This window comes from Miniopterus natalensis, chromosome 5 (assembly GCF_054644295.1).
Source record: "Miniopterus natalensis isolate mMinNat1 chromosome 5, mMinNat1.hap1, whole genome shotgun sequence".
In the NCBI taxonomy this organism is placed as follows: domain Eukaryota; kingdom Metazoa; phylum Chordata; class Mammalia; order Chiroptera; family Miniopteridae; genus Miniopterus; species Miniopterus natalensis.
This window is the reverse complement of record NC_142085.1, coordinates 80,150,716-80,294,894: the sequence shown is the minus strand read 5'-3', so window position 1 is coordinate 80,294,894 and position 144,179 is coordinate 80,150,716. Positions and strand designations below refer to the sequence as shown.

Genomic DNA, 144,179 nt, shown 5'->3' with positions numbered 1-144,179 from the left:
ATTGGAGGGTGGAGCAAGTTCTGGAGGCAATTTTCTTAGGGCTCGTTACAGTGGAGATAAATGCAACAGACAGCTCACTGTACAGATGCAGTAGAAACTTTATGCACATTTGGAGAGCATGCTTATTTTAGGGTTTTGTTTGGAAATGAGTCACTTGAGCTCTTTCTTGCTCACTTTCTCCTTTGTGCTTTTGTCTCTCAGAATAATAAAATGTACTACTGGCCACCACAGAGAGCCGACTAATTTAAAATGTGTTCTAGTAAGGAAGCTTGTCCAGTGACAATGCCGAGGGACATGTCACAACCAATTTACAGTTTGCACAATAAATAAAGAGCTGAAGAGGCTGCAGGGAGGGCTTGAGGTGAGCACAGAGGATGCCCCGGAGCCGTGAAACCTGAGGGGGTGCTGAGTCCATAAATATCAAGAGGACACTTAGGGAGCCCACAACCTCCATTATGTAGACAGACACTGGAGTGCAGACACTGGTATTAGGAGGCTCCAGGTAAAAACGTGAAAGTCTTACTTAGGTGTAGTTACCCTGGAATTCCTTAACACAGATTGATTTTTTGAGCACATGAACCACAAATCAAAATTAAGAAGATTGGTCATGGATCCATGTATTTTCATCAGGGTGGGTTAAGCAGTTAAATGGACACGCAAGGTGACTGTGGAGCTAGGCTGAGAGAAGCTCAGGGTGGTGGTTCCACTGGATCCTGTCAACGGCAGCGGCAGGAGGACGCAAGAGATCTGATGGGTGGGCAGGACTCCATAACTCAGGTCTATTTATTTTTTCTAATTTGCTTGCAATTTTCTGAAACAGTTTTTAAGAACAAAGAGCCATTACTAGCTAGGTTGGAAAAAAAAAAATCTGGTCCTAGTTGAAATCCTTCTGTGGGATTCTCAGAATGACCTGGCAGATCATGAGTCACTATGTAAAATGGGATCCTAAATAAATAGTTTGAAATATGAAAATTATTTTAAAATCTTATTTAATGCTAGTAGGTCATTTTTTAAAAGGGCATCTTTTTAAATTGAACTTTCATCTAGAAAAATGGCATAGACTGCATAGCAGAGCATCTTCGGTGCCTATGTTTGGAGTAACGAATAGCTCATGTTCATTATTCATGACAGATGTACATGCACCGTTTTAATCTTCATTAGCCTCTGCAGACATTAGCTAATTTATCTGCAGTGGGGCTCCGGAGCAGTGCAGTGTTGATCTGTTATTGGGCAGGCAGGGGAATAAATGCAAGGTGAAAGGCCTTGATTCTCCAAGGTCCCATTTCAGACCTTGAGCAAACAAAAAAGTAAAATGTTTGATTGGAAAGTGTTGCTGGTGTTTACTTACCCAAGAAGGCTTAAATGAAGTAAGGACCTGGAAACTAGAGCCCCATGTGCATTTCCACTTTAATGCTCCAACTATAATGCCCTACCTGTGGATAGCACCAAGAAGTTCCCCGTAGCCTTCCCGCTAGGGAGACAGAGGCAGGTTTGCTTTCCTGAGAGCTCCCCATTTTCTTACCACTTCAGTCCTAATGGAATCTCCTCAAAGTGCACATTCCCACCCTTAGGAAAGTTTGTGCTTCTCTCTCTCTCTCTCTCTCTCTCTCTCCCTCCCTCTCCCTCCTCCCCCTCCTGTTTCTCGCCAGTAAATAACCTTTAGTCATTTTCCTCCACCCCGCAGGCATGTGAATCTCTTTTGTCTAAAGCATTCAGGATAACAGAACAGCTGGCTAGCTTCCTAGCTTCCTAGGACCAGTAAAACTCTGCTACCCTCTCTTGGTGATCTATGTTTGTACATTTTCATTTGTTTTGCCTAAAAATGGTACTGATGACATCAACCAGAAGTTTCTTTTGGAGGATTTGCTAGAGCCATAGATAGGATGTTAAGATTGTGTCATCCTTGATCCCCCATGGACCCAAATCTTTATTCAGGAGTTTCCTGTATCGGCTAATTCATCTTCAGAGTACACAATCTTGAGTAGGTTGTGGAGGTTTGCATGGTTTCACCACTTATTAATTATGTAATATTGGAAACCCTGGGAAATTGTTTTATTTCTTTAAGTTTTAGTTTCCTCATCTATAAAATGGGAGTAATCCTAGTGACATAGTAGGCAGTTAGACAGACATGAACAGAGCAGGAACAATAAGCCAGATACAGAAGGTCACCAGGGCAGAAAGCCCCAGGTGCCTAGCAAGGGGCAAAACTAGGAGGACAAGGATTGTAGGGTGGGACCTCATCCCCAAGTGACCTTTCCTCCCCTAGCATATTGCTGGTCATGTGGTTCAGATCTTCCCCTGACTTTTCTTCTCCTGCATGGTCTCTAGTCATGCAGTAGACCCCCTTCAAGGAGGAACAAGGGGGCCAGAGAAAAGCCTCATATGACTCCCATACAAGGCTTTGCATGACCACTCCCTTAAGCATTAAGCCCTCAAGACAATGAGGTTCTGACCCACATCAAATAATCTTAGAAACAAATCCTCGGGTCTGTTGACCACAGAGACAGAGTTTTGGTCACACTAGAGTTAACATGTAAGTCTCAATTGTGTTTTAGCTTCAGGCTCAAAGAAGCAAGACAAGGCAGGGATATGCTATGGCTGACATCAGGACCAGCTGCTATGACTAACAGTCCACTGCCTTGTTGCCAACCAATCAGTGGAGACCATGACCCTGAAAAAACACACCTGGAAAGTTGATGAATATTCTACTGAAATCTTCCCCTGAGACCTCTAGGTAAAAAAACCTTAAGAGAAGGACCCAGCTCTCTCTCTCTCTCTCTCGCTTTCTCTCTCTCGCTTTCTCTCTCTTTCTCTCATGTCCATGCCTTTCCTCCCCCTTTCTTCCCTCAAAGTGCATACCTTTTCTTTCTCTCTCCTTAGCTCCAAGGGCCCTTCTTTTGCCTCTATAACTTGTTTCCTGAGCCCATGCAGCCCAACTGGTTCACTTCTTCCTTGGTTCACTTCTTCTACCTCTGTGACATTCTAAATAAACTTTTGCTTGTTTTGGTTCTGAATTCTTTCTTAGCCAAACTCAAGGACTGAGGTCTAACATCTGGTACTATTCACTATTAACACTTGCATTTAAATAATACTTAGCCCATACCAAGTATTAAATAATTGTGAACTATTATTTACTATTTCATAGCAATCATAATTTGGTAATTAAATATAGTAAAAGAAACAATCTTTTTATCAAGCCATCAGATTTCTTTGAAATTTATGGGAAAATGCCCACAATTTCTTATATTTTCTATTCCAAGGAAACTATAACCTTCCTTAAGAACAAAAAAAATGACTCGCCTATTGGTAGCTGAACTATTTGAATTTTGTTACGAATGGCAAGCCATCATTTCTCCAGATTTATGCCACCTCTGCCCATTCTTCCTTTCTTTTCTGAAATTCTCCTTCCAAAAACTATTGACACTTCCCTACATGTTCCCCCCAATCTTTCAAAGTCTTCTCTCTGCCTTACCCTAGACTTTGTTGTCACTATCTTGCTGCCCTTTTCTTCTCGTCCATATAACTTCTGGAAGCTATGAGTTGATAGAAATGGAACAGGCCTGCCCAACAAAAGGGCATAACAATGACTAGAAGAGGAGGGGTACTGAAGGGAGAAGTAGTTCACCTTGATCCTGGATGACAAAAAAAGATCTTCGAAAGACTTACATTTAGCTTAATTCTCCTCGGCTTTTCTTCTTTTTCCTCTTAGTAACAATTCGTGTCTGAGTTATTTCTCTTGAGATGGTGTCAGCAAAGAGACATGGGAGTGGTGAGACTTTTATTAACTCTGGCATAGTCCTGCCCACAGGGCAGAAAGCTCTTTCAAAGCTAGGTGGTTGGAGAAAACAGATATGAGATCTGCAAGGAGAAGAGAGGCGGATAGGGGTGTTGGCAGCCACAGGAAACAAAGTGGAGTCAACTCCAAGTGGCATCTTTCAGGGCAGTGCAGGCACAACCAGGGACTTTGTCTTTTTCACAAGTTGTGTTTGCTCTCCTGTGACAAGCTGACAGAACAGCTTGTTGGGAAATCTTTTGTATTCTCTTCCATTCCAAAACAGAATATACACATCAACCTTGTCGTTCTCAACTTCAAAGCGGTAAAAGATGGTGTGTGAAATGAGCTGGATGCTCCACAGTCTGATGCCCTGAAGTTGGACAGTATGAAAGAAAAGGCTGGTTGGGAATGTTGATTGTTTCTGGAATGAGTCCTGTCTAGGGGAACATTTTTGGCAATATCATTTGAATTAAATATATTTAATGTTTACAATTGAATGTTTTTACAATTGAGAAATTATAAGAAATCTTGTAATTGAGACATAGCCAAGAGATCAGCTTAATTTAACCATTAATGAAAGTGATAATGGTATGGAGATTTTGTGGAAGAGCATCCTGTTTTCAGGAGATGTACCCTGAGCTATTTACAGGTGAAGTGTCATGATATTGACAACTTACTTTAAAATGTACCATATTTATGCTATATATGTGTATATATGCCAGACATATATATATATATACAGACACACACAAATATTTAATGTGTATATATGGGTGTATATATACATATATACACACACACACACACACACACATAAATGTTTCTTTCTTGCTATATATACACCCATATATACACATATACGTGTCTATATATATATCTTTATCATATATCTATATATTTCTATATCTATATTACATATATATTTAATCTATCATATATATAGCATGCAAATAAGGCAAATATTAAAAATCAGTGAATATATGTGAAAAGTATATGAGTATTGTGCCATTCTTTCAAAATTTTCAAAATGTTTTCTGTGTAAATAATTTAAAGTAAATTACTCAGCATCACATCAAGTACAGTGTCTATGCCCATCTAATGTTAATTACCTTTTCCTCTCTTTTTCTTTTTCCTCTACAAGGTTTGTTCACTTTCCCCCATTGCAACAAGCCCTCATTATGGTTATTTAAATATACATTAGATCTAGTTACATTGCCCTAAATAAATAAAAAAGTAGTTCCTGAAAAAGCATAAAGCACAAAAGGGCAGAGTGTTGAAAAAGTGCTGGGAGTGGTGATAATTGGCAGCTCTGCAAGGCTGACCTGTTCTCCAAAGGGGGCAGTGCATGGTGCTGCATGTTAAGTGTTTTGCAGAAATACGAGGAAGGAATCAGTAGTTGACACAACAGCAGAAACCAATGCCCAGAATATTAGCACTTCTCAATAAATACCAAAACAGAGTAAACATGTTTATTTCAGAGTGCTGATTTAGTAATGCAAATACCAAGATTATCTTTTCTTAGAGCTTTCCTCCTCGAGGAGGTAGTAGGTTTTAATGCCTGTGGAAATGACGAACATTTATTTGGAAGTTGCCTCAGGGGCCCGAATTATGTGCACAATTAATTATATGCCATTGAAAGATATTTCTGCCAAACTTGCCGGTCAACCTAATGAGTAGCCAGTGTGTGTCTTGATTTTTAAGATAAAGGCCTCAGGGTGCTGGGATCTTTTTTCGTTTGCTGTGCCTGCTTCATGAACTTGCAGCCGGGATGGATACAGGAAGGAGACGGGAGGCGTGTGCTGGGCTGGGTGCCCCTTTGGGCCACCGTTCCCTTGACTTGCACTTCTCTTGGTGACTGTAAAATGAGTCCTTTTCAAAGTCTGTAATTAATCCTCAAAGCTCTCCTATAGAAGGGAGGGAGTGGCAAACTATTTACCATCCCAGCCTGTAAACTGAGAAAACTGGAGGTCTCAGGGGAAATTATTTTCTAAAATTATGCGATGAAAACTCAGTTTATCCATCTACCTTTTTTCACTCCATGTATATGAAACACTAAATGAAATATAGGAAGATGTGAGGAAAACAGGAGTTGAGGGCATAGTTTCTGACAACGACAACAATTAAATAACAACGACAACAATATGAGATCGAGTGTGTGTGTGTGAGAAAGAAATTGCTCTGCAAACTTTTGCCCACATGTCAACTGTTTCATTCATCAAAGGTACCATCATAATCTTCTACTGCATCACCCTCTATGTTTATAATGATCGAGTTCTCAGGAGTTGAGAAGGAAGAAGGGTAATGATTTACTGTTTTGGAAAGTGAATTATAAGCAAGATTTGAGTGAAAGCCATCATCCTGAAGATTTTTAAAGACATGCTTGGGTAAGAAGCGGGGCAAGCTTGTAAAAATGGAAGATGTAGCATGAGCAATGAGGTATGAGAAAGAAGATGACAAATAAAACTCTTTGATGGCAGCAGAATGGTAAAGTAACAGGAAATAGGGCAGTCAGGGTCCAGAGGGGACGTGGGCGGATGGAGGCCCCGGACCTGGGAGGCAATAAGGACCTTCGTCTCAGGTTTGAATGGGATTCAGGAAGCAGTGAAGACGGCGGTAGGCTTCTAAAAAAGGAACTATTGTGACCAAGCAGCCCTCGGGAAGATGAAGTCTTTTCAGGTGTTTTGAGTAGATTGTGGACCATTGAAACCAGAAGAGGAAGGAAGTTTTTAAGATAGAGCAGCTTCAGGGAAATAAAGATCTTGCTTTGATGAGCAATGTCAAGACCGAGACCGTGGATGGTTAGAGAGCCCCGCTGGGGCATATTCTCAAGAAGTAAGGCTTCTGTAGATGTTGGTGTGTGGGGTCAAAAGAAGGCTGAAACGGACCTAGAGTCAGAAAAGTTTCCCACTGGGGCCTGGGGAGGAAGACGGACCTATGTGTGTCTCAAGAGTGTTAGATGAGGCTGGGAACCGGTTAACATAAAAAACCAGAGCTGAAGATTTTGTCACCCCCAGTCATCATTAGAAAACTGACCACTGGCTTCTGTTATCTAGTTCTCTATCTTCCCAGAGTTGCCATGAAAGAGACTCCTCTCCATCTCAGAGCTGCAGGACTCCCAGTGTCCTGCTGGTGTCTTCGTTCCGGGGTGAGGACAGAGCCAGGGCTGGGACAGTGACTGGCAGCTTGCTGAGGCATGCGGTTTAGATATTGCTCTTGTTTCTTGTTGTGGAGGCTTTCTAACAGGGAATTTAAAAAGGCCTCTCTGAGGTAACCTCCACATTACTGGCTCTTGCCCTCTCCTCTCGAAGAAAGAATTGAGCCCCTTGCATATGCTGTGTAATCACCCATATTTGTACACAGAGAAGGTGCAGGGGTGTCTGGGACAACCTGGAACAGCTGTCCCTCCCTCTGTGGTGCTCACAACCTCGACATGAGGTCCCAGAGTTTTCTCTCCCTGTTGCTCAGTGTTGTGGGAAGAAAGAAATTCTAGAGTCCTTAAAATTTTTTTCTTTTTATTATATTCTGTTAGTATGTTACCCAAAGAGGACTCCCTACTCCCTATATCATCATATCATACCTTAATCATGAACATGACTGTTAGAGCTTTATATAAGTCCATAGGGGCCTGGGCTGGGGGACAAATCTGTGTGACATGCAGTAACCCCTGTACTTACATGGGACCTTTGGAAGTAAAAAGATGCTATGCTTATTTAATCATGCTTATATAGTTCTATTATGTGCCATGCTCTTTCTAAGTGCTTTATTTAATTCTCGTAGCAACCCTATGAGGTAGATATAACTATTATCACCATCCCCATTGTTTTTGGATATGGAAACTGGGGCACAGAGTAAGTAACTTGCTCTACATAGCTAATAGATGGGGAAGCTGGGATCATTTCCAAAGACTCAATGCCAATTTTTGGTGTTTTAGTCCCTATGCCACACTGTCCCTTGAAATGAAGATATGTGTGCCTGAGGTGACATGACATTATCTATGTGCAGGTAAAATCCTGTGATTTATAAACTTGGAAAGAAGCCTCGTATGCTGGAGGACAGCAAGGCCTCTCTCAGTGTTGTCTCCGTCTTTCCCCATGTTAGGCCACTTGAACATTTTATCTGGCCATGGGGGCTGGGGAGCAGAGGCATTATGGGTATTCTACACATTCCCAAGCCATGGGTAAGCTCTAATGCCCAAGGCCCTGCCCCATCACCCTATTCTCCTATCATATAGTAAGCCTGGGATCCTTGGCTTTTTATGGATGCAAGAGAGAGAGAGCTAAGATATAAGGGGACTAATAAGGGTCCTGTATGGTCTCCCTGACCTATTGACTTTGCTTCCCTTCACATCACATGACCAATTTTCAAATTCCAAAGGTAGCTGGTAGAAATAATTTAGCTAAGCTGATTTATCTTGGCAGAGAATGTCCCGCCAGGACACCAGAGTGGTAACTGATTGAGTGAATTTGGAGTCACTTGCCCAAATCCAGTTTAACCAGTGGCTATCCATCCATGCAATTAAAAAAAAAAAAATGGTAGTGGGAGCTGGCACTGGGGCTGCTTCCGTGAGCAGAAGGCTGTGAGACAGGCAGTTTCCAAAAGGTGTCTCTGGGTATGGCAAGCTCTCTTACCTACATTTCAAAACACCTCCAGTTAAGCCAGTACACATGCTCACTGCACCTCATGTTTTATGCCTGCTCTGCCATTAGTGGTGTCTACTCCTCACTTCAGTGGCCTCAGTCCTTCCTATCCTTGAAAACTCATATTGCTATTGTTCAGGAAGTCTTCCAGCTGGAAGTGATTGCTATCTGATTATGTGCTTCCAAGATATTTTAATTTGCATATCATTTATTTGGCATTCATTATTTACTGCCTTCCATAGCCTACTCATGAGTCCATGTCTCTTCTTCCCAACTATATTATATACTATTTGAGGCTACATAATATGTCACTTAATAAGGGCCTGTTAATTGGGAGTCTTTTCTGCTATAATCTCTGAGAAGTCGCCGGGGTCTTGGTTATCTTTTGTAAATCAGTACCCTGAAGAGCTGCCCCATTCCCCTGTGATGCCGTGTTATAGAAGTGTATGCAGGAACAACCCAAGAGTAGAACCCTACATATTAACCAAGGGGAAGGGGCGGCATAAACCAGTAAGGGAAGAGGTATCAGAGGAGGCTCTGACATAGAGATACAACGGCCTTGATGGCCAAGTTTTAGAGCGGCAGGGATATCAGACCCCCACAATTCAACCCATTCCAAACAAAGTCACCAAAAGACAATGGAACAGGAGGGTTATCAGAGCTCCTCTCCACTAAGGTTATGTCATCCTGCAGACAAATATGAAAAAGGAGATTCATGAGCTAGAACACCAATTTAAAATCTAAGGGGAAGCCAATGGGTATCTTAGTTTGACCTTTAGCACATAGTCTATTTGAGACTAAATTTTATTATAGAAACACATTCCACAGTATGCTTGTAGTGAGAAGCAGAATCTAATCAGAGCTGACAGCAGCTCTTAGTTTCAGTAGAACTAACAACAGTCTGAGCAAGAACCTGGCTTGGTGGGAATGCGAAAGGAAAATTTGGTGGAAGTGTAAGAAGACAGAGTGCCCAGGGTAGCTCGGGGAGTGGTTAGGCAGGCACAAGGGAGCTGCCTGAATTAGCTTGGCAACGGTTAAAAGGTTGACTCGCTCACTGCATTGGCAGCAGGAGCTAAATAAATGCTGTTTTTGAAGCTAATCAACCAAAATTCAAATGAGAACAGAAGTAGCTAAAATATATGAACTCAAATCAGAGAAAACACAAAAGAAAGAAATGGTTTAAGAAAGCAGTCTTTTGAATTAAAAGGATTGCCATTAAAATGGTCTGCTCTTTCCCTAAGGATCCTAGGAAACAATTTTTAGAACTATGGAGCGAATTTGCTAATAAAACCATTAAATCCTGTGGTTTATTTTTCATCATTACATTTGATATGAAAAGAGGAGTCTTATAGTCATTGTACAAAGAGTAAGATATAAAACTATAAAAAGATAGGACAACTTCCTCACAGTTAGGCAATGAGTCAGCATGGGTCCAAGCTTTGCAATATCGATCCCTTGGCACCAGCTCTGGGAAACGGCTTTCAAACTCTAAAATCCTGCAAGAAACTGCCAGAATCATTACCAGTGAGGGCTGATTGCCTTCCACACAGTGAGCACTTTACTCATCATGTTGAATTGACTGCACACAGGGAGTTATTTTTATGTTCTTTTTCTCTCTTTTCTCATTTTAGTTATCCTATTAGTTATCTTTTTTTCCCTCTGGGTAGCATCTGTGTGTGATATAAATTTAAAAGTTTCTCCATTTTTATGCCCATATGTAACCACTTTTGTTGCTTTCTTACATATCCCCCGAGAGCTAATCTATGTACTAATAAGCTTATATGTGCAATAGATTTATATTTTGCACTTTATTTGCATTTTGGTTTTATAATTAAAACCATACCTTATAAATGTTTATGTAGTTTTCTGCTTTACCCATTTTAGATGCCATACAATATTTTGTTGTACATATTTATAAGTTAAAGATACATATTTAATAGCCCTCTCCTGATGCCCATTTAAATCGTTTCCATTTAAAAAAATGTTTTGGTATTACCAACAGCACTTCTATTAATAGCTTTGTTCAAAGGCATTTTGCATGAGTGGGAGCATATCAGTAGAATAATTTCCTAAAAATTGGAATTTATTGGGCGAAACAGTATAATTTTGATGGATATGACCAAATTGCTCTCTACCAACTTATATTAACAACAAAGGAGAGAAAGCCAGTTTCCCCATACTCTGGTCAATGAGCACATTATTTAACATTTAAAAAAATTATTGCCAATTATCTCAATTATTTTATTTTTCATTTCTCTTACTTTAAATGACAGTGAGCATCTCATATATTTGAAAGTTACTTCTATTTTCTTGAACAGCTAGCATCAGTTTTAAAATATATTCTTGTGTCCTTTAATTTTGTTATTGTTTAAATTAATGAAAACTTTAACAATACTTCAAATAGATTCATAATCTGTATCTTGGTGATATAAATGGTTACTCTTGCACTTGACCTCTCACAGTTTTCTCTGAGCCTTTTCATTTCCCTCTCTTAAAGATGGAGAGGGGCGCCCAGCCGGGCGTGGCTCAGCGGTTGAGCATCGACCTGGGATCCAGGCGATCGAGGTTCGATTCCCGGTCAGGGCACATGCCCGGGTTGCGGGCTCGATCAATGACTCTCTCATCATTGATGTTTCTGTCTGTCTGTCTCTCTCCTCCTCCTTTCCTCTCTCTGAAATCAATAAAGATCTATTTAAAAAAAAAAAAAAAGGTGGAGAGGGGTGTGTATGCGAAGTGGGCTATCACTAAGGTGGCTTTTATCAGCCTATCACTATGGGACTCCTTTGGCAAGCATATAGATCTGTCCTTTGCTATCTGTCTCTCAGTGTCGAACTGTTCATGAGTACAGTCTCTCTGGGCACATTAAACAGTAAATGACTGGATCAACATCAATGAGGGGAAATGGGAGAAGAAAGCTGAATTATTCATTTTTTTCCCCTTCGAAAAGGGTTGTAAAGAGATTGGTAGAGTCTTTTTCTTGCGATGAACACATTTTGCAAGTTCTTTAAGTGCCTTCATTTCGTGATTAAGCCTAACTTCTCTATTTCATCTTAGAGATTCTTCTCTAGTTTCAGGAATCAGAGGGAGATTAGCTAATCTTTTAGGAGGCTCTCAGGTCAGCATAGGAAACCCCATATCAAAGGAGGTGGTTTTTATCAGAAAAGGGACTGGCTTCATCTCTCAATAAAGGAAGTCTGCCCTATCAATGAAAACGTCCTATGGGAGACTTGCTCGTGAGTCACTAATGTCCTCTCTCATGTCTGCTGAAAACCCCCCTGGGTCTGGGCAGGCCTTGTAGCTCTAATCGTATTTCCACGAAAACACCAGTGGAGAGTGATAGCCTCTATCTGGCAGCCTCGTCTGTGTCACATGACTTAACAAAGCAGATCAGAGGTGGGCAAAGGAACTGTGCTGGTCTCTGTTGTCAATTTTATTGACAGAAAAATGAGTCATTGACAAAGGGCATCTGAAATTATAGACCTAATTTAGTTCCTGTGTATTAACCAGCAATTCAATAAAGCCTGAGAGCAGTCTTCAGGCACCTGAAGCGGCCGAGTGCAACTGGTTGAAACATCTGTTTAGTTTAGTCCCCAAAAAAGTCAGAGACCTGCTGATTTCTCTCTCCTCCAACGCCTGCTGTCTGCAAACCTGGAAAGCGCTCAGCCCTGCGCCACATGGTGCTAGCATTTCACTACCCTCTCAACCTCTGTCTTTAGGCATAATTTTGGAAAAAGAAATAACTTCCAGTCTTTTGTTTCCTGATTTGAGGATTTGGTTTTATCCTTTGAAATGTTTTATTAACATCATTGATTATGTTTAACTTTTGATACCACTGTAGGAAAAGGAAATTTGCTTAAGAACTCACCCATTTGGCTTTAATTATATTTCTCTATTGTTACTGCAAACACTGCTGGTAAAATTACTATTGAGTGTGGAAATAATTAGGGAAAATTTAACAAGCAAAGAGATTTATAAAAAAAAGTCTAAATGCCAGTAAATTTTAAAGCAACTCTATTGACTATTTTTCAGCCTTTATACATTTTTTTAAGAATGTCTCTTACTAACATTTTTGGATCTAAAAGCTAAAATCAAATTGAGAAAACAAGAAGAATATTCTGTGATACTTTCAATGGAATGCCTTTTATATAAATATATTTTTAAAAAAATAAGGACCCACGCAAATAATGTGGAATTATACTCTTAAATTTACTCTGCATATTCCCGAGACTGTCACCAGATAGGATCTGTGTCATGTGAACCAGCGCTCCCTGCCCAGCCCTGGCAAAGCTACTGATGCATTTACCCCACCCCTTTTCATGAGTTTCTCCTTAGGCAACTCAATGTCTCTTTCTGTCAACAGATCTTTTGGTCATTGAGGATACAAGTCATCGAACTTCAAATATCAAAGTTCTTCAGTTCCTTGCTTCCCTGAAGCTTCCGAGATTTTTTTGCAAACCAATAGGATTTAGGGAGGGCTCTGCTATTCCCCCAGGCTGTAACTCTCTCTGCAACCGACATAGGCACAGCCCAAAGGGGCTTCAGTTCACCCTGGGCAGAACCAGGAATACCTGCCCCTAAGCACCTCAGCACAGAAGAGGAAAGTATGCTTGTGAAAGGATTCTGTCCTACTCAACACCAGCAGCGCCCGGCATTGATTTGCTTTGTGCAAATTCTAAAAGTCAAGGGTAGAAATATCCCTGGGCCATGTTTTTGCTCTAGCTCCTGTTATTTGTTGTGACCTTTGGCAAATCCCTGAATCTCTCTGTAGGAATGGACAAGGGATTTTCAAACTTCGCTGTGGAATACATCAGAAGTTTTGAAAGTTTGTTTTAAGCCTCAGGATCTGTTTCTTTTTTCAACCAAAGTTTTACAAATATAAACTATACCATGAGAGTCTCAGTGTTACTAAACTATAACTTTATTTTTTAAGACTAAATTTTAATGCATGACTCTGAACTCCCAATTTGTATTATGTAGAAGACTTAATTCAACTAATTCCACTTACATCTAATAAGATGTGACTTCTCAGTCACTTAGGGTTGAAAATTCAGACCATTCAAGACCATTACCTTTATCTACTTCCTCCTCTGGAGAGAAGCATGGTAAAATTGAACGTGGTAAAACTGAAGGTAGTGTTTCAGAGGGGAGGCAGGACACTTCAGAGTTTCACATTTGTATCCCAGCTCTGGAAAATGTTCCAGGATTTGTTCACAGGGCCAGCTTCTCTGGACACACAATGCCATGCTCAGCTCATTCTTTTCTGTTCCTGAACTTAATACTTTTTTGTTGCCTCATCTGTTGCCACTTTTAATGCTTTTTCTAAAAGACTCAGAACCCTGGTCTTCATTCCCCATAAGAAGTGCTGTAATGGTTCATTTTATGTGTCAATTTAACTGGGCACCCGTGGGAGTGGGGTGGGAGTGGGGGTGCCCAGATTAAACATCTTTATTTCTGGGTATGTCTTTAAGGGTGTTCCTGGATGGGTTTAGCATTTGAATTGGTGGGCTCAGTGGACTGCCCTCCCCAGTGTGAGTTGGCATCAACCAACCTGTTGAGGGCCTGACTAGAACACAAGGCAGAGGAAGGGAGTATTTGACCTTTCTTTCCTGCCTCATTGCTTGAGCTGAGACACCTCATCTCATCTTCTCTGGCCTTTGCATGGGGATTTGTACCATTGGCTTCCCTGGTGCTCAGGACTCTGGACTCAGACTCAGACTGAATTACAGCACCGGCTTTCCTAGGTCTCCAGCTTGCAGAAGGCATATCATGGAACTCTCAGCCTCCATAATCGTGTGAGCCAATTCTTCCTAATAAATAAATCTCCATATGTAATACATATTTATTTTATTTATAAATATATAAATCTCACATAAAATATATGTCTCTGCACATGGATACACACACACACACACACACACACACACACACACACATATATATTTGATTCTGTTTCTTGGAGAACCCTGGCTAATAAAGTGGATTAAGACTAAAGAGACCAAGCCCTTAATAAAGTGGATTAAGACTAAAGAGACCAAGCCCTTCCCCACTCCACTCTCCACGACTTTAGCAATTCACCTGATCTCTTATCCGTTTATCTTTGCAGCTTAATCCCCTGCCTACCTTAAAACACACTCTCCAGCATTCATTTGATCCAATCTATTACCTAGCACATAGTTAAAATGTAAATTAGTTATTTATTATTATTATAGTAATTCTTTTTTAGAATCTTTAACACCTTCCTTTATGCCTTTTGCTCCTCCTTGAAGGCCTTTTGCTTCAATGCATAATTATCCAGCAAAATCCTAACATGTTTGTGGAAAACAAGGGAATGTTTTGAGCTCCCAAGATTCAGACAGTGTTTTTCATACCTACTTTTATTGTGGTTCTTTTTTCATGTAATATTTTTCTACTACACATGTGCTCCTGGGGGGTCAGCAGATTGTGTCTTAGACATTTTTATGCAATCACAAAGCAGGTAGCCTACAACACTTCACATATAGAACTCAATAAATACTCAATTCATAATTGATAAAGAGTTGATGAAAACAGACCAGGAGCCCAGTAATAATTTCTTGGCTGTGTAACTTGTGGGATGTTGCTTGCTGTTGGGTTCAGGCAGGGCAGAGGAAGTTTTCAGACTTGCCTGAAGTGGTAGTTGTAAACCCGATGTCATTAAACCAATAGCCTCATTGCCCCAGAGTCCATTCCATTTCTGAGCATGTCTATTGGGCTGAAATCAAAAGTCTTTATAATAGAACTAGACATTTTAATAGCCCCTTGGGAAATAAAAGCACTTCTTGAAGGTTATATTTCCCCAAATAAAAGCAGTCTATGCATGGAACAGCTAGAAAATGTGTAGTAATTAGAAAAATATTATTCTATTCCCTTGAAATTGTAATACTGATAAATGACATTTATCAGATTTTTGTCATATGCCACATCACCAGATGCATTACCTCATTTAAGCTTCACTATGACTGCATTGTAGGAATCATCACTATTTTAATTTTATGGATGAAGGATCTTTTTTTTAAATTTATCTTTTTGTTGAAAGTATTACAGATATTTCCCCCTTTTCCCCCCATTGATCCCCTCCACGCTGCATCCACACTCCCTCCCACCCCAGGCCTTCATCACACTGTTGTTGGTGTCCATGGGTTATGCATATATGTATATAAGTTCTTTGGTTAATTTTTCCCCACCCACTCCCCCACCCCCGCCTTCCCACTGAGAGTCATCAGTCTGTTCCAAGCTTCTGTGTCTCTGGATCTATTTTGTTCCTCAGTCTGTTTGTTTATTAGATTCCACATATGAGTGAGATCATGTAAAACTGAATCTGGAAGAATCAGAAAACTTGAATAGGCTAATAACAACTGACAAATTCGAAGCAGTAACAAAAAACTCCCAGCAAATAAAAGCCCTTGTCCAGACAGCTTCACAGGGGAGCTTTCTAATTCTTTAAGTCATAAGGTTAGATAATTTACTAAAAAATTTTCTTGCTTTTTGCGGTAGGCCTGTAGTGCTATGAACTTCCCTCTTAGGACTGCTTTCTCTGTGTCCAATAGATTTTGGGTTGTTGTGGTTCATTTTCATTTGTTTCCAGGAAGTTTTTGATTTCTTTCTTGATCTTATTGGTAACCCATTCATTGTTTAATAACATGTTATTTAGCCTCCATGTGTTTGAATGTTTTTGAGTGTGTTTATGGCCGTTGATTTCTAATTTCATGCCCTTGTGATCTGAGGTGCTTGATATGATTTCAATCTTCTTGAACTTGTAGAGACTGGTTTTGTGTCCTAACATGTGATCTATCTTTGGGAATGACCCATGTGCACTTGAGAGGAATGTATATTTTGCAGCTTTCGGGTGAAATGTTCTATAAATACCAATTAAATCCATCTGAGCTAGTGTGCCATTTAGTCACTGTTTCTGTGTTGACTTTTGTCTGGAAGACCTATCCAGTGAAGTCAGTGGGGTGTTAAAGTCCATGATTATGACTGTATTGCTGTTGATCTCTCCCTTAAAGTCCTTAAAGTTATTATTGATAGGTCCTTATTTATTGCCATTTTAATTCTTTGTGCCTATGTTTCTCTCTCTATTTCTTATTATTACAGAAGTCCCTTTAACATTTCTTGCAATGTTTCTATTTCTACTTCTAATTAGAGCAGCCCTTGTAACATTTTCTGCAATGCTGGTTTGGTGGTGATAAACTCCTTTAGCTTTTTTTGACTGGGAAGCCTTTTATTTCACCATCTATTTTAAACGGTAGCCTTACTGGATAGAGCAGCCTTGGTTTCAGATCCTTGTTTTGCATTACCTTGAATACTTCATGCCATTCCCTTCTTGCCTATAGAGTTTCTGATGAGAAGTCATCTGACTGCCTTATGGGAGCTCCTTTGTAGGTAACAGATTGCTTTTCTCTTGCTGCCTTTAATATTCTCTCTTTGTCTTGAATTCTTGGCATTTTAATTATGATGTGTCTGGGCATGGGCCTCTTTGGAGGCTTCTTGCTTGGGACTCTCTGTGCCTCCTGAGCTTGTGTGACTTTTTCCTTCACCAGGTTGGGGAAGTTTTCTATCACTATTTCTTCAAACAGGTTCTTTAACCCTTGCATACTTTCAACCTCCTCTGGCAGTCCTATGATGTGAATATTATGTTTCATGTTGTCCCACAGCTCCCTTGGACTGTCCTCCTGTTTTCAAATTGTTTTTTCTTTTTGGATCTCTGATTGAGTGATTTTTTTCTACCCTGTCTTCTAATTCGCTGATCCAATCCTCAGCTTCCTCTAATCAGCTATTTATTCCTTCCAATGTATTATTTATTTCTGCTCTGTCATTTTTAATTTCCTTCATAGTTTCTATATCTTTTTTCATGCTGTTGAGCATCCTTACAATCAGTATTCTGAACTCTGTATCTGATAGATTGCTTATCTCCATTTTATTTAACTCTTTTTCTGGAGACTTCTCTTGTTCTTTCATTTGGGGGTTGTTTTTTGGTCTCCCCATTTTGGCTGCCTATTTCAGTTTGTTTCTGTGTACTAAGTAGGCCTTTTAGGAGTCTCAGTATTTTTGGATGGTCTCTGGTGCAGGCCAGTGTCAGATGCTGTTTGTGACTTGCCTTGAGCACTGTGTTTGGAGCTATCAACAACCCATGGCTTGAGGTCCCCTCTCTTGGGTCTGGGTGCATTTGGACAGGACCAAGATGAACACCAAAGTCTGCTTTTCCAAGGCCCAGGTCCAGAAGCAGATCAGGCAAAGACTCAAAGCACTCTGAAGTCTGCCTCTGCCTGTAGGCTGATTAATCTGATTCTCTTAATGAGCCTCAGCCTGTAGAAACTCCAGGGGGGTAGGGCGAGAGGTTTTCTTGCAGGGTGGAGCAATTGCTTCCTCCTCTGCCCTCCTTCTGCTGGAGCCCAAGGTGAGTGGCTGGACATGAAACTTTGTGCTTTGGCTCTTTAAGAGGGTGTCTGCGTTTCCAGCCATCTCTCCCTGGCAGACAGAAACCCTGCTGCTTTTCACAGCCAGATGTTATGTGGGCACCTTTCTCAGTTCTGGTGCTCTTGGCTGGGAAGCCCAGCCTGGGGTTTAGGCCCCAGAGTCCTCAGTGGGAACCCCGAACACCTGAGATATCCCTCCAGACCTTCAGCTGCTGCCTGTGGGAGCCTAGCCAGCCCTCTTGCACCTCTGCACTTCTACCAGTCTCTATGGGGTCTCCACTTTTCCTCCTTCGTTAGGAGGGTGCTCTCCAGCTCATCTTCAGTTGCAGTTGATTATTCAGGATGGTTTTTCTATGTTTTAGTTGTAATTCCAGTTTGGTCCCAGGAGAGTGTCAGTGTAGCTTCCACTAAGTCTGCTCGACAACATTCTTAATTGTCTGACAATCTAAAGCTAGATGAAGGATCTTTCTGTTGCTCAGGGTGATACAACTAACAAGTGATGGAATAGATAACTTCGCCTTGGCCATGATTAGAGTTCTATACCTGGACTTAAACATTTGTGGAATTAAAAAAAAGAAAAGGGGTGGTTTCCCAATTCTAGAATTCTTAGCCTTTGGTCTCCAAGGTATCTGAATATGAAAACAGGAGTTTTCATGGTCACTGTGCAACCTCTGTTCAATTAGCCTTGAGTGTCTTATTTTTTGTGTTCTCTCTCTCTCTCTCTCTTTCTGTCTGGTTTTCTTTGGGGGGAAAAAAAACAAACTTTTTCCCCCACATTTGTTATCAGTGGTCTCTAGAGGAGCTTTCCCAATGCTCAAGAAAAACAGGTCCCTATGGGACACATACCAAGAGGCCCATTGGTGAGGCCTCCTGCCGAGTTCGGGAAGCTGAGAGGCAGCACTAACCACACAGGTGCTGAAGGGCAGAGAGGAAGAGAGGGCTGCAGTGAACAGGTGCCTGCGGGGCTCCACATTATACACAAGCGAGGAAGGCCTTTCTTCCCAATCGTGGCGCACTTTCTATGAAAAGGAACTAGAGACTGTGAATCCCTATTGATGAAAATGACATACATGGAACAGTAAACATGAGTAGCTGTTGAATCTTCCACAAAAGGACCTCATTGTGCCTGAGTGACCTTTAATCCATCAGACTGTGAAAAACTGTTCCCACCTTGTCCTGTCACCTACGCCAGCCCTTACTAGCTGCAAGTTGGACGCACTGTGTCTACCCTCCAGACAGCTCTGGAGAATCACTTAAATTACAATTGATTTTTCTTTTTACTGTTACCTGACAGCTCCATCTGTCACTTATCCATAAAAGATACAGATTTTTGTGCGTTTCATGCATTTTATAGACATTGGCAGCACTGGGCATTTTCCTGTTTATGCCACTCTCTGGCATTTTTTTCTCACTCCAGTTCCTAGGCAGCTATCTCTTTCTTCTAATAACACAGGAGAGGCACACAATATTGATCTGATTGCAGCATGGAACCCTCCTGAAATACTGAAAGCCAATGACCTCATCCTGCGCTGTACAGTAGAATTTAGGAGAGTCTTAGCAAAGGAGTGAGTCGAGTGTTTCATAAGAGAAGGAACTATAAAAGGGAGTGTTCTTCAGATTTTCCTCTTGCCATTATCCAGTCGGGTCATATTTTATTGGTGCTCATTACTGAGGTAGAGAGTGATAAGTGTGGAAACCATGGAAACATATTATGGTCAAATTGATGTTGCTTCGAAACCCACGCTGTGGAGCAGTGCACACTATCCATTAAGGTGCCTCCTGGATGTCTGTCAGGAGGGCCTTTTACATGCTCATTCTAAGTTCAAGTCCAGCCACAAACTCACTGGGAGAGTGAGTGTGCTCTCTGGAGGAAAAGGTAGTGCCAGTCATCAGGCTTTTTTCAGAACTAAGGGAAAGATCCACAAATTGCACACCAGCCCAGTATTATTCAATTTAATGCCTTGAGTTACAAGAAATATTTAAATATTCCTAAATGTATAAGACATTTACAGCATGCTCACACTTTCTCTCTCTGAAGCCCAATTACTTGGCTCCACTCTTTGAATCATCAAACAAGGATCCACATTGTCAATGTCATGATATCCATGAAAATGTTACATTTCAATATTCTCCATCTAAAAATAAATAAATAAATCTCAGTAGGTCATGCAATTGTGTAAGTTCCCCAAACCTATGAACACATAAAGCCACAGCCCATGCCAGAGTGCCACCCAAACAGGTTAGATGATGCATTTTCCCTTCTATACACAGTCTTGAAAGTTAAATTTATTTCTTAACTTAATACACAAATTAAAATATAGCACTAAATAAACAGACTTTCAGGTAGTGTACATATAAGTGATAGTTTTGAAATTTTTGATTGCCATTTTTGTTGAGATCAGTGTTGCAAGACTTCTGCAATGTTAGGTGAGTAACAGTAGGAATTTTCAAAGACAGCATCAAATATTTATTGGCTAGATACAAGGTACTTTTATCCAGGTGATTCCATTTCAGTGGGATGTACATCAAAGCTAGAACTGAAGAGTTGGCTAATGCACAAGTCCCACTGAATATTTCCACTCCTCCCTCATCCCCCCATCTTGTAAGATGCACCAGTCTTCCGAGATGACAACAAATCAGTAATCGGGAGAATGGCTCTTCTGGAGGTAGGAACCTACATGTGGCTGAAGTCTGAAATATTCATTTAAATCATGCTTGTATGAGCGTAGGTGAAATGCAATCAACTCTTTCATGGTTTTTTTTGTGTGTGTATATTAATAACGTTTCTTTTAAAAATAGTTACAGAAGAAATACATGTTCAGTACAGATAACTTGAAATACAGAAAAATCCCAGAGAAGAAACAATAGTTACCATAATCCAGCACTGATATAAAATCAATTACATTTTGCTATGTGCTATATTTTTTCATTTGTTTATATATATAATTTTTCAAAAATAATACCATACTCTTACATCCTGCACCGAATTACTTAGCTGTACTTTGTGAATATTTTTTCTTATCGTATTTTCAGTAACATTTTCAATGACTAAATAGGCTCTATAGAAAATATATAACAGAAATGATGTAATACCCTACTTACACAACTTAGATTTCTTTAAATTGTCCCTTTTATAAATTATGCTGATTGTATATATTTAACTTTGATTCTATTTTTAATTACTTACCTAGGGTAGGTCCCCAAAACTACTAGGTCAAAATGTATGAACATTTTAAAAACCTAGGAAATCTGCCTGGCATGGCTCAGCGGTTGAGCATCGACCTAGGATCTAGGCGATCGGGGTTCAATTCCCAGTTAGGGCACATGCCCATGTTTCAGGCTAGATCTCCAGTTGGGGGCATGCAGGAGGCAGCTGATCAATGACTCTCTCATCATTGATGTTTCTATCTCTTTCTCTCCTTCTCCCTTCCTCTCTCTGAAATCAATAAAGATATATTTTAAAATAAAATAAATAAAAACCTAGGAAATCTATTTTTAAGTGCCCTTTAAATGTTAATCTCAATTCACTTACTCCTCAGCAATGAATGAAAGTGCTCAATGCCCAACAACCTAGCTAACCCTAGGAGTCATGAATCATTTTGTCTTTGTGAATCTCACTATTTTTTCAGTTCGCATTTATTTATTATTAATGATCTTTAACATGTTTTTATAAATTTGATGTTTTCTAAATAATCACCTGTATGAATGTTTATTTATGCCTTTTATTTTAAAAATATGTAGATTTTGCCCAGCCAGGGTGGCTCAATGGTTGAGTGTTGACCCAAGAGGTCGCCAGTTCAATTCTCAATCAGGGCACAGGCCCGGGTTTCGGGCTCCATCTCAGCAGGGGGCGCGCAAGAGGCAGCTGATCAATGACTCTCTCATCTGTTTCTCTCTCATCAGCGTTTCTATCTCTCTATCCCTCTCCCTTCCCCTCTCTCTAAAATCAATAAAAGTATACTTTAAAAATATTGATATTTATATTTTTCTTATAGGTTTATAGAAAGTTTCCATTTATTCAACACTGTCTGACACATACGCCCTAGTTTCTCTACTGCTGAGGTACAGAAATCTTCATTTTAGCATCAAATCTCATTTGTTTCCCTTTGCAATTTCTATCTTCTGTTTTATTCTTCCACAGGCCTTCCTGAGCCTAAGCTATTTGTTCATATTACCTCCTAGTTCTTTTATAGTTTTGTTTGCGCTTAGTTTTAAATGCATTTTAAATTTATTTGGGTATATAATAAAAAACAGTGCTTTCTATCATATTTTGCATTGTAGTACACATAGAAAGTGATTATTTTTATGGCACTCTGGGGTAAACATGAGGCAGCTCTGTCAGCCACCCTAGTCGCTGAAGGGATCACATCTCAGCTCATCCGCAATCCCCTCCCAACATATCATTGGCACTTTTATTCTGATATAAGGAATGGAAACACATAACCTTTAAAAAATAACTAACAAACTATCCAAGTTAATGAATAATACATCATTTCCTCCACTCGTTCGAAATGTCATCTTAATTACATACTAAAAAATTCTGTACATGGGCCTTTTTCTGGTGTTTGTATTGTTTCATTGATCTGAGTGCCTATCATGACACTGGTAACACTGATCCCATACTGTTTCACATTCCGAAGCTTTGTAAGACGTTCAGATCACTGGCAATGCAAATCATATTGATCACTTGGTCTAATTTTTTTTTTACCCCACATATACAGTGGTGGATTTTCCCACTTTTGTGTGTGTAGACTGTAACCGAATCAGGGTCAATGCTGAATTTTAAATTTTGATCATTCGAATATTGGTAGAAAGATTCTTTCTGATGGATGCAGATGTCCTGAGCAATCCTTGATTTACTTTGTCATAGGCTCACCTTTAAAAGGCAGAAGAAAAAATTACCGTTGTGGACTTAAGTCTGAGCCACGCAGAAGAAATGTGAGGTAAAGGGAAATACTAAAGAACGCTGAGAGAAAGCAATCGTGTCATTTTTGTGTTTATAATAAATTAGGAGGGAAATACAGAGAATAAATAACACAATCCACAGATTGAAGTTTTTACAAAGTAAAGACAGCTCAAAAGGGACATTCTAGCGATACAATCTTGGAAGATGTTGATAATAAGGCAGTTTAAGAAACTCATGCAGCAGGAGAGGGCTCAGCGTCTACTTTTAGAAGGATTTTGATCTGAAAAAGGCAGAATCAGTGCATAAAGAGAAACTAATGTTTACAGACCCATAGGGACAGTGTTTCTAAAAAGACAAAAGTGTGGCCCTTTTTTAATTCACCTTCATAACTCCAGCACCTACTGTAATTCTAGAGTCACCACATTTCTTTCATTGATTCTACATTTGGAGGAGTTTTATCCCAGGCTCTTATAATAAGTTGCTGATGTAATCCCAGCTTCACTGTTGATGCAAAAGATGCAAAAATATTATGGCAGAGATATTTAGTTGCCTGCTCCAATGGCCAGTCTTCTTTCTTTGTTACTAACATAACTCCGATTTCATTTGGGGGACATTGCATCCAATGCAACGTGTACATTTCCCAGCCTCTCTTGTGGTTCATTAGGACTATGTGACTATATTTTCTGGTCAATGAAATATAAGAACAGGTGTTAATGTAGCTTCTGAGTTGACTGAAATCAATGATCAGGAAAGAGTGGTCTTTTCGCTGTTCTGACTACTGTCATCCTGTAATGAAGCCCTCTCAGACCATGCCATCGTCAACAGGAGCAAAGCTATATGCAGAGAACAGTGAAAAATAAACATTAAAGCCTGGCTTCTTGATGGCTCCATGGTGCCATCATGCCCATCTCTGAACTGTCTGCTTCTGGACTTCTTTCATTTCAGATTTTAAAAACAACAACCCACCTTTTGTTTATTAAGATTATATTATTTTGGAGTATCTATTATGCAGATGAATGTAACACTAACAGATAAAATCTCCAGAGACCATAAATGGATTTTAGAGACTAGAAACAAGTGTGTGTATATCCCAGGAAAAACCCTTAAAAAGAATTTTAAGTCACCTCGAAAGTATTTAGGGGATGAAATGGTGATTTTTAGGAGACAAGACACATTCAGTAAAAATAATTATTATCAAATTACCTTAATATTTTGGGATCTTATTATCAGATTAGTAGTTTTAATTTAAGAACAACCATCTTTGGAAGACACATTACTTTCCAGGTGCTATTTTAAATACTTTATATGTATTATCTCATAATCATCATAACAGTACTATTAAAATCTCCACATAGCACAGAGGTTTAAATAACTGATCCAATAGACCAGTTATTATCTTAACTAGTATACCCACTGCCTTTTAGAGGAAAGACATAACAACAAGTGTATTTTCATTTTCACAGCCATTGGATACAATCTCATAGTAGCAGGATGGAGAAATTATAGATGGCCTTTAGATAAATTCAAGATACTTACCCAGTGTTAGCTTGGAAGGAAGTGCCCTGGTACTTGCCAAGGTATCTTAATCCACTCCTCTTTAAGAATTTTATTAATGGCTATAGACATAGAAGACATATTTATCAAATGTGCAAGAACCAAGAACCAGAATAAGTGGAGCCTGGAGAAGAGAAGACTTGTAGGAACATGGGAGGTCTCATCAAATTCTTATTCTGGAACTGAGAGCTTTAGCAGCCTCCAGCACCATCAGTTTGATGCCCCTCAGGGATGGTGGGCGTGCAAAGGGGTATGTACATAGAGACAACACTGTAATATTTTACAGGATTTTGAGAAATTACATGTTCATTTACCCTTGACCCAGAAACTCCACTTCTATGGCATTAGAATGAAGATCCACCGGTGAAAATTTAAAAAGCAGCAAAACACAAGAGCACAACTTTAGAACGTTACCCATTGTGCAGTTGTTACAGATCACTTCGTTTTCAACATAGAAAATTGTAAGGAAAAACATAAAATGGACAGGGGCACCTATAAATTAAAAGAGACTTAACTAATTGTGAGATAGGCCCTTCTCGGCAGCCTGGTTTAGACGAGCAGAGAGAAAGGGGGGGTGAGGGGGAGTGTGGGGGAGTGTGTCGGAGAAATGTGAGCAAAGCCTGTATAGTTTAAGGTATTTAGGAATTATTTTGAATTTGGAAGAGAACAACATTGGCATTGTAGTAGTTACAACATAAGAATCCTTATATTTTAGAGAAACCGAATCATTATGGATGATTTTATAAGGCAACGGGGGTTTGTTTCAGAACAAATCCAGCAGGACAGAAACTGGGCAAGGAAAGATGACATGAGATTGATCACAAGTTGATAGATCTGGAGCTGGCTGTTGGCTCCAGGGACATTCATTATTCTATTACATCCGCCCTTGTGTGCGTTTGAAATTTCCCATAATAAAAAGTAAGAGCTAGACCCTATCTCCCAATTTTAACTAAAATAACTTGCTAAAAGAACATATTACCCCTTACAGTTTAAAGATGCATATCTTTAAAAAAGAAACTCACCAAGGGGGAAAAAAAAAAAGAAATTCTTAGGAAAAGGCTAATTGAATTTGAGCACAGGTAGCTCTTGATTTGCAGCAGAACTAAGGAGCAGATTTGGGACTCTGGGAACTTACTCCAGCTCCCTCCCTATTTCTTGGCTGACTTTTAGACAAAGGCTCTGATGTTAAACGGAGCTCATCGTTTTCTGGGTCCACTAGAGGGGAACAAATTAACCAAAGTTACATAATGGTATAGATTTTGACTTAAAGTAACAGAAAGTTTTCCTATAATTGAGGCTATCACCGGCACAATGGGCGTTTGTCTAGGTTTTAGACAGCCCAGGGCCAGAAGGCCTCTGATAGGCATGTGGGGAAGCGAATTCCTGTACCAGCTTGGAGGCTGTCCCAGGTCACCTTGAAGCTCCCTTCCTACTGGAGATGCCCCCGTTCTACGCTGAGATGATCCTACCTGGTTGCACACCTAACTCAGAACTCTTGCTGGAGGGCTGGCAGGCACCCTGGGCAGCATTAGAACCTGACCTGAAAGACGAACACTTGACTTTCAGATACAAACTCACCCTGTTCTTCACAAGCTAAAAGCTTAGAGACTCAAATTATTGATGCTAAATAATTACAGCTTTAGTGGCTTGGGCTTTAACACATACATTGAATTCCTATGTCTATAGATTCTAGAGAGTAAAGGAGACCCAGGTCCTGGTGCATGTGCCAGGGCCCAGGTGGGTTTGGTGCCTGCAAGCCATGCCTCCCCCTCTCCCTGGGCTGCCCGTGACACTGCCTTTGAACTCCGTTTCCTGCATGCAAACCTGCTCCTGACAAAGTTCTGACACCCACCTTGTGCAGCCAGGTGTGAGCTTAAACGCTGCTCTTTAAGCTTTATTTCTAATCAGAATAAAAAGATTTCTTCCTCTTAAAAAATAATTCCTAATGTCAGTAAATAAATGAGGTAGGGTTCTGAAATGACATAGGATAACCAATCCAGGGAGCCTGCTCCCTCAGCTGAAGGTGACTGACCATCCAGGACCTCAGAATACAGTCTCTGTCTCTCTCTTTCTCTCTCCCCCGTCTCTCTCTCTGTCTCTGTCTCTCCCTCCCTCCCTCTCTCTCCTTTCCTCTCTCTCTGTCTCTGGTTCTCTCCTCTCTCTCTGTCTCTGTCTCTCTCAGTGTTATGAATCTCAACTCCATTCTACATGGAATATTTCTATCTAATTCTAATATCCCCCGCATTTCAAGAGATGGATATAAACACCAGATGGATATTACAAGAAAATTGAATTGCTCTGCAGTGAGTGAGATATGGGAAGGCCTTTTCCCAAACAAGCAGCAGACAAAATTGTAACAGTAAGTTGTGTTTGAGATAAAATGGTTCATAGATCAGAGGTGACACTGCCTTTTTGAAACCGTGAAATTGTTCCTTCTGTTGGGCAGAATGAGAATTTTAAGAAAAAGAACACGAGTAGTTTCCTATTTATTATGCTATGATCTACCTCAATTCACAAATATCTACCTATATTTGTATCTGTAAATGTAGCAATAAGATTCTTCAAAAGGCTACATATTTAATATGTTTTCATGCTTGGTCCAGAGCAAATCGGGTCCGTCCCTGCAGATAAATTACCCCTAGCTCCAGAGTTCTATATGCCGACTGTGGGCAGGCCCCTGCTAGGTTCCCGGCATGACGGAGGGAAGTGTTCTGCACCCATTCCTCAGTTGTTATGTCTCCTCTTTTATGCTTCAGGCCATATATTAATGCGCCCTTGACACTGTCTTCCAGCTCACTCTTCCATCTTTCTTAATTGTCTCAGCACTTGGCTCACAGTTTTGTTTCTTATGTGACCTCTGCCAACATCCTCGGCGTCCCAGCCAAGCCTGGTACCTTACCACTTAGCACCCAACAGCTCGCATTGAGGTTTTTGCGGCAGAGAATGGGAGCGTAACCAATGTCTGCTACAGCCGCATGTGTGGCAGGGACAGCTCTCTTGTCGGATTCAGTCTCCTCACCATCCCTGTCACCTCAATCTCGCTAGTCTAGCATCTCTCAAGGCTGCCATAGTAGAGGAGGGCTTTGAAAATGGAAGCGGGCTGAGTAGATGTACTTTTGTGTTAGGAAAATTCTTGAGAAAACTGGCAGGAAGCTAGTCTCAGCGCAGAACGTCTTCCCATCCCGTCGTCTCTCCGCCACGGGCCAGGTCACTGGGAGGGCCCTGCCCTCCTCGCTAATCTGCAGGCTCTGTCCAGGGGTGACCTGCCCTCCTTGCTAATCTGTAGGCCCTGTCCAGGGGTCACCTGCCCTCCTCGCTAATCTGCAGGCTCTGTCCAGGGGTGACCTGCCCTCCTTGCTAATCTGTAGGCCCTGTCCAGGGGTCACCTGCCCTCCTCGCTAATCTGCAGGCTCTGTCCAGGGGTGACCTGCCCTCCTTGCTAATCTGTAGGCCCTGTCCAGGGGTCACCTGCCCTCCTCGCTAATCTGCAGGCTCTGTCCAGGGGTGACCTGCCCTCCTTGCTAATCTGTAGGCCCTGTCCAGGGGTCACCTGCCCTCCTCGCTAATCTGCAGGCTCTGTCCAGGGGTGACCTGCCCTCCTTGCTAATCTGTAGGCCCTGTCCAGGGGTCACCTGCCCTCCTCGCTAATCTGCAGGCTCTGTCCAGGGGTGACCTGCCCTCCTTGCTAATCTGTAGGCCCTGTCCAGGGGTCACCTGCCCTCCTTGCTAATCTGCAGGCTCTGTCCAGGGGCGGAGCAAACCTCTAGTAATTCACCCCTGGGGCCGAGGCACATGGAGGCAGCAGTGACTGTTGTATAGCTGCTTATTTATGTTCATCTGTGGCTGGTGATCAGAAGGGACTTCAGGAAAAAGTTTTCCAGGTGAGGAATGGGGGTGCTCTCTGCCCAACAGTGGGGCACATGGCATCACGTTAGAATAGGTAAGAGAAGTTTTTTGCGAATCATCATCATATCGTGGACTTTGAGTGTGTTATTAGACGTTATTAAAGGTCCTCTAAGATGCCACCGAAGCATTTGGCCAGTTAACAGTTAAATCTCTGTGCCCCAAAGCAACTCGTGAGTGTTAGGGCTACATTTGCGAATAGGACAGTCTTGAGGTCTAGGTGAAGCACAACTTGGTGTGGAGAAGGACTGGGAAAGGAAAGGGGCATGTTTCCAGAAGAAGGTGCCAAAGCAGGGCTCTGGGCCAATCTGTTGAAAGCCCATTTACTAAAATTAGCTTCATGAATGCGCAGTGTCTTAGTTCATTGAGGGGCTTATTTGTGAGTTTTAGTTCAGTCCCGCCCTTCCGTCTGCCCCTCCTTGCCCCCCTCTGAACCTGCCCGTCTCTAACAAAACTGGCCTCCGCACACCGATCCGACGGAACAGTGGGGAGCACGACACGAGGACAAAACTAAAACTTTTTCAACATCTCTCCAGTTTTGCAAATTGGGCACTTGGAAAGTTATTTTTCAGTAAATTAGTGTTTCAGTAAATTCATTTCCCCAAAGCAGAGCTATCTCCTAATCATCTCTCTCGTTCCCGGCACAGGCTCCTGTCTCATCCACACTCATTACAACACTCAGGCAGAGGGGCGACATCTGCAGAGACGTGCAAACCCAACTACGCACACATCCCCCCGCAAGAAGGCATGCGCGGCCTGTAAGCACCCACGCTTGCAGAGGTGAAGACAGACTTCTAGAAGGTCGCCTCTCTCCCCCGGGCACAAGGTTGCTTTATACTAGGGCACGTTGGGACCAAAACACCAGAATTCTCCTGTTTAGTCTTTCTGGCCTATGGTCTGTCTTTTAGTTATTGAAGTCGAATCACCAAATTGAAGAATTATTCCCACGTGGATCCCCATGCACAGTTCCTCTCTAATTTTCTTTGCTGTGACTCTCGCCTAGTAAGGCTCCTGAGTCTCTATGAAAGCATCAGTCTATTCGAGAGTCATTGTTTCACCAAGTCTCAAGTGTCTTAAATGCCAGCACATCTCACTGCATGTCCCTGTTTCTTTGGCTGCTACACACTCTTATCTTTTGTTGTTTACATCAGAAGCCAAGCCTGTTAGGAAGGTCCTTAAAGGAAATCTGAGAAATTCAAAAGAAAGTGACAGTGGAATATAAGTTAGAACAAAAACAAAATATTATTTGTTGCCTATAAAACTGGAAAATCATACACAAAGGAATTATATTGGCATTGGCTCATAAGTGATGGTGAAAACACAAATTAGCACAATGCCTCTGAAGGGCATTTGCAAACACATACTGAGTATCTTAAAATACCTGTTGGTCTTGGCCCTGGCTGGGTAGTTCAGTTGGTTAGAGTGTCCTAATAAGCCAAGGTTGCGGGCTCGATACCCGGTCAGGGCACATACAAGAATCAACCAATGAAAGAATAAATAAGTGGAACAACAAATCTATGTTTTCGATCTCTCTCTCTCTCTCTCCTCCCTCAAATCAATAAATAAATTTAAAAATATGTTGATTTTTCAATTTCTCTTCTAGGATTTTTCCAAAGGAAATACAAATGTATAAGAGGATTATTATCCCAGTGATGTTTACCATTGTGAAAAATAGAAATAGCTTTAATGCCCGTCCCTGGAAAACACGCTGCGCTTCGCGCCCGCAGGTGGCAGGTGCGGGGCAGGGCGCCGGGCGGGCTGCGCGGCGGGGCGGGGATGCGGGCCGGAGGCGGCACCCTGCGCAGCCCGGCGCCTCGTCCAGGGCCGCGTGGGGCGCTGCTCGGGAAAGGGCGCCTCTATTTGTTATTATTTAGGCTAAAAAGCAGCCCGGACAGCCCCTCCTGGGAGACCAGCGGGAGCGCTGCGTGCAGCTCTCAGGGGCGGCTGACAGCTGTCAGCCGGGCTCCGGGCCGCCGCCGGGTTCCGCGGGAGGAGGCAGCGTCCTCAGGGCCCGTCCTCGCGCCGGGGCAGCTGGGCCCGCGGGCCCGGGCGGGCCGCCTCCGACCCCGCCCGCCGGCTCCCGGAGGGCGCCCCCCGCAGCCCGCGCCGCCGCGTTGCGTAACCGCCGGTGCCCGGCCTGCTCCGGCCCGCGGGCTCCCCCTGCTGGCCGGCCGGAGAATGCGGCCCCCGCGGACGCCCTGCCGGCTGCCTCCCGTAGCGCAGGGTCTTCTCGCTGCGCCGCCACCGCAAGCGGATTTTCTTCCTTCTGTGCCCTTTCCCCGGTCTTGACAAACGGCCTGTCACTTGTATGGAACTGCGGTGACCTGCCTTGAACTGCAAGCTGCTGCCCTCCCCGAGCCAGAAGCAGAGCAGAGGGACTGGCTCTTGCCTCCAGTTACCCCCTTCACAGTGTCCTGGCCCCTGAGCTGGGGGGTGGGGTGGGGGGGTCAGGGGGCATCATCGCCCATCTCATGCCGCTGGGCACCTTCACTGGAGAAGGCGGATCGTTGTTACTCTGCTGAGAAAAAGTCAGCACCGCCGCCACCTTCCCTTCGCTCAGCTCGTGGGGGATGCGCCGCGTCTCTCGCCTGCGCTGGCTGAGCGCAGCCCCGGGGGCCGGGCGGGCCCGAGCGTGGGCCCCGGAGCAGCCCCTCTGGATCTTTCGGGGAGTCCTCGCCACGTGGTGTTGGTCCGAGCTACCTGGGCCCTCGTCTCCTCCTGTTCTCAGGCCTCGCTGCGCTTTAGAGCCACCCAGGGAGCGTTTAAAATCAGTGATGCTCAGGCTCTGCCCCTGAGCAATTAAATCAGAGCTGCTGGGGAGTCGAGCCAGGACATCTGTATTTTTTTAAGATTCTCAAATGACTATAAGAACAAACCAAGAATTAGAACCACCGTCCTAGTCTTTATTTCCCCAGCGTATAGGACGTGACCTTATATAAAATAGGAGCTAGGCAATGTTTGATGAATGAATGAGTGAATGAATGAATGAACAAATGAGGTCTGGGAAGGGCAAAAATGTACGTATACTTCCTTATGAAAAATATTCTCAAATATTGTAATGATCAAAAATACACTTTCAGCCCAGCCGAGTGTGGCTCAGTGATTGAACTTCAACCTAGGATCCGGGCGATCGGGGTTCGATTCCCAGTCAGGGCACATGCCCGGGTTGTGGGCTCCATACCCGGTCAGGGGCATGCAGGAGGCAGCCGATCAATGACTCTCTCATCATTGATGTTTCTATCTCTCTCTCTCCTTCTCCTCTCTCTGAAATCAATAAAGATATATTTTTAAAAAACACTTTCAGAGAGTCTAGGCAAGTCCAATCTCCTGCCCAAACCAGAAGGTGAACTCCTTGAGCCCAGGAGTAGTGTCTTTCTCAGAATCTCTCCAGAAAGTTTCTATTTTCCCACATATGTGGGACTAGGCTAGCTTCTCAAGTGAGTACAAGCAATAGGAGAACAGACAGAAAAATTAAGGACAGAACTAAAATTAAATGAGATTGTAAATGGTAAAAATTCCTGCAATAAAGGGTGTAACCAGATGGAATAAAGAAGTAAAACGCTGGTTAAGTCCCAGCGGATTAACACAAAGTGTTTATTTCTTGCTCATGCAAAATCCACTGCAGGTCAGATGAATCTCCATGACTATCATCTTCCACACATGACTCGGAGACCCAAGCTACTTGGGTCTTATGGCTCTGATGGTTTAATACTTGGCCTCTGCTCTTCCTGCAAACAGGGAAACAAAGGGGCTGTTTTCTGCTCCAGCGTGGAACCCGCCATCCAGGTATGTGCCCTGACTGGGAATTGAACTCACAAACTTTTGGTGCACAGGACAACACCACAGCCAACTGAGCCACATCAGCAGGAGCTCAAGTTTATTTTTAAATGAACATGTATTAACTTTGAAAAAAAATTAAAATAAATGTATAACGTTTGCTGAACTTTTTGGAATAGGTTTTCCTGTACCATGTACAACTCACCTTTCCTTAAAAATTTGAATAAATGTGTAGATTTGAATAAATTTGAATAAATTTTTATGTGAACCGACCCTGGATGCCCGGGTGTGGGGCTGGTTTAATTCCACACTCCTGCTACTGCCTGACAGGGACACTTCTCTAGTTTTGGACTCCTAGGCAAAGTAGGTCTTTTCTTTTCAAGTACCGTAATTTTAAAAGATAAATGGAATATATTTTTTCTTCACATAAGGTACCAACCATTTTTTAATTCTTGCTTCTGTCTCTGGCTTTTGTTCTTATTTTTTGAGAGGAGAAAAGCCTTGATAATGAGGACATTGCAATATGGAAACCCCGAGTTCATGGTTTCCATTTATCCGCGGTCTGGGGAGACCAATAACTGGGCTTGGGTAAGGAAGTTGGGGAGCTCCCAGAATGTGATGGCAGAACTGTCCACTGCCACACCAGACACAGAGGGACCTCACAGGTAAGTTAACCAGGGTTAAGGGAAAGCAAGGAAACACAGAACTAGACTTAGATTATCTACCCAGTGACAACATTCTTTGGTAGAGTGTGGTCTATGTATGAAATACTCAGAGCAGGGAGCAAACAGGCCTCCTTTTCCTTGAAATCTGACAGATGCACGTCTCTTAACTATTGTGAGGAGGTGGGAAGATGGGAGGTGAAAATTAAAAGCAGAAGAAAGTGGGGGAACTGAGGGAAGAACACTAAATCACTACAGATTTATCAAGCTTCTATTTACTGCTTTTGTTTCCTGATTTGCTCTTGAAAATATTTACATAATGGACTTCAGTTTCATTGGGAATCAAAGTAAATCAATCTGTAGCCTCCAACTTTCTTCCCCATGGCCTGCCTTGGTTTTGGGGTCTCACAGACGAGAAGTTATTCTGGGTGCTCCATTACTCAGCCTTATATCTGAGGCTTGGGAATCATTTCACACTTCAACAGATCTTCAGATGTAGCATCAAGTTATCTCATAATTGACTTGTCTCCACTCTGTTGTAACACACAGAATTCCAGCCAAAATAAAGTAGGACAGATGGGAAAAGTCACTTGGAAAGTAACACTGATGCTGTAGCTCTACTTTCTCTTTGAAAGCGAGGATTCATGTACCGATTTCAAATAACAAGATATGTTTCAAGTGCTTGGGGTTTGGGGAATATAGGTATGTGAGCTGAAAATCCAAAGTGAGTTAGTATCTTCTTTTGAGCCTTCAAGGAAATCTCCTCATTTCAGATGGTTCTTTATCATGGTCATCACATGTTATCATTACCACCCCCAGGCACTGAGCTCTTGCTTGTGACAGCAGATGACACCACCATTGTCAACCTGGTCCTTGTCAACCCCATTCAGACACGGGAAGAAAGCAGGAAAAACACGGCTAGTCAGTTCAACTCTATAAAACCCCAAACCCCAGCCCCATCAAGGACATAGTTAATCTTCTGCTGTATTATAATGTCATATCCAGAATATTGACATTGACCCAATCCACCAATCTTACTCAGATTTCCATAGTTTTATTTGTGCTCATTTGTGTGGGTGGGTGTGTGTGCATCTAGTTCCATACAATTTTACCACCTGGGAGGTGTGTGCACCCACTACCGAAGTCAAGATGCTGAGCACTTCCAAACCAAGAGGGTACCTTGTGTTGCCCTTTTATAACAAAACCAGGCTCCCCTCTCCAAATTCTGACAACCATGGATCTGTCCCTTTCTGAAGTTTTGTCATTTCAAGTGTTTTATAAATGATCATGCAGTATGTAACCTTTCGGGATTGGCCTTTTTCACTGAACATAATTCCCTGGGGAGTTGCCCATGCTGTTGTGTGCATGACTAGCTCACTCCTTCTCATCGCTGTGTTGTGTTCCATGAGGTCTGTCTACCACCATTTGTTTAATCATTCGTCTGTTGAAGTACATTTAGGCTGATTCTATTTTTTGTCTTTTATGGATAAAACTACTGTGAACATGCATGTAAAAGTGTTTGGGTGAATCTAAGTCTCCATTTACTGAAATAAACATCCAAGAGCTCAATTGCTGGGTCATATGATTACATGTTTAGTTATTTTTGAGGAACTGCCAAATCGTTCACCAGAGTGGCTGGACCATTTTTTTATGACCACCAGCAGTACACGAGTGATCTAATTTCTTTGTATCCTCACTGGCACTTGCTGTTGTCAATTTTTTCTTTTCTTTTAACCATTCTGATAGATATGTAGTGATATCTCATTGCAGTTTTATTTTGCATTTCCCCAACTGCAAATGATGTTAAACATCTTTCGTTGTCCTTGTCACCTCTGTCCTCTGTGGTGATACCTCTTCATGGCATCTGCCTGTTCTCTAACTGTATTGTTCTTTTACTGTTGAGTTTTGAGAGTTACTTATTAGATACTAGTTCTCTGGCAGACATGTGGTTTGCAGATATTTCTCCGTGTGTAGCTTGATTTTTTTATTTTCTTCATATGAAGTTTCACAGAGCAAGTCTTTCATTTTGATGAGGCCCAATTTATCAGTGCTTTCCTTTTATGGACTATAATTTTAATGTCAAGTCTAAGAAATCTTTGCCAGAGAGCCCAAAGATTTTACCTTATGTTTTTCTAAAAGTTTTATGTTTCCAATTTCAATCTATGATTCATTTTGAATTAAATTTTATCTGGCAGGAGAGAGGTTTAGGTCAAGGTTCTTTTATTTTCCCTCCCTCCCTCCCTCCCTTTTTGCTTATAGATGTCTGGTTGCTCTGGCACCATTTGTTGCAAGACTATCTTTCTTCCACTGAGGTCACTTTTCATTTTGTTCAAAAGTCAGCTGGGCGTATTTGTGCAGATCTATTTCTAGGTTCTCAACTGTTCTCTTGATTCACTATCTGTCATGCTGCCAATACCACATTGTTTTGACTAGAGCAGCTAGAAAGTTAGCCTTAATACTGGATAGAGCCATCCTTCCCTTGTCAGGATTGCTTTAGCTATTCTAGGGCTTGTGACCTAGAGAATTTGGGCCCATGGGGACAAAGATGCTTCCTTAACCAGGTCCCTCCTGGCAGCCCCACTGACCTACCTCCTGCCTTGGTATCTCAGTGAGAAGGGGGAGCAGGCCCTGCAGGGAAGGTTAGCGCCTCCTCCAGCTGCTTATCCGTGGTGGGGCCCCAGCTCACCTGATGTCCTCAGGACTCCCATGCTGACCGGGAGAATAGTGACCCTGCCTTGACGGCCTTCTGCCTGGTTTGGCGATCAGAAGACAGCAGGTCTGAGTGGCCTTCCCCTGTGTGTGTGTGTGTGTGGGGGGGGGGTGCCCTGCTACTGTGCTGTTTCCCCAGGCCTGGGGCCCTAACCAGTTCACCTTCTTACCACTTTCAAGAGCTCTCCTTTGGTTGTCAGAGGCATCATTTCCAGAGTTTATAGTTGTGCTTAATGGGCAGGAACAAGGACAAGACTAGAAGTAAGGTCTATCAAATACATATTTTAAAAAGCAAATAGATTAACAACTGCTTATTTAAACAGACATGGGCATAACAAGAGCAGCCCATGACCGTTTACATAGAATAGAACAGACACGTCAGAGCCTGGAAAATGTTCGCCACAACCCCGGTTAACCAATGCTCTTGAGCTTTATTAAGATGCTTAAACTTTTTCTTTTTTTCCCCTTCGACAAAAATAGGGTCTGGGCTAAATTCCAGTTTGAGTAAGTGTACCGATCTTCCAAATCCCCTGGCAGTGTCAGTCACATGCAGCTGTCCTCGTGCCTGTGTTCAGCTAGGGGCTGTGCACACGGAGATAGATGTTGAGTTCTATTGAGAGCTGCCTGGACATGAAACACCTTTCAGTTAATTATCCCACCGGATTTACAATAACACCAAAGCCCGCAATGCTATGTACTTGAATCAGCGCTCTGGGTTTCTCCTTAATCGAACCCCCCTATTTTCTTTCCCATTGTTTTTGTATCTAATGCTTCAGTGAAAATAAAGAGATCTGTCTGCTGAATAAAACATCACGTCGACGTTTGCAAGTGCAACATTTGGGGGAGTGTCCTAACTCCTGCCAATGAATCCATGTCCACCTCAGTACCTGCCCCTCCCACGTGACAGCTCTACTGCAGAAAGTCTACCCTTTTACTGCTCAATTGGACACCTTCCAGTTGGCTCTCTTTGCTTTTATTTCCCTAAGAACTTCTGGCCCAGAGCTCTGACACCATACAGTATTTTCTATTTAAATGCCTTCTATGTTTTATCCAAAAGACAGAATCTTAAAAATATAGGATTGGAAAGGGTTCAAAATTCACAAGATGTCCAACTCAATCTTTTTAAGGATGGCAAATTTGAACTAAACCATTTACATTATATTTCAAACCTTCTGAGAAATAACTCTCATGTTATCTTTTGCAGATAGATTCGAATATTTACTAGCTTCATTGGCAAGTGTAGTTATCCAAGATTATTATGTATTAAGCTATTCTCCAAAGGAAATAAAATAGCTTATACTAGAACAAAATATTTTACCATTTTACTTTCCCTTGTGCAAATTGAAAACTGAAAATAAATTTCTAGAGCAGTATTCATTAGAATTTTATGGGTTACAGACTCTTTTAATAATCTGATTAGAGCTATAGATGTCACCAAAAGAAATACATATATAATTGTAGAAGACTCATGTGTCACCTAAAGCCCACCCAAAGCCCTCGGGTTAAGATCCTCTGCCCAAAGAATAGGTCATTTTTTCTGAAAACTTCTACAGTGTCTCTTCTAAATTTCAAAAATCCTCAAATAGGAACTAATTCAGGAAGCAAAGTCCAAAATGAGGCTTGAGTGTATCAATTATGATTTTTTGGTTTTATATAACAGAAGCAAACTAGCTAACGTAAGGGGGAAAAAGTCACTGGTGGTATATTTGAGTAACAAATAGACCTGAAGAAAAATCATTCTGGAAAGGACAACAACTGAGGAAGATGCTAATGGAATGGGGGATCTCTGAGATGCTCATAATGACTCAGCTTCAGCTTTTTTGTTGCTGCTACCAAAAAAACAGCAGAGGGTTTCAGGGCAGGCAGAACCAGCAATGTCCGTGGCAGTATCCAGGGACTTCTGGAAAGGTGAGAGTGGAAGCTGCTGCTCTCCCTTGTTTTAACTGCCTTTGATATTTGTATTATGGTGACAATCATTTGCTTGTTATGTCTACACACAACATATCTATATGAATTTTGAGGAACCAGTATGCAAACACTGGTCAGCTTCCAAGGAAGATAAACTTGCAAACAGCCACTTTAGATGGAGCCAAAGAGTGTAGCAGACAAGACGGAATTCTCAAAAGGCAGAACCAGGGGCATGGGGATCAACTGAACAGAGACGTCCTACGGCACAAGATCAGGCCTGATTCAGGATCTTCTCCGCTCTCGGTGGGGTCTCACAATGTCCCCCCCGAGGAATTTCAGCATTGCTATGAAGCAGTGTCCCCTGTGGTTCCCCTTTCTGAATGAGCGTGCTTACTGATTTTCCTCTGATCTACAACTGTTTATTGGATTCGTGTGGGGGAAATGGGCAAAAAACAAGGGGTGGTCTGGCCAAAGACATCAGTAGAGGATACATACCGCCGTAAGTCTGTAACATTCTCGCTTTAATTGCATGAAGATGAACTCCCTGTTTACTTGAAGGGGGCGTATAAATTAAGATCCTATTTGGAAAATGAAACTGCCTTGACTAGACTATGACACGTCTTCTATGAACACTGCAAAATATGATTGTTAACAACCTGCCATCTGGTATTACCACAGTCTCATAAGGGTGTGAATATTTTTTTTTTTAAGCTCTGTAAACTATTTTTCAATATTTTCACTTGAAGGCCAATTTGATGCACTTCTGAAAATTATCATAAGCTTTTATATAGACCTATTTTAACATCAGCCTAATAGCCCAAATAATACAAATAGTATAGTTTATTCAGCTGTAATCTACTGAGAGCCTACTCTACGAGGCTCTGTGCTGTGATCTGTGGGTAATTAAAATGCACAATGTATGACAATTATGTTATAGTCCTTGCACTTAAGGAGAATATAACTCATTATATAACAGAGAAATAAATCTTTATACAAAGTATTAGAAATGGTCTTAACGTGACAAACTAGTTTAACAGCAATGGCACAACTGAAGAAACAAAGAGTAGCCAAATTTGAAGCATCCAGGTCTTGGGATCCAGGGTCATTGCAATCTGCCGAAGCTATCTGAGCAGCTCATGGTGAAGTTTAACTTCCTTTCAATAATTTTTTTTTTATTATATCTGCAAACCGCAAATGACTCTCTTTGGATTTTCCCCTGCTTCCTTCCTTTTTGTCTTTATGGAGCCAGAGATGACTTAAATGTTGATAAATGAAAAAAGAAAAAAAAGGAACAACAGATATAAGGAGTCCCTATGAATCATTATTGGAAAGCAATTTTGAATTCAAGCTGACTCTTCTAAAAACCATTTTCATGGAATCTTATTTTAATAGTTTAATGACTTCAGGTGATTTGCTATGGAAATGATGGTCCATAGAAAAAGGTTAATATTATTTGCTAAAGGCTGTTTTCCAGACACCCTATTGTCAAATATGCAGACTTTGGGCATATGCTACTCCAGAAGCAACTGAGTTAAAATTGGGCCAAGTTCCTGGCAAAATACATGAAAACATCAAAGCTCCTTGAGGAAGAAATACATAGCAACAATTTTGTATCATATTATTATTAATCGATGGAATGTTTTCTGGTCAGTTATTAGATCTAATATGATTTTGGCCATTTGCACAAGTTAAAATTAACCTTCCTGGTAAAAACAGCATGTAAATTTTCTTTTCAAACCTGTAAAATGTTATAGAGATATTAACCAATTTAGTCCAATTTCACCAACAAGCTATAATTGTGATTTATATTACTTAGTAATTTGCATATTAAGGAATCAGTCTTTACTGTGTAACATATTGATTTGGAATCTTTTCCCCTGCTTTCTTCCTTTTTGTCTTTATGGACAATGGATCAGTTTTGTTAGGTTTCTTTGTATCTGTCTAAAAATATCAACCACCTCCAATGGAATGAAAGAGACATCCATATGCTATCTGAATTGTTGATTCTGAAATCAAAAGTTCGTTAAACATTGAAAATAAAGAGCATCATTATATTATATACCAGATGGAAAAGGGTTTTACAGACTAGGCAAGTGAAGTTTTAAAATGAACAAAACGTATTAAAAGTGGCTTACTGTGTGGGGGTGCTGCCTTCTATGACCATACCCCAAACAAGGATATTTAGCCTGAAGTTCTAAGGACCTGCAAAGCTTTCAATACTTAATGAAACTATTCCATGAAAACACACCTGTGCTTGGAAACTATTTGATCTAAATTAAGATGAATAAAATCTGTTTTATAATTTACTAGGCAAAAAAATGTTATAACAACAGCTTGAAACAAAGTTCCTTCATAATGTTGATTTCAGAAATGTTCTGTGAAGGTCATTGGAAACTTTCATTAGTCTGGTACAAATAACCCCATCTGGGATTTGGCCCGAGCTGGGGGTCAGGGTTGGGGGGAGTGAGGCACAGTTTCTTTCCTGTGGCAAATTCCAATGCTAGATGGCTCTTTTTGCCTCTTTTCCCTCTATTTCTTTAGAGGCAGTGGATACAACGGTTTCTTTTGAATAAGAGACAGACACAGGAAAATATCAGTTAACACTATGCAACTTTAAATGTGTACAAATAGTCTATATATAGCAGGGGGGCGGCTCACAGACAAGAGTCAGTGTTTTTTATTTTTGAAAATGATTTCTAGAGGTCAGTTAAAGTTTATTGAAGTTGTCCTCAAATTTCTGACTCATTTAACTGAAGATTTTCCTTTGTTACATTTCAAACAACACTTCTTGGACCCTTTGATTTTGCAGGAGGGAAAGCCATAATCCTTTCTCCAGTGGACGTGTCGGAGGCACTGAGGAATTAAATTTCTCTTATAATGATGTTTCATTATCACCAGTGTTGCACCTTGGGGATTATTACTATTGACTCACTGGCAGGACTGGGACTGCAGAAGAGAAAAGCTGTTTTCTCTGCTCTTACAAGAGCCCTGAGAAATGAGGGGTTGACCTTGAAGTATTTCAGAGGTGGGGAGTGGATGCAAAGAAGTAGATGGTAGGAGACTAAGGAGAAAGGAACTGAATGGTAGGCCACACGCTGTCCTTTACAGATACGCTCTGGTTAATGCAGTCAGCACAATGGGGTATTTTATGGCTGTGTATTCTAAGGAGTTATTTATTAACTAAGATCCACAGACGTGACAGTCTTCAGCTTCTTAGCAATCTTTAATATTCTTTCACGTGGGATGATCTCAGTGGGGACAGTGCTACCTCTATAGAATACTTAGGAAATTTGAGTGGGCTTTTTGGGTTGTCCCAATAATGGGAGCGAACTATTGCTACTTAGAGGCTGAAGGTCAAGGATGTTAGACATCCCTTCGTTTTTGAAAGAGTCACATGCCACAAAGAATGATGTTACTTGCCATATATGATCTGAATGGACCATTATTCATGTTGTCTAAAAGCAAGATAATGACCGAGAAACTAACTCTTTAAGATATATAAAACTAAAGTATTTTTTGCAGTTTCAAAGTTCACTGAGTATTTCAGAAATGCAACCATTGTGTACAATAACGGCAGACTAAACAATGTTATCTTCGAAAATCTACCAAGGGTTGTTTACCATTTTGGAAAATAGTATCACCAAAGGCAGCCCCATTCCAAATTTGTGAGTCACAATTACAAACCACGTGGAAATTAGTCTGCATTTGACTGTTTTAGATTCTCCATGTAAGTAAAATCATGCAGTATTTGTCTTATTGTGTCTGGCATAATGTCTTCCAGGTTCGTGTTTTTACAAATGACAAGATTTTCTTCTTTTTTGTAGCTGAACAATATTCTATTCTCTTTCTCATATAAAGTGAAATGGAATAACTTGAACTTTCAGAATCTAGGGACACCTGTGTATCATTTCATTATAAGAACAAGATATGTTTGCAGCTGAATTTTATCTAACTTGAAGAGATAGATAATACCAGTGTTAATACTTTAAGATCCTGATATAGGCACATAACACACACACAGACATACACATTTTCAAGTAGTTAGCCTGTATGGCAAATACCTACAAAGTAAATGTTCATCAATAGAGAATTAACTGAATAAATTGTGATATATTTGTACCATGGAATAGTCCACAGCAATCAAAAAGAGTAAATTACGTTTGATTCAGATTTTGTATTGTTTGGTGAGAAAAATCAAGAACCAGTAAACCATATATAATAAAATGACATTTGTAAAACAAGCCATAATATTATATAAAATATTGATGTATGATTATATGAGATAAGTGAAAAATATGGAAACATTCATACTAGGTTATCATGTATTATTTTAGAGAGCTGGGAGGTCACAGGGCTGTGAAGGAAAGTGTAGACAAAGTAATAGAGGAAAACATGCATGTACTTGCATATTTAATTAAGTAAAATACATACTCGTATGTAAAAAGAATTAAACTTAAAAACAAAAATGTAAATAGATGCAAAAAGTAAAAATCACCTATCACAGTGAAGCAGTTTTGACTGGTTAAAAAATACTATGGGCATTTTTATCTGAGAAAGTCATGAATTGGAGGCATGGTTTTGGGCAAGTCAGTTTCCTTCTATGAGCCTCAATTATCCATTCGTGTGTGTGTTTTTTAATATGTTCTTTATTGATTTCAGAAAGAGGAAGGGAGAGGGAGAGAGAGATAGAAACATCAATGATGAGAGAGTCATCATTGATTAGCTGACTCCTGCAGGCCCCCGACTGGAGATCGAACCCACAACCCGGGCATGTGCCCTGACCGGGAATCGAACTGGGATCTCCTGGATCCTAGGTTGACACTCAACCGCTGAGCCACGCTCGGCCAGGCACCACTCGTATTTTTTTAAAACGAGCATACAAGAACATATTCTCTGTCTTACAAAAAGTACTACATGGGTACACATGGTAAGAGATGTGTGGGGTTTTATCACATTCTCTACGCCTGGGTTACCCTGACTCACTGTTAGGGTTCAGAGTTCTAACACTTTGGGTGAGCTTAACCCACAATAGTTCTTGCCCAGTGAGGGAGATTTATTGACATTCAGCTTAGAAAAAACCACACACAAGTCTGAAACGTATTTTTAAATATTTTAATGTCTTTAAAGTCAGAGACAAAATTTTCTCTAAGAACAATAGCTATTTCACTCACTGTTGAATTTTTCCAAGGCATTTCTGTTGGCTCATTTATGATCTTGCTTTAGTGTTAGCGAAAAATGCAGCAATTCCGAGTGAGACATACATTTTATTACATTCTATGTACTTGAGGCATTTTTATTGAAGTTAGACAAATTTAAACTAGAATGGCTTCAAACAAAGCTTCCTGAGAACAGCTAACAAATTCATATTAAAATACAGTAACTATTTCTAAGGTAGGAAATCTATTTTTTAACTTCTTAATTTTCTATCAACAGGCAAAGCTATAGATAATGAAAAATAGGATTTTCTTCAGAAGAGAAGTCGCACTGGGCATCTCCCGGTTACTTTTTCTTTCCTTTCTTCTTTTTGTCTTTGTCAAGGGCCACGCTCTTCTTCTCTGACTCTGCCCAGAGGGCCGCCTCCTCTGCGGCCTGAGCCTCCAGCCTCAGGCGCTCAGCTTCCAGCAGCTTGTTTCTATACTCTTCCCGGATGCTGAAGATCTTCTGCCGGGAGTCATCTAAGTTGTCCTATTTCAAAACAAAAAACAGACGAATAAGGCCCAACGGTAAAGGTTTATGGCCCCAGAGAAACAGATACACAGAAACCTGCGAAACCTTTATCATTTCCTTTCGCCAGGAGGCTTGCAGGCAAATTACTGAGGAGAGGCGAGAATTCAGTAACTGTCTCAGGTTTATCAATACAGACAACCCAGGATGGCAGCAAAGCGTACGTGAGATTTTAACAGAAGAGCAAGTAAATGCATCGATGGGAGGAAAGTAAAGGGAAAAGTTAAGGAAAAAATAGGCAGGAAAATTTTGGCAAAGCAACTATCTGCGTGCAATGAGTTTAAATATAATCTCTCTCGGATGTACGGCTCAGTGTCTCTCACAGTGACTGTGCTCAGGACATTTCTAGCTCCCCACACATAGTCTAGTCCTAACAAAATGCATCTGAGATGTGCTTCCAAATAACATCACCTAATCCATTGGTCACCTTTGCTACTGCCGGTTTGGCTTTCATTCTTACCGCTTCCAAAGTACTATATTCATATCAAAGACACCAATGACCTATGTGTAGCTAAATCCGAGACCATTCCTTGGTCCCATCCTTCCTTAACCATGCTGTCCCCTCCTGAATCAGCGGACTTCACGTGGGTTCCTGGCCATCAACCCGCTTAACTTCCCTTTCACTTCTCTATCTGTTCCGCGTCCATCACTTTTGCCGATTTCTCTTTTTCTCCTTATGATGCACCAACAGTCCATCGGGACCTCCCGTTGACTCTACTTTGAAAATACATCTGGAATTCAGCTGCTCCTCAGCGCCTCCGCCTGCCGCCTTGCTGGGACCCACGGTGGCCTCTCCCGTGCTCAGGGAAACAGTCTCCGCCCAGACCTGCCTTTTCCTGTGCGGCCCTTCTGCGCTCACCTGTTCCCCACACGGTATCCAGAACAATCCTTTTAAAGCCGAAGTCAGATCCTGTTACTCCTCTGCTCTACGGAATCCTGTCACGGCTCCACATTTCCCTCAGAATAAAAGCTAAAGTTTTCTTGGTGGCCCTCACAGTCCTGCACGATGTCCTTCATTATACCCATGTCCCCATTCTGCCTGTGACCTCTTCTCCGGTCACTTGCCTCTGCTCACTGCTCCTGTGGCCCCGGTTTCCCACTGTGCTTCCCCTAACGCACCAAGTGCACTCCCTTCTCTTTTGAACCACCGCGTGCTGGTCGTGGTCTATGTTTTTGTTCTCAACGCTTACCCCTTCCCGTCATATTGCACACTGTATTTATGCACTGTGTTTATATTTAAGCATCGGTTTCCTCACTAGCGTTTACACTCCACAGGGCAGGGAGGGCTTTATCTCTTTTGTTTGTGCTTAGGAGGGTCCCTGGTACAGAACTGCCCAGAAATATTTCTGGAGTGAATAAATTTTGGGAATGGGAAGTGTCAGAAGACTAGAAACAGGTAAACATCAAAATATTTTAAATGAATATTTTTAAAAAGGATAATTTTCAAAACTATAGGCACGAACACTTAATGTCCCTTCCAAGCAATATTCTAGAAATCGATTACGAAATGGCTTTTCTAAAAATGTTCATAAATAAAGCATTGATTACCGTAAATGTGGGTTTACGAAGAGGCCACGACTTCCTAATTTCATTTGCATTTCTGATAGTGTGGCCACAATTATGGTTCAATGTATTGATTGTGTACTGTTTCAAAATGATATAATGAAAGCGTAAGGATTAATGCACCGATGCTGGCTGGAAGAAAAGCTTCTAGAGGTGTTTTGTCTTCACCCCTAAATTCTTCAGAAATTTTCCATACTTTTGCAACTTGCATGACTTTGGTTGAGATGGCAGAAGAGCTGGATGTCAGAGTCAGACTTCCCAAAGCTTTTGATGGAAGAAAAATACTGTATCTGCCATAATGAAATCGGCTTTGCTAAACTATTTTCTCAAGTGCAGGATGATAGCAGTGACATGTTAAGATAGCATAGAGGCCGAGCCATCTTAAGGGTTTAGTGTAAAGTAAATTTAATATGTGTTAGGAATCCCTTGAGGACCGGTGCGTTTTTCTCCCATCTGATGAGAATACGTTACTTATCATATTTCCTTCCTACTGCCAGCCTAAGTTTTGGCGGCCTCAAGCCTGTTCATGCGGTCTTCATCCAGCTATTTTCCAGCTTCACAGATACTTTGTCTTCTCTCGCAGTCTTCCCACATTGGGGACTGACTTCCAATACTGCACTGCAGAGGGATTTTAGGGAGCAATTGAAATTAGTGTGTATAATCGTTTGCCGTCTCTTCTGAGAAGTTGGGAACTAAGTGCTTTCAAGACTTCTTTCTACCCAGGTACTGTATGATTCTGACTCGCTTTAAACATGCAAAAGAATGCGTGGGCTGCGCCCCAGGCCCGCGCCTCCCGACTCACCCGCATTTCCGCGTACATCTCCAGGATCTTCTCCTGCAGCTTAACCCGCTCCTCTTGGTCGATTTCGCGAATGCTTAGGACCCTGGCCCGGTACTGTCGGAACTGGTGGACCTCCTCTGCCTTCTGCATTGCCTGCTGCTGACTCAGCTCCTCCGTTTGCAGCAGAGGCTCCGAGTTTGTTCTCCTTGATATAGAAACATCAAAAGAGAGACTTAATAAATGGTGATGGAAAAAATAAATTTAAATTTAAGAAAAAGAATTCATTTGGCAACTCTGGAGTGAACTTTACTTTAGAACTCAAATAATTTAGTATGTCAACAGTCTGGCGGTCAGAATAAAATCAAATATTAGGAATAGAAAGAATAAACCATTATTTTTAGATGGGCTATGCTCCATCCATTGAATCACTGACATTCTAGAAAATTATTTTAGGAAAGTATCAGTATAATTAGATACATCTGTTGATGTTTGTGGAACTGGTGTTCGAGACTATGAGCCTGTGTGGCAGGTCTTCCTTGTTAATTTAAGCCTCTAAATAATTTTGAAAATGTTTCCACACTCATAAATATGCTTGAGTAACTAGCTCCCTGTTAATCCCATTGTCTAGTCCTTAAGAAAACCGAATCTAACTAAATAATGGCAGCAGGTATAGTGAGAATTTTCTGTCGCTCAACTCACCTTAATCAAGCTACATATTAAGTCTTTACGGAAAACAATGAAATGCTTTTATGGCTGACTTAACAAAACATTTGCTGAATTTGAGATGTAAAATCATGTACTTAAAAAATTTAAATACACTGAAAATATATTAAGCATTTGATTTCAAATTTCACTTGTTTAGCAGCTGTTTATTGGCAATGCATCCAAAATTCTATGAGCACAGATGTCTACATTAATCATGTTTACTAAAACTTACCGTATATATTGAGTTAAATCTACACTTTCTAGTGCTTTTCGAATAAGTCGTGGAGACATTTCCAAAATTGTTTGAGATCGTGAACTAGGCCCTGTTAAAAGAAAAAAAGTGTTAAGCTTCCAAAAAAAATCAACAATGATTAACTAAATGACTGTTATATCTCATTTTAATGGAAGATAATATGTTCTGTTAAGAAAACAACTATTGATTGCACTTGCCTTATTTAATGATTTTAATGTGATTTAATATGACTTAAAATATAATTGCTTTATATTTATCTTCTACGGGTGTTACTATACTTATAGTTAAATGAAAGAGATGACAAAATGAATATAGTCTATAAGAAACACAACAAAATGTTATTCTAATTATAGTTAAATGAAGGCAGAAACAAAAAGAAGTCACGTTTAAGTTACAAAACTACATTATAAAAAATTAAGTGACCCAATATTTAAAGAACTTGGTGCATATGTGAAAGCTATACTAAGCACTACCAGGATGGAATGTAAAACTGTTTGAGACACGGTATTCTACCTTCAAAAACCTTTTGGTCCAGTGGAGTCAGCAACACATAACAGATACATACTGGGCGTCAAATTATCAGGAGCTTCTTAGTCCCCAGATCCCGTAAGACCAGATTGAAGAAAGATTTTAGAATCTAACATACTAACCATTCAGCCTTTCCAGGCCATTTTGTAAAATTTTATTTATTTTTAAATTATAGTTGACATACAATATTATATTAGTTTCGGGTATACAGCATAGTGTTTCACCATTTATATATATACCTTACGAAGTTATCACCCAGCTGAGTCTAGAATCCATCTGACACCATACAAGGTTATTATGATATTATTGCCTGTATGCTCTGTGCTGTACAGTACATTCCTGTGACTTATTTTATAACTGGAACTTTGTACCTTCTAATTCCCATCACCTTTTCACCCATCCCACACCCCACTCGCCTCTGCCAACTGTCAGTTTGTTCTTTGTTATCTATGAGTCTATTTCTATTTTGTTTTGTTTGTTTGTTTTGCTTTTAGATTCCACATATAAGTGAAATCATATGGTATTTGTCTTTCTTTGCCTGACCTAATTCAGTTAGCACAATAGCCTCTAGGTCCATCCATGTTGTTGCAAATGGCAAGGTTTTATTCTTTTTTACAGCTGAGAACTATTTCACATTTCTGGACAATTTAGTCTCTTTTTTAGAAAACTACTAAAGTATAATTTACATACCATAAAAAGTATAATTCAGTACTTTTTAGTAAATCTACAGAGTTGTGCAACCGGTTATCACCAAAATCCAGTTTCAGACCATTTCTATTACCCAAATAAAATTTCTTATGCTCTTTTACAGCCATTCTCCACTTCCTCCACAAACCCCAGGCAACCATTAATCTACTTTATGGTTCTATATATTTGCCTTTCTTGGACATTTCATAGTTAACTTTTCAAGAAACTGTCAAACCATAGTGTTTTGACTATTGTAGACTTCATAATAAACTCTGAAGTCACAAAGTAAAAATCCTTCCTCTTGGTACTTTAACAGAATTATCTTGGTCGTCCTGGGCCTTTTACATTTCCATATAAATTTGGAGATCAGCTTATTAAATCAGCTTATGTAAAATGTCTACTAGGATTTTGATAGGGATTATGCTAAATGGATAGATCAATTTGGAGAAAATTAAAAATGAATAGACAATATTACTATATTGGGTCTTCCAGTCAAAGGCACGAACTACCTCTTTATTTAGATTTTTGAAAATTTTAATGATTTTTGTAGCTTTCAGTATACAGGTCTTTCATTTTTATTAAATTTATTTCCATATATTTATGAGTGATGCTATTGTGAATGGAACTGTTTCAATTTTATTTTTGATTGCTCATTGATAATATGTAGAAATAAAAGCAATTTTTGTATATTAATCTTGCATAATGTGACCTCACTAAACTCACTTATTAGTTGTGGGTTATATTCTTGGTTCTTTTTCCCCAACTGCTTAGCATGTTCAGTATGCGGGATCAATATTTCTGAGAATACAGTTTTACTTTTTTCTTCTAATATGGATGTGTGTTTTTTTCTTTTTCTTATCAAAATGGTTAGAACCTCCTTTAAAGCATTGAATATAGAGGGTTAGAGTGGACACGCTACCTTGTTCTTGATCTTAGGTTGAAATCACCATGGTCGTTTTGTTACCCAGACCTCCCCGTTCAATTTCTGACTGATTCGTTGCTTGCCTTGACCACCATCACATTACCCAGAGGGACACAGGTTCTCCCCTGAAGCCTCCAGGAGAAAGGCAGCCCTGCCAACACCTAAACTTTAGAATTTCTTCCCTGAAGAGCTATAAGAGATTAGTTTGTGTGTTTTAAGTCACTAAGTTTGTGGTTATTACAGCAGCAAGTGAAAACTAATACAATTAAAATAATTTATTTGTTCTTATTTTTAATAAATATTTTTCATTTAGTTGAAGGCCATTTTTTTCCTTGACACCACTTTTTTAGGGAGAGGGTATATCAAGTCGTCACTCCACCATTTAAGAAGTCTCACCTTCCCACACACTAACCTTAATTTAACCTGCTTTTTAACTTATGGTTATAATGGTCGCCAAAAATACTGTAAAGTGCTTAATTTTTAGCAACTTGTTAAAAGTGGTAATTCATTTGAAAATATAACCTAATGTAAGCCTTTAGAAATATAAAAAATAACACCCAAATTAAGTTTTCATTTTTTTCAAAAATACATGAAGTCATGATACACACGAGAAAACAGACCATAGTGACACAAACCCCAACTCTGCTCCATCATTGAAACATAAATTCAATCATGTTTTTCATTTTTAACATTAAATAAAATATTCCTGAAGTATTAAAATTTTATTATATGACTCTTCTAGAAACCAGTAGCCAATAACTTCTCTTTTTTCATCATGGTTACTATGGGATCTTAGATTTCTAAACTACATTTGCTTTTCTTAGGAACATAGCTACTTATGTTGGGTATATTGGGGGCATTTCTAACTTAAATTGTTTCTATAAGATACCGATTGCTGAGTTTGCTGGAAATAAAATATTTTCTGATTATTTAGATGTTTGTATTTTTTCACATCCAGACAAATAATACATATTTAAACATGGACGGTGGAGAAGAGTCAGAGAAACCTTCGTGTTCATCTACAAAACTCTGTTGTGTCATAGGACAGGGCATGAGAGTGGTATGAAAGTTTTGGACCTCTAACAGTGCAGCTCAAAGTGTGTGTGTGTGTGTGTGTGTGTGCGCACGCGCGCCATCCTTGATCTGCGAACTGGTCCCTTATGGGATAAGTTCTGAAAGTGAGAGTATGCATTTAATAATATTTTTTACAGCAATTGGTCATTACTGGGTCATTTATTGTATTTTACAAAGTTTCACTTTGCCACAGACTAGGAGAGAACTTCTTTCATCACAAATAGTATGAGGATTACTCTTTAAAAGTGATGACAAAGAATAGTTTGACTGATTGTGTAGCCTGGGGAAATGATTTGGGGATAAAGATAGCAACTTGTTAAAAGTGGTAATTCATTTGATCCCCTGGAAGAGGCACTTTTCAGAGGCCCCCAGAAACAGAAGGGAAGTTGAAAGCAATGCTTAGACTCTTGGCCTTGCTGATGGCTTGGTGTGGAAGAAATGCTTAGGAGTGAAAGCCGTGATGAGAGTGTTTACATGACCTCTTGCGTTGTGAAGGAAGTTGTTCTAAGTTACCTACTATACGAAAATGGGAAGCGGCCAGAACGAGGTCGCTTTGGGGAGTCACCCATTGACCGGGAGGCAGAGGCCGCACCACGTGAAGCTCTCAAGGGGGCTGTAATTGCTCGTGGCCAGTGCTTCTCTGGAGGTGAGGCCAAGCTGTGGCGCACCGACAGCAGCAGTGGGAGCCCCCGGCAAGAGCCGACCGTCAGACCCACGGTCTCCCGCAGGATCCCTTCCACAGCCACAGGACCCGGGCCACGTGGAGACGTGTCACGGGGTTAAGATGTACGGCAGCCACGCGACGACACGCCTCTTATGGGGGGGGCAATGTTTCTTGATGGTGTGTAAATAAACTTATCGTTTTATATTAAATTAAAATTATAATTCTGCATATTTTTAAGAATGTTTCAAATATTTGCTTGAGGACGGCTACTTTGGCCCTCCCTTCCTGCTTACCCTTAACCTCTCTTCCCTGTGTGCTGTCCCCTCCTTCCCACCAGAAAGTACACTCTTTCACAGTTATGCAAACTTGAAGGCAAGTGTCTGAAGACGAATGGCCAACGTGTGACGGAAGGAGCAGCAGGAGAGCTGACCCTGCAGCCTGCTCTGGGGCTCTGGGGGAAAATAAAGTCTACACTCTGACTGTGGGGGACACACTGGCCCAGGCTGCTGTGGCTACAGCCCCTTTTCTCAGCAGAGAGAGTACCTTTTGGCATATAAATAAACAATTTGATATCAGAATTTAACCCTATTTTCATTTTACAGATCTTTAAATGAACTAAGTGTGGGGACAAGTTTGTGTTTGGTTGGAGATCACAACATGTGGAATCAAAGAACTGGGGTTTGAGTGCTGGCCCTATGCAAACGCTACCAGCTTCCTCTCCTTGGCTCAGCCATCACTTATCAATTCCTTCCTTCCTTTGAGCAGGCTGTCCACTCTGACGAGCCCAATGAAGACCTAGGAATCCAAGATACAAGTTTTTCTATGCTATCGCCCTCGACGTCACGTCTTTCGAGTTAGCATATTCTCCAGGACTCGTGTGCAAGGCGCACTCGCCTCACCCGGAGGGCAGTACTCACTGATGTTCTCCTTCCGCGCCGACTCGTCCTGCTCCTGGCCTTTGCTCTCCCTGCTGACCGAGTTGGCCAGGTCCTTCAGGCTCTGCGTCGCCTGCCGCTTCTTCCACAGCATGCTCCTCCACTGCGCTGCCTCTCTGCTCTCCACATTCCCAGAACTCTTTGTTTCTGACTCTTTTGTGGAACATGCAGATGTTTCTATTACAACATGGCCTGTGCATTCCTGAAAAAACTTGCATTCTATGAAATCACATGCAAAAAGTAACAGGGCTGTGAGAGCACAGGTTCAGGGCAAAAGACTCAAAAGCTTCGCAACTTCTAACCAGAGCACAGGCAAAAAAAGGATCATGGGGACCTCAGAAGATGACATGCATGACCCGGGCAGCCAGTGGGTCTGGAAGCTGCCTCCAGGTATAAAAAGGTCACATAAAAATAGGAGCTTTGTGGAGGTGAGACATTACAGATGGAAAGGGGATTTCTGACCCATTGGGGCTGCTGTTCGTGCTGGCCCTGGAGGAAGCGCAGCCTGCCCCATGTGAGGACTGTGAATAGATGGGGTCCTCCTTTCTGGGGAGCAAGCCCCATGTGCCGGCAGTTGTCTAAGAGTGTCTTAGAGCTGAAAAGGGATCTTGCTTGTGAAGCTGCAAAGCTAGAAAATTTTTTCTTAAAGCTATAATGCTACTCCCACTGTTCCGGATCTCCGTGCCTAGGAAAAACTGTAGAGCCCACCACAGCTTCCACATTATGTAGACATTTTCCCTCTATCAGTTGCACATGTTTTAACTGGTCTTATATTCTGCTTTGGATGAAACAGGTTAGTGCTTAAGAAAATGGATAAATGTTCAAATAACAGGGAGACATTCAGTAGGCAATGTTGGTTCTTTAAATATACTATTTTAAAAATAATATTAAAATGAATGCAACCCTGGAGCAGGAGTGATCAGAAGAGAAAAGTTAAAATAAAATGTTTTCCAGGAAGTTTAACTTAGATAAAATAGATAAATTTCTTGTAACACACAACTTACCAACCTTGACCCAGGAAGAAATAGAACAGATAAATATCAAGACATACAAGGTGCATACACTGCGTGAGTCTACCTGTACTACGCAATCCTTTCCTGAATGGTTTTCCCAGTTCTACCCTTTTCCTCTTTTAAATTCATACCTTTAAAAATCACCAAGGTGTCTGCAGTATAAATCTGACCCTGGGAGTACCCTCTTTAAACCCCTGGCCTCCCAGCCCTGCTTAGTTTCAGCAATGATCACACATGACGGGAAGAAATCCTCCTCATAGGTATTTTGTTTTGAGGTCAGTGTTTAAATAACTTGAATTTGAACAACTTTAGGCCTGTGCTTGCACTCCTCAAATTTGCCACCCATGTCGTCTTCTTTACCCATCACCCATCATCATAAACTGTACAAGTTCAAACATAAGTTCAAGAACTGGCAAAATTCATTCACAGCAATAGAGTAGTTACTTTGAGGGAGGAAATGGCTGGCAAGGGGCATGAGGAGCACTTTGGGGGTGTATTAAGTATTTTATACCTTAATCTGGATTTTCCCACATGTGAAAATTCATTAAGCTGTAGAACTGAGATTTGTGCCTTTATGGAATGAATGGAGGATAACAAGGTCAGGCTCCTCTGAGCCCTGTTCCCCACCAGGTCTTGTCCTTTGTTTAGGAAGAATTCCTGTTTTAGCAAAGAATCCTGCTAAGCCAGTTAACTGATAATCCCCCCTGCCCTTGATAGCCAATCCAGCTTCTCTTTCTCCCATCCTAGATATTTAATCAAGTTCCTTTTCCTTGACCCTTAAGATCTAACCAAGTTCCTCTGAGTAATTTTCTCTCCAAGTTGCTATAAATCCCCACTCATCCCTGTTGTATTCAGAGTTGAATTCAATCTCTCTCCCGGTGGCAACAGCCTTGACTCCTGCTGCCACAGTCTTGAATAACATCTTCCTTGCCATTTCTAACAAATGTCCAGTGCAACAGTTTTTCTTTTACCTGTAACTTAATGCATTTAACAATAATAATAATAATAATAAACCCTAGAGCTTAAAGAATAAGAACCACATTCTATTCACCCCTTGCATTCCTAATATCATTTAACTTCATCATCAGAGGGGTGAGTACTTCGGGAGTTGGAAATATTTTAAGTCCCAATGTGGTCACTTTTTAGGTGTGTGTGACTTAGGTGACTCCCTGCGCTTTGGTCTCTTTATCTGTAAAATGGAAATAGCACTGTTTATGCCACGGTTGCTGTAGGTTAAAGAGAGAGAATGAACATGAAGCCTTTGAACAGGGCCTGTCCCAGGATAACAGGGTTAGGGTGATATTCGTTTAGATTGTTTATATGAAAAGTTAAGAAACATCATTTTTCTAGCAATTACTGACTTATTCTCCTGAAGATGTAAAAGTAGAAAAGCATGTTTCAGGGTGCGAACGAGGCAGCCAAGCACTGGCGGGAGGACACGGGGGTGAGAGCTGTCTGTGTGCTGCGCTTGTTTCTGCCCATCCTGTGAACTTAGCAAATTGCCCTGCAAATGACTCTGGGCCGCTGGTAAGTTGAAGATGATAATCTATATCAATTGGTCGATGTGGGTATTAAATACAACAATTACTGTCTCACATTTCCATGTCCAAGACAATGACTTAGTAAGTGTAGCTGACTTGATCGCTCTGATTCTTATCGCCAGTGTTGATTTTCATGGTGATTAGAAAGCGCCAGATTTTCGGGGGGACGCCTGCCTTCAAGTTTGCATACTGCCACCTGCCTGCCGGGTCACCCCCCGGTCCTGGCTTCATCTCTTCTTAAACAGAGACAACCGTGTCTACTTGATGGAAAAGGTCAACGTACGCTTGGTAGAAAAGAAAGAAAGATCCATTTTTATAGGACTGTGGGTGACTTACAGTCCTTAAGGAAACAGGTTCTGAAGTGCTTTCTTTTTACCCAGCGTGGCTTGCTGGCTGTCATTTCAGCGGGGCGAGTGCTCTGAGGTGGCCGGGCAGTGTCAGCGACCCACCTTCGTCCACTCGCAACTGGCTCTCAGACAGAGTGGCCGGGACGCCCTCGGCTTCGGGGGACTTCTTCAGGAACCGGCTGAGGTAGTGCAGACGAGCCTGAGAAGCCTAAGCAACAAACACCATCAGCAAGCAGGGCGGGCGGCATCTTAACAGTGCCCAAAACGCGGCCAAGGGACCCCAAAGCGGCGCCGGGAAAATGTGCGGGAGTAGGGCAGGCGGTGTCCAGCTCAACCCAAATCCTAGCCCCACCATGCTTCTGCCAGTCGTCTCCGAGAACGAAAGGCGAAGGGCCCGAAAATCAGCGCCCTGAAGCCGCGTGTCCCCTGAGCCGTTCTCACCTGCCTGTCTCCCCGAGCTGGGGCGTGAAACACGCACAAATAGTGCTGCTCCCCATGCAGGGACTCCAGGGGAGAGGCAGGCGAGGGAGGCAGGAGGCGTGCGGGGCAAGGGCGGGTTTACAGTCGTGAGTGCGCCGGACAGCATCTATTCTTGCATTATTATTTATTAATTCTTGTCTTATTTCTTGGCATTCCGACTGCAAGCCCCCTCCTGCCCGCCGCGTAGGCTGCTCCCCAAGGGGCGGCACGTGCTTTTCACCTGTCCCAGGCCGTCTGAAGTCCCGGGGCGCGCGTGTGCGGCGGTCTCAGGCTGCCCTGGTGGGGGCAGGACAGACGGCGCTGAGCCCAGGCTATGTGAAAGGCCCTGTGGCCCGCAGTCGGGGTCAGTAATGGCACCACTGTGCAAGTCACCCGGGTACCAGGAGGGTGACATTTCACAGTGTGCCCAAATGTGGTCTTAACATCTAGTCAGTCAGCGTCCGGGAAAGTCCCAGACACCGTTCCCAAAGGAAAGACTGCGGGTTCGCCAGCACAGCGCTCCCTCCGACCGAGCCTAGGGATGAGCGGGAGGAACAACTGGTCCAGCTCAAGTGACCTTGATCGCTCTTCCTGGCTCCGCCGTCTCCCACGCCTGCTTCATGGCCCGGATCTCATCTGCTCGCTCAGTGTCCCTTTTCACCTCGAGGAATTCTGCTTCGCTGTGCTCAGTGACCAACTTCAGGGTCCAGTAGGGTTTATTTGGGTCTTCTTGCTGGGAGTGCATAGTGGACATCTGAAAAAACAGAATAAAATAAAAACCTCTGGGTCAGATGCTTTCCTCCTTTCAAAAGGGTTCAGATTTAACCTCATGGTCCGTAATTTCCCTGCTAAGTAGTTACCTGAGAGAGATGAAAGCATTTATTCACAAAAAGACCCGGGTATGAACATTCATTGTGGCCTTATTTATAATGTTTTAAAAAAAGGAAACAATGTAAATGTCTACTGATTGGTGAAAAAACAAATTATAATATGCCATATTATCAAATTCTACATTAAAAAGTAATAGACTACTGACGCGCACCGCAGTGTAACCGAATCTTGCAGAGACACTATAGTGAGAGAGCTGAACGCTGAAGACGACTTCCTGAGCCCTTCGTTTCTGCGATGTTACAGAACAGGCACATCTGTTGTGGGCAGGAGGTCTAGGGACGACAGAACCCACTGCGAAGAGGCCTGAGGGAATTTCTAGGCATATGGAAATCATCTGTATCTTGATAGAGACGTGGGTTATATGGCGAATGCACTTTTCAAAACTCATTGAATCACACTGTTAAGATTGTTGCATTTTGTGCTACGTAAAATTTACCTAAAAACTGTAAACAAAAAAACTCTAAATTACAGTTTGGCTCACAGCATCTCTTCAGAAAAATGAGGGCAGGAATAGTTGACCATTTCCAAGTCTGGATATTTTACTTGATATGTATTCATTTTGGAAGTTAACATTTTGATGTTTTATAAGGTTACTTTCATGGGCCTTAGGCTGGGAGCTCATTGAAGTAGGGCTTGATGGTGTCCAGGTAAGTGAGGCTCATTGGTGGCTGTCTGGTCTGGAGAGAGGCTTGAATCTGATGTGGTTCTTAGGCACTTTAGATAAGACTAAGGCGTTGTCAGTTATCCATAATTACCCGCCCCGCAGGTGGGGAAGTGGGGATCGACAGACCACTGAATAAAGTTTTCACGTGCTGTTTAGTTTTAGTGTGACCAAAAAGACCTCCTTGCTCTCTATAATAGTCTCCTAATATCCTGATGAGAACTTAAATCTCAAAATTGGATTTTTTATTTTATTTAGTCCTTTAAAACACAGTACATAAGCTTTTACCATCTTTTATATTGTTGAATAAGTGAATTTATCAGAAAATTTTCTGGGATCAAGTTTTGATCAGGGAAGAGAACAACACTATGAAGGGCTAAGGGAAGGCCACATGTCTTATAAGAATTCATGAATTTAGTTAAGCTTATCTATTTTAAATTGCAGTAGTATATTTTTGTTAATGAAAGGGGTATTTTCTCAGTGAATTCAAATAATTGATTTTATAACAGTAAATGAAGCACTGGTGCTTCATCTAGAAAAGTTAACATATAGAATTATCTTGAAGGTTTGAGGGGAAAAAGCAGTTGATTGGAACTTCACCAATGTTTTTAAACCAAACAATGTTGAAACAAGAAAATTTCGAAGAGAAAACTATATCTGATTCTTTCACATTTCAAATGTAATCATACTTTGATAAACAAAAATATTATTTTTCCAAGTCTGTTTAGATGATATTATAGGAAAAGGTAGCATTTGGATTGTAGAATATAGCTGGTGAAAATATAAGTAATGTATGTTTAAGAAGAAATGAGCTTTTCCATATGGAATAAAATCAATGATCACATAAATTCCACATGATTATGATGACTAAAGCAAAAACACAGAGTAAAATATGATAGTTTTCAGCTTACTGCTTGGCAAATATATAGGGTTTCTCCCAAATATGTATACACACACTTTGAATAATTATAAAGGCAGTGTTTATTAAAATATATTTCATTTTCAAAATTGAGCTATCAGCTATTAAAGTGCATATACATTTTTTGAGATACCCTGTATTAATACATTTTAAAACATCAAACAACATAATACCAATATCTACTAAAACCAACTAGCAAAATACTGATTTCGAAAGCTTAGTTAATTATTAATGTCATAAAAATCTAACTTCCATATGAATTTTGGAACCAGGCATAAAAGTTGTGCTATGCAAAATGGTCCAAGTATTGCCTTTTTCAGGATTCCCCAGAAGTCACTAGTATTTCAATGTTAACTCATGCAGAATCCCATAATTCCTTATTAAGTTTGGTGGATCCGAACAGGCTTTCGTTTTTGAGACTATATGCACACATTCATAGGAATTTTGAAAGGAATAGAAGGCTGTCACATGTTAGTTTCTAGCTTTATCCAATCATTGATATTTTGCAGAATTGTTTTTCCTTGGCTTAGTATTTTTGCAAGTTTTTTTTCATTTTTTTCTTATTTCTTTCTACATACTTCAACCTTTTAACTGCAGCCGATCCAGTTTTTCATTCTGACTTTCACCTACAGGTATGTTTTCAACCTTACACGACTGAACCTAAAGTAGTTTTCAGAAGACTTTTTCTGAATCTGTAGCACTGTTGATAACATTACACAGTTTGGTTTTCAGGCTTGTGTATGTCATGGTGTTTCTTATATCACTCTTCTAAAGTCTTGCACCCAGGTATACGATGCACCCTAATGGGACATCTGGCCAAAGACATTTAAGTCACTCCTTGCTAACGCTGAGGGGTTACTCAGAAGCAATCCTGCGTCTTGAGGAAGATCATTTCCCAAATGCACACTCTGCCAAGTATCGGGGAGTGGCAGATGAGACTAATGGCTGCTGCATTTTATAACAACAGCCTCCCGCATGGTCAGAGTTGATTCCAGGAAAATGACCACAGTTCCTGAGCACAAAAGCTGTTGGCATCATCCCTCTGTTTACCTTGATACTTACTGAAGCTACCTTAGGATGTGTGGGATTTCTTGCTGTTTTAATCATCTCTGTGTATCCCATCCTATCCTTAAGAGTATTTCCCTGCATTTGACTGTCATAAAATGCTGGGCTCCAATTCATTTTGCTCCAATAATGACATTTTGTGAAAACTCATCCTAATTTTCTATAAAGTTCCTTATATTTACCCAAGAGTACACAAAACAATCCCAACATATCTCAGACTCTAATAATTAAAAAAACAAAACAATTTTGTTAGATTTTGCCACAGCATATTCTTGCTTATTGACTCAGTTCAGGACTCTGCTCCTTTGGGAGGAAGCTAGCATAGGCACCTATCTTTCCTTTCTACCACTGTACATTCACTCTCTTAATTAAAACTGTTTTCCTCCAGCCCAGCCGGGCATGCCTCAGTGGTTGAGCATTGACCTAGGATTCAGGAGATTGCGGTTCGATTCTCGGTCAGGGCACGTGCCTGGGTTGCGGGCTCGATCCCCGGTGGGGCTTGCAGGAGGCAGCCGATCAATGACTCTCTCATCACTGATGTTTCTATCTCTTTCCCTCTCTCTCTGAAATCAATAAAGATATATTTCTTTAAAAAAACTGTTTACCTTCAGTCTCCTCCATTAGACTGCAATGTGTTTTGAGAGTAAGACCTGTATAATATTAATATTAGAAATCCAATTCCCCCAAACATTGTCTTATATATTAAAAGTTAAATTAATGCTTTTTGATTCTAAATTAGGGAAGGCTGCTTGCAGAAGGTGTCCAAGGAATGTCCTTAAGCTATCTAGATGGCTGCTGAAAACAGGGAGGTGGAATTTTTCAGTTTTGCCCTCAGGAGAGATGGGCAAGCAGGGACCCAATGACCCTGAATTTATTAAGTAACTCCAATAAGAAAAAGTACCACACCCACCTGAGAGTCAAAGCGAGGTGTTTGTTTTTCTTTGGCTGTCTTGTCTCTCTCAGACTTTTCTTTGCCTTTCCTTGTTGTTTTGGATCCTCCTGAAGACTTTTGCCCCTCACTAACAGGATGGGAATCTGGGCTTCCCATGGGCATTAATTCCTCATGTTTCTCTCCGTGAGCTAGAGAAGCATAAAGTGGAGACTAGTGAGTCATGATACAACAATAAAATCATGTCATGTAGAAACAGGGGAAGTAATTCAAGAAAAAGTGGTTAGTCTAAGGCATTTGGGTTTTCTTTTTTTAAACAAGCAAACAAATTGATCTTTTATAAAAATCTGTGACTCTCTTCTATAAAATCGATAAACTCACCATTGAAGTGTATAAATCAATGGGTCTGGAGTATCCATAAGGCTGTGCAGCCATCACTGCTACGTAATTAGATTCTATTGTGGATGTTTTCAGTTCATTTTCTTGCCTAATTGCCTTGACTAGTATCTCCAGAACTATATTGAATTGGTTTATTTCTGCATTAATCTTTATTATTACCTTTCTTCTGCTTACTTTGGGCTTAGTTTGGTCTTTTTTTCTAGTTTTCTAATTTTTTAAGGTGGAAGTTTACGCTACTGATTTGAGATCATTCTTTTTAAATGTAGGCATTTATAGCTATATATTTCCCCCAGCATTGGTATTATTGCATTTCATAAGTTTGGGTAATTTCTCATTCGTCTCTAAGTATTTCTGCATTTTATTTCCTCAGGTGGATACAAGTTACTGCCCAGTGTTCTTTTATTGCAGCTTGAAGGATTTTCTTTAGTATTTCTCGTAAGGCAGGATTGTTAATGACAATTTTCCTTGGTTTTTGTTTTTCTGGGAATGAGACTTTGGAAGAGATTCAGTTTCATTCTACTCTTTCTGGTGGCTGCCAACCTGCACCAGGAATACAGGCTGTTTATTTTTCAAAGCTACTGCTGAGCTGGAGACCAGGGCATGGGTCTGGGGCAAATTAAAATGCCATAAAACTCACTGTTTTTAAAAAAGATTTGGCTATTTTTCTTGAGGAAAGTTTTTGTTAATTTCAAGAATCCTGAAAAAGTTGATTCTGATGACTTTCACCAACTTTCTGTTACTGATTTTATGAATGAGCTAATTTTTGAAGCCCTCAAGATGCCATCTCTATCGTTGTTGTTCTGGATTTGTTTTCCTATTTGAACCTCTCGAGCCACCGCGCGTTGTCCGGGGCAGAGTCCTGAGGGAGCAGAGAACTCACGTAGGCCCGGCCTCTCAGTCGCCTAGAGAGACCTTGCCGCAAAAGCATGGAATTACAAAAAGCTCTGTGGAGGTAGATTCGTCGAACAAATAAAGAACTGACTTAACTTGTGAGCGGAAAATTAAAAAAAGATAAATGAGACCACGAAAAGAAAATAAGGTTATTATAATGAGAAGAGCAGGAGACATAAGGCACTGAAGCTGATAAGCCACCGAAAATGAATCTAGAAGGACAAAGATTTTTACAGGACATCACACAGTAAAACCATGTTTTATTAGACATCCAGGGTAAAAGATAAGAGGCTGCAGAGGACACGTTTTCTCCTTCATTCTTTGGTATCCTCTGTCAACCCAAAACTTCAGGATTGAAGAGACGGTCTTTGGACAGAGATGGGGCCACGCATGCCAGGCCCCTCTGCTGGCTCTGCTGCGGGAAGGTGCTGTGGCGCCGGCTCGTCGCCACCCTCCGCCCAGCGTGAAAGAACTGGGCTGCCTCCAGTCTCAGGGGCCACAGCCACCACCTCAGCGTCTCGCTCCAGTAAAACCCAGGTCCCAGAGATCTCAGTGCTGGCAGTCAGGAGTTAACCGCATCGTAGAGCTCCACTTGTGGCCAGTGCTAGATAAAAAACCCCATAAAACCTGGGGGAGAAGAACTCACTCTTTTCACCTTGTGCTGCCAGGCCACTGTGTTACCAGCAGTGCTATGCTCACAGCAATGCAGTGATCCACCATATCAGTGAACAAAAGAACCACCCGCGGAGCTCTAGAATGTAGACATTGAAGCCCTAATCCCAGAGATTTCAACTCCACTGTCTGATATGGGCCCAGGAATGTACAGCCTTAAAAGCTACCTCAAGTCGTTCTGATTCAAGTGGCCTGTGGACCATACTTCGAGAAACACCGCTTTACGAAATGTATACAATTTCCCCTTTTGTTAGAAACAAGTATTGCAAAAGGATGGGCTAGAGGGAAGAACACAGTGATTTAGAATTCAGTGCGGCTGAAGGTTCCCTCACAAGACTGGTTCTCAAACAAGTTGGCCGGCATCAAAATCACAGACGGGCTTATTCAAAAGCAGGTTTCTGGGTACCACCCCTAACATTCTGATTTGGTAGGTTTGAGGTGGAGCCCCCGCGTTTGCATTCTAACAAGTTTCCAGGTGGTGCAGCGGCTGCCGGTCCTAGGGCTACATTTAGAAAACCACTGGTTCACACTGAGGAGGTATAATTACCTTTTCCCAACACGAGGGGTTTTTGCCTTGTGTTTTACTGATTCTAACAACTAAATATCCAAGTGCAGGGGAGCAAATAATTTCTGTTGAATCCCTACTATGTTTCTCTGTTACTTCTGAAAGCAACCCAGAAGGGCAAGTTCAGAGAGGTACCTTCAAATTGGGGGCAGATCTTCCTGCATGACTGGGAAGGGACTGGCTGTGAGCTACATGGTTTTACAAGGGGCAGCTTGCTTTTGTGCCAACACTTCCAGCTGCCGAGAAGTGTTGCACTAGGGAAAATCTTTCAGCCAAATAATCAAATGACTTGGAGGTGAATCCTTGATCAGCCGGGGGATAGGTTAACTTTGGCGGTTTTATTAAGTTTCCTCTGTTTAAAGGAGAAACGAACACCATGCCCACGGGGCTTAAAATAATCAATTTAGAGCATTTAAAACAGGATCATACTTAGTATACCCTGGGATGTTAAGATAGTAACACATGTTAGTTGAAATGGAATCTCAAGCTGCCCCATTAGGTATTTCTGGAGCTCTTTTTCCTTACCGCCCATAGGTCTTAGTGTTTGAGGCACACATTTAGTTGTCCTGGATTCCACTCAAATTACCATACTCCAATATTCAAGTTTACTAGGTGAGCGCCACCTAGAGTGTACGGCACCCCACCCTCTTCCCTTACATTGTTAATATAGAGACTCAAATAATTTCCACATTTAATGGGATACAATATGGTAAACTTTTCTCCCGTGAAGTACAGTTCTCCAAAGGCCAAAATATCATTATATTCTGCGTTTTAAATTCCTGGTTTCACCTAACATAATGCTGAACTCATAGTACGTGCTCATGATCAGGAAGTTTAACTTTTGCATGTAAATCTTTAAAGAGGATCTGCATGTGTTGGGAGTGTATAAATCAGTAAGCGATAGGACTAAATATCCTACCAGTTAAAAAATTATGAAAAATGTGCCCCCCCCCCCATTCTGTTTACTCACATAATTAGAAGAGCTGTAAAGGAGATGGCCTTTGGAAAGAACTAATATATCCTTGAATGGAGGACCTGCTCAGGGAGCACCTGTTGATAAAATGAGCTTGAAAAGACCTTTAGCATTATGCCTTAAGAGACCCCCTTACATTATCTTACACATATCCAGAACACAGGAAACAGAAGTGTTTAGTGAATAAGAACACTTAGTATAAAAATATAATTTTGATTTTCTTATTAAAATTCAATGCTTAGATTTATATATCCAGGAGCTAAAAACTGGTTGGGATTTGAACATTAATATAATTTCTGAACTAGCATACTTGTTTAGGACAAGGCATACATTTACCAACTACAGTCACATTTGGTAAACAGAAACAGGAATATACGTATAAATAATTGTCTTGTTTCTTCAGGATCTTGAATTGAGAATGTCAACAACATTTATATGTGTTTTTGCAAAGCCTTGTAATTACATATAATATCACTAAGTACAGTGCTACCAGCTCAAGATCCTCCAATTCCTATTTCCTTAAGTGAGAACTGTCTCAATAATTTAGCAATTTTTACTACCACTTAGGAATAGAAATGTGACTACAGGTGGCACTGTTGCCTCATGTTAACCAGAGGCCAAGCTTCCTAAAAATCCATGTTTATGTCACAAATATCCTAGATTGTATGTACATAGCTATATTTCAGGCTTTATTTCTTATCATGGATTATAAAAGTATAACTTTTTGAAAAAAATTAAATTATGTATTTTATTTTCATAAAAATTAACTGTTGAGTTTACATGAGTTAAGTGGGCCAACATTTCCACTGACTTCAGGCTGTACCTAAAATTTTAAATTGGGTCACCAATATACCAATGAACAAAAACACTGAACCAATTTCTTCTTGATATAAAGTGTTTATAATTAAAAATTAAGCTAAGTTATAGTCTGAAGAAATTAGCAACTTAATTTTTCTAAAATGTATCATATTTTTAAAATTAAATTTGGCAGGTTCTGAGTTATAAATATAATTGCTCACAAAAATTGACATATTGATATGTTTTAACTTAAACAAATCAGCTACCTAAAAGTTCACATTTATCAACATATTAGAGACATATTCTAAATTCAAAAGATGCTTAGCTTTCCAAAAGATTGGCCCATGCATTCTTCCAAATAGAAAATTTTCCTAGTTCATCTTAAACACAATTCAATTCCTAATTTCTTTGCTTGCTGCTTTCAGCAACAAATGTATTGCGCAATTAAGGTACAATTTAATTTTTGACATCAAATGTGATGTCAAAAAAGAAGACAATTATTTCTGAAGACTTGTTTTCTAGTTGGAAAACATAATAATGACAATACCATTTTTTAGTGCTACTAGATTCTAGGAAATGTATGTATATTATCTTGAACCTTCACAACAACCTATTAAGATAGGAATTATCATTCTAATTTTACAGGTGACCAATAACCCAGGTTCAGGTAGCTAAACCTTGGGTCGTTTAATCGCTATGCTGTATTTCTTGATTTAATATTGAAATCCTTTAAAAAACTTAAAAGCTTAAAAGATCCTAAGGAAAAATATAATAAAATCATTTACACAAACCTTTATGTTCACTAAAAAAATATGGGCAGCTCCCTAAATAAAGACATTTATTGAGGACACAATGAAGATCTGAAATTATTTTTTTTCTCATTCAAAAGCCTTCACTGAATAGTTAATTCCCATTCAAAATTCTAGCTATGCCAGTACGTAGCTGTGTGCCCACGGGCAAGTTACTAAACAGCCCGTAACTCAGTTTTCTCATCCAGAAAATGGTAATATTCCAGCATCTACTGCGTGGGTTTACTGTGAGGATTAATTGTGTCAACATATGTAAAGTCCTTGTAAGGGCCTTGTAAGGGCTTAAACATCCGTGCCGAGGTCTGTGTGTGGACGTAAGTTTTCAGTGCTTTTTTGTCAGGCTTTATTGAAATATAATAGACAGATGACATTATGTTAGTTTAAAGTATACAACAAAATGATGTGACAGATGTACACATGGTGAAATGATTTCCACAATAAGTTCAGTTTACGTCCATCGCCTCACACAGTTACGGATTTTTTTCTGGTGATGAGAACTTTTAAGATCTACTCTCTTAGAAATTTTAAAGTCTATAATGCAGCACCGTTAACTATGATCACCATGCTGCACGTTACACCCCAGGGCTTATTTCCCTTCTAACTTGACGTTTGTGCCGTGCGGCCACCTTTGCCCATTTTCTGCCCCCTTTTGCTCCCTCTGGCAACCACCAACCAGTCCTGTGTTTCTATGAGTTCTGTTTTCTCACATTCCACATATAAAGTAGATCATACAGCTTTTGTCTTACTCTGTCTGACTTATTTCACTTAGCATGATGTCCTTAAGGTACATTCTTATTGCTGCAAAGAACAGGTTTTCCTTTTTATGGCTGAATAATATTCCATCGTGTATGCCATGATTTCTTCATTCATTTGTCCACTGTTGGACACCGAGGTGGTTTCCATGTCTTGGCTATTGTAAATAATGCTGCAATGAACATGGGGGTGCAGTTATCTCTTTGAGATAGTGCTTTCATTTCCTTCTAATTTACACCCAGAAGTGGAATTGCTGGATCATATGGTAGTTCTATTTTTAATTTTGGGGGGAAACTCCATATTTTCCCCCCATAGTGGATACACCAATATACATTCGGCCAACAGTGCACAAAGATTACATTTCTCCACATCCTTGCCAACACCAGTTATTTCTTGTCTTTTTAAAAAAATTAATTATTTTTATTTATTTTTTTGTTCAAAATATTACAGATGTCCCTTTTTCTCCCCAATGACCCGTTCCACCCCATCCCGCCTCCCTCCCGAGTCTCTCTCCCCACCATTGTCCGTGTCCTTGGGTTGTGCATATATGCATGTAAATTCTCTGGTTACTCTCTCTCCCTCCACCCACCTGCCCCCACTCCATCCCTCTGAGATTCTTCAGTCTGATCCATGCTTCCATGTCATTGAATCATTTCTGTTCATCAGTTTATTAAGTTCTTTAGATTCCATATGTAAGTGAGATCATGTGATACTTGTCTTTCTCTGCCTGGCTTATTCTGCTTAGCATAATATTCTCCAGGTCCATCCATACTGTCCCAAACAGTACAAGATCCTTCTTCTTCACAGCTGCGTAGTATTCCATGGGGTAAATGTCCCAAGTGCCCACCAGTAGACGAGTGGATAAAAAAGCTGTGAGGTGTTTCTTGTCTTTTTGATGACAGCCATTCTAACAGGGGTGGGGTTACGCTTTAGCATGATTTTGACTTGCTATCCCCTAATGACTAGTGATGTCGAGCACCTGTTCACATCCCTGTGGGTCATTTGTATGTCTTCTTTGGAAAGATGTCTATGCAGTTTTTCTACCTATTTTCAACCAGATTTTTTTTTTTTGCCATTGAGTTTTATGAGTTCTTTATTCTCGATACTAACTCTTTCTCAGATATATAATTCACAAATATTTTCTCCCATTCCATGAGTTACTTTTTTATTTTGTTGATGGTTTCCTTTGCTGTGGAAAAGCTTTTAGTATGATGTAGTCTCACTTGTTTATTTTTGCTTTTTTGGCTTTTGCTTTTGGTATCAAATCCAAAAAATATTGCCAAGACCAATGTGAAGGAACTTACTCTCTATGTTTTCTCCCAGGGGTTTTATGGTTTTCCGTCTTATGATCAAGTCTTTAATCCATTTTGAGTTGATAATGTTTTAATAATTAAATGATAAATTTACTATTAAATGTTTACATAAAATACTAAGTGCATAAATAATATTTATTGTAACATACCTTTGTTATCACTTTTCTCCAGGTCTTTTAGTGCTTGAACAAACACCTGTTGACTTTCAGTGAGAGGCCAACTGTTATACAATATCAAACACTGTATAATATACTTATACACCTGTGAAATAAAATGCAATGTTTAAGCAAAATCAATAAGAATAAATATAATATGTGCTTACAAATTTATTATTTTAGGCATATAATAAATGCATATTTTTTATGAATCATACAATCATATTTTAATTAAATACTATCAGATGTTCTCCAAAATTCTATAACACCACAGTCTATAAAAGTTTATCCTCATATCCCCACCAATACTTGCCAGGATATATTATAGTATTTATAATCTTTGTATCCATGTTTATAAATAAAGTTTATTTATTTTACTTTTGTTACATTTATAAGTTTTGAATTAGGATTACATCAAACTCTGATAAAAGACTGGGAAGTGCGCATTGTTTTTCTGTTTTTTAGAACCATTTAATACTTGAAAGTCTGTTAGCGCTAACTGTAAGGCCAGCAGGGCCTATGGTTTTTTGGAAAGGTAAGACTTTGGTTATCATTTCATATGTGACCCTTTGCAAAATTATGTGGCCTTTTATAACATACAATAACTGCCTATGTGACATAAGATAATTACATCTACATTATAGGGTCAGTACACGATCGAATTTGCCACATATTTAAGATTTTTGGCACAGAGAAACTGTTCAGTACTGTCCAATTCTTCAACTGTGGTTATGCACCGACGGCACTGCACATACAGAGCACTATATATTGACAATTTTTAGGAAGAGAATTTACGTGAGATTTTTAGGAGCGTACAGTTGAATGACTTATTTAAATGTAAATATACCTGCTGTGGTACGCTAGCATTTTCCTCTAGAGTGGGCATATTGCCAGAGTCCTCTTCCAAAGTCAGCTGTCCGGAGTCGACCATTGCACTTCCTGGTCTACCCTTGTAGGATTTCGGACCTCCCTGGGTAGATTTCTTCTTAGCATTCATTTCTTGATCTTTCTTGGCTTGAGCATGCATTAAAAGAACTTGCTTGCTAGCTGTATAGAAAAAATAGTATGTTTAAGTTAAAACATGTGAAATGCATAGCTATTACTGAGTATGTTTAGTTATTTATTTCCCTTGATAAGATGCTCAAAAGGACAAGTCAGTTTGTTTTGTTTTAATGAGATGAAAACTAACATTACTGGCTTCTTGGAAACATTCTAGTCTTAAAGAAACTTACCACAATAGCATGTGACCTGCATAGAGCAACACATCTTCTGAGCACCCGCTGACTGCTAGAAGAATACACAAGAGTTCGACAAGTTCTCATTCATCCTGTGCCACTCCAATGACGCAAATATCACACAATATGACAGCTTCAGTGTTTTATAGTATGTGTGTATAATTCATCACACTTTTTAAAAACGTTCATTTTAATTTTTCACTTCTACATTCATTATTTGGTAACTAACGCTGGGTACCACTGGGAGGGATAAAAATACACATGTGCTGAATGCTATCTGTTAATTCATTAAATGTATATCAAAGGAACATAAGTGAAGAACACGGAGCTATTTCAGTTTCAGCCATGATGGAATAATGGGCATTGGATTATTTTCATATGATAAAAATGATAGAATTGGACAAAATCTATGGAGCAACTGTTTGAAGTTGCTGGGCAATAGACAGCCCAGGACTGTGATCCTTGGGAAAGGGAAACATATAAGGTGGTCTCTTTACTTCCCCAGGCTTCTGCTTGTGAGAACCTTCTGAACTGTGGCACAGGGAAGCAGCAGTGTTGCTATGCCCAGGAAACAAAAACTGGAGTTTGGAGCTTTGGAGACAACTAAAATTTGTAAGGTAGGATAGCAGAGAGGAGGCATCTGAGCAGCAAAGGAGCTCAGGAGCATGCACAGGATTCCACTGGAGTCATTAACTGAATTCTAAACTTCACTGGTACAGAGGCCTAACAGTGTCTGGCAAACAACTACTGGAGATTCTGAAGGCTGCACAAGCAGACCTGAATGATAAACTGCACACTAGTGATCTGAACTGAGTGCTGAAAATGATCCAGGGGTATTCAGGGACGAAGGGCCAATGGTGGGAGAAAAGGAGACATCATCATAATAAAAAACAACCTGCTTAATTCGCAATTTTACCCAAGCTCAGCCTCACTAATCTAATATAGTGCATGTTCCACACCCATGGTTCTAAAGCACTACACTTGTGTGCTAGTCGTGCCATCAGTGTGGTGTCTTTTCAGTTCTCTGCTCTTCCAAATTCTTATTGCCTGTGGGAAGGAATGTCCCTGGGCTACAATGACAAAAAGGGAGACAACTGCAATAATGCCAACATTAAAAGTTTTTTAATACAAGAAAATAAATAAAAAGGAAAATAAAAATAACCAATTTTTAAAAGCCACACTTACACTGGGAGCTCAGAGTTTTTTCATTTCCCAAGAAGTTAAACACTGGAATTATAGCTTGGCCTTTCCCAGTGGAGCTCACGATAGCTTCTTCATTCTCTAGGATCTGTAACTTGACGAATACATCTGGCTTGGACGTGCGCACTTGAATCGTAACAGGATATGGTAAAGCAGCTCTCACTGAATATCTATAAAGAAAACATTCAAGTTCACAGGCAACTATATTGGTCTGTCCCTCAAATCAGCAAAGGAAACTACAATTTGCTAATATGGTAAACTAAAAGTAAAACCACTTTGCAAAACTGACTAAAATCCTGGAAATACCAGGGCTATTGTACACTTTGGCAAAATTCCCAATAAGCTATGGTTTAAAAAAAAAAAAAAGTCTAGGACCTCTATTATCATTAAACCTTTTATGATTAAATATTATTTCACAATCACATGGGTCTAAGGTGGTTTTTTTTCTGTTCTTAGAAATTATATTTAAAGTTTTTTCAATTCATGCTTTGCAGGCATAATGCTTTAGCACACGTCAGTTAATGTTTTTCTTTAAATCCCTCAAAGCGTCTCATTGCCTCTACGGTAACATCTAAATCTCTTGCCTTAGGAAGCCCTTCAGGACAGGCCTCAGCCAGCCTCTGCAGCCTTACCGCCTGCCATGGCGCCCTGGAACTTCACTTGGCAAACAAAATGAATGTCTTTAGTTCCCTGAAAAGGTCATTTGCTTTTTAATTTATGAACTTCCACAAATGCTAGTCAAGCAGTTCCCTCTGCGCCTCCCCCAACTCAGCCTGACAGCCTTAGGACCAACTTCTAGGAGCAACTTAAGCATTAGGTTAGAGATCACCTCCTAGTGTACTAGTGATCCTGCTATGTCCTAGAATGGCTTCTTACCATAGCAACTGAAATATTTTATCACAACTCTTTGTCAGTGTTCCCTCTTTTCTTTCCTTCTTTTTCTTGCTTTCTTTCTAACAGGCAATGTGCCAATATATGACAAGAAGCAGACAGATTAAAGAGAATCCTTCACCCCTCAGATTGCCCGTTTCCTGTTTTCTTTCAGTATTTTCTCTAAACTTCTACCTACATATAAAATACTTAAACAAACATAAACATAAAAAAACACTCTTGAGATATACTGTGTATAAAGCTCTGCAGCTTAATTTTATTTTTCATTATAAAAACATATTATGTTTTTTAAAGGGAAAAAGCTTAAAATAAGAATTATAGGGAAAAATCAGCTAGATTACAATAAATCATCTTGGCTTATTATTGTCAAAAAGACTTAGATTTTCATTTTGAAAATCAATTTACCAATATGTATAAAGCTTTTAAAGAATATAATCTCTTTAATATAATAAATCTTAGGTAATAATCAGAAATTTAATAATTACAATAAAATATGCCATCACATCTCTATTAATACTATAGAAAAATTTGTAATAATGAGGAAAAACCAATAACCAAGGAAATTACCATATAGCCATATGAACGATTACCAGGCAATCATGAAAAATAGTTCAGAAATGTCTTAATGGCACTGGAATCTGCTCATACCATAATGCTAAGTAAAAAGGTCAGATTACAAAACTTTATGCCATGATTTTAATAATGCTAAACTGTGACGAGAAAAAACAATATAAAAATACAACAGAATACTAATACTGTTTGTTTCTAGGTTGTTTGATTATGGGTTACTTTTATTTCTTTAATATTATATTTATATATTTTCCAAGTTTTCTGCATAGAAAAAAAGAGTTGGTAAGTAGTCTAACAACTTATTTAGTAGCAACAGATATTTAATGAAAGCTAATTAAGCATCAGGCACCATGCTAGTTCCTCTATTGATGAGACATGATTTCTGCCTTCAATAGATGTTGATTTTATAGAGGCCGAAGTGAAATTAACCAGCTAAAATTTGATATGTCCTAGTTTCAGAAAGAAGAAAGGGCTGTCTGTAGGAAATGTCCAGGACAAACTAATTGTATTTGGAAGTTTAAGCACAGAGGATTTTACTGTGGAAATTCATCATTAAAAGTGATAAGATTTTTAAAAAATAATAAAAATAAAACCAGGCTATCTCAAGACAACAGAAAGGCACGGGCAAAGCAAATCACATGGCATATGTGCTGGGAGATGGTTCTTAGCTCATCAGAGAGTGCACCATGTGCGGGTGGCCGGGCAAGAGTGTTAAACATCATGCCACGGGGTTTGGATTTTACTCTTCACTCAGAGTCCAAGGTTTTAAAGAAGGAAGGCACATCTTAAAGCGTGTGTCAGAAAGGTAACCACTCTGGTAGAGAAAGGAAGAAAGGAGCAGAGAGAGTGAAAAGGGGGCCTACAGTGGAGTCATGAAGTCAAGAAAACGGCGTCTCAGACAAAATACAAGGCGGCTCTGAAGCAGCGGAGGGATGCTGACAGGGGAGAGGGGGGCCGGGGGTGGGCGGAGAGGGGGCCCGGGGTGGGCGGAGAGGGGGCCCGGGGGTGGGAGGCAAGTCTGCGTGGGAATCAGAGAACTGCTTCGGGACCGAGTGGAGCAGGGAGGCTGCCCTGGGAAGCACACAGATGAGCATAGAAAGGAGCTTAGCTGGCAGCTAAGGGGAAACCCACCAGCCCAGGAAGCAGCAGGTCCAGGAGGAAGCGCTAAGAGGGAAGAGCGTTATGAAGGCTGTTTCACAAAAGGCAAGTGACACTGAGCTGGTATCATTACCATTGTATGCAACCATGTAGGCTCGATATCCTGTATAACATCTGCGTAATCAAATTATTCTCTAAATGCATTGTTTCTGAGAGTGTAAAAACTGAAATTCCATGTGACTCAGAATTTTGCTACAGAATTTATTATTTTTAATGATATTAATAAATGAAAATGTAAAAATACTGCTTTAAGAAGAATACATTTTCCTTTCTGTCACATACTTATACCTGAATAAAATTTTCTTGTCGTTGGGTATATAGTAATCCCGGATTTCTTTTATGATAAAGGTGCTGCATGGAAAATCTCGAGAGAGGCTCGGCAGAGGGTTGTAAGAACCAATGAGACGCAGTTTCCATCGTGAGGCTAACACATATGTGTCAGCAGTGTATGCTTCAGCCACAAATGTGTATCCTTTCTATAAGAAAAAAGAATTGCACAGAACTAAGTCACAGTGTCGCTAGTCTCTTCAATGTATAAATGTGTTTTTTCAGTACTAAACCACTTCATTATGTTAATATACATAAAGATCCCAAGATCTTTGATTAGCATCAAATCAGGAGCATTATTTCTTGAAATCCCTCTTAGAAAGAGCCATCTTACATGTTTTCAGAGAAAATGAATAGCTCTTAACACTTTGATGTGTGTGGTTCCCTAGCTATACAATAAAGTGCTTACCGGCAGTAATAAATACTGTATTTTCTTCTAATTGTTTTAATGATTGCTAAGGTAGGTTTTTATCATAGCGTCATCCTGGACCAGCCCCAGGGCTTCCTACTTGATATCCCTGTCTTCTCAGGATCGTCTTTCTAAATACAAGAAGAGCAGCAGAGACTATGGAAATGTAGTTCCTTTGGGATGACAATTGGCAGGCAAAGCTGTCAAATCCACAGCAGATCTGGTTCCACGAAATCCAGAGGTGTGTCTGGAGACGAGCTCTTTAGATTGGAGGAAAAAAGCAACTAAGGAACAGGGGACACTGGTAACGCCATAACGGGCAATAGCTGGGTTCAGCATAATTGGATATCTGGCCAAGGCATCAGTGAAGGAAGAGATGATAAGATGATAACGAAATACAAAGAAGCATAATATCCTAATGAGACGCAAGAGCTCAAAGTAATTCTGAGTTTGCAATTCTAGACACTTCTAATAAGAAAGAAAGAGAGAGATTTGTATTCCAGTTGCTACCGGATGTGAGGAAGCTCTCCGATGTGTTTAGATTTCCAGAAACAAAAATTAGGCATACACAAGGTAGAATAAATTCATAACATTGCAGTAAGTGTCTAGGAATATTAAGTAGAAGTCATAATGAGTTGAGAACTGCAACACCAATCAAGACCTTCTGATATGTTTAGAGCAAGGAAAAAAGGAAGACAAATCAGGTTTACAAAAATATTTTTATCTGCCACTTGTAAAGCAAAGACTTACTGCTGTTTTCATTATCATTTGAACTTGGGTACTAACGCATTAAGGAAGCAAAACAAAATCACAGGACTCTTACTTTGTGTTTGTCTAGACTCAGAATAGCTTTGAGAGGAAAAAGAAGAGTTGTAAAATAAGAGGATAGATATTGGTAAGTGAAAATCTAAAGCTAAACCAGTGATGGGATTTTAGGAGAGCACCGGGCTTATTCTAAATGATTTTAAGACTCTCGAGTAAGAAGAGTAACATAATAGAATACTGCATACTGAGAAACTTCATAAATGTGTATTCTCGGTCACGGTTTTTGAAATATGAGAAAACACAACAAACAACTCTGAATGAAACTGTTTAACCCTCTTTTGTTTTTAAAATCTAGAACATTTTACTGAAAATGCATCATTTAGAACCCCCCACATGCCCCTCGCCCCAAATTCACACTTAGCCTCTGAAGGGAGATCTTCACTGGAGTTAATAAACAAAAACCAAAACAACCCGAACACACAAAGTATGATAAACGATAGATGTAGGTAAGTATCAGATTCTTTTTTGGTTCGACCCTAATGGTCCCTACCAAAGGTAAGCATCAATGGCTAATATAAGTTTACTTATCTAGTAAAACAGAGAGCTCATTTCTAGAATTTGATGACATCTATGATCCTGATAGAGCCTCCCCTTGAGTGAAATCATCTTTTCCATATTAATCTTTGTGATTATTATTTCCAATGACAAATAAAATAAATTTTTCTATTTAGAAGGAAATCTAGGTCTCAGTTTTGCTGTAAACCTAAAATTGCTCCTCCCCCCAAAAAAGTCTTATTTTAAAAACCTCTAAAACAACTCAAAGGAGCTATTAGATTTTTTATGGAGTCATTAAACTTTTTATTTCTCCTATAAATCAGTACTTATTAGATAGATGTGTCTTAATTTCTACAAACAAATGCAAAGAATTATAGACTCATATGAACCTCAGAAGCCAATTACAACCACAGCTCAAAGAGAAAAAGGCAGTTCAAAGCCATCCAGCTAAAAAGTGGAAGATCACAGCTAAAATAGATCACCTGGCTACCAGTACATGTGTACACTCTTTCTGTCATGCTTCCCTCTCAGAGGAAATGAGCAAAAACACAAAGATGAGATTCAAATAGAGAGGCAACATGATTTTGGTGAACGTCGGGGTCTGTCACTAAGCAGGAGTAAGGTGCCAAGTGCTCCTTTCCTTGGCACGAATCTGTAGCCCTAAGAAAGACGGGGTGGTGGATGCTGGGTGGCTGTGTAATCACAGTCGCCTGAAATATTTAGGAATAGGAGAAAGACCTAGTGGGAAATTGAGACAACCAGCTGATTTGATTCAGGGACAGGACTAAATGCGCTCTTTAGCTCCATTTCCATTTTAAGGGTTTGTGTGACTTTATGATTTCAATAATGAGAATTTCCATTGCTTTCTTTTTCTTATTTTCTCTGGAGAGAAGAAAAAAGAGGGCTGAGAGGTGAATGTTCTAGCACTCACATTAATTACCTCCTGCTGTCATAATGGAACTTCTACCAAACAAGATCATGACCTTACTGCTCTGTTAAGTAGATTGAAGGCATCTCTGTTCTATTGCCCCCTGAAACCTCTACAAAGTGCAGGCTTCTCATGGCCATTCTATCAATGGGGAGAATGAATTTCACACCTACCTTATTCTTGGCATAAAGATAAGGCACCACTCTTTGGAATAACTTTGGCACTTGTTCCATTGTGTCATTGTTAACAACGTGGAGCATACAGACCGGAAGTGTAGTATATATTTTGGGAACCAAAACCATATCTTGATGAACCAAAAATATTTCTCTGTAATTACAAAAGCATGAACTTTTCCTTGACATGAATAGTAAAGAAAGTTTGAAATTAGATTTGATGCTAAAAAATAAAAACATAAATTTAAAGTTCCAAGTAACTACAAGGGACACCTACTGTTTTCCTTTACAAGTTATAATGAACACATTATTTGGTCATATAAATGCAAACATCTTAGGAAATCCGATTTGTTAAGTAATTTGTCACTTTTACTTAGTATACTTTTGCTTAGAAATTAAGTGATTTCTTTCTATACTACAAGCATACCAATTTATTATATTTTGGTTATCATACTCATAAATGTGTTCTAATAATTAATTCTCATTTTTCATATTTTGTTTAAGAAATCATGGATGAACGCTCCTATACTATCTCATTTACCATAGCTGGTTTAGAAGAAGTTTTAAGTTGTGAAAGCAATACATTTACTACTATCATGATAAAACTCTATACATATCAATATTGATACCATTTAAGGGAGACATCGCTTACCAATTTATGAGAGCCTTACCTGAATACTATAAACCAACTATTTGGTGGCTGGTCTGGGTAAGTTACAGTATAGTCAGCAAAAGCAATCTTAGTTTCTTCATCTTGATAGCATGGATAAGATTCAATAGACTTGCACTTGCTTTTAAACATTAGTCTAGAAATGTGAAAATAATTTAAGTACCAATGGCAAAAGCAATTTTTAAAATAAATTCTACTTACAAAAGAAGAAATTGGCAAAATTAGCATAAACTATTACAATCCATTGTTGGCTGCACTGAGTCCTTGATGAAAGCGGAGCTGTGGGGCTCTCGGGGCATGGCACCAAGGTGGGGAAGACCACTCCAGGTCAACCATGAAAGATGTCTTTCTCAAAGGTGCCCAAAGTTATCTGAAGTTCTTTGTCAAGGGAGGACCTAATTCGTGATTGAGGGAGTAATCGTGTTTATAGATGGAAAATCAGTACCAAAGTTCAAGCTATATGGGTAGAAAAACTAGAAGCAGTCAAACTAGCCATTAAACTGTGCAATAGCCAAGAGAGTTCCGGTGTTAATATAGAGAAATCCGTACTAATACTGAGTTTAAAGTGAGGAATGGATTTGGAAAAATAGATTTAAAAACAAAAACTAAGGCCTTGACCAAGGGAAGAGTGCAGAGTTTCCCTCTTACATGATTTCTGTTGCGTGACAGAGTGGCGGGTGCAGCTGATTAAAGAATTATGGGCTGAAGTGTCTCTGTTTGCCCCCTGGAAGGCTGTGGCATATCCCAGAACATAATGAAGGCGGTCTGAGGAATTCTCCAGGTCCCATTCTTCCCACTCTGCCAGGAACTGGATCTAGCACCAGGAATCTAGGGTCTTTTATATATAATGTCTCTGGTATCAGCTGGGATGGGAGCCATAATGACCATAGAGAATGGTTCCCTACAAGAAGTCTAGACAGAGCTCCAGGTGCTCTGGGCTTCCAGATGGCTTAATTGTACTGTCAGTGGGAAGTAGAGCCGTGGGGATTCTCATGGAGGACAGTATTCATATGTCCATCCGATCGTGTCTTTGGTGGTGAGAGGAAATTGATAGGTTTACACTTGGAAGGGTTTTAAGCCTTTTAAAGTAGTCACAAGAACTAAGAATGACCATATGTCCTAGTTTGCCTGAGGCAGCCTGGTTTATGCTCACAGTCCTGGCATAATTATGAAGACTGTTCCCTCTGTCTGTAAGAGTGGCCCAGTTTGGATGACAGATACCCTGATCCCCCTAACGAGGAGCTATAATTTGGTGGTCTGGCAATGCGGAACGCCACCGTCGACCATCTGGGGGACGGCCTAATCACTGTTCCTGGCACAGTTTCTACCCTTTTTCATACACCTCAGGAAATTCTAATGAATACGGGGACCACCAAAGTCTTGATTGACCATATGGGGTATCTCATATGACCCAGAGAGGTATCACTGACAAGCTTGAAATATTTTGTTTTAACTTTGCATCCTAAGATGTGTGCTCTCTGCACACATCCATACAATTAGACTCTAAAGCAAATTAGAAAACAGGGGTTCTGGAGCAAAAGTTAATAAAGCTGGAATGTCAGACAATAGCAGTAATGACGTACCTCTCTCCCAGTTCACTAACCTCTTCTATTCTGCCAAACCTGCTGTTAAACCCATTAGAAGTTTTAAATTTTGATCGTTAAAATTTTTACTCATGTGACTTCCATTTGACTGTGCTTTATTAATCTATATTTTTAATCTATTTTCCTTTCTTTAGTCTTTCTTTACTTGGGTATTTTCATAATAGTTACATTTAGAGATTTTGTCTGCTTAGTCCATATATAATTTTCTCTGACTTTTGTTCGAAATACCCTGTCTTGGACCTGGTTTGTGACTAGAATGCAGTTTTCCCAAGGTTCAACCTACTTCTGATTTGTCCCTGTTTCTAGAGCATTGCCCTCCAGAGATTTCAACTGACAACTTGTTTACTGGAGTTCCTCCCCTGGGGGGTCCTCCACTCTAGCCTTTGCTGTACTTACATCCCCAGGACTATTCTACAACAACCAATTTGTACTTCATACTTCCCTCTTTTTCACCCATCCCTCCAAACCCCCTCAGTACCATAAGACTTCAAGAAACTCTCACAGGTTTCTGCTGAGCATTTTAGAAAAGTTCAGTTAGCACAGCAAGAAGTAGCAAGTACCAGAGAAACGTTTCAGATAAAATACTGTGGCTGTTCAGAAGCACTGGAGAGTTTCTAGATGAGTGATCAGGGGAAACTAGTCACTGGTAGCATTTGAACTGAAACTTGAAGGCCACCAAGATACTGCAACAGTAAGTCAGACAGAGAAAGACAAATACCCCATGATGTCACCTATATGTGGAATCTAAAAAAACAAACCAACCACAAAATGAGCAAACAGGCAAAACAGAAACAAACCCATAGATACAGAGAACAAACTGATGGTTTGGAGGGATGGGTGAAAAAGAGGAAAGTATGAAGAAGTACAAATTGGTTGTTACAGGCCAATCATGGGGATGTCAAGTACAGCAAAGGGAAGACAGTCAATGGTAGTGTAATACCTGTGAATGGGGTTAGATGGGTACTGGACTTATCTGGGTGATCATTTCATAAGTTATAGAAATGTCTAATCACCATGTCGTACACCTGAAACTAGTATAATATCATATGTCAACTATAATTAAAAAAAATAATTTAAAGCAAAAAAAGAAATATCATTATATTGCTTTACCTTAAGAGAGAAACTGCGTACTGTTCTATATTAATTTCCAGTATAGTCCAAACTTTTTGAAGAGTATCTGCAACACTGGCATTTTCCTTTGTGTCTAAAAATAACAAAAATAACAACGTAAAACCTGTAAGTTGCCTGAAAGATTATTGTGGTCAAATCCTTCCTTTCACAGAAGAAGCTGAAACTCATGAGTCAGGTGGGATCAAAGTCACAGGCTTTATTAGCAGCAAAATCATGTTTAAACTACAAAGTATATCACTCTAGTTGAGAGTGTTGCTCACCATTTTCTGCTGTGTCTATTTTTAGTTCAAATATAATAAAATGTTCTTTGATCTAACTGAAATACTCATTAGTGAGTTTACATTAGATCTTTTTATCACATCAAAAATTCCTTATGAAAGATCTTATGTCAGAAAAAATAATCCATCCAATTTTTCTAAAAAAAAGCCGGTGGCTAATAGGATTCCACTGAAGTTCAACCTAAAGACTAATCCACAAAGAGCTTAAGAGTGAATGATTTGGCAAGAAAAATGCAAACCCATAGTAAATGCATCAAGTTTAATACCAGAGACATTTTGATGATTCTCATTAATCTTTCAATAGAGACATTTCTTACAACAAAATGTTTCAGTATACTCAAAGAATTGTACTGGAGGCAAGGCTTTCCCTATGAAAATGTAGGCAAAAATTGCAGAATGAAAATAATTAGATATAATTTTTGACTCTGGAGTATTTTACTGTAACAGGCTGTTAAACCTTTACACAAAATAGTTTATCTTATATGAACAAATATACTTGATTTAATATATATACTAATACACTTAAAATGAAATTTATGCCTTCTAAATGTATGTCACTGTGGGCCTACATGGAAGCCTCTTCATTCAGTTCATTCATTCTTTCTTTCATCCGTCCACTCATTCATTCTCTCCTTCATTCATTCACACTTTCATTCTCTCAATCCGTTCATTTGTTCACTGCTTCCTTCATTCTCTCGTTAATCCATTCATTCTTTCTGCAAATATTTGTTGTGTGCTTACTTTGTGCCAGGCAGTGTGCCAAATTCTGGGAACGAGAGAGTGAATGTACTGACCATGCACCTTGACCTCAAGGAATTTCAATATTTATAGAATTAAAAATAGCTTATCCATAAAGAAAGATGACTCTAATATATTTTTCCATTAATACACAAATATTCATTTGCATAGAGGCAAGTTCATTTTATAAATGACTGAAAAATTGTACCCGGTGTCCTGGCTCTCATAAGCATTCTGACGTAATTCCCCCGCCACACGGCCTGAATTTTAATCGCTGCCGCCACTGCTTCTTGATCATTCACTGGCACACAGTATTTCACATCCACCCATTCCCCTGGAAGAGAAAAGCAGACATTGCACTGAAAGTTATATTTAACCCCTTCCCCTATCTTCAGTGCCTTTAACTACTGAAGCCGTCTGACGTATAGAGTGCCACAGCCTATAGATTTGTCATTATATTGAACACTGTCCTCTGTACGTGGTCCTTTCTTAGAAAGCAAAGGTCCTGGAGAAGGTAACACGCTAAATACTGACACCTTAGTGAAATACTATTGCTTCTTCTGTGAAAGGAGCAAGAAGTTTCTCTCAAAATTAAAGGAAAATGGTAAAGGGTGGAAAGACAGTAGAGTATTGGGAGAGGAGGAAAGAAGCGTCACTTGGATCAGAAAAGCTTCCCACACTTCCCCCAGTCATGCTGCACATATCAGTGAGCTGCAGGCCGTTGAAGGTCAGGGACAAGCGAGCCAGGGCGATCCTGGGTGTGTGTGGAGTGAGGGGCACACACAAGCACCTCGGGATCCTGGGGGTTCCCCAGAGCACAGCCTGAACTCGACAGCTGTGGGCACGAACCTGTTCTAGTCCCTCACCCACAAACACCTCGGCTGCACTTCTCTCAAATCGTTTCTCTTACATACGCCCAGGAATTCCTTTGTCAAATAAATATCTAAAATTAATCGGTACCTAAAGAAGCCTCTTCCAAGGGGGAGTCGAGAGTTTCGAAGTCGAAAACTAAAGCATGGAATGCAAATTTAAAGTTTGAAGGAGCTTTTGTTAGTTGAGCTTTTTTCATTAAACGCCATAAGGAAGTGCAAAAAACCTACAGAAAACAACAACAGTTATTGTATTTTTTAAGCCAGTAAAATACCATTACCTGGTCACAGAGGTCTAAAAAACTTTAGATACTCTACAAATTTTTTAAATGTATTTCTCAGATATATACACAATCTAAAAGAAGACTCTTCAAAGACTCACTCACCCAGTAAGAAACCAAAATTATCATTTGACTATTTCTAATTTAATTAAATGTTATCACTATGACAGTGTTTACAACGCACCCTAGATCAAACTATAACATTAAACTGGTTGAAAAGATACAGCATAAGATAAAAAAATATGGTCCTTGAACTTAAACAAGTTAATACCATATTTTATTGATTCTAAGATGCCGTGCGTTGTATGACATACTATTATTTTATGTGCTACAAGAAAGAAAATAGACTACTTAGAATTTTTATCATTTTCTTAAAAAATAGACTACTTAGAATTTTTATCATTTTCTTACTGTCTATGAGTATTTACTTCTTATTGAAAAAGCTCTTTTAGACTTAGGCACCGTTTTTCATCATGTATCAAACCTAAACGCACATGAAAAAAATAAAGCAAGCCACTTAAATTGGTTAAGGGCTCCAAAAACTTGGATTCGTACTCCTACTTCTGCAAATCAATTTTTGAAAATATTCAGCATTTGTTTTTCCCATATAATTTGGCCTTTATGTTTTCAAAGACTTTGAAGATGCACCATTGCCTAAAGAAGGTTCTACTTTTGCCCCTGGGGTTTTCTGAAGCCACTGACCCCCTTTCAAAAAGCTTTGGTGCTGGCTCATTTTTGATCTTGCCAAAGAGGACCGAGGGAAGGTTTTTAGACCACAGCAAAAACATATTCCTCCTTCCAATGTTTGCTCATGGTTTTTATCCTGAAATGCTGAGGGACTCCATTTACCCAGTCGAGCCACTGAGAATGACAATGAAGCCACAACATATTTCTGCTGGCTCCTTTCAGCTACTTACCGGGCCACAGGAAGTGATGTGCTGGGTGGGTCATGCAGAGCTCCTGGGGTACCATTTGAGGTGACCTTTTTGCCAGTCACACCTTTCCCTCTCTTTTTGTTGTTTGAGCCCTGAGGGACCCATTTTGGTCTGAGAAAAATCTCTCTCCCTTCATGATTTTTTCAGTCTCTACTTAATTCTCTGCCCAGAAGGCTTTTGTCAAATGATACACATAAATACACATATTTCTTTTGAAGCAGTGGCAATATGAAACCTTATAACAAGTCCACACATGCACAGAGAGTTTGGAGGTCACCTGGCCAGCAGCAGTGATATGGAACCACCAATTACAGGACACACTCTGATCTCATTCTGATGTAAATGTCTGAAAAGAAATGTGCATCTTGGAATATTGGTGAAGTACAGGTCCCTTCAAAGGCAAATAACTATCACAGTTCCTGCTTCATCCACATTTTCTGACAACCCATCAGCCTTCCCCTCATGTATGAAAACAGACACCTAGTCTCATAGCCTGCATATGTACCTGCCCCAGCAACTGGCAGTAGTAGACAAGCCTGAGAGCAAGCAGTCAACCCAAGCCGAGCAAATCATTGTCACTTTGGCCAATAATATAAAATTAGGACCAAGACATTCTAAAATGACCTTATATGGGAAAAGTGTGTAAAACTTAGGAGCCATATTTTCCATGGCTCTACTTAGAAGTACAGAAGACTTGGCTATAAATAGGGAAAAAAAACACAAAAACAAACTTCTAAGGATCTTCTGTTCCCTCTTTGAAGTTACTCACTGAGTCCCTCCTGTCCTTAGCTGTAAAAGAAACGTCCCCGTATACTTATAATAGATCAACGCATCCAGCTTCTTGATGTTTTCTGTGACATACTAAAAAGGCCCTAAATATTTCAACATTTAAGGTAAAAATTTTAAAAATCAATACATAAGCATGTTAATCCTTTTACTCTGTTACAGTGGAGTGTTCAGAGTCCTTGATCACCTTGTCCTTGACATTCTACATAGTACATCACTCTGGCCGATGCATGAATGTTGATGACTCTGTGAACTCTTTCTGCGGGCAGAAAGTGGCCAGTACTCTGAATTCCTGATAAGACACACGTGTGCTAGAGAGTAGGGATTAAACCCTATAGAGATTCATGGATTTACCACATTAGTGGAGATTTTAGGCGTCCAGAGGGCTGGATATGCTGAGACATCACCTCTGTGGTAAAGGGTAAGACACCGCAATTAAGAAAGAGGACAGTGCTTGATGACCTCCTATCTTCCCTTTTCTTAGAGCATTTCCTTTAGAAAACTCACTAATTTTAAGTTCTTTCTCTCTCTTTGAAATGTATGTAAATCTTTAAAAAAAGCTAAATATGTCCTTGCCAGCTTTAAGATCCAGAACTATCTTTTCAAGGACCTGGGAACCATCTCTTTGAAAAGTAATCCTTCTGGGGGGGAGGGCTGGAAGAGATTAAACAAAGAATTTATAGGCCTATATGCATAACCTGGGGACACAGGCAATCGTGTGGTGAAGGCCTGGGGAGGGAGTGGGAGCAGGGTGGAGGGAGTCAATGACGGGGGGAGGGAAGGGGACATCTGTAATACTTTCAACAATAAAGATAAGTTTTTTTAAAAAGTAATCATCTGAGAGATGATTCCGCCATTTCCCAGGGTCTGAGGAGGGTCACAGCCTAACTTTGTGGGGCACCTAGCTCCAAGTTGCAAAAATGACCTTTTGTCATAAATACAGGAGAAGTTTATTTTTCTTTTGGTTAGAACCAATTAGTCAACTCAGTCAACCATCCCCAGTACTGAGTGAATTTAGGGTTCACTCTGTGTGATGAATGGTGCTATCACAAAGTCTCTGTTTCACTCTCTCCAGGCTCTTTGTGAAGCCAGAATGCTCCTCAGCCCCAGCAGAAGTTGTAACTGTGGGGAAGTTAACGCCCCTGGGAGCAGCCATCTGCCAGTGGGAAAAGGGTTGGCTGATGTGTCACAACCTCCCATCCTTTAGCAGGACCCTTCTGAGGGATGTCCTGCAGTTTATCAGGGTCCCCTGGACAATTCAGCCCCAGCAGCCCACAGCAGCCAATACTTCATCCTTTCACACATATTTCCCTCCTTCCCATCTCATCCTGCCTACTCCCATCACCTCTGCTTCCCAAAGTCACTTTCCCAAAGTGCTGTCTCCCTCCGTAATATTTGCCAGGCCCCCTGGGGGTCCCTCTGTGTAAGCGTGGGCGTGGGCGCGCTCACCCTGTAGTGCTGGGCCGTCAGCTCCTTGCTGTGCAGGGGCACAGGGTAGAGGGCTGCCTGCAGGTCCTTCAGAGCCACAGGGAGCTTAGCCTTATCTTTGAAGTTAGTGATCACGTTTCCGATGGCCTTGAAAATCGTGAGAGACTGCTCTGTGAATCGGAAGCTCTCCTGTGAAGACAAAGCATCGCAGACAGCCTCGCTTGCATTTCCTGCAGTGCAATTCGGTTTACAAAAATTTCCTTTCCGTGACTATATTAAATCTCTGTTGCACGCTGACTCAGCAGTTACTTATGGAGAGCTCATTTCATCAAGGCCATCAGCTGGGCGTCGTCGTCTCGGATATAAAACAAGGAACGTGATCCCCGCCATAGTGGGGACAAGTAGGGAGACTACCTACCTGATACGGGGGCCGGGGGAAATCTCTCTACGGTATTCATATCCAGACCAAGTTCTGAAGAACGTCTAGGGATCAGTCTCACAAAAACTGCGTGGGGTTTGAGGACAGATGGGCAGAGAAGAGTTCAGGGAGAGAGCAGCAAAGATAGAAAGGACAGGAGGGTGAACTAGCCTGGGTCCCTCCTGCTGTCACCTAGGAGGAAACAATAAAAGCAGGGAGATAGGGATGTGGGCAAGGGAATGGAGGCTCCTCAGAAAGTTAAAGACAGAACTGCCCTGGGATCTAGCAGGCCCATGTCTTTGTATACAACCAAAGGAAACAAAAACAGGCTGTTGAAGACACAGCTGCACTCCCCCGGTCACTGCAGCTCTATTCACAATCACCAGGATATGGAAACAACCTAGGTGTCCATCAGAGGACGACTGGATAAAACAGAGGTGAGATTCACACGTGCGCACACACACACACGCACGCACACACTCTCAAAGGATAGGGTATTATTCAGCCACGTGAGAGAAGAAAATCCTGGAATTGTGACAACACGAACAGACCTTGAGGACATTGTGCTAAGTGAAATACGTCAGAGAAAGACAACTACTACTTCATGGTATCACTTTTGTGTGGAACCACAAAAAATAAGCAGCAGTCAAACTCACAGAAACAGACAGTAGAGAAGTGATTGCCAGGGGCTGGGGTGGGGGAACAGGGAGAGGTCGGCAAGGGCACAACCGTTCAGCTGGAGGCTGGAAGGTGACCTAATGTAATACGTGGTGCCTACAGCTGATCACACTGCACTGTATCACCGGAATGTGCTGAGAGTCGAACTTAAATGTTGTCACCAAAAAAATATGTGAGTTGATGGATGTGTTAATTAACTACATGGGGGTATCCTTTAAAATGTAAATGTACATCAGATCACCACGATGTACACTTTAAATATCTTACAGTTTTATTTGTCAATTATACTTCAGTAAAACTGGGGAAACAAAGAATTGGATGGCAGATTGCAGTAGGTCTGTAGTTTGGAATAAAAAAGGAGAGAACCCTGAGGACTTTGCCTGTTATCTTGATTGGTGCCCAGACCAGAGTTGCTTGGAGGCAGCCTGAAGAGAGTGGGGGTCGGAGGAAAACTTTGTAACATCCATTTCTGCCTTTTCCTAGTGGGCACCATGGTGCAATCGCTGCTCCGTGGTTTCCTGCAGAGCCGTGGAGGAGTGGCCGGCAGGTGTGCCTGATGGCACCGATTCCCAGCTGGGGGGAGAAGCCCATGAAAAGCACGGACTGAGCTGCCACTCAATGCGTTTACATCTCCATGACCTCCTGCCAAGCTTCCCCGAAGCCTAGAGACTTTTTTCAATGGTGTTTCTCCCTGAGGAGAAACTATGATTATTAACGTGTCTGGTCAGTTGTTGGCACTGGGAGTGATCAGCATGGCTCAGAGCAGCAACAGCCTCTCTGCTTTTGAACCAGCAGGTCCCCTTCTGCCTCTTCATTAGAGTCAAAGAACACTGGGGCCTGGCCTTGGGCTCCAGTAATTTTTATAAGATGGAGAAGCTGATAACCCCAGGGAAATACAAGTTCACAGACTAAAATAACTAAGCACTAGGAAGTTAAATCACCTAATGAAAGAAACAAAGCCAATAATCCATGTTATTTCAAGCAGTTTTTGTGTGGGTGTTTTTTTTTGGTTTTGTTTTTTTTAGAGAAAAGACAAAACAAGAATGTAAAATAAGCAGGGTAAACAGAACCAAGGGAATGAGAGATATCTATTTATAAGGTGGGCTTGCTGGCCTTCCTCCGTGTCCACTGAGCAGGAGGGAGAGGCCTGGTGAGAGAGGGTGCAGAAAGATTGGAGGCAGCCATGGGGAGGCCCCCACAACCACTGCCCAGAGAAGCAACAGGGTGTAGCCCGAGCTTGTCTGGGCCACAGAAATACAGCACAAGGGAGCTGGTCTTAAGCCAGCTTGTTGCTGCCCTGACCAACAGGCTTACTGTCCGGTTGAGAAAATCCCGTGTTACGAATATGAAAATGTGCTGTGTGGAGATGGGTTGGGGGAGGGATAAAGCTGACTTTGTCGTGGGAAGGCCCCATGCAAATCTGCCCCCCAAATGTACATGCCTATATATCAGAAGAGAATGCCGCTTAGGGGACATCTCAAACCAAGGCCGGCCTGCGGGGGAGGTCTGACCCATTTACCGCCTCTCTTCTTTCAGAAACTAAGGAGAGGCCCAGGGGAGCAGGGGGAGGCGAAGGGGAAGTGCCGGGACCTTCCATGGACCCTCTCCTCCTGAACCCCAGGGACACGCTTCAAGTTCCTTAGGCCGAGGGAGAGGCATCGTATCACAGTTTTAGCCTGGATTAAAAAGGACTGTACTGGTCCTTCGTACCTCCCAAAGGACCACTAATACTATGGACTCTGTGTGAAATGTTAGCAGATGTGAGAGGGTTCAACAGAGCAGAGGGGAAGGCAGCTTTTGGAGGGAAACAAAAATTATTTTATTTGTGTCCCTACAGAGTGTTTATGGTACACGTCCCATTCGGGAATTTCTTGCAGAATATACTTAGAGCAGTTTTGAAAGGTTTAAAGAACAGGTAAGCCGAATACAAAATAAGAGTATGGTTTAGTTCAAATTCTTTGAAAGTAAGGCACACGCACAAAAGTCACGGTTGCTGAAATACTTACCGGCTCAAAGTTGGGCAGCACGACGTCTTCGTCGCCGATGACAAAGTTGACCAGGCTGCAGATGTGCAGGGAGTGGCCCACCGGGGAGTAGGCGGTGAGCAGCAGCAGGTGCCTCCTAGGGGGGAGGGGTCGGTGAGGACCGGGGTCTCCCCTGCCGCACCCCCGCCTCTGTGTGTTTCTCAGTGACGGCCTGTGCTCAAAGTCACACACTAGTAAGCGCTGAATTCTTTAACACGGATGGAATAAAGAGCTTTGAATTTGCACCGTGAAGAACCATCAGATACCCTGGAACCCACATTTCGCTAACCGTCAGACACAAACAGTTACGCTAAGTGACAGATGTGCACTCGTTGGCGGTTCCTCCCACGCACTGCAGTGACGCGGTGAAGGAGTCCTGATTTTTCCCTCGCAACGATCACTCATGGTGGTGAAGGTCTCTTTGTAGATTTCATAGTCAATTTCCCACAAATACGTAATTGCATGAGTGTGGCTTATGTCTCTCCTACCTGGTTGTAGTGTCACTAAAAGCCGGGACGTTGGCTTTATCTCAGTTGCTGAGCAATTAGAGCGTGTTCTAAGCACACGTGTTGACAGGCTAAGCCCAGTGGAGGAAAACATGAATGTAAGAAGATTCTTTATTAGTTCCCTGCCCTTAGTTGTCTCGATGAATGAGCACTCAGAAAGAGTCTTGGTTTCTGAGGGAATCTCTCCGTGCCAGGGTTTTTAGGGCAGATGTGAGAAATACTGGCGTTTTAATATTTACTATTTTTTAGATGTATTAGATGCCTGCCATAGATTACTTTAGCATTTGATTCTGTTGCTTCTGCTTTTCAAAAGCTTGTCATTCATCACATAGAAGTATAGGAAAATATAGGAAAAATATTTACTTCATTTGAAATAGGAGGTAATATTTTGAAATTCATTTACCACAGTCAAGAAAACTCTTCAATTATAACTCTTTTCTTTAAAATGGAAAGTGTTATGCGATTAGCAGACTTTACCTTAATCAAAAGCAAAACTACAGGTAAAATTAAAAGCAAACTACAGATAAAACTGTAGACTGGCAGGGGAAAATGCTCTGCTTCTCATCTGCTTTAAATAAAATCATTTAAGAAATCATTCTCGCTAAGGAACTTAATAAGATTTACAAGAAAACTAAAAGGACTTTTCAATAAATGAATTTTAGGTAATGCTGGATTAAACAAGTTTAAACCCTATGTTTTACTAATGAAAATTACCAGATTGACAATTATGAATCTTCTGAAAGGGTATCAAGAACCATAATGACAGACCTGTTTCTTCAAATCACTTTAGGGATTTGATTGTTTAATTATTTAATAATTAACAGCTTATGAGGCTTTAAAGGATTCTTACTGTGGGAAAAACAAAGTCATTCCATACCCAACAGGCAGGCGAACCATAGAAGCCTTGGTATTATAAGTATGAATCTTCATAATGAGATCACGTGGCTTCAGAGATTTCCAAGAAAATGTTTCAACTGTAAGGAGTCCAGGCTCTATGTGGGGGCTGTCTTTTGTAAGAGCTAGGAAAAGTGAAAAGTATTTAAATTTTATTGGTAGAGTGTAGCTGGCCTTCATTTCACAACATACAGTACTACTACTACTACTAATAATAATAATATTAGGAAATGGAGATTGTCTAAAATATTCATAAAACACTAGAAACTACCCTGGGCAAATAATTACTGGAAATAATATTCAAGAGGAGCCCAGGCCTTCTCCCTGTCCTGTGTTCTTCCTCATAATCATCCCCTCAGGTGGAGACACGAGCAATGGGAACATTAGGGAAAGGAGGGCAGACAAGGACATTCACTGGGGGATACCATCACTTTCACTATCTATGGCAGCAATTACAGTACACCTCTAGATGCAATAAAAAAAAGAAAAAAAAGATCACATCTGGGAAAATAAGAGCATTTCCGAAGGTAATGGCAAAGCAAGGTCAAAACAGTCCTAAGTTTTTTTACTTTTGATTCTTAGCTTTGGGTGTAAAAATAGCATATAATTCACATAAATTTAATTTTAATATTAAGTGTTGTCTCTTAAAATGAATAAAACGTATTAACTTTTTCATCTGCAGCTGAGGGCAAGATACTTTTTAAATTAAAAAAAGCTTGAGATAAAATTTGACATATAATATTGCATTAGTTTAAGGTGAACAGCATGATGATTTGATATAGGATCTATTGTGAAATGATTATCACAGTGACATCCATCGCCACACATCATTTTTTTCCTTGTGATGAGGACTTTTACGATTTACTGTCTTAGTAACTTTCAAATATACAACACAGTATTGTTACCCACAGTCACCTCTGGGGCTTGTCCTTTTACCCTATTTCCAGATAACACTCAAGCTGAGCATATAAGGTCCCAACATGACCCAAAACACCTCTATGGACATAGAATTTAAATGTTTTAGGACATGGTATGGCTTAGGAGCTCTTGGTTAGGTAGAAATACTAAACGTATGCCGCGAAAGTTTGAAACAAGTATTACTAAACAAGTAATACTTACTTGTAATAATTACTAAACAATAAATACTAAACAAGTATTTATTGCCCACTTGCTACATACCAGATACCATGCAAAACACTGGCTATATCCTGGTGGAAAATCATAGTCTTTGCCCTCAAAGTTGGTAAGAGATTCAATATTAAGCACCCAACAAATATTTATTGAACCTCTATAGGGCCAGGTACTGTTAATTCGAGTTAGAGATAAATATTTTAAGAAAACAAGCCAAATAATTAAGAATATCTTGTGCATACACATGGGTGTGTGTGCAAGGGGCTGGTTCCAGAGAGAAGCGGGGGAGTCCATCCATTAGAAGAGGAGGGAAGGCTGACTAGAGCAGGGGAGAGTCTATTACGGGAGGACGAAGCAGGTCATTTCTGATTTTTTTCCCTATTTCTTCAGTGAAAACAGCAGCAAGGTCATCGGTTGAAAATGAGAAAGGATGAGAGTGGGTTTTGCACATCTGAGGGAAGAGATCTGAAGGTTTGAGATGTCAGCCAGAGAAAGGAGAGTGGGAGAAGAAATTAACTTGAGAAATGCCACCGGTGCCCGGGGGCCTCTGTGAGATCTGTGGTCCTCGATCTAAAGTGGGGCTTGGCTGGTGGGACTGTTTTTCTCTCCAGTCACATCCAGCTGCTCTGATGTAACTGGTGCAGGGTTCCATCGCTGAGTTCAACCAATATTGTGAGTTTTCCAGGTAAGTAAGAAGAAAAGGTAAGAACAAGTGTGTTGGTGCACACGTGAGAATCAGTGATCATGGTGGGCCGTGGAAAACATGCTGAGAATGAGAGGAATGAAGGTGCGAGGAGACTGATGGAAAGAGAAGCAGTAGGGATGATGGACAGTGGTCCCAGTGGAGTCAAACGATTGTGGGAGTGAGAGTCCCAGAGAGTGAACTGGAGAACCGGCGTGTGTGTGTGTGTGTGTGTGTGTGTGTGTGTGTGTGTGTGTGTGTGTGTGTGTGTGTGTGTGTGGCCAGAGAGCTTGAAACCGAGATGATGGAGACGATGCAGTTATTGGCACGACGGGTTCTGAAGTATAACCATGAAAGCGAGGGGGCAAGATGGGATGGGACCGAGATCTTCAGAATCGTCAAGCTGAAGAAGGAAGTGTTCATGGCCTTCAATAGATTTTGACTGAGCGCCCCAAGGAGGTGAACCGACGACTGCAGGGAGAGGTGCGGGGGCAGGAGTGAGCGCAATCCTTGGTGTGCGAGGAGCAAGGCGATCATAGGAGATGGTGTGAGTGCTCCTCTCCCAGAGAGTCTGAAGGGGAAACAAGTTCCTTCATCCAGAGCCTGAAAATCTTACTGTTGTATCTCCCCTGGACTGAATCAAAGTGAGCTGGGCTTACGTTATCATTTGCTCAGAGCTTTCTTACCTCCAGATTCTCCCCAGCGTACCAAGGCAGAAAAGCAGATGAGCAGTTCAATAGGTTTTACACTGTCCACAAAGAGGTAGTAGGTCACTCGCTCATCTGAGAACTGCAAGAAAGCAGACCAACTGTTGAACTTAGTATGACTCTACAAATGCTGTATTCCCCACTTCTCATAACAACGCAACACCTACCATTTACAGAAGACTTACTGCATTCTAGATACCACAAAAAGTACTTTACAGGTTTCACGATATGAAGAAAACCATACCAAGGGAACGCTGGCTGGGTCTGCAGGGCCCGTGTGGGACTGGTCCCATATCAGTCAAAGCTCACCTCCATGAGTAAAGAAAAGGGATGTGCTTGTCCCAGAAATGACAAAGGGAAGGGGAGACTGGACCCAGGCTGAGCAATGCTCAGAGAATGGGTCCCTGATAGGTAGAGAGACCAGGGAGTAACTTGGCAGAGGAATTGCCTAACGGGGACATATTAAGATATTTTACAGGGTGTAATGTGATATAAACCCTCTCTTCCTTCTTTCTACAAGACCTTCAGAAATACACCCATTGCATGCTAATCGATTTTTGTTTTGGAGATGCAAGGACATACTGAGCAAAACCAAAAATTCCCTTAAAGGACAGCCACTATGGTATTACTAATATCCATAACTATGGATGAAGAAACTGAAACACAGAGAGGGTAAGTAATTTTCCAAAGGTCACAGAGCTTGCAAGTAGCAAAGCTGAGATTCAAGAGTAGGTGTTTCTGTCTACCAACTCTAAGACTAGTCATCTCGACTATTGTGCTATTATTGCATCTCAAATTCTCAGTGCTTCAACATAATTTTGACTGATGGTATATGGTAAATGTGTTAACTTCACTTAACTGTCACTATACTTTAAAAGCTTTTCATATTATTTTACCACAATATTTAAATAACCAGTTAAAATATGAAAGAAATATCTGTAGTAATACTGTGAAAAATGAAAACTTGTTATTTAATCAAATATGACAAGCCTGGCTGGGTGTGGCTCAGCAGCTCAGCATCGACCTATGATCCAGGAGATCGAGGTTCAATCCCCTGTCAGGGCACATGCCAGGGTTGAGGGCTCGATCCCTAGTAGGGGGCATGCAGGAGGTAGCCGATCAATGACTCTCTCATCATTGATGTTTCAATCTCTCTCTCTCCCTCTCCCATCCTCTCTCTGAAATCAAGATATTAATTAAATAAAGATATATTTTAAGAAATATATATGACAAGATTGCTAGAAATGCTTGATAGGATATAACAAGGTTCAATGATTGCTTCCCCCAGTATTTTGAAATACTTTGCATTTGACACTTTATTTCCTTTGTTTCCATTTAGCTACAACATATTGGGATAGAGACAGTTGTTTCAAATATTCACTATCTAAACCTATGAAGGACCCTGGGTTGGTCAGCCCTGTGTGCATGCCTGAGCAAATTTTCTAGCAGATTTCATTTGATGTCATTTTTAAGGGTCTGAGAATTTGGGGGTGGGGTGGGCCTGGAGACCACATGAAAGGGCTGCCCTAGTGCCACACAAGGCCCCTTTGAGAGCCCCCTGCCTCACCCAACACTGAACACCAGGGGAACATCTAAGGAAGGTGCCTAGGAGAGGCCAAGAGAACTTAAACAACTTGCTTAGAGTCCTGCCCCCCCCAGTGGAACACAGGTCCCAAACCAGTGTTGCTCGGGAGCCACTGATCTGCTTATTCTAAGGGCCCGCCTGTGAGAACGTCACGGGCTCCACGTCAGACAGTCCAGCTCTCATGATGCTCCTGCCACTTACTAGTTTGGTGATCTTGGGAAATTTACTCAACCTTGGCCTGCCTCAGTTTCCCTACCTGAACAATCAGGATAGCAATAGTCCTTTCACAGGGTTTGCCATGAGGAGTTAATGCAATGGCGAGCTGAGCTCAGGGACAGCAACAGAGTAAGCATCTATAAATGACTATCATTTTCTTTTTGCCAATAGTTTGAACATGGATATATTGCTAAGCTAACTGTAAACTGTATATTACCCTCATGTCATGCGCTGGGTTCAGTTATTTCCAATGAGAAGTTTCATCGTTCCCATCAAGCCAAGCATTCCTTGGGTGTTTTATAGGTGCACTCCAAGGCTAGGTGGGACATTTCCCCCTCGCCCTTCCCCCAGTCACTACTACAGATTCGATTCTTACTTTCAAAGCAGGCAGCCGGCTGCAGAGCACCTCCCGAGGAGAGCTCTCCTGTGCCTGTGTTTTCATCTAGTCCAAGTGCAGTGAGAAAAGTCCTCTCCAAGACTCCTGACTCCCCCCAACTCTGCCTGCTGCTCCCGGGGACGTGGGATTACCCCTGGGGTGGAGGGAGCTTGTGTGGCCCCATACAAGCAACGTGCCAGTTTCAGGACAACTTCATTTTCCTGATTGTGTGTCACAGTTTTCGGAAAAATTCCGCTCAAGGTGAGATTTGCTAATTCATCCATTCGACAATGTTTTATTGAGTCCCTGCCTCATGCCAGGACAGGCATTGCAGTAGTGAACAAGGGACAGAGCTCCTCTCCTGACGGTGCCCACGTCAGCTCGGGGAGGTGGGGGGCACCGAGAGGCCATCAGGGCCGGTCTGGGTGGGGGTAAGGCATACAGAATGCGTGCGATCGGGAACTTGGCCCCGATTTCAGGGCCGGGAAGGAGGGCGGATAGGGCCGAGGACCTCAGTGCTGCTTGAAGGACTTGCAGGTTTTAGCCGGAGGAAAAGCAATGCGAGTGAAGGGGGCTGAACTCCCCGCAGAGGGAAGGACCTGTGCACGAGTAACGCAAAGGCCACCGCAAAGTGTGCTGTGTTTTAGGAACTGTGCGGGCTTCAGTAAGCAATTAACTGACATCACATGCAATGAATCTACTTGTGCTTCTCCTTTATTGATGCACAAATCAAAATGTTCTTAATGTGAATTTATATAATAGTGAACCACCGCAGCATCAGCAGAGGGGCCACACTGGGGATAAGAGGTAGCAGAGTTTTGCTTGTTATCTGGATAAAAGATTAGCAGAAACCTAAGAGTTAATTTTAAAATATATTGCTGCCACAAGTTTAGAAATGCTTGCTAAATTGGAAGGTGTATTTTGCTTGCATGGTTCTATCAAAGGTTTAAGTATAAGAAGGGAAAGAGAAGAGGTCACGCTATATTTACCTTGAATTCTGTTTTTTGAAAGTTGGAGGAATATGAACTTGGCTTGTGGAAAATATATAGATTTCTGAAAAATATTAGTTATTACAGGTTATTGTCATTATACGCAACAGGCTATTACTACATGTTAAATTTCTTAGACCCAATTATAGGCAGAACAAGGTAAAGACAGATGAAAGTTAAAAAACAATAACACAGAGACAAGAAAAGTGGTTGTCGGGGGCTGGGAGGTAGGGGAAATAGAGAGGTTGATAAAATGGTACAAGCTTTCAGTTCTAAGATAAATAAGGTTTGAAGATCTAATATATAACATGGGGACTATAGTGGATAACACTGAATTGCATAATTGAAATTTGCTAAGAGAGTAGAACTTAAATGTTTTCATAAAAAAAATAATATGTGAGGTGATGGGTATGTTAATTAACTCAATGGGGGGGATTATTTCACAATGTATTCCTAAGTCAATTCAAAACCATGTACGATTTAAATATCTTAAAATTTGTCAATTATACCTTAATAAATCTAGGGAAAAATAATAACCGTATTGAATTAGTTGTCTGAAGAAGACAAAAATGATCTTTGTGAAAAAAGTTTTTACTTTAATTACCAAATAAGTCTTTGGGGATACGCTAAACCTGGCCTAAAAATTGGCTTGGCTCCTACTGTTCTATGTGGACAGTCAGCTCAGCCATTTTTCCTTCTAACGGTTTTGTTTGATATTATATCTACACCAGACTAATACTGGCTTAACTCTTTTAACTAATAGCTGAAAATTAGTAGCTTATATATCTGTTAAATTAAATGCACACAAAATGTACTTACTGAAAGCATACACAGAAGTCGTCGAAGTCTAACCATATTTCTTTGGAAACACTCGTATTCATTGCTGTAACTTCCTCCTGAGACTTGTCCTGTGCTGCTGTCTGGCTGACTGGGTCTTTTTCCAAACTCAGTCCGTCAGCTGGAGGGGCTGAGTCACTCAAGCCAAGGTCTGTTAGCTCATCTGTGTAGGGCAGAAGAAACCATGTCAAACACACCTGTGCTGTCGAGTATTAAGTTATTAAGACATGGAACATAATAGAGGGAGGTTCACATAGCAAAGTCTGCTTTTGAGAAAACATTTCCTGAGATAAGCATTTACACGCAGGCCTCAAGTTTGTGGAGGTCTATACAAACACACATTTTCACACACTCAAAAGATTTATTCATATCATACAGTAGAGTCTTCAGAAATTTCTAATTCACTTTCATAAATTTGTGCACACATTCTTTAGAGATTATAAAGTTGTAACAGAAATTGGTACTTAAAACCTGCTATAAACAGACATATTCATATAAGAGGGGATGGCTCAGCCAACAGAAGGAGAAATGAAAACCTGAAAGATCTGTTACAATTCATGTATTTCAGTGAGTGACTTAATTGCTCCCCACAGTTGGTGATTCCATGATCTTATTTCATGCTCACCAAGTAATCCCATAAAATTCCTGTAGACTCCTAGAACCGAAATTTGCTAACTAACACTGTTTGGGATTTGAGGTTTGGCCAAGTCTCCTTTATTCGGAAACTAGAAATTTGCAATAGATTTAGTGCTTTGACCACAACATATGTGCATCAAAGCACACGATCTTTACTCACGGGACTAATCAGATCGTCTTTTATTTTGACCTTAAGCTTGAATTAAACAAGTGAGATTATCTGATTTTTCTAGCCCAGAGCAGATTAGATTCATTACATCAGAGAGAGGCCAGGAGAGCCAGGAGGAGAGCTCAAAGCTGTCGAGATGCAAAAGTCATGAGAAGATTATTAATTTACCTTTTCCATGTACAGCTTGTGAAGTAATATTGCCCTGTGGATTGAAAAAGCACATTAAAAAACCATTTATAAATTTAACAAAACATGACTGCTCTGAAGCACCACTGTTTTTAAGAATTAATACAATTTTTTAATCATTGAAGAAATGGATTTCTGAAAATATTTACTAAAGCAAACAGGTAAACAGAGAATTTGCTTTTAACGTAAAATTCAAAAGAGATGAATTTAATTAAATAATTTATTGAGGGTTTAAGTTTGACATTAAAATACAGAATATCTGAGTGTTATTAAATGATTTAATCTTATAATAAAAGTTAAGTTAAAACAGGAGTATCCCTATGTAGATATATAACTTAGTACGAGGCATCCGCTATTAATACAGATTGAATGTAATGAGGTTATGATTGGTAATCAGTGGACAGAACCTAGAAAGACTGGTTTCAAATTACAAAGATGATTTCTCAAAATTTTAACAGAGAAATTAAGTCAAATTCACATTTACAACTCTGTTTTCTCTAGAACACAATTAAAATAAGTACAAAAGTTTAAATGGTATAAATGTTTTACATACTGAGGGTGGGTAATGTTGACAATATTTGGGTGATGTAAAGTGGGTGGAGGTGATGATGTAGTAAAGATAACTGAACAGCAAGTGCTCGGGAGGAGCCCATCCAAGCCTCGGGCCCCAGAAACAATGGGCAGGTGCCTGGGGAACAGGAAGGAGATATGGGCTGAAAACCCAGGGAGGGGTTGACCTTGTGTATAAAGAGCAGAGAAATCCCCACTTCTCTCTAAGCCACTTAGCATCTGCCATTCTTCTGCCTGAAGAGGACACTGCAAGTTGCTACGAGTGAAGAAATTACATGCGAAGCCTTCAGATCTGGGCTCCCAGGTACCACGGGAAGCAGGAGAGTCTGCAGCAGAGCGAGGGGAAGGGCTAACTGAAGGTCCACATGCTGAACTTTGCCTGGCTTCAGTGACAGGGACAGTATGCCAGTCCCTGTGACCCCATCCTGCCCCCGAGGGAGATCGGAGGACTCCCAGCGGGCCAGGGCCCAGGGAAAGCCTCAGGGAATCCGACATTGGAGCTAATCCCACCCCCAAATGAAGCTCATTCATCCTCAGTTATCCTGAATTAAAGCTACCAGTTGGCAAGATCTATCTTTTTTTTTCTTCAGTGTTTGAGAAGGTCTACTGATGTGTCATAGAAAAGTAAGCAAAAAAAAAAAAAATGCAGCAATTAGCTTGTACAAAAAGCTGTATCAGAAATGTCATCACATTGGCCTCAGCGATAATAATCCTTACATACCTAAAATACTGATTCAGCCACCAAACAGTGAACTCGTGTGTTCTCCCGGTGCTAACCCAGACGGCTATATTGCCTTCCCCTGTTCCCTATCAAAACTATTCAACTAAAACACAGAGAGAGACTATTTGTTTTCATTGGATGGTCAAGTTTTAGGAAACTGACAAAGGGAGTCGTGGCACATGAAAGTTTGCCAACCCTGGAACTGAAAACTCTTGCACGTGTGTACAGGGACATTCAGTGGTAGTCCTGGTACCACTGCTTGCCCACTAATAACCAACCAGCAATGACTATTGCCTTACCCCTGAGAAAGTTATGCATTACACACGTCACCAATGAAACGCATGAGCTCCAGCCGTGCGGCACGAGAGGAGCCTCGTAAATGAGGTCCAGTGAAGAAAGGTCCAGGAGAATTAATGCAAGAGCCCATTTAAACAAAATTATATAAAATTAAACCAAGCAACATATTGTTTATAAAGGTGTATATAATCGGCGAAGGTAGAAGTGTATGGGGGTCATGAATACCACACTCCGAATGGCAGGAAAGAAACCACCCAGAAGGGAGGCAACGGGGGACTTCCTGTGAGAGATGAGTGTTCAGTGTGCTAATTCAGGCGCGGATGCATGAGAAGCTCATCGTAACAGTGTTCTCATTCTGTTCAGGTGCGTGTTATACATCCTTTTATGTAGAATATATTCTACAGTCGAAGAAAAATCTATTATCATTAAGAACTGGTCAATAGTGAAGAGTAACAGAGTCACCTGGGACGTCGTTCCTGTCACCTGACCCAAGTCCGGCTGGGCAGAGGTTGCAGCTTCATCGTTTTCCGTCAGGGGAGATAAACCAGATACTGGAGGCATCCCTTTCTTAATAAAAGATTGTACAAAGTGACTAATGGAAAGCAAAAACAGGCTTCCGTTACCGTGATCTCTTCTTTAAAGTACAGATAAGTAACTGCAGTTTTCATTGCAATGTAAATGGCATATAACATTATATTAGTTTCAACTGTACAACAAATAATTTGATACTTGTATATATTGTAAAAGGGTCACCACAAGTTTAGTTAACAGCCATAGCCACACAGTTACAATTTTTTTCTTGTGACCTATTCTCTTAGTAACTTTTATACATACATACAGCATTATTAACTATATTTACCATGCTATACATTGTCTCTCCAGTACTTATTAATTTTATAATTGAAATTTTGTACCTTTTGACCCACTTCACACATTTTGTACACCCACCAATCTAAGCAACATGTTCTCTGTATCTATGAATCTGGCTTTTGGTTTTTTCTTTTCTGTTTTATTTTTTTGGGGGGGGTTTAGATTTCACATATAGTGAGGTCATACAGTATTTGTCTTTCTTTGTCTGACTTATTTCACTCAGTATAAGGCCCTCAAGGCCACCCATGTTGTTGCAAGTGGCAAGACTTTCTTTTTTATTATTGCTGAATAATACTTCATTGTATATTAAACAACTGCAGTTTGTCAACAACTGAATACTTTTATTTTGTTCATATCATCATTTTCATTCTTACAACCAATCATATTTCTTCCCTGTCAACATTAAACTTCTTTCCATACAACCAAAGAAATATTCTCTATCAGTCGATGCATCTGTCTAATAATTTTCTGAAGCGTTCTTTATTTTAAAGCAATGGCTGTCAATTTTGAATGTTGATAGCCAGAACCTAGGAATTTGACAACATTTAGAACTGATTTACCTAAGTATCCGAGTAATGTGTGAGTGAAATAGACCTCAGAGTCAGATTTAATTATGAGTCTTGAGTACTTAAGTTTATAGCTGAGACATTCATAGTAACTACCCAAGTTTGCACTATTTTCTTTCAAGTAATTGCTAATATGGCCCCAAATCACCAATGTCTGTGGGTGTGTGTACATATATACGTGTGTGTGTGTGTATATATACACATACACATACACATACACATACACATACACATACACATATACATATACATATACATATACATATACATATATAAACTTAGGTAAATGCATTTAAAGACAAAATTAAATTTCATGCACATAGATTTCCTAAATTTTTAAATTTTTTTCCTTGCTAGTGTTCAGTAAAACTTACTTCACCTCAAGTTCAACTCTCTGCTTTGCCTGAAGCTGCCACTAGAGGGCAGCACGAACACATTTATGAGGCTTCCATTCTGTCAAAACTGCTAGGAGCCCAGAATGTGCGAATGCGGCCTGTTCCCATGAAAGGCGGTCGTGGGAGCGGTCACTTTCAAGGACTTTCAGGGGAAAAAACACACCTGCCTTTATGTTGACTTGAGAACTATGACCCTACAGCAAAGGGAGAGAAGGGACATTTCTTTCACGTAGGATAAAATGCCGTTCATGTCCCTTTGTGCTTGGCTCTGACAGATAAAACAAATAAGCTAACAGATCCGTAACAGTTTCAAGGAGAGAACAGGCTGGTTGAATTCCATCAAGTGTTAGTCGCCTGGACCTGGGTTATAGAAGTTAATCCACCTTAATCAAGTAACAAAGCTGGAAGGAGGCATATGACAATCAAGTAAGAGAGTGAATTGGGGAGTTCGGGTTATAAAACTAACCCATTTGTGGTCTCTATTGACATAGAGAGTGTAGAAGTTTGGGTGGAATTTTGAACCATGACAAAATCTGCCCCTGGTGGTTTTCAGCCTCAGTTCTTACAATCTACAAAATATCTGACTAATAGGCACCCTCAATCAGTGGAGAGAAAATAAAAAATTATCTGAAATGGTAAAATCATCACCTGGGTGGGTAACATTAATCATATAATTAATTATAAAAATTTAAAATCATTAATATTTTAATGTTTAGGGAAGTTCTGTGTATATATGTGGTACTTTACATTTGTAACATATGAAAGAATTTGGCATGTTACATAATCCAACAAATAAAGCTTTAAAATGTATAGCTCAATGTTTAATTTCAGCTTTATGATTAAGTCAAAACATAAGAAAAAACTAAAATAATAATAATATCATAATAAAACATTCCAATTATAGAAAGAACACTAATTCATTCCTTTTTTAACAATTAAAAGAACTTTATATAATGATGAAAGTATTATTTTAGAACATTTGATTACTGAGAATTTATAAAATGTGGCTGGTTCAGCTAAAGAATTTATTCTTAACATTTTATTAATATCAGTTATCTTAAATTAAACTTACATAGCCACATTTGCCTAGTGGCTACTATATTGGATAGAACATAGTAAAAAAATTCTGAATAACTTAGATACCTCAAAATATTTTTAATTTAATTAGTATTTACTGAGCACTTGTTACATCCTAGGTACTATTCAAATATCAGTGTTGCAGTGTAAATGCACAACCTAAATGGAACCCTTAAGGTCTACATTCTAATTATATACAAGCCATTAACTAATTTTTAAAATTTGGTGATGTTTCCCATTGCACCCAAATACTTAGGGGAAAATTTGGAGGAGGCAAAGTTACTAGAAGCAGACAATATTGAGCATTGATAAAGAAATAATTGGAACTGTGAAAGCAAAACTAAAACTACAACTAAACCAATCAAACAAGCACATTCCAGAAAAGGCCAGTAGTCTGGGGCCATCGAGTGTTAGGATAAGTATAGTGTCTTGAAGTCTCTCTGACGTAAGCAAACAGCAGAGCTGTTAATAATGTTCAGTCTGAGTCATGTAGGAGATGAGGGAACCTTCCAGGGTACTCTACTGAGGGTGAAGCTACTTTGTTTAATGTATTCATAACATACCCAGGTACTCGACACAACACAACTTCTTACCCAAGCGATGACAACAGCGATGACGGCATTTATGTCATTTATATTACATGGCAGCATCAGTCGGGACCGCTTCTGTCCCAAATGGCAGAAAGTCTAATTTACTGTAGAATTAATAGCAAAAGAAGCCACACTGGCTTTTGCAACTGCAAAGTCTAACAGGAATGGAAAGCAACTTACACAATCAATATTCTCTTTCCTGTCCAGAAACCTACTAGGTGTGTAATTGGGAAATACTTGAAGATCGGACATGTAGGAAGACAATGAAAAACAGTCATGTTATTTTAACAGCTTCACAGGCCCTCCGTTTAGGGGGAGAACTGTATTCATTTAGGAAACATCCTGCCAGGGCGTGCTACTTGCTGGGTCAGGGAGGAAGGGCGGGCAAGGCGAGAGCAGCCGGGAGAGGGGCTGCCCCGGGCCAGGCTGCCCTGAGTGGGGGCCCGAGAGGCGCAGGGAGCGGCCCCAAGAGAAGCGGCGAGAGGCCTGGAGACTGCAGAACGGTGGCCCGTGGCGGTCCCCAGGGCAGAGAGGCCGCATGACTTAAAAGCAGGGGAGCCGGCAGCCGGGCAGGCGAAGTGCAAAGAGGGCGGGAGAGCAGGGAGTCGCAGGCAGAGACCCACGCTGGGCTCAAGGCGCTGGGCTGGGTACAGACGCACTGTCCTCCGGGCACCCCTCCCTCCTGCCACCCCCGGGGCCTCGGGAGAAATGAAATCAAAGCAAAATCAGAACTGGCAAAATGGAGGTGCCATAATTAGAACAGCAACACATCCCTTAGAGACAGGTAAGAACAGATTGATGGCAAAACCCAGCAATGCAGAGAGCCTCAAGTCCCATTAGGACAGAAAAGAGGGCACCCCAAGTCTGAGAGGGGCCCTGGAGCCGTCCCATGCATCTTGGATCAGAGGCAGAGCGGCGGGGGTGGTGGAGGGCAGGGAGCTGCAACCCGCTGGAGCTTGGGGCCTCGGTAAAGCCCCCGTGGCTCTGGAGCGCAGCTTTAAGTGAGGTTATCCGGGGGGTGGAGGGAGAAGCGGGGCAGGGCCTCGCGCGCTTCCAGCAGGGGCACGGGAAGCCACCTGCATGGCGAGGCGACCGCAAGCTCTTCCGCCTCCTGTACAGTCACTGACCTCCGGACGCCTCTCTTCGGGGTTCTAACTATTTCTGAAAAATAGGTTCTTTGAGGCACCACCATAGATAGGATTTGGGACATACCTTTGCTATGCCAATTATTACATTTCACTGTAATGATTTACTCATACGTCCAGCTTCCTCAGGAGCTGACGTCTCTGGGGCAAGACAAGTGTGTTATCTTTCTATCTCCAAGGGAAATCTAGTGCCTTGTATTAGCTTCCTAGGGTAGCTGGGTTGCTTAGACAATGCAATTTCTTTTCTCACAGTTCTGGGGGTTGTCAGTCTGGGATCAGAGCGCCGGCACGGTCAGTTTCTAGTGAGGACACTCCCGGACTGCAGGCGGCAACCTTCCCACCGTGTCCTCACATGACCTTTCCTCAGGGGGGGAGAGGAGGGGGGAGGGAGGAAAGAGAAGAGAGAAGTGAGACACAGACAGAGAGACAGACAGAGAGAGAGAGGGAGGACAGAGCTCTGTCTCCTTAAGAGGGCACTAATCTTATGATCTCGTTTAACCATACTTACTTCCTTAGAGGCCCTATCTCCAAAAACAGCCACACTGGGCTCAGTGCTTCAACAAATGAATTTTAGCAGGACATAAGCGTTCAGCCCATAACAAACGCTCATACATAAAAGCTGAACAAAACACGTCTGCTAATTAACTGGATTAATGAAACCATAAGCTATACAAGATCCAGGTAATATCCTTTAATAGATTTTATACATATATTTCAGCTTCATATTAAATTAATATTGTTTAAAATAGTCCCATTTAGTATTATTTTTAACCACACAAACCACATAATACTTTTTTTGAGAGCAAGATGGATTTGTGGGAAATAATATAACAGACGTACTTACGTTTCTGTTGGGATTGTAAATGGAGTCATTCTATAATTCAGAAACGGACTTGATATCTCAAGAAACTGGTCAGGCTTCTTTATTATTATTTCTAAGAAGAAACAGGCAGTGTGATGTACTTTTTCCCCATCTTCTAAGGTCATATACCATACTAATTAGATTACTATTTACCCAGAAAATTTTAATAGAGTTCAATAGGAATGCCCTAGGACACATAAGGCATTATTTTTAATTGAAAAAGCTTATTGATCATGCCAATGCGAGATTCCTTTAGCTTACTCCTCAGATCTGCAGCATGAAACTATGGCATCTCAATGGAGAACCTTAGCAATGTCTTTTGGAGTTATTGGTTGGCATCTGTGATTCCAAGTATAGGAGTGACTTTCTATAAAAGCCTTTTACTAAAAGGTGTTCCCTTAGTTAATCCCTGTGCAATGGCTCGGGACATGAAGAGGAAACCTGGGCTAATACAGGCAGTAGTAGTGGAAGAACAGAAATCTAACAAAGTTAGGGCCACGAGCAGCAAAGCCAGCAGTAGATCGAGGAGGAGCATGTGGGTATCCCCAGGAGTCAGAAGCTCACCTAGGAGGAGTTCCCAGTGCATACGGGGCACAGACTGTGCACTACCCCGGTGAACCCTGAAATCAAGCTCCTGCACTGGTGAAAAGGTGCCTCCTGGAGAGAAACAGGCTTTGACACCTGCACAGGGCGTTTCTGTGTGTGCTCTGGGGTAACCTCTGAAAGGACCTCTCTCTCCATTTTCTGTTAATTGTCACTCTAGATATTAAACCGAATAAGGAGAAGAAAGACAATACTGTGGTGAGCCCCGAGATGGGACACTGCAACTACGGAATCCCACCATTCCTTAGATTTTCTTGCCCAGTTTACAAAAGCAGTCGCTCACATAGAAATTACACGACAATCAGTAGTGAAATCAGAAAATATGTGTATGTTTAATATTTTCCCTTTCATTCAGCAGTTCCTTGACCTGAATAAACAATGGTTTTAAGTATGTCTCCTTGCATTTAACTAAAATATCATATATAAAAGTAAAATTTTTTTTTTTCCTTTCAAGTGCCTTGAGGAACTTTTTGGCACCAATAGCCCATTGCAGAAACACAAGGGTTGTAAAGAGATGACTAAAATAGTCAAGCAGGAGGGAGAGAGGCAGATAGGCCTAAATAAAGGACAGATTGACCATTTCTTCTCTCCACCTAAACCAGATATTTCTTTATTCTTTGTTGGCAAGAATAAACCATTTTGTGCTAGAGAAGTCTTTGCTACCAGCTGTACTGGGTGCGTGAATGTAGGCAGAAAGCAAAAGTGAAGAAAATTACATGGTTAGCTGTTATTTATATTTTTAAAATGTGGAAATTATGGATGGAAGTAGGAGGTAAGGAACAGGTATGTATTCCAATTTGTGTGGCTCTTGCAGCTTTAGGATCCTGAGTGCCACTGGGATGTGTGTATTACACTGTGACCGAGACGTGGCTCCGCTGTCACCTGCAATGAAGGATTAGCGATGCTTGAACTGGTAGCAGGAGCCACACCAAGCATCACCACCAGCAGGGATATAAGCCGTGGTTCACGCGGCCAAATACTTGAAGCATATTTATAAGCTTCGCTGGGATGCTTTCTGTAAACTGGCTCTCGGTGTGTTCACTGTGGCTTTGCCTTCCTGTTCATCCAGGTGACAGAGCTGTGAGCACAGCCCCTAACGCAGTCACCTCTGGGGCCTCATGTACTGTGGATGGGTGAAGACGCTTAGATGGTAATGAGGTACCAGGAAAGACAAAGGTAGGCATCAAAACGCAAAAAAACGAACACCAAAAAATGACAAAAAGCTGTCATTATTAAACATAATTTAAGTTTTCTGTGAAATATACATATATATCATAGCACTCTAGTTTCCTATCATCCTTAATAAAAAGCTACACGTGCTACAGTAGCTATGGAAAGGCTCTGTATGTTGAAACACAAAGTATGAGTTATTCGGCCAGGTCATAATTTTTAAATGATTAGTGTTTTCTTGTTTTAATTCCATCTCCGTATGTTTGTGCTCCTACTTTAAAATTGCTTTCTCATTCATGGCCTCATGCATTTCTTCTCTTGCCGTCTTGGTCTTCTCTCTTCCGCTCAAAGTTGGTGCCCATGGAAAGGCGTAGGAATGAAGACTTATAAAGAAAAATATTGAAGGACTGAAGAATTCGACATGGATGGTGAGGAATTTGGCAATGAGCTGAAAGAATAGTAACAGGGCAGGAACAGTTCCCCTGCCTCACTCTCAGGCAGCGTGAATCTGTTCATTTCTGGGGGTAAATACCACTCATTAAGTGGCTATAGGACAATATTAACACAGGCAGTGAGCCAGGAGAGAAGTTCAAGTCTATAGAAATTCTAAATAGAAACCAGTTAGGTCAAAGGTTATGTCCTACAGGGTACCCCAGAGTGATTTCCATAGTAGAAGTTCACTCCAGTGGCTTAACCTCTGCTACTTAAGTTTCTGTATTATTTACTACAAACCACTTTCCTACCACCATAAGAATCATATGCCATCACCCAAAGATTGGCTTTGATATATCTGGTCAGTTTAGACATGAACCAAACTGCTAGTCTTCTGTGGAGAATTGATCCTTTAAAGATATAAAATTTGGACATAATTTTAATCAAAAGTATATTTATTTTCTTTTTACATTCAATATTATTTTGCATTAGTTTCAGGTATGCCTCATAGTGGTTAGACAATCATATGCAAAGCAGACATAAAATTGAATGCAGACTTTGGGTATAAAGTTGGGTGGTCTGCCTTGATATGCATCTTTGATTACAAATGAAACTATGAGGCCTCCACACAGAGCAATGTTGATTAGAAGGACTTTCAGACAACGTAAACCATACCTTGAGGTTCATCTGTTATAACAGTTTTCTTTTTTTGACGAAAGAGTTTCCAGGGGGGCACCGGGGGTGGTTTCGGGGGTGCTATAAGAGGGCACGACCTCGTCCTGGTCACCAGCACAGGATGGCTGCAGATGTGGGACAGGCCATATTCTCTGAGCTTCTCAGCAGAAGTGGCCTAACAGGCAGAAGGCAGATTTGAAAGGATGCTTGCCATTGGCTCATGCATTCAAAATAAGGCCTTTTGTCAGGATAAAAACACCATCAACACTATAGAGGTGTAGCGATAATAAACGAAAAAAACAGCCACCCATATTTCCACCTCTCTTAACATAAGCACTATTACCGTTTGTATTTTTTAACATCTTTTCATCTTTCTGGGGCCCCATTTCCTTATTTCCAAAATGAGACTCTAGAACTATAAGCTACTTTTGAGTTCTAAAAATTGATTCTATGAGATTGCAAAAATCTTAGCACATTAGTTTTGGTCCAAAGTAATCAATCATTTCATTCAGGTACTTAATAGGTAAAGTGTGTGTGTGTGTGTGTGTGTGTGTGTGTGTGTGTGTGTGTGTGTCCAGCAATTGCTACATAGTGTTCATAAAATCTATTGCACTGAGTGTGATCAAGTGGTTGCCTTGTCCACAGTTTATGCCCTCGCCTGCAAACAGCAGCTTCCCACAGGAAATCCCCGTGGTCCCTTCTGACAATGGAGCCATTCACAGAAGGACAGAGGATAGAGGCTGCCCTGTCTCCTGCCAAAGCAAGTAGTTTCCCACGCAGATGCTTCCCATATTCCACCGCTGAGATCTCCCAAAGCCCCTCTGCTTTGGAGCAATTCAGAATAATACTGAAGCAGAACTCCAGTTAGTGACTGATGGCTGAAATATGCCCTGAGAAATCAAGAAGTCTGTGAAAGTTACAGGAATCTACACTGCAGTCACATTCTGATGCTCACAGTCTAAATGTTGAAACGGTTAAAGAGAAATAACCCATCCCACCTCAAACATCCCAAAAGTGGGGGCTTGAGCAGGTGGGAGAGGCTTTTACAGAACTCTCAGGTCACCCGTTTAAAAAATTCAACCCATTTAGAACACCCAAGAGCATGAAGAGGGGGGAAATGTGGAGTAATTCACGACACTGTTTTCCTTCCCAAGTTTTGTTGTTTCTCCTGTATTTTGGACCAATTCTTTAAATAAATGGTAAGGTACTATATTTTACATGTCGGCCTCATTATCTTTGGGGCTATAATTTTTATCAAAGTACTCCATTTAACAAAATTCCATTCCAACAGGTTTTTCCCCCTGTAGATTTATCTTTAAAACATTATATCTCCATTATATTCTGACTTTTACCAGGAGAACTAGATCACCCTAATGGGTAATGTAAAACAAACAAGTTAGGAAGATGGGGACAGTACTGTCAGTTCACTGCAGCCTCGAGGTTTATTTAGTTACTGCTACAGACCCTGGACTAATTCCTGAGCCGTTTTCAACGCCCTCAGAGAAACGGTAACACTCTTTACGTCCTGACTCCCTTCCACTTCTCAAGCTGCCTCTGGCTTCTTCCCTTGCAATCTAGTCAACCTCCAGTAGTTCCCTGAACCCAGCCGGTTCTCCCTCCCTCACCGTCAGCAGCTAACGTTTTGTGTGTGCACTATTTTAAGCTAGGAGGTGGTAACAGCAGTGCTTTACCAGCTCTGAATATGAGTTCATTCAAGCTATATGTTAAGAAATATGTACAACCTTCTTATGCAAAGATGATTTATAATTATTTATAAATGATTTACATGATTCTTACTAAAATATATAATACATATGCTTTTTAGTTTGCTTATATTGGGGTGAATTGATAAAGATATCTGACTGCTTTTTTTAAAGATAGAACGATTGCAATTGATTGAGATAATTCTGGATGTGCCAAGTCCCTGTGTTCAAGTGCCTAATATTACAGATAAGGGTGCTGAAATTCAGTAATAGAATTTTAATTAAATTCTGGGGTACCTTCTGTCACAAGATGTAATCACACACACACAAACCATAAATGATACCGTGTCCCCTGGATGTGAGTACTTACCATCGTCTCTAGTGAAAAGATCTTCTTTTCAAACAAATAGAGAGGTGTAAAGGTGGCATACACAACCATGTGGGGCGACTGTGCTGATGAAGAAGCTGCAAAAACAAACACATATTGTGCCATGAAAATTCTAGCCAAAATGGGTCTTTCAGCAGGTCATTCCAAAATCCCTTAATTTTTCTGGTGAAAAATAGGTACATGATTCTAAATGTATGTAATAAATGTTAAATCTCAAATGCGCATTCGTTTTATAGAATATCTCATTAGTTTTACCTTCATAATAGTACCATTTAATTGATTTAAAAATCATTTCATTTCACTGTAAAAATGTTATCACATAAACTTACTAGTCATCAGTCAATGTAACTTAGAATCGTCTACAAATAATTATGTTCAAAAGAACGATTTTAACATTGTGACATTTCTTAGCTTTCATAGATGAAAAGCTTTATTTTGAATTTTAAAAAGTCTCAGAGTTTTTATGTCATTTAAAAAATAAGGAAAACATAAGTAAATGAATCCTTCCATGAAGAAGAAAAACATAAGTAGCTTAAGTTTGGAAAGTTTAATGCTTGTAAAGTTTGCTTTGAGCATTACTTATTTATTGACAAGTTCCCTAACATCCCTGATATTTCTGTATTTGATTGGGTGTCCCTTTGTCCTGTAAAGATTCTGGCCAAAATAAGAGAATTTATTTTCCTTTATTGTCTTTATTTTTAATTAAAAGTTTTATTTTATATCTTTACAAATTCAAGAATTTATATGTAACTGTATTAGATATGTTTATTGAGAATAGTATCTTTGGAGACACAAAATATAAATTAGACATGAACCAGAATCTCTCTAGAATGGATTAATTGTAAAATATATCAAAGTTGTAAAAACATATTTTTGCATGAAAAAATTAAACTTTGTATGATTTTCATGGAGCAGAGGTATGAAGCCAGGCAGTTTTACCCACAGCCCACATTCTAAACCATATTCTGTATCTTGAGATTAACCCTATTAATTTGATGGGGGGGGGGGGGAAGCATTGTTACTTTTGTTTTCCCAAAGAAAAAAACTCAGAGAAAGATTTAGTCATTTTAACAGTCATGATGAATTATTGGTAACTTTGGGAATGTTATGTCATCCCCTATCAAAAAAGATTGCTTAAGGCATCAATATAATATGACAGTTTTTAATACATAGTGCTGGAGGAAAATGGATGTGTTTCCACCACGTAATGAATGGTAAGCTGAGAATTATAACCTACATTCTGGAAGCACTGAGATAGATGACCCAGTAGCAGGAATATAAAGTCTTAAAAAAGAGAATGTGTATAATACGCCCTGGCCAGCGTGGCTCAATTAGTAGAGCATCACCCCATGCACGGAGAGGTCCCTGGTTCAACTCCCCGTCAGGGCACATGCCGGGGCTGTGGGCTCCGTCCCCAGTAGGGGGCGTGCAAGAGACAACCGATCAATGTTTTTCTCTCCCTCACCCTTCCTTTCTCTCTATAATCAATAAAAACATATTTTTTTAAAAAAAAGGTAATCTGTATAATATATATTAGATAGTCTTTAAAAAGATTATATATGTAATATATAATTTATACAGAGGACATAGGCTAACAGCACCTATGCTAATATTTATATTTATACATTTTATATAATTGTATAATTAATATATGTATATAATTTAGAATATATAACGTGACATGTTTTATTTGTGTAGAGTAATATAGATTTTATAATGCGCCAATATATCATACACACGTTAGCATAGGTCCCCCTTCAGACAACCGCTTCCCCTGCGAGTGCTGTGCCCCGAGAGCCTGGACCCCTTCGCTGTTGCCTCATGGGGAGCCCCGCCCCACATCCGCACCCCTCTTTGGGCCTGACCACAGGCGACCTGCAGACGCCTATTCAGATACGTCTAAACAGTCCATAGGCTCCATGCTCCCAGGACTTCCAGCATCTGGGGACTGCGGGGCCCGAGCGCTTACAGTCCGACAGGGACAGCAGAGAGTACTGCACGTCCGACGAGGGCCTGGAGCCGTGGAAGGACCACTTGAACCTCTCCTTCTCCCCGTCTTTGCTTCGCTTCTTCCCAATGTCCTTTGTATCCGCTTTCTCTAACAGAGTAAAACACATAATCGATCTTTTGACCAGGAAACCTCAGACAAAACAGCCGCAAATTCCCTCAAGCATTGTTCACCTCTGATTAGGAACATTAAAACAGAGCAAGACAAAAATTTTGAAAATCAAAGTGTATTGTGAAAGGCCTGCAGCATTATTTATTATTGACTACATATTATTTTATGTTAAATGTAGATGATCAGTTGATATGACTTTTGTATATAAAATTATAGTGTCAGGCTAATTTTCTCATTTTTAAAGTGAAAATCAAAGAACAGCAAATTATACACTTAAAGTTGAGTCCTAAAGGTGGAGACCATTCAGATCTTTGTCATTTGGGGCCTCCAGCTCAAGGAAATATAGCTTGTTCCCAGAATATCTTCTGCTGAAAACTGGATGCCAAACCAATATCTTATTGTCAACATGACTTGTTTAATCACACCCTACACAGAACTATATACACCCTGTGAATTTCCATTCAAACATGCTCTCATTCAACTGGAAAAAAGGCTACGGTACATATACACAATGGAATACTAGTACTCGGCCATAAAAAAGAGTGAAATCTTACCTTTCGTGACAGCATGGGTGGACCTAGAGAGTATTATGTTAAGTAAAATAAGTCAGAAAAAGACAAATACTACGCGATTTCACTTACATGTGGACTATATAGAACAAAATAAACAAAATAGAAACAGACTCATAGATAAAGAGAACAGATTAGCAGTTGTCAGAGGGGAGGGGGGTTGATGGGCTAGGTGAAAAAGATGAGAGGATTAAAAAGTTAAAACTGGACGTTACACAGCGGTCAAGGAGATATAGATTACAGCATGGGGCATATAGTCAATGGAATCGTGACAGCTGTGTTTGGGGCCAGGTGGGTGCTTGAAGTATCAGGGGGATCACTCTGTAAAGTACACGATATTCTAACCACTATGCTGTACATCTGAAACTAATACAGGATAATACTGAATGCAAACCTTAATTGAAAAAAAAATTTAAATTAAAAAAAGAAAAAAAAGTAGTATAAAGATTGAAAATTTAAAAATCAATATTTTTTATTCCCTAATGAAGCTAATTCAATTCTGAAACAAAATATTAGATTTTGTCTTTTTTGTTCTTTCATGATCTGCTAAATTTGTAATCAGGTTGTTTTTTGTTTTTCAATTTACATAAATAAAAACTGCAACATTTATGACTTGTAATGTTCCTTAGCCTATAATGTACACCTGTCTCATATTTTAGCTTTTACAGCAGATTTAGCACCTGTATTAGATACAAAGGTGAAGATGACTATTAACTTTAAGTGTAGGAGGAGATATATAACTAGGAGACTAAAGTCTAAATCCAGGTTATCAAATTTTATTTTATGGGTTTTCTATAAATATTTTACTTCACTAAATAAAATTAATTCTAGGTAGAAATATATCATTTTGAGTACGATTTAAAAATAGGACTTTAAAAATCTTCGAACTCCTATTGAGAATTCAGAAATAATATAATTTATAATAAAATTTATAAATAGAAAAAATACACACTTCCACATAGAAATTTGGATAGTACGCAACAGAGTTTACCAGAAAGCGTTTGCCGATAACGTGTCACTCCTCGATCATTTCATCCCACCCATCCAGCAAGCGCCACTGAGTAAAGTTAACAGCTGAGTCCTACTGGAGACCACCTCTCCTTAGCCCTGCAAACGTCAGCTGCATCTCCTTTAGATCAGCACGAGGCCCTTCCTCTTCCACCTCCCCCTCGCTCCCAGCTTGTCGATAAGCTGCTCCCAGAGAGAGATGGAAGCCGTGGTCAGAGAAACTCAGCGACGCTCAGCTTCTCCCTGTCGGAGCCCCTCGCCGCCAGCGTTCGCAGCTGTGCTGCCCCGGGCCCTCCGCCGGTGGAACGGAGCAGCCCCGGCTGCCCTGGCTGGTCCAAGCCCTCCCCCGGGCTCCCCGGGTCCTTCTCTTCCTGCCCGCTCAGGAAACACTATTGCTGTAACCTCAGCTGGGGTCTCTCCATCATCACTTAAAAACACGCAGAGGGACGGCGGGGGTGCGTGGGGAGAGATGACCCTAGGACTTACCCGCGTGTAAGCATAACCCATGGACACCCGCAACAGTGTGGGGAGGCCTGGGGCGGGGTGGAGGCGGGCAGGAGGGGCCAGCGGGGGAAAGGAGGCATCTGTAATACTCTCAACAATAAAGCTACATTTAAGAAAATAGTTCTCCTTCAACAGATTAGAACATACGTATCCCGCGGGGGCCCACGCGGCCCGTCAGCTCTCGCTTTGCAGCCCTGCTGCTCACAAGCTCCTACCAGGGCTGTGCAAGTTATTTACCCTCCACCTCTTACCACTCCCACCCTGCACCAGGCCCGGTGCCCTTCAGGCCACGGCACGGCCCGGGCAGATCTGGGGGCCCGTCGTAGTTCAGCTCACTGTCTGACCGGGACCAGCTCCCCGATTCTTGGAACACCCTTCTTTTGGCCTCACTAGCAACAGGCTCTGCTGCTTTTCTTCCTGCTTATGGCCAGACTAGGTCCCCCACAGGAACTCCCGTAGTTTCCCCTTCATTTCCATTTAAGGCTTATTTCTTAGTAGATGGTTAGGATTTTTAAAGTTAACGTTAGTCTCTATCCCTAGACAATAAGATCTAGGAGGTAACTTTCACATCGGATTTTGTTCAACAAGTTAGCACTAATTCCTGGAACATTTATTGGAGTTATACTCAGTAAATAGTATATTGGATGAATGGGAGGCTAGATGAATGAATGGATGGATAAATGTTCATTTGTGATACATAAAAAGGGCTTCTAAGTTCACATTACTTGGGGATATACTGGATAAAACAAATTTAATTAGGCTTTTTTTTTTTTTTCTTTCTTTCATACTAGTGCATATTAGGTGATTTCAAAAAGGGCTTATGATAGGCAGATATCATTCACACACTTAATCTTGGTATATTTTTGAGGGACATTTATGGTAATAATTTCTATACATTGTAATGTAGATAAGATCCTGATAAGGAATAATTGGACAAAATATCAATATTTTCTAAAATACTTGAAAGATCATAATAGATATTATCAAATATACAAAAAAACAGTATTTTCTAGAATATTTAATTCTACTTTACTATATAAGCATTATTGTTTATTTGCATGGATATACAAAATATTTTAGAAAATATAAAATAAAAAATTACATTTTCCACCTTAAAAGAAATAAACGTATACTTGTGAAATAACTAGAATTTTTTCTTCTCAAATGTGAACTTTCACTTCACAATAAATGATCAAGAAATCATCATCTAATCTCTATCCATTTCATATTTCCTGAAAAAATAAAAAGGACAGCTTTGTCCTTTGCTATTTTGATTCATTTCACCCTACATGTTGTGTATTAGGAAGATGTGTTTGACGAATATTGAAAACCTAATGTCTCTTCCTATACTAATACTGTATTAATTTAGTATCATCAAACTGTATAATTGCCTTTGATTTTTAAAGAGGGCAAAATATGGAACAATAATTAACATGCAGTAAATGCCATGAAAAGTTTTGAAATCCTATCAAGGAAGGATCTTAATTATTTCCACAACACATGATACGTGATAACAACAATAAAGAACATTAAATTCAGCAATGATTGTAAAGCATTTATATACAATATCCATGTTGAATAATGTTGTGATATAAAATGTCTTACCCTTCATAAATCTGTCACTTTTCTCAAGTGATTTTAGCGTTGTAACTGAAGGTTCAGGTTTGAATTCCTTGGTGTCTTTCACTTCTTTCCCATTTTTCACTTCTTTCCCATTTTTCACTTCTTTCCCATCCTTCACGTCTTTCACTGGTTCTTTCACTTTGGTGTCTACCTCTGTTATTTTGCTCTCAGAGCTGGACTCATCCGTCAGCTTAAATTCAGGCAGTATCTCTTTCAAGAGCTCCCAAACTTTGTCCATATATCGTGGGCTTTGATAAAACACATCAACATTAATTTTCAAATTAAGCTTTAAATGCCACATCAAGAAATCACTGACAGAAAAAAATCACCTTACGATCTCACAAGACTAATTTCAACAGTTATAGCAAATATTAGCTTAAAACGCCATTATTCATTCATTCACTGACTCGACCAGCTTTGATTGAGGGCCTATGGTGTGCTGGACTTTGCTGATGGAAAGAAACCAAACAAGGAATTCTGGTTCAAGATGGAGACAGGAGGACCCTAAATTCACCAATTCCCATGGACACACTGAATTACAGAACAATTTCCTCTGAACCATCCCTGCCCGCCCCCCAAAACAACTAGCTAACTCCTACCCAACTGGTAAGTGAGAAAACCCCCACACTGATGCAGGTGTGAGACTGAGACACAATCTTGCCATAAACCCAGCATAGTGACACAGCCGGAGGGGACTCACAACCCTGAGCTTCCCCCTGAGAACAAAGAGTTTGAAACCCATGTTTCGCACCCCAACTTTTAAGACCTTCCCCTGATAAATGAGCCCCCCAAACATCTAGCTTTGAAAGCCCACGGGGACTGCATCCAAAGACCCATGAGGTTATAGTGAGCTCAGAAGTGGTTCTTAAAGAGCCCACACAGACTAACTAACCTGCCCCAAGCCTAGGGCAGAGGCAGCAAGCTTTCTGCGAAAGAGGCTTGTTTGTTTTTCTTACTGCATTGGCCTGAGGGGCAGGCTTCTAATAAACACGCATCTGAGGGCCACCCGCGTTCCCTCCACGGCCTGGAGGGCAGGTGCTATCTTCATGTGCCTCCTCTGCCGAGCATCACCCATTTACAGCGAACACTCTTAGTAACATGAGCACAGAGATCACATATGGCAGTGTGAAGGCCACATATGACAAGTCCACAGCTAACGTCCTACTCAGTGCTGAAAAGCTGAAAGCTTTTCCTCTAAGGTAAGTAACAAGGGTTCCCATTCTCACTACTTTTATTCAACGAACATTAGCTAATTATGCATCTACCTACACTAGCGACTTTTTCTGACACTTTCAGCTGTTCACTTAATCTTCAGAACAACCATCTAGGATAGGTGACTGTACGTAAGAAGAAACTGGGGCCCAGAGAAGTTCATTACTTACAAAATTCACCTAGCTTGAAATGGGAAGTTTAAGGATGTAAATCTAGCTATATAGTTCTGACTCCAAAGCTCAAGCTTTCCCCCCTTATATCACTTTCATAGATATTTCATAAGCAACTCATAAATTCATGCAAATTAAACATCTAAAATCCTTCAAATTTTTATTAATTATTGAAGTGATCTCCTTAAAATTATAAGAAAAGTATGTGAAAACTTTAATTTTTATGTATGATCCTAGCAAGAGGCAATTCACAATTTTTAATTAATGAATTTTATAGTTGTGAATTATTCTGATATCCTACTTCTGATTAACTTCTGATGATTTCATGTCTCTGGTATCTTCATTGACTACTGTGCAGAGAAAATAAAGGTAAAATTGTAAGAATTCCATCAATACTTGAAGACAAAAATTTAGACAAGTCCATACTTTTAAATCCCATTGTCTCTTTATTTTTCTACACTAACATTGTCCATATTATATCAGTTAATATTCTCTTCTCTTAAGTATCAGAAAAAGATTTCCCATGAAAATATGCAAAGGAGTGCCATCTGGACCTTTTCCTAAGATAAAAACACAGGATAGCTCTCCTTCAAGAAAGTGGTCTTTTGAGGAAGGTGTCTACTCTTGAATTTTTTTCTCCTGAAAATTTTTATTTGAATCAAGTAGCAACTAGTTGATCCTGCTGAATAGACAGATGCTTTAGATGTAAAATTCAAGTTACTAGAGCCTGTCTTCAATCTCCTATAACCTGGACCCTGGGGAGCGGTAGCTTCCCAGTATCGATCAAAGATCAATGATGATTCAAATTGATAACTGTATATGGCTTTGATCTTCTTGTAAAAATCAACATCTGAATTGACGATATGTTCAGATTTATCTATATGTTTTCTTCTCTGCACTTTAACCTGATTAAGTTCCAGTGTCAATAACAATATGACCAAATGTGTCTGTAACATTTATGTGTGAAGTAAAAGTATTTGTAAGAGTTTAAGTAAGCATTACATTAAATGGTCTCTCTTTATGTGGATGTGGATAAACAATATCTATATAGTTCGACACATAGGAGAGAAAGACTGTGGGCTTTGGACCCAGGAAGACTTCAATTCAAATTTTATCTCCTTTAGGTACAATGTGAACAGGTTTGGTTGACCGCTCCGAGCTTCAGTTTCCTCACTTGTAAGGATATATACCTAGTTGATGGGGTCCTATGGATAAGATTAAATAAGATAATCTTTTAAAGATTGTGGTTTTTAATTAGAAATAATATATTAAACTGCATAATGCCTAATGACATTATTTTAATATTTGTAATTCAGATATTTTAGGACTAAATTATACACACACACACACACACACACACACACATAGAATTTATCCTGAAATTCTCAAGGAATTCTATATAAAACTATAAAATGTTATTCTCCCAAACATTTTTGTAAAATGTAATATTTCTTGAAATTTTTTAGAAAACTAAAACATCTTTTGGTTAAAGAAACTTTGGTGGGCAAGAAAGAAAACATACGGAAGTAACTTAATGGTCAAACCTACTGGAGAGGAATGACTTCCGGTAACCAGCCTGTAAGCGCGTGAATCACGGTGCACTCGCCCAGCTCTCTCTTCTCTGCCATGTGGATGCTAAAGTAGCAAATGCACAGTAGTATAGTTATACATTAGAGCACAAGGAAATACTATTCCAACAGTCAGATGACTTTTTGTTAAAGCACTTAAGTAGATTCAATGATAAAATGTGATGCCCATTTACAAAACATGATTACAAGCTTTATTTTTAAAAGTTACGAATTAATATTAATCTCATATATATAACATATTCATACATGCTATATATTTTTAATTATATAGCTAATATATAATATATTTTATATATTTAATATATTATGATGTTGTTCTTTTAAAAATAGAATGGTATCTTTTATGTTTGTGATTTCAGTAATTATTCTAAGATGCCCATGAAGCTGTGTGTTGTCAGTCTCATACATGGCAGGTCAAAATGGGCATCAGACATCCTCAATTAAATTATTAGATAATTTCAGAAAAACCAGAAACATCTGTTTTATCCTGTACAAAACAGCGGATGTGCCTCCATAGCATAAAATAAAACAAAACTGTGATCTACCAAATATCACTCTTCTCATTTTAATTTTTTAAAAATTTTTTCTGGAGTGATTAGTCTATTTACAGTAACACGCATATCCCTGTTCTGCCCAGGAGTCACAGCTTCTGTCGACCATATGCCAATGGTGGTGATTGACTGATGGATTGACATGTCTCCGTATCTCAAAGATAACAAGTATCTACTGTGATAATTCACAGTCTAGTTTAAATTCCTCTTTGAATAATCATATGTAGGAAGTGACAAACCTCATAGAAATAATGGTTTTTCCTTTGCATATCTCACAATGCTATTGAAACAACTACTAAATATTAATTTTAATGTAGAAAGCTGAAAATCACATGACAATAAATAAAATCTGAGAAAAATGCATAGATAAATATAAATTGCACCATGTAATGCAGGTTCCCCTAGAAAGCCTAAGAAATGTCTTACGCTTAGTCTGGCCTTTTATTTCCAAGCTGGATATATTTAATTTTTTAAAATAACAATAATTCTATCACTCAAGTTGCTATAAAATTCTACTGAACTATAGCTTTAAGAAAGACAAAATGCCACTCCAATTATTCAGGTTGTGCATTTAATGCCTCACTGGACTTGCAGCTCTAATTCTCAGAACTTCAAGTGAGGTTTGACAATTTGGATCCTTAGGAACATTATTTTCTTTCAAAATAAACAAACGTAGTTGTCTCTGATGTGAATACTTAGTAGTGTTCAGCTATCAAAACAATCTAGGATGAGTTATATATTTATTTATTTATTTCTGTTACAGGATGAAAATAGTTGAACTTAGATTTATTTTTATAGAAAATAAAACATACACTAAGATTTACTAGTATTCAATAATAAATAGATTGACACTGGTCTCCTCTCTCAGCCCACATGTCCAAAGGTCAGTTGCTCTGAATGACAGAGCGGAAAACCTGAGGAAACCCCATAATTTAGAGAGGCTACTAGCAACACCATAATTTGTTTTTAGGGTTAGTTTTATGAAAACTAGATTATCAAACCTATAAACCCACGCAACCTGTCACACATAAACTGCAGTGTATTCTAGTGCCCCCAAATCAAATAAATTATGAGATGAGTTTTTAAAAAAAAATCATTGAAATTAAGGGCTGCAAGCTGGGCCAAACAAATTCCCAGTAGACAGCTGAGAGTTGGTTAGAGAAGAGGGAGAGGGTGGCAGGAGGAGTGGTAGTTTCGTTGCGATGCCTTGGGAGAGAAAAAGGGAGCTGAGCTGAAGAAACTTCAGGAAAAGCAGACCTGGCGCCTGGCGGCTCTGCTGTGTTTGCAGAAGGGGAGGGGGCTGAGCTTTGAGCAAACAGCCGCCGGGATCTGCTGGAGTGTGAGTGCGCCCTGAACACTGAGGTGCTGTGACACGCTGCAGGGCGGGAAGGGTGTCGGTTCCAGCTGGTACAGTGTGTGAGCACCCTCCCCCCCAGGGGGACGCGAAGAGGCCACGCGTCGGCAGCTCAAGCGTCGAAGCTCTTCTGCTCTGCTGGGGCCACAAGGCGTGCCCACAGGCCCCCGCACTCGGAATCTGAGAGAATAAATGCAGCAGGACTGTCTGTTCTATGTTGGTGCTCAAGTCATGCAGGAATCTGAGACACAAGCAGATTTCATAAGAATACTGAAGAAATATGAATAGTTCTCATCATGAGTGTGGTAAAAGGGACCAATGTGATCAAAAGCATCAGGAGCATGTCGGCCTCCTTCAGAACAGTCCAGGTTTTCCAAGATTATCAAATTATTGCTGCATATCTGGAACCTAAACCTTTACTGGATTCCAACATATATTATTCAGGATTTAGACGAATCAATATTTTCCTCTACAAAACAACTTCTTTCTCATTAAGCTGAAACATTATTTTCCACAACTGACTTTCCATTCATACAGAGCACTGGAGATAGAATAGTTGTTTGAGCACTTTCACTGGTGGGGATTTCATTTGATTGCTGGCTAACCCAATACTTCACATCAAGTTTACATTGTTTGAAAAGAAACCTTTTTAAAACATATATATTTTTTTTTAAATAAAGCTGTGCTACAGTTGTTTTTCCTGTGGTTTGCCTTTGTGTCTCTATGCAAATGAGCGATAATTCTACATTCTACTTACTCGACATTTGCCAGCTTAATGATTGCTTTAGACAAAAGCACTGGCCAGAGTTCAAATTCACAAGTTGTAGCTGGAAGCAATAGATTGTTATCTTCGTCAAAAGGCAGGAGGTCATCAATGGTTATCTTTCTCCAGCAACCCTACAAACGGGAAGACAGGAATGTATCACCATCAGTGGTTTGTATTTCTTTTACCCCTACATGATTATACAGGGAGGGGAAAAGGAGGTTTACCATCATGGGTATGTGACACGGAGTTTATTCTCGTATTTTTATTTATTAATTATTATATTATCTTCTACACAAACAACTGTAAACCTACTTTTGCTCTACCCCTGCATCCTGCTGACATTATTATTTACTGTTTTATAACATTTTTATAATTTTATTTTAACTTCTTACATCTAAAGACTGGCATACTGGTCTTCAGTACTACTCTGCCTCAGAGTTTTAGCTTATTATTTTCCTTAGTGTAATCACAGCACATTCAAATCCGGACATAGACAAGCATCTGTCTTTACTGATGAGGTCTTGCAAGCACATCCGTGCGAGCCCCGCCCTACACAGTGCAGCACGTTAGTGCTTCCAACGGCAGAACCGCAACACTAGGCACCCACGCATGAACTGGGGCATAATTAAAGAACTTAATATAGTCATACAGAAAATTTTCCAAATATAACTTTAGTAATTATTATTTATCCCGATAAGCTCAGTGATCTTATGCTTCTAACGATCATGCTGCTCCCATTCATAATTAAAGATCTAATTTTTTAATGTGAAGTTAATTAATGCTTTATTTAATAAAATCATTATATATTCACCTATATGCATATTACTTTCACAATTAAAAGATTGAAACAACAATAACATTAATGATTGTGAACTCAAAGTGTTTTTTTTAACTTTGGTTTTACATATAAAATTTATTATAAATTGATTCCTTCACCCAATAAATATTTTCAGCAGTGATCCAAGCATTGTGAATCCAAACACTGACATCACACAGTACCCATATCATTTCATTGAATTTTTAAAGTTTAGCGAGGAAAGAAATATATGCAAACAATATAAAATACAATACGTTCAACCTCCTCTAGGACCACGAAAGAAAAGTGTAACTAATTTTGCTAATGTCTTCACAAGGAGGTGGCATTTAAATGCAACAGCCAAGGAACACTGTATTTTCCCCAGGTAGACAGGAGCAATAGAGTAAAAAATGTTTTCTTTGTATGACACTTGCGACTATAAACTTGCATTGCCTAATTTAGTGGTTATATGTATTTTTCTTTCTTCCCCAATAGATCAAAATGGAATCCTATGAAATGTTCAAGAAACTCACAGGAGGACAGGGAAAGGGAAACAAATACAAGAAAACAAAACAAAACAAAAAAATAGACATAACAGAGTGAACAATAAAATGGCAGACTTAAACCCCAATTATATCAAATATAAAGTACACACAAATCAGAATAAAAGAGTTACTAAATATACTGATCAACATTAAGAATTTGCAAGTATTTTGATAGAAAAAATAATTACACATGTAGAAATCCTAGAAAAAAATAGTCATGCAAATGGCCAAAAATCTTTACACAAAGATGCTTTTTTACGGCATTATTTGTATCGGTAAAACACTGGTCCATGACCCAAATGTCTGTCAATAGGAGATTAGTAAAATATGTGTAGTCGTTGTATTCGAACAATGGAAGACAAGGTAGATAAACTGGCATAAAAAATGTCCGTGGTTAGGAAAAAATACTTTCAGAGCAATAACTACTACATGATCTTATTGTTGCTACAAATTATACAAAGTAGGGTTTGCATAGGTTTACGAAAAAGAAGTTTAGGAGGATATACAGAAGTCATTTTCTGTGATGTCTATGTAGGTAGAGTCAGGGAACTTCCACGTCTACTCTGAACATTTTAACAGTGTTTGCATTTGTTTTACTAAAAGCATGTAGAAAGTTAATAATGGAATAAGAATAAAAAAATTATATTTTGTAAAAAAGTAATTGAGTGCTAGAAAATGGTATATATCTTATTTATATAGTTTAAACAACAACAAAAATATCACCAGGTGGGAGAGAGTTTGTTTCAAATGCCGACGGCAGGCTCCCCCCAGAGACTGACTCAGGGGGTCTGGGCTGGGCCATGGGAAGCACCCAAGGTTTTCTGCATCTCCACAGTTTAAGAAACTGAATTCAGGCCTGGCCAGGTAACTCAGTTGGTCAGAGCATTGTCCCAATAGGCCAAGGTTGTGGGTTTGAGCCCCAGTCAGGGCACATACGAGAATCAACCAAGGAAGGCATAAATAAATAAATGAAACAATAAATTGATGTTTCTCTCTCTCTCCCCCCCCTCCCTTCTCTTTCTCTAAAAATCAACTAAAAAAAGAAACTCTGAATTCTACAACAGTATTGTCCTTAAAAAGTACAAGATTTAATCAGAAACAAAACTAATACTTTTTTTATATCAATAGCTTGATGGCAGGAAAATTATTGGTTCCAATGTGTGTGTTTTCTGTTCTGATTCAGAGACAGATGAAAGCATTGGGACCATCAGAGAAAGGCTGCCAAGAACAATGCATATTTCGAGTGGAAGCAATGACTTAATTTGTTTTTTTCAAGGAGCCAAAAAACGCTGCCATTGGGAAGTACCTGGCAAGACTGTGCCCCAGTAGCAGTATTATCTGTGCTGTTTTACGATGCTGTTCTTTACGCTACGCGGTACCTTCTAGTCTGGCAGATGTCAAAGAGCCTTGATGCTGTTTACTGAGATTCAAACTGGAAATAATGGGAATAGTTTTATGGGAAAAACTGCTGTGAAAATCTGAACTTTAAATGTCATGTAGAGAGGCTCTGAGAGGAAGGTTTGCCTCTAAGGAGTGATTAAGGTAAATGCTTCATGGGGACAAGAGGAAAGGGAGAGGAATCTATATAACAAGGCAGAGAAGGGAAATCCATGTCCAATCAGGACAAAAGGTAAAAAAGCATCAATAAATTGAAGGGGGAGCAGTGAGGAGACTCAAGGGGGACAAGATGTGACAGGGGAAGGAAAGTCAATACTGGGCAGAAGATGTGCCTCCAGTGTCTTATACTGAATTAAGCAGAACAAGGAAACAAAGCATATTTTTATGAATGTGTTTCTTAAATATCTGCAGTGAAAATCAAAGGATAGACATTAAACACGGAACTAGAATTGGAAGGAAAAAAAATCAAAAATTAAATTGTGTATGTCTGAAAAGGGTCAAAAAGAGAAAAAAAACATAATATACTTTATTTTGTGAGAAAGTACTCACTCTGATTCTTTACTACACCTACCGTGCACATAGGCATCGACTCAGCCCTGACACCTGGGTGGGATATTGGAGGACTGAGCATTAAAACAGGACAGACACTTAGCAAGTTTGGGCACAGAGACCCCAACAAGGCCAAACTGCAGAAAGAACCGTGCAGAGCATGGCCGGCGGTCACCCAATACCTCTCCCTCTTCACACCCTCCCTCCAGGGCCACTGTTGGGTGAGTGAACGTCCGGTTAGCTCATCATGGGCTTTTTCCCGGCTCGACCAAGGGCCAGGAAAAGAAATGACCTGACCCCTTTTCTTCTACAGTAGGAGGCAGCAATGGGAAGAGAGAAGGGGGGAAAGACTAAATCGAAGAAGGAAACTAACAGTGTTGAGAGCCTCAGGATCTTTGCTAGGTTCTTTCACATAATTTACCACATTTTATCTTCTTTGTCCATGACCTGTTTTCTTATCTATTATCTTGAGAAATGTGGACCCTTTGCCTATGTACAAGGGACCCTGAGGGGCTCATGTGGCCCAACAATGGGTCTAGAAATGCTGAGGGCCAGCAAAGCTTTCTCTCGGTGTCAGTGAGCAAGACCATGACCATGCACTTCAGCACTGAGTGCCAGCCAGCCGCCTGCCAAAACAATCCATATGGAACCAGTTATGTTTCGGTGCTCAGCAGTCTGGCAGCATCCCCACAAGCCACTCCTTAGATGAGGGCAATGAAGAAACAGAGCCAGCTTTGTCTGACTGCCACCTGCCCAGCCCTCTTCCCTCGAGGACTATGTTATCTAAAGAGACAGGTTGAATGATTGGATCGGTTTGAGATTTCCAAGTTGGACTAAATATCTTTTTCTTTTCTTTTTTTAAAATTTCTGAATCCAAGTAGGTTTGGGCTTGTCAGAAACCAGTATAGTTAAAGAGAATTAAATCACATTTTCTTTGCAAAATGGAATATAGTGTTAATAAATTTTGACCCGTCTCGAAGGAAATTTGAAAAGAAGGAAGGATGCCAGGAAGCAGGGAGAGAGACAGAGAGATTGAAACTAATACAGTTGGTTTCATTCTTTGCTGATGCTGTTTTGAAATTCTTAATAACTTTGAACTCCATCTCGATTCGGATTTAGGTGAATGTGCGGGAGTGGGGACCAAATTCCCAGACATCTGACCTCCTCGCCCTTCCGACATTTCCCTTCTTTCTGTCATCCCTAACCTCTACCTACGAGGCACCCGCTTTCCCAGTGCCATAGCCTCCCTCTCACGCCTCTGCACACATTTAAAACTCTGAAGTCTAGTCTGCTAGATCTGCCTCCTGGTTGATAAAGAAGATAAAGGGATTTAAGAATTTATTTTCTCTTCTAATAACATTTTGACTTTCAAGTTCTATTGTCTTGCTGTGAATATAAAAAAAAAAAAAAAAAAAAAACCCCGAAATTCTATTTTGGAAAACAGAGGCTAAGATTACCTTCTTTGCTTTCACCTTCCCGCTGTGATGATCCTATGTATTCCCAAGCATTGGTCTTTCACCGTTCCCTGCCCCAGCAAGACGGATGGCTTGGGCTCATTAAGGAAAAAGTCATGTTCTTAGACATATAGAATGGAATGGTTAACTGTTTATACTCTGCCCACTCCTTCAAATGTTCAAGAGCATTCTCAGTGACTAGGACCAGCTTCACGGGTACATGGCCTTTCACACAAGACCCCAAGCTCAGGAGGACCTCATACTTGGTTTAAAGTGCTGCTATCACTGTCTTGAAATTCCTAAAATTTTTGAACAAGGAGTGTCTGCAGACCATGCAGCTGATCTTGCCTGTGACTCTGGGCCTTCAGAAAGAGCATCCCATCACTAACAACCCAAAGGTGTCGAATCTACGAGCATTGCTAAATGTGCCGTGAGTCTACTTTGCCATGTTAACCGAGGGGGTTTTTGTGTCTCTATTTGTACTTCTTACTATCCCATTTGCTTCTTTTTAGGCAGAGGTAAAAGCTTCTGTGTGGGTGTAATATTTCTTAACATGAAAATAAATCTCAAGTTTAGGACAAAAAACGGATGGGATCAGTCCCTCAGCAGCAGGAAATGCCAGGAGAGAAGGAGCGGGCCATGAGCAAGTACTTCTGCCTACTCATGACCCCAACAGCCCATCACGGAGAAAAGGGGGAGGGAGCGAGCCTTGTGCACCCACCTGCCTGCACAGCCCGCCGGCCTGAGGGAGAGACCGCAGGGCTGCACCTGCCTGGCCCGGGGGCACCAGTTTAAAAAGCAGAGGGAACCAGTATCACAGGAGAAACAACTGTGTTGCTTATTAATCCCAAATTACATACACAGGACATTTCCCCCTAGTAGCTACCTGACTGATATCCTGCATAAACCGCATTATTTTGTATTGGCCTAGGTATCAGCCTCTAAGGCAAATATGTTTCAATATTAAGGACAGATGAATTTTAATGCACATGAACATGAACTTACCATCCAGTAAAGTTTCACAACATACTTTCCATAGCTATTGAACAAAGGAATGTGGCCCTTCACAGCTTTGCAGAGAGAGTATATGTGTTCCCAGGGCTTCCAGATGAGAAGAGGAGATTCCCCTGTAGTCCCTTTAAAATTATCGTTGAATATCTTCCACACTGCATAGATTTCGCTGATGATCCATCTCATCAGCTAGAGACAAAAACCACCAGTGTTAATTAGTTATTTTTTAGCTGTTGGCACTGTAATTTAAGGGGGAAATCAGTTGAAAATCTACCTATTAAATTCTATAGGTAATGTGTTCACATTTTGATTTCTGACCTGCAAAATAAAGTCATAGATCTTGCCTATGTTTTCAGGAAATAATGTCATATTACAGGCTAAAACGTGTAATATTAAACACACTCTTAGCTATAAGCTGTCTTCCAGAGTAAACAGCCAATGACCTCCATTTGACATAGACCTTCATTTGAATTCTGTGAGGGGTGGGGAGGGGGGAACTGAATGCTTCTAAAAACAATGATTTACTTCGGAGTTAACTTTTTATAAATGAGGGAGCTACTCTTCTGTAAATTTTGAGAAGTTTGATGAAAAAAATGATTTTTTTTTTGGTCAATAGAACCAATTAGACAAGGAATAAGACGTGAAAATTTTAAAGATTGCACACACACTTAAATATGCTCTAAATTCATATTTTATGTGTTGATCTATAGGTGCAGAAATGCTCCAAGTAAAACTTCCACTTGCATTGCTAAAACTTGCAGGAAAGCACTGTGGGGACCTGAGCTTTAGAGTAGAAAGACAGACCCCTCTGTTCCCGGGCAAGTCACTTCAGCCTCTCTAAATTTCAGCTTTTCATCTTTTAAATGTACGTTAAGCTATCTATTTCTCAGTATTCTTTGTGAGTAATAGAAACAATGCGTAGGAAATCTCTAGGTCACAGTGGGTGTTAAGTAAAGCCATTATTACCCCCATGAGTACTGGCTTTTCTGAAATATTCATCTTGTGTTTTACTACCTGGAGTGTGCAGAGATTAAATACTTAAGACTGACCTCATAGGATTTACATTTTTCTTAATTTGCTTTATCTAGGAGCTTTTTAAAATTTTGGTTAAGTTGAAAAAAGGCCAATTAAATATCCTCTTGTGTATCTGAAAATACTATCTATTATTTTATACTTTTCTTCCCTTGAAAAATAAAAAGTCTAAAGTCTATCTGTGTTTAGGATCCATAAATCTGCAGATCATGTTGTGCTGATGTTGGTGAAGATATTAAACATAAGAAAGACAAAGGGTTCAAATCAGTAATGACTATGTTCCACTCCTCTAACTGTTCTTAAAAGGAAAGAAGCAAAAATCCCCCATGTCTGAAATAACTACTTTGGGGAAGTGGAACGAGTCTGCTTCTGATGGATAACAGCCAGGGTGGGGCATGGGGAAGTGCATGCCCACACGAAGTAGGACGCTGTGCTGAATATCTGGCTTGTTCAGAGGCGGTGTTGCAAGCAAGCTGCACCCTATCATTTCCCCTACATCAGCAAGTCAAATAATATAACACCCAACTCTTGGAGAGCAACTTTAAGTCATTTGCTAGGCACTTGGATCTGGAGGAGAAACGCCTAGACTGTGAGAAGCTGGTCCCCTGGGCAGAAGAGGGGAACAAGCAATACTGATACTAACATTCTCCCACAATTAGTATGCTAAACTCAAAGGACCTTCTCTTTCCCTCTGAATGTCCTGTGTATTAAATGCTCAGTTATACCAAAACTTAAAGGTGAGCAAGGGAGAAGTGAGACTGGGAGTTGTTGGAGCAGGTCCGGAAGGCATTTTGCATCGAGGCTTTAGTTCACGCTTCCTACATACCTCACTGCAGAGTAAGTGTTCATTTACTGAAAACAAGTCAAACTGGGTTTCATCCTTCACAACTACTGGAACCTGAAATAAAAAATTGTAAAGAAGCTATTATTCCTTAGGATAATAAAGGAAATGTAGCTCATCTGATTTCATTTCTCACAACCAGAGACATCAGAAGTAAAAAGTAAGCACATTATTCCTGTTACAGGTGTAGGTGACATTAATTTAATAATATAATGCCTATAAAAATACAATATTTTAACATACAAATACAATGTTATACGATATGATGCATGCAGATAAACTCAACATGCATAAACTGAGAGTTTAAAATTGTGATCTGAAATTTAAATTAACCACTCAAGTTAAAACTGATGCTCAGTTAATATCTGGTAGCTAAAAAAATATCTTCATCCTGGATAAAAAAAATATCAACTGTGACAGCTTTCTAAATTCCTGCCCCACTTTAAAATGTATTAACTAAATGTTAATTATAATTGATTATAATTAATCCATTCATTCATTAGAGATTAAAAAAGTATTGGATACCTCAAATTTGAAGGGTTGACTTAATAGACATATGCTGACAAATGAAAAGGAGGAACTAACCATTTGTAAAAGACACAAACACTAAGGCGATGATGTTTCAGCATCTCCATCCCCTTTGCCTGTACCTGGGCAAGATAAACCTTCAGACACCTTACAGCTGTTTAGTATAATCAATAGTTAAGGGCCTTGGCCACCAATATCTGGTTCTTAGAAATAAACAGATCCGCTCCCCCACTCTGTGATCAGGGCTCGCTAACCTTCCTGGTGAAGAATGGCCCGTGTGGACTCTGATATCTCAAATCGGGGCCTTTACGTTGTTGAATAACTTAGCTTCTCTCTGACTTAAATCATGACTTAAATCATGTCCTCTGACTCCACCTTTTGCTTAGAGTGTCCTGGGGTATGTTTCTAGGCTGTGCTTTTTAAATCGCGGATTGCAATTATTTACTGATTTATGAAATCAGTTTAATGAGTCAGCTGTGTGTGTGTGTTCTATCATCTATCTATCATCTATCTATATCTATCTATCTATCATCTATCTATCTATCTATCATCTATCTATCATCTATCTATCATCTATCTATCATCTATCTATCTATCTATCTATCTATCTATCTATCTATCTATCTATCTATCTATCTATCTATCTATCATCTATCATCTATCTATCATCTATTGGGACAAACTAGAACAGAGTAAATCTTACATAGAAAGGCCTTTACTATTTTGCGGAATTTTTGTCTAAACTTTATATATGTCTATATTTAATGAGTCTCAATGTAAGATGTATTTATCACTGTGTACCTAGACATGAAAACTTGAAAACACTATCCTAAGGCTTTCCTAGCCAGCTGCACTTCCAGTTCTGGCTGTTCCTATTCATACACCAACACGATGGAGCCAGAGGAGGAGGCAGTGAGCAGTGAGAGTAGAGGTAGATGGATGGCAATATTATGATAAATGTTAGTGGAAATATCCTCAACAATGACGAGTAAACTTATTTTTAGCATAAGTGTGTCTCTGAGAATTAAGCTACGCTAAAAAGAAAAAACATGGTTCATAAACCTTTTCTACTTATTCGAATTTATGACACTCCCATTTCCTGGAATTCATATCCCTTATCTGCATGGAACGCACACTCTGCACCTAAACTGAACAGAGCTTGAATATTATTAACAATACATTGATACTAAGTGCATTATATTAACACCATAAATTGGTATTCTTTATGTCATTGATACCTAACATTGTAAGTAATTTAAAGGCATGCTTCACGTGTATTTGATTTCTCGTATTTAAATTGTCTTACAAGCAGACTTGCCATAAATACTCTGATGAAGAGAGATGTGTCTATTTTTCATTTTAGTGTTTTTAAATTTAGGATTATCTGACTTTCTCAACTAGTAACAGTAATTGAAGAATACGGTGGATAAACTGTATTTTCTTGCATTCGTAGCAGTGCTTACAAAGGATAAAACTTTCAGGGATGAAATCACTTTGTGTAGAAACAGAGATTCAGTGGATTCCATGATATATGGGAGAATCAGCTCCGTTATAACCATTTGACTAGCTAACTAGGAACCAATTAAGCCTAGTGATTTTCTATGCATTAATTGAACATAATAAAAGATCCAAGAAGGGGAAAAGGCATTAATGATAATTAAGCCCTTGGAAACACCAAATATATTTAAATGAACATAGCTATTAGGAAGATAGACCAGTGGGTCTAAAGTTTAATGTACATAAGAGCTATTTAAAACAAAGTTTTCTCAGGTGATGTCCCAGTTGGTATGACTCAGGTGGCTGGGCACAGGGTCCAGGAGTGGAGGTGGCCCTTGGAAAATGCTTAACAATCCCCATAATTTGACCCCATGGAGAGAAGGAAAAGAAAGCCAGGCTCTAAACAAAATTTCAATATTCAACTGTACTGATAAACATTTAATTATCATTTAAATACCAAAATGTAATTACTTATTACTGTATACCACAGGAAAAAATACGTTAAATTGTTTAAAAAAATGCAGAGTTTCATAATTAGCATTTTATATCCCATCATTAATATGTATTTTGCCTAATAATAAAAATACTTCTTACCTTATTAATTAAAAAATCCTGTGGACGTTTCCAGGAATAAACTTTCAGTGATGGTGGTAATTCAATCTTGCCTTCAGGGTCTTCAAAAAAATGCTACGTAAAGATATATTGAGATTAGTCAAAGAACTTATATGCTTATCTGCACAACCTATGGACACAGACATTGGTATGGGGAAGGTTTGGAGGTGGGTGGATGCCGGGTGGAGGGGATCAATGGGGGAAAAAAGGAGGCATCTGTAATACTTTCAACAATGAAGATAAATTTAAAAAAAAGATATACTGAGTTTTATCTCCATATGGTTTTATTAAAATAAAAACAACTCGATCTTAATAAAAATTAATAAATGCATAGATCAGTAAATAGGCATTTATAGAGCACTGGGTATGTTTGTTCTCAGAGCTAGTTCTAAGATGAAGTATTTGGAAAATGCTGAAGTTAATGACATTGTATTTAATTAATGAAACCTTGATTGACGGTTGAGTAGCATTTTGATTGGAGAAGAAAAAGTACAAGCAAGCATGTGCTGTTTGGGAACGTGAACTAGATATGGAGGGAAAACAATTTTGTTTGTTTTTGTGTGTGTGTGTTTTTTAATTTTATTTTTGTTTAAAATATTACAGATGTCCCTTTTAGGAAAACAATTTTGGATTGTCCAGATATGGACTTATTTCCACTGAAAATACTGTTTCTTTTACCTAAATGGGGGAGATTGAACAAACTTACTTGTCAACTGTTAGAACCCATAAACAAGTTAATATGTAAATGAAATTTGTATCTTTGATTAGACTTTCATTTATTGTTTTAATTAAATTTGTTATTTTGAGATTATACATTCACAGCCCATTGTATAAAATAGTACAAAGAGAGTTCCTGCTTTCTCTTTTCCCAAAGGTTAACATCTTGCCAGACTATACTACAGGGTCACAACCAAGATACAGACATTAACACAGTCAACATACGGAGCAGTTTCATCAACACAAGGACGCTTCCTGTGCCTTTTACAGCCATACCTACCCTAAACTCCCGGCTCTGTGCTTAAGCCCTGCCACCTGGCAGGCACTCCTCTGGGCCCTGTATCTATAGTTTTGCCATTTCAATAACGCTACATGAATGAAATCATATAGTATGTAGCCTTTTGGATTGGTTTTGATCCCCTCTCAGCCTAGTTCCCTGGAGGTTCATTTCATCCAAGCTGTTGTATGTATCGGTAGTTTGTTTTGCTTATAGTTCACGGTATGGGTATTTGTTTGCTTACCACCCTTCCACTGAAGAACCTCTGGCCTGTTCCCAGGACGCAGGCCTGGGAAGACAGCCGGGGGAGACGGGCTCCCTGCGGGGAAGGCGAGCGCCCGGTTCCCACCCCTGGTTCCGCGGCAGGTTCAACGGAGGCCCAGGCGGGCGCCGCCCGGTTCACTTACAAATACGGGGCTCTTGGCCGTCTTGTCCTTCTCTTTTCCAGTCTTGCCCGCGTCCCACTTCTCTGCGTTTATGTCGACCTCGCTCCACTCCGGCCAGATGGGGAACCTGCCCTTCCTCTGCTCGGCCGAGGCCTGCGCGTTGCTGCCCAGGAGGTACTGGCTGCGGACAGAGGGCGGGGCGTCAGCGGGATGCACGCCTCCGGGCGAAATGCTACACCCATCGCCCCGCAGTGTAATAAGTTTAATTCTCCTGTCAGCAGTCGTGTCGGATACATGTTGCAGTGCGGTGAAACCTGGAAGGGCAAGGTAGCTCCCACATGCCCGGGTTCTAAAGGCTGAAATATCCCAGACAGACCATTTCATAAATAAGCTCCGTGCGTCAGTCCCTACTTAGGAAGGCAGGACATTCATCGTAAACATATAAGATGCTAGGTAGGGGAACATTTATATATGATTCCCACTTAAAGAAAATCCTTTACCTGTATAATACTAATAGCTTTTTGAAGATCAGTCCAAATGTAATTTCGATTTTTCCCAGTTTTAAAGTGTTATGTGATCGTTGTTTTAAAAGAAAATTTTAAATACAAATCAGACAAATAAGAAGGCGTCTCTAATCCATTCTAGAAACCACGATAACAACTGTCTATTTTCTCAGGTTAGTATGCAAGCATATACCTCTCTTCTTCAAAGATGACATCAGTCAGCACACTTTTTTTTTTCCTAAGGGAAAGCAAAAGTTTATTGAAGGAAGGGAGAGACAAAAGCTCCTGCCACAGGGAGCAGGGTCCTGAACAGGTAGCCAAGCATACTCTTTATCCACTGCTTTTATCCACTTACCAGTATATTGTTAATAGTTCCTATGTCAGTATTTATCTAAATATGAACTTAATGATGGCATAATATACTGCCTTCCATTTAACTAAGCTTCTATTTTGGAAATTTGAGGGTTTTGATTTAATTTTTTTTTCACTATTAAAAACAAGACTGCCATGGCTATTTTGTTGCTAAATATTGGCATGCATTATTCACAGTTTCCTTAGGATGGCTTTTAATAAAGACACTCTACCCAAATATATGCATATTTAAAGCTTGTGATATATTTTGATCACTTTTCTACAGAAAAGTTGAACTCATTTTATACTCTCATTGTTAGTATATAAGTTTCATATCTCTAAACCTTGACTTCCTATTTTTATGAATTCTAAAGTCTAAACTAGGCATCTTGTTTAATCTTTCAAGTTTTAACTACACATGAGGTTAGAACCCTGCTCTAGACCCTGGGATAAGCAATAAACAAACCAGACTAAAATCATCTACCCTTATGCAGATCATATCCTAGTGGGTGGAGACACAAAATAAACAGCATAAATTAAGTAAAATATATAGTATATTAGAAAGTAGAAAATGTTAAGGGAAACTACAAAACAGGATGAGGGAATTGAAGAGTTAAGGTTCACACGTTTTATTACAGTGGTCAAGGAAAGTGCTCTATAACAAGATAGTATTTACATAAATAGTGAGAGGAAACAAAGGATCAAGCCATGTGGGTATCTGTGGATGGAATGTTCTGGACACAAGGAGCAGCAAGTACAAATAGCAAGGAAGAGTATTCCAGATACAGAGAGCATCCTGGCTTATTCGAAGAAGAGTAAGGAGGTCAGTGTGGCTGAAGGGAAGGTAGGGGGAGATAATTTCAGAGAGGTAACAGAAGATGCAAAGATTATAAAGGTGATCTAAGCCAAAGGAAGGGCATTAGTTTTCAGTCTGAGCAAGCTGGGAAGCCAAAGGAGGGTTTTGAGCAGAAGTATAACATGGCATGACTAACATTTTATAATCACTTTTGATGCTATGTTGAGAGAGGTCTAAAGAACACTAGAAAGACAATGTAGAAGGCTTTGTAATGACAGATGAGAGCTAGTAGTGGTTTAGATCAGTCGGTAACAGTAGAGGAGGCAGGAAATACTCCCCAGTATATATTTTAAAGGTAGAGCAAGTAGATTGAGTTGATATTTCCAGATAAGAGTGTGGGATGAGGCAAAATGGAAATAGGAAATAAAGTAGCATTTCACTTTTGAATGAGTTGTGGTTTAGATGTTTGTCACACATCCATGGAGATGTTGAATAGGTAATTATAGACTTCTGATGTTTGAGAGAAAAAAATTAAACTAAAAGTGCAAATTTGACAGTCATCAGCATCTGGATGATATTTGAAGTCTTAAAACTGAATGAAATCGCAAAAAAAAAAATAATTACACATGAGGAAGAGGCACTTTCACAGACACTGTTCAAAATACAGAACAACTGGTATGGAATGAGCATTGACCAATCTAAATGGACCCTGGTCACAATGCTGGGTCATGTCCTCAAAGCTACCAGCTAGGCCAGACATTTATTCTTTACTTTAAGTGGTGGGTGAGGTACGTAAGATCTTCAGGGTAGGTCAGGACCCAGGGCAGGAGGCAGAAATGTCTGGGGCTCAGGGTTATTGGTAAGGTTGTTGTTAAGCTACTCACCAACTACTATAAAAATATTTTCATATTAGACCTATGAATACAGCTGTATATCTGCCCTGGTATTCCATGTTGAAAGTCAGAGAGAGTACGAAGAAAACTGAGAAAAGCAGTCAGTGTGGTAGACAAAATAATGCCCCCCCCCAAAAAAAAATCCACATCCTAATCCCTAGAACCAGATCCAATACATGGATCTCTTTTTCCACCACAGAAGAGACTTTGTAGATATCCTGAAATGGAGTGATTATCCTTGGATTATCTGGTGGACCCAATGTAATCCCGAGTCCTCAAAAGTAGATGGAGACAGTAGTCGGGCGATGAATTCATGAAGAATGCACAGACCAATGCAAAATTGTGGGTTTTGTAGATAGAGGAAAGAGGCCACACCAAAGGAAGGGAAAGGAAACTGGAAAAGCTCTTTCCTTGAGCCCCCAGAAAGGACTACAGCCTTGTTGACACCCTGATGTTAGCTCAGTGAGCTGATTTTGCACTTCTGAGCTCTACAATTGCGAAATAACAAATTCAATTTGTTTAAGTCATGAAGTTTGTGGTATTATGTTACAGTGGCGATAAGAAATGGTGAGGTAGAAAAACATAATAGAGGGTGATGCCTGGAAGTCAAGAAAAGCAATGTTCTCAAAAATGAGCCACAGGTCTAAATGGTGTTATTAGATCAAACAAGATGAAGTATAAACAAATAAATGTTGTACTTATCAACAAGAAGGTTAAGGTCTCTCTCAAATGTCACCTTCTGGGATTAGGGATGGGAGGAACTTTCTTGAACACCCTATCTTATATAGTAACTCTCACCTCTCTGCATGCTTTTATATTGTTTCATTTCTACAGCACTTGACAATTCTCTCACTAATCCTTATTTATGTGCTTGTGTGTTTCCACAGGTAGGGTTTGTATTGTCTACACTGACAGGAACATTGGGTTTTTTGTTCACTTCCTTCATCGCCAACAATGGGAAGAGTGTCTGAACAACATAGGCAATCTATGTGTCTTTCTGTCACCTATTTACGTAAAATAAAAGAATGAATGCTGTTATATTTCTATCATTTCTAATTAATACTGTTTCAAATTTTTACATATAGGTAGGGATTGACCAGATGCTCACCAATTCTGCTTTCCATTTCCTACATTTCCCATACTCCTTTGCAGCTTGGTACCTTGTGGTGGTGTTTTAGAGAATAGCATGTGGGGACGTGTGTTGGATCCCACCTTAGGCTCATAACACATTCTATGAGATGCTTCCTCACTATGTTCCTGCTTGATGCATGGCTCAGTCCTTATGAGAAGACCTCAGAAAATGGTAATACCACAAGATGGGACAAGCCAAGAATCCTTATTTGTCGCATTCAAATGTACCAATAAACTCCTAATCACAGGCTGGTATAAATAATCAGTCTTCCCTAGAGAAGCAGCAGCCTCAACTCAGAGCAATGCCATTCTGACCTTCATTTACTTCCTCATTTCTAAATTCTGGAGAATTTTTTTCTTTACGTAGGCATTTCTAGATATTGTTACTTTTAAAAAGATCTTAATCCACCATCTTGGGGAGAAGAAAGCCTGAGAACATATATATTGTAAAGGACTGTTCTGAGTAACATGTAGGAAAATATGAGAAAATGATGACTAGGATAGTTTTTAGGAAAAAGGGGAAATTTTTCATGATATTAATAGAAAAATCATGTGTTGGTACAACAGATAAAAAGAAATTGATGATTTTGTATCTATCTAAAAGCATGATAAAATTACCTCATTCAGGAAGCTCAAATTAAAGCTATTTTTAAAAAAGGAAGATCTAATTTCTTAAAAAATAAGGACCCTGCTAAGGTCATGTTTTGCTTTCCTCTTCATTCTGTCAAGTGTAAGGAAATGTTCTGGCTCCCTCCCTTAAGCTGTTAATATTTATCACTAATTGGCCTACTTTCCTTGTAACATGTCAAATTTGTTTCCATCTATATTGAAGATCACTTAAAAAGACTCTTATTATGAGGCAGGCTAGTAAGAAGCCAGGAAAATTCCTTGGCAAATGGAATGGGGAAACTGAGACAGACGGCTGATCCAGCACCCTGACTCACCTGCCCCCTTCTTCTGTGCATGACCACTCCCTTAAGCATTAAGCCCTCAGGTCAATGAGGTTCTGATCAGCATCAAATAATGTTAGGAACAAAGCCTCGGGTCTGTTGACCACAGAGACAGAGTTTTGGTCAAACTAGAGATAACATCCTGGCTTCAGTTGTGTTTCAGCTCCAGAAAAGCAGCAAAACTGGATGAAGTTACACCATGGCTGACATCAGGACCAGCAGCATTGAGTGATGACCCCCTACCCTAGCACCAGCCAATCAGTAGAGACCATGACCCTGACCCTATATGCTTATTTTGATGAATCAACATATGAAAGGACAAACTTGGATAGCTGATGAATATTCTATTGAGGTCCTCCCCTGAGATCTCCCCTAAAACTTCTGCCTTTAGAAAACAAATAAAAACCCTTAAGACAAAGGACTCAGTACACGTGCTCTCTCTAGAGCATGCCTATGCCATCTTTCTTCAGGCATACATCTTTGCATTCTGTCTCCTAAGCTCTAAGGGTCCCTAGGAGACTTGCAACCAGGGAAGCAGACGGCAATGGCAGTTCATCCTGGGCTACACCCCTGAGCCTCTCTCCAAGGTCCTTCCTTTTGCCTCTATAACTTATTTCCTGAGTCCACACAGCCCAGCTGGCTCACTTCTGCCTCTGTGACTTTCTTCTAAAAGGCCAAGGCAGCTCTCTGAGCAGTCCGCCCAAATCTTCTCTTCAAGTGCACTTTTGCTCGGCATGCTAAATAAACTCCCTCTTGTGCTAGAGTTCATGGCTTTATTTCTTTCTTTGCTGCACTCAAGAACCAAGGGCCGATATCACTGGTAGCAATTAGAGGTATCTTAGATCAGATCAGTAGCTCACCTATATGCTATAAACACAATATAAAATAATGGCCAAATAAGCCCAATGTCAAATATGCTATAGACTTCAAATGATCACGTACAAGTGAGCAAAGACAAAGATGATTTCATATGTATGTATAATTTATGACTGAAATGAATTTACTGTGATTGAAAGCCATTGAAAAATGTGAATGGCTGGTTGCCAGAGGCAGAGGGTGAGGGGTGGGAAAAATGGGTGAGGGTGGTCAAAAGGTACAAACTTCCAGTTACAAAATGTGTAAGTCATGAGGACATAATATACAGCAAGTTGACTATAGTTAATAATAATATATTGTATATTTGAAAGTTGCTAAGATATCTTAAAAGTTCTCATTACAAGAAAACAACTTTCTAACTATAGATGATGTATGCTAACTTATTATGGCAATCACTTAACTATATACACAAATATCAAATCATTATGTTGTACATCTGAAGCTAATCTAATGTAATATGTCAATTATATCTCAATTTTAAAAGTCAATGAACTAATTACAGAAAGAACCAGTAGTTATGGATTGGGGGGCAGAATAGTGAATGAAATCTACAAGTAGGTACTGGGAATTGGCAGTCTAAACTTAAAAGCCTATAAGTCTATTTTGGAAAAGAAGCTGAATTTAACCTGTAAGTGTCAGGACACCAGAAGGAGGCCAATGCAGGAGAGTTAGTCCAGGCTTAGCCCAGCAGACTCCTTGAGCAGAGGAGGAGATGAAAGCCTGGGGGAGACCAAGGCGAGGAGAGTTTGCAGGACAGAGCACTGGAGGAGAGACCGTCACAGAGACTTTTAAGGGGGGGAAAGGCAGCAGAATCTTATGCACACACACATGCACACACACACACACACACACACACACACTCCTATATATTCTTTAATGAGATTATTTTCACTGTAAGGATGTTAAAATTTCTGTGGAATGAGGTTCTGAAATTTCACAACTGCTTTCTCAAGCATGCTGCTCAGGGGAAGGGCATAATTTTGTTCAGAGTGGGAGGCAGTTTATTTCTGCAGTGTTCGGTCAGAGTGTCTTCTTAAGCAGTGTCAGCTAATACCCTGAAGTAACCAAAATACGAAGAGGATCACACAATTTACTTAATTTGGGTTAGGGGCATTCTGAGCCACACTCTTCAGAATTATTATGTATGTAAGGAAATAAAATGCCATCTTAAAAAATTCTGAAAATTAAAAATTTGTAAAGCAGGGTTATAACATCGACCTTTTACCCTCTTGGCTTTATCAGAATTATCTAATTGGGCATTTAACTTTAAAAGTGTGGTGAGTGCAGGGGGCAAGGGAGAGGCTGGCAGTGGAAGAGGTCATGGGGGGATAAATGGTGATGGGAAGAATAAAATAAAATTTAAGAAATAGAATAAAAAAATAAAAGTTCAACATTATCTAATTTTAATACAATTGTGCTTGTGTGAGCACAAAGATCAATAATACTCAGTTTCCACTCTCCAATTACACGACTAATGTGCATTTACTCAAAGGCACAGGGAAGGGCTCAAGGGAAGTCAAATAGGAAGCAATTTGTCAGCACAGAAGAGGCAGAAAAATCACGTCCAGCTTTGCAAATCGAATGATGGCCTCGTGGCAAAGCAGGTCTTAAAACGTGGACGGAATCGGGGGTTGGCCCGAAAAAGAGCAGCGAAAAAGAGGATAGCGAGTGGCACCAAGGAAGAAAGTGGAAGAGTGTGAATCGTAGGTTAGTATCAACTGATACCGAGGACAGGAGGGAGTGAAGCTGGCGGGGCCCCAACAGCTGAATCTCTCTCTCTCTCTCTTTTTTTTTTTTTTTCCAAAGCAGGAACATCCTGTCATTGGAACTATGTGCTAAGAAGATTACTGACGGTATTACATATGAAGTAAATTGGATAAGAACTGACTGAAGGCACGGGAATTAGCATGTTTTCTCAGTGCTTCTTCCTGGAGTTAAGGAAGGCCCAAACTAGAAGGCATCGAGGAAGGGAATGAATGCTGAGCCAGGGCAGAGGAGCAGCTTGAAGGAAAAGTCAAAAGGGAAACCAACTATAGGACGGGCAGAGGAGAGGGGAAGGTGAAAAATGACTGCTCTTTAGACTCGAGGTGTCAGGGGAGTGCTAATAAGATTCTCTAAAATGAACACGGAAAACAGAGGCCAACTACAGTAGGTTTACAGCTGTAAGACAATAATTAATGAACAATAACAAGAATAAACTCTGTGTTTCACGTACCCACAGCTGTAAACCTGCTTTGCCCTCCCCAGTACATATGCCTGGGAGAGAAAATGATAACTGCTACTTTGGGTGTATTTAACCTGGAGCAGATGAGCCCCCCAAGGGATCTCGAGCTCAGTTACGTGATCAGGCCCCCAGGTGCTAACTTAGTCATCTTAGTCAGGAGCGATTGGTCTCCACGATCACCCATCAGAATGGAAAGGAAAGCAAAGTAAGACCACTGGAGAATGACTTAATTTGGGGGAGAAGAAGGAAATGAAACAGGGGCAGATGGACAGAAAGGAGAACTCCAGGAAAGGACAAGGCGGGACAGGTCTAGCTGGAGGGACATGTGTTTCCCTGCAGGCAGCTGAACCCTCTTGAGACATGAAGGTCCAAGCAAACTGGAGCTGCCTCTGCTGCTCTGGTCCCAGTGCGGGAAGGCTGCTGGGATCTGAGCGCCTGCCCTTCCCCGGGATCTGCCACCTTCCAGCAGCAACGCTGATGTTTATAAAGGGCAAGCGCAAGCCATGCTAGAGCATGAGTATCAGTGAGGACTTGAACCAACATCCAGAGGCTAGTGCACACACAGGCTCCAATTAACTATTTTTTTTTTTTTTTACACAACTCCAAACTATTTTCCTCATAAGCTCATTCCTTGTCTATGGTAAAACCAGCCCTAAATTCCCTCTAGACTTTGATCCAAAGTAGAACAAAACTGTTTTGGCTCCAATTTCTAATTCATTATAACGATATGCAGAAAGGGCCCTGTTGGCAGAGTGTGCGGCACAACCTTCGCTTTTGACATTGACCTTACCTGGGGCAAAAGCAGGCAAAACATTCACAGTTCTTCCTGCTTTCTCCCCTTTTGCCAGTGTATCCACAAGGTCTGATGACCTACAGCCGTTTTCATTAATGGATCACTAACCTAGATAGATTTCCTCCCCTGGGATTCAATAGATGCCTTCTCTGAATACCCTCCTACGCAGTGCTGCTCAGAAACAAATGCTGCCGAGAGTGACGGTGAAGAGAGCCGAGCTCTGAGTTTACCTGGCCTCTGAGAGGGATGGAAGCTGTGGATGGAAGCCACGCACCCTGGACTGAAGACTGAGAGGGAGGAAATGGGGGCAGAAAGGTCACACTGATCTTCTGTGAACTTTAACTGAAGTAATATATGTAACCTTGATATTCATCAGGTCGGACGGATGGAATAAAAATAATTACAAAATATTCAGTCTATCGCATTCATTTCGACACCAGTGAAAAAGACCATACAAAATATAAATATTTGTTTACTCTAAAAATGTACCCTATGTTAATCCAGCCACACAAATGAGCACAGATATAGCCCCAGAACCTGGAATTAATTGACCTGGGCTGACCCTGGGAAGGAATGTTAATAAAATTTCAAAGTCCTTGGCGGGTTACTTCTTATGACAACATATGCATATCCTATTTGTCAAGGGTGAAAGTGAGAAAGATTAGTAATATTTCTATTTGATCTTTCACATTATATAAACTACACAAATCATGTCAAAGGTATATTTTTAATCTAGCTTGGTTACAGTTTTTAATAATTTTATTTCACATTAAGTGGTATAACCAGTTTATAGATTATTTAATCCCTTGATTAAAATAATCTGTGACCTGGAAATGTCAAATAAATATTAAAGCCAATCAAAATATTTTTAAATGGTCACTTTTGACTGAGGCAGTAATAATTTGCTCATCTAGAAGCATTAACAACATTATTCATTTCAAAGTATAAATTTGATTATGTTTTTAGGTAATAATGCAGAAATTTCATGTTTATAAATTTAAATATTTTCCATCTAACTTCTTCTACTGTAAAATACTACAGAATAAATTTGAGACCATATTACTTCTAAAACTACACAAACTAAAAACTAGGTGACAAAAAAAAAAAAAAAAAAGATTAAAAAAATAGATTTTACTGCCAGAGATGATGCTTACACTGTGTCAGATTTTAATGAATTATTAAACAAATGCTCAGATTAATAGTATTTCAAAGAGAGAACTGATGACAGACCCCACTAAGACTAATGGGATACATCTATCATTAAACAGTGCTTTTTGGCTAGGTTTTTATATTTAAAAATTTTAACATTTATACAATGCCCTAATCCATGCCAGGCACTGCCCTACATTCTGGGGGTGACTGATGGGCCTCTTCCCTCTGGCTTTCAGAGTCTCTCTGGTTCTGACTCAGAGGGTTTTATGGCCGAGCTGCCACACCAGGTTTCCAGTTCAACTCAACTAAATTACACACACATTATTAAACTCACATTGTCCCAGGCCTGAAGAGAATGCCAAAATAAATAAGGCAAGGCATTTAGAAAATTATTTACTCTAATAAATAGATTTTATCTACACTTTTTTATTTCTTGTCTTTTCAGACATGGTGGCATCATGACCAGGGCATCAGAGCACATTTTACCACTTCGGTTGAAGATCTGTCTCTTATAGGCTTGGACCACAGTCACCTTACAGGATCTGCTCTGCACCCATTCACCTCCCCCCTTTAAAAGTATTCCTCACTGTCATCGAGGGCTCCCAGAATTAGGAGTCCCCCGTTATTGTTATCTCAGACCGCCACCTATTTCTTGCTACCCTTATTTTTAATCCAGCCTGTATTCCATGCAGACAGTTTTCAAATTATACTTCATAAATTATCATTTTGGTATTTAAAGCCACCTGTGTTTATGACATATATAGTTCAAAGTTTTAAATATTTAACTATAAAAGAATTCCCTCACTTATTATGGACCCAGTAATGGTAAAAAAAAAAAAAAAAAAAAAAAATCTTACAAAGTCATGAAAGTTTGGAGGAAAAAATAAAGCAGAGGAGAGAGGACAGAACATGTCAGATTGGGAGTGATTTTAATTAGCTGGCCCTTCATTTAAAGAAAGAAAATTCAATGTCAAAATAGAAAAGTGACATGTCCAATATCACAAAAGTGGTGTCAGAGCGAACCCTGTAACAGAGATTTTATTCCTCCTGATACAGAGAAATAGAGAAAAAGTAAAGTAGAAATATGATCATCTGATGTAAAACTAACAATTCAGTTACCTGGCACAATTTTTCTTAGGGACTCAAAGTCATAACCACCTATGAATTTAGTCACAACTGGACATAGATGATTATTCTTCTTCAGCTGTAACATCTTAGTTTCTTAACTCTGCCAACAGGGAATCAGATGAGAAAGGCAGGGAGAACTGGGCCTCAGACTCGGGGTGAAAACCAAGCTGGGGAACCAAACCGTGAACTCGAGTAAACAAATGGTAACTGCTTATTATGTGCTAGCCACATATTAGACAAAAGCCAGACATGGTCCGTATCCCCAACCTGACGCATAATTTTAGGGAATAAAAGATATACGCTGCAAATGGCAGCTCTGGGAGAATGGGTTTCTATGGGATGGCCATTTTCAAGGCCCTGAAAACTTTTCCTTTCACTTCTGTACAGGACCATGTTAGATAGAGTTAGTTGCATGTATTAGATATATAGCCACAGATGTTGTACAATGGCACATAAAAACCTACTATGTGCCCCCAGTATATTCAAATGACAACTACAGTGGAGCCTTGCTAGACTTTGATCTTAGGCCCCATGCTCTGTGACACTTTATTGTTTTTCTATGACTTAGCCTGGTATCTATGATTAGTTTTTCAGTAAAATGGATAAACTTGATTTATGATGAACTTGACAACCTATCATGTAATGCTACAGCAAAATCTAATGATTTGATGTTTAATGCTCAGTAGATAGTTTCTAGCAAAGCCTAGGTTTGGCGTTATTATTTGCCTTTTTTCTTCCATTTTCCTACGTATATACATACATGTTTATTGACATAATTCAACTCAGGTATTTTCTGGGGGGAAAAAACATGTTAGAAATAACATTATCATCTCAAAAAGAAATAGGAAGCACAGGCAAGGAAACAGTTGATATCTTACCATCAGGGACATTATCAACCATCACAGGACCAGGCCACGTACTGCGTTTTATGGTACCTGCTTTGATTGGTTTCTTATAGAAGCTAACAATCTCATCTCTTTCAGGATATAAGCTCTTTAAAGTCAAAGATTTTCCCCAAGTTCCAAGAGTTGTGAGACTTCACTGTGCATTAATTATAACCATCATTGGCCAAGATTTTTTTAGTATATTAAAAAATTCTTTTGCAATCATGTTATAATCTCTATTTAGTCACTGTCATTCATTCATTAAGTAAACATTTTTGAGTGTCTACTATGTATGATCCAGGAATCAGCTGAGGTTTCAATGGTTTATAAAATAGAAATGGAAGAGTCCCTGCCTTTATAGAACTTATATTCTATTAGGAAGACACATAAGTACAAAAAAATATTTAAAAAGTAAAATATTTAGCATGTTAAAAGAGCAAAAAAGTAATGAAGAAAAATAAAGCAGCAAAGGAAAACAGGGAGGTTTTTGGTTTTGGCAGAAAGTGTGGGTTGCGACTTTAAACCAATTGGCCAAAGAAGCTGATGTGAGAAAATGGCATTTAGGTAGACACCTAATGGAAGTGAGGGAGAAAACAGGCTGAAAGTCTGGGGGAAAGAGCTTTCCAGCAGAGAAAACAGCAAGTGCAAAGGCCCTGAGGTAGGCACAAGCCTTGGGTGTTCCAGGGCGGAGGAGTCTAGTATGTAAACAAGAGGGAGGTAAAGTCAGAAAAGTAGCAGGGGCCTGATCATGTGGGGCCTTGTAGGACTTGGGCCCTGTAAGAATGGAAGCCATTAGAAAATGTTGAAATAACCTCACTTTCATTGGTATGCAGCCTGGGAGTGAGCCTGCTAAAATCACCTATGTATGTAATATTGTATCTGAAAATTAAGTTAATAAAATGAATGGATTATCTGCCAGGTAGCTGGAAACCTGCTTATGAGAGAGGACAGAGCTAGGAAGTAGAGAATCAGGAGTCAGGGACATGGAAATGCGCCTGGGAGGGGAGTTCATGGAGGGGAAAATACTAGGGACTGGGACAGAAGTCCACTGTGGGATTTTTTTCGGCAAGGAAGGAGGTGAAGAAGTAGACACCCCAGATGTGACCATCCAGTTAAAAAAAATGTACTACCTGCCTCCCCCCACCCCCACAGGCACGGCCAGAGAACAGAGCGATCCCTCCGAGGTAGGTTTGGCAGCTGGCACTCTCTCACAGCTAGAATACATTTTAGCAGTTTTGTAAGTTCAAACAATAGCCCAAAGCCTGTGCTATGAGTGACTGGGTATTTCTAAAGAAAAAAAAGAAGACCAGAGGGAAAAAATAAGGAGGGCCGTACACGGACACCTCAGGATAGGGAAGCAGATAGATCCCATTAGCTAGGCTCTGTGCAGTTTTTGGAGTAAACATTAGTAACATGAACTACAGGGTTATAGAGTTTTAACCCATCTATGTCTGATATCATCTGATCTAAGGCCTTTAGATGTGGGACTGGGGCCGACCCAAACTAGGGAATCTCTGTTTAAAGTTAAGATTCCTCTCTCCTCTCCCTCTCTGGGTCGCTGGATGTCTCAGGGGCAACCTGAGTGCATGAGTGACCCCTGAAGGCGAGGGGGCGGGACGGGTCACATAGGGGGGCTGGAAGCGCAGCCCTGCAGCGGAAGCACAGAAACTAGGGGCGCTGGGAAGGAGGGGGCCCTAGGCGAGCATGGGGGAGGAGTGGGAGCGAGGGTGCCGGGTCCGAGCGCCCACAGAGGACACGAGGCTGAGCTGCAGCTGGGGCAGAATCTGGTAAGGAAAGCAGCCCCGGAGCAGCGAAAGGCCGCGGGGTGCGGCTGGGGAGGGGTGGGCGGGCGGGGGCCTTACTCCTTGGACTTGTCCGAGCTGTGCGCCGAGTTGATATTGTGCACCTCCCTCTTCTTGGCTTGTTTGGTGGTCATGGCCCAGGCTGGGCTCCCCGGGGCTCGGAGTCGCCTCGGCGGCGCGGGCGGCGCGTCTGCCGTTGCCAGGAGACCGCGCGCAAGCGTCGTGCGGACGCCCGCGCGGCTCGGAGCCCCGAGCGCAGGCGCAAACCTAACGCAGGGGACAGGGCCCCGCCCCTGGGGCTGGGTGTCGGCGCAGGAGCGCGGGCTGGACAGCGCGGTGCGTGGG

The 144,179-nt window shown here is 40.3% G+C and overlaps 1 protein-coding gene across 1 annotated transcript; it reads right to left on the bottom strand.

Annotated features, from left to right (window-relative positions):
* Positions 1 to 42,764: 42,764 nt before the first annotated feature.
* On the bottom strand, positions 42,765 to 143,968 carry ADGB (androglobin). Its single transcript, XM_087817778.1, has 36 exons — positions 143,895 to 143,968; positions 130,373 to 130,532; positions 128,954 to 129,046; positions 126,320 to 126,391; positions 124,456 to 124,650; positions 118,700 to 118,839; positions 115,997 to 116,083; positions 113,049 to 113,314; positions 109,213 to 109,341; positions 107,226 to 107,320; positions 105,153 to 105,327; positions 102,255 to 102,345; positions 97,230 to 97,359; positions 95,162 to 95,195; positions 94,171 to 94,351; positions 93,352 to 93,415; positions 90,165 to 90,267; positions 87,649 to 87,790; positions 86,248 to 86,362; positions 83,167 to 83,334; positions 79,807 to 79,942; positions 79,055 to 79,180; positions 77,810 to 77,903; positions 75,097 to 75,231; positions 74,426 to 74,579; positions 71,557 to 71,744; positions 68,635 to 68,819; positions 67,062 to 67,261; positions 66,209 to 66,320; positions 58,908 to 59,077; positions 55,039 to 55,215; positions 54,105 to 54,210; positions 51,084 to 51,278; positions 46,271 to 46,361; positions 45,355 to 45,538; positions 42,765 to 42,950 (listed from the first exon to the last, which is right to left on the bottom strand). The coding sequence occupies exons 1-36, from the start codon at positions 143,966 to 143,968 to the stop codon at positions 42,765 to 42,767; spliced, it is 4,953 nt and encodes a 1,650-aa protein (XP_087673904.1).
* Between the last annotated feature and the right edge of the window lie 211 nt (positions 143,969 to 144,179).

What these genes read in the sequence shown, in the direction of transcription:
- ADGB (XM_087817778.1), bottom strand. Translation starts at nt 143,968, where the DNA reads ATGACCACCAAACAAGCCAAGAAGAGGGAGGTGCACAATATCAACTCG. An exon ending in TTGTGAAACTTTACTGGATG is followed by an intron (nt 118,840 to 124,455) that starts GTAAGTTCATGT and finishes TCCCGTTTGTAG; the next exon opens with GGTTGCTGGAGAAAGATAAC. An exon ending in ACAAGCTGTACATGGAAAAG is followed by an intron (nt 94,352 to 95,161) that starts GTAAATTAATAA and finishes TGCCCTACACAG; the next exon opens with ATGAGCTAACAGACCTTGGC.